At 39.1% G+C, this 126,499-nt stretch overlaps 2 protein-coding genes across 2 annotated transcripts; one reads left to right on the top strand and one right to left on the bottom strand.

The window, feature by feature from the left end:
- The first annotated feature begins 22,367 nt into the window (after nucleotides 1-22,367).
- On the top strand, nucleotides 22,368-103,736 carry JAM2 (junctional adhesion molecule 2). Its single transcript, XM_049785583.1, has 10 exons — nucleotides 22,368-22,534; nucleotides 76,008-76,070; nucleotides 87,584-87,691; nucleotides 89,797-89,949; nucleotides 91,573-91,775; nucleotides 94,680-94,779; nucleotides 99,147-99,254; nucleotides 99,373-99,399; nucleotides 101,188-101,203; nucleotides 103,673-103,736. The coding sequence occupies exons 1-10, from the start codon at nucleotides 22,468-22,470 to the stop codon at nucleotides 103,734-103,736; spliced, it is 909 nt and encodes a 302-aa protein (XP_049641540.1). The 5' UTR covers nucleotides 22,368-22,467.
- A 9,069-nt stretch (nucleotides 103,737-112,805) lies between these two features.
- ATP5PF (ATP synthase peripheral stalk subunit F6) lies at nucleotides 112,806-118,231 on the bottom strand. Its single transcript, XM_049785833.1, has 4 exons — nucleotides 118,122-118,231; nucleotides 114,271-114,437; nucleotides 113,325-113,449; nucleotides 112,806-112,983 (listed from the first exon to the last, which is right to left on the bottom strand). The coding sequence occupies exons 2-4, from the start codon at nucleotides 114,426-114,428 to the stop codon at nucleotides 112,946-112,948; spliced, it is 321 nt and encodes a 106-aa protein (XP_049641790.1). The 5' UTR covers nucleotides 114,429-114,437; nucleotides 118,122-118,231; the 3' UTR covers nucleotides 112,806-112,945.
- Between the last annotated feature and the right edge of the window lie 8,268 nt (nucleotides 118,232-126,499).

Genomic DNA, 126,499 nt, shown 5'->3' with positions numbered 1-126,499 from the left:
TGTTGAATATATTATGACTGCAACTCAGTCATAAACAACTTATAATTGTGTCTCTCACAGTGATCCAATTAAAATTATTTATTAAAAATAAATATTAAAATATATAGTAGGTTATCTCTCTTACTCATTCTCTCATTTGTTTGCTCTCACTCTCTTTTCCAAACTTGTATGTTTGTGTGTATGAACGCAAATGGACCAAAATGTAAAGAATATTTTTAGATCTCTGGTTTTTATTTTTTGATGTCATAATAGACTAAATATCTTGGAAAACAGGCAGGAAATTTAACCAGTATAAACTCAAGTCCAGGAGATAGAACAATGACTTGGAGTGTGCTCCTGGCGTGCATAAAACTCCAACATACAATATTGCCTCCTATATATTTCCAAGTATAGTCCTATGACCACCCCAATACCACTGGGGAGGCCCTCTTCAAAAAAAATTATTTATCATGCCAGTGAGCCATATAAAAAAAAAAAACCTACCTACTTTATTCACCAATCCTGAAGAAATAATCACATCAGATGACAAATGTAAAAGATGTGCTCACCTACTATGTTGACAAAAAATTAAAGTGACCTAAGAGTAAAGGAAATGGTTTTCCTGTCCCTATAGTAAATATAGTGATGCCAGTAAATATACTGATGCTGTTATTAATTGACCAGCTTGGAAACCAATTCTCAGAGTGAAGATAAGTAACCTGGCAGTGCTGCAGGGCAATGGCTAGAGACACACAGAAGCATGTCTGGTGCCATTGGTGAGTTGGGTGTCCTAGATAACTTGTCAACTTTAATCTTCAGTTGCTCTATTTAGAACAATAATGAAAATAAAGGATTTGTAAGGAGGGTTCTACACTGAGGTTGCAAAGAGCTGTTGACCTTTAACAGGTATTATAGAGAATGAGATGATAGAAGGATTAGGAAACATATGAACCCCACCCAGTTCAGTCCTTGGCACTTGCAGGGTCTTCAGGAATTGTAGAATATAGCCATATAAAGCCCTGGATACTGAATAAATGGAAACCTTATTTCAGTATGATGGGTACTAAATGCATGTTCTTCAAGATGTGATTTTATAGAAAAGGTAGAGCAGGGGTAAGAATCCTACAGTGGGTAGGATTCTTGTCTTGCATGTAGCCAACTCGAGATTGATCCCTGGTATCCCATATAGACCCTGAAGCCCAGCAGGAGTGATTCCTGAGTGCGGAGCTTGGAGTTATCTCTGAGCACCACCAAATATGGCCTCAAAACAAATGCAAAACTAAACAAATAAAAAAGAAGGGTAGAGCCCTGATGAATGTAATTACTGCCCTTATAATAATTGACCAGAGAGCAAGGTCTGATCCAGCATGTGGGGATGGAATGAAAATAATCCACTATCAGCCTGCAATCACAAATGGAAATTTTCTGGAATCCAATCATGCCTGCACCATGATCTTAATTTCCATCCTCCAGAATAGTGAGAAATAACTTCCTGTTGCTCATAAAAGATTCACCTCTAGTACTTGGTGACAGCATGTTGAACTAAGTTATCAGGTTAAAAATACAATCACACTCTTGTCAAAGATAGAAGGATCTCTATGTTCACTAGAATCCATCTGTAACACAAGTGCCCTAGCCACTGTACATCACTCCAGCCCCCTAAATCTTGTTTTAAAGTTATCAAATCTAGTCATTTTAGAGATAAAGTGTAAGTGAGCCATGTATAAGGCAACAATCTTGTACTATCTCTTGTACAAACACATTAAAGTTTTTAAGAAAGAATTTGCCATGGTCTCTAAATGGAGACTTGATCTGCCTTTGTGCTATAGCTTCACTAGTGCCTCTCATTTTCTTTTATGGTCACAGGTCTTTGCATATACAGGTTATTTCATAGCCTATCTTTCTTTTTTTTTTTTTTTTTTTTTTTTTTTTTTTTTTTTTTTTTTTTTTTTTTTTTGTTTTTTTCTTTTTTTTTTTTATTTTTTTTATTTTGAATATGAGAACAAAAGATGCAGACAAAGAAAAGAGGACAAGGTAAAGTTACAGTGGAGGGCCGGGCGGTGGCGCTGGAGGTAAGGTGCCTGCCTTGCCTGCGCTAGCCTAGGACGGACCGCGGTTCGATCCCCCGGCGTCCCATATGGTCCCCCAAGAAGCCAGGAGCAACTTCTGAGCGCATAGCCAGGAGTAACCCCTGAGCGTCACAGGGTGTGGCCCAAAAACCAAAAAAAAAAAAAAAAAAAAAAAAGTTACAGTGGAATGACAATCACCCATAACATAATTCTCAGAAGAAGTCCCCATGCTGATAACTTAATTTTGAACTTTCAGCCAAAGAAAGTTAAGATAAAATAAAACAGAATCCATGTGCGATTATTTTGTCCCTCGAGTCCCCAGATTGTAGCACATTATAATATTTCTTAACAGCACACAAGGCGATCTAAAGCCATCAAACTTACATAACTCCTTTAACATTAGAGGCATAGTATTTTTTACATTTCCATGTACATGAATATTAGCTTAAGTTAACCTCAAATTTTAAGTGGGTGTGTTTTAAGGATTAGCGTCAAAGGAGCACAGTAAAAACATTGTTAGTGGCAATTGTTGTTTGCATAGACCCACCAAAATATGAGAGGCATGGAAAGTAATAACCTTGGCCTAAATACAAAGAGATCCTACCCCTGAAGTTTCCTGGCATAAGACCAGCTCTAGGCCTCAGGCAAGTTATCGTCCGATCATAGTGCCAACACACTTTTCACAGTCTCTGTTGTTGGTATCATGTTTCTGTATTGAAGATTCTGGAATCTGCATGTCTTACATTGAAGTCATGATGTGGAGTGCCTTCTCGTTTCACCTCACCATGAAAGAGCAATGCAGGAGGGCCTTTCCTGTAAGCAGGTTGTTAAGTCTTCTAAGTGTTAAGGGAAGTCTCTTTTGAGCAGGACGATGTCTGAGCAGTGGTAGGGTCTACCGTGGTAGAGGATTACTTCCAGGTATGTTATAGACAAACCTCACAATTAAGGGGCAATATAGCAAGCCCTGTCCAGTAAGCAGGTCATTGTTCTTGTTGTCTTCTCAGTGTTAAGGTGTGTTTCTTTTGAGTAGATAGATGTCAGAGCAGCTGTAGGGTCTTCCCTGGTACAGGAATGCCACCAGGTAATGTTATATGCAACCTTGTATGTTTTGTAAATATCTTCTGTAGATCAAGGGGTGAATGGAGAATGCCCATTCTTCTGAGGCCTGTACCTGGTCTTTATGTCAATGTTCAGGGTGTAAGGTCTCATTGCACTACAAGATTTGTCTGTTCCCATCTCTATTAGATAAGAACCTATTGGTATGTATAGTATTTTCCCATTTTAGTGTGCCTAAGCAAACAAGAAATAAAGCCACGTGGTGCTTTAAGATATATGGAGGCATAAGAATATTTACAACAAGACCCATAGACCTGGTTCAAACATAAGTACTAAACTGAGGGATTCTTTCACACCAAATTCCATATTGAGCAGTTCATAAAGAGAAGATAAAAAACATGGGGGGGATCGTCACTGTATAAGAAAATATTCAGCAAAAGTTTATAGACATCAAAGAAAACACCCATACAATGTTGAAAACATATGTGTCTCTTTTATGCCTTTTAAAATAGTTGGGTGGGTTTTAACTAGAGGACATCACTTTGGTCTGTGTCTTAGGACTCTACAGTACTTAAGTTAGAAAGGGTAAATGGGGAGTAATGATGATAAAAGGTGATTAAAGAAGTTAAAGAGAAATATGAACTTATGAAGGGGCATGCAATAGAGCAGAGTACAAAATAGACATTCTGCATACGTAAAAATATAATTCAATGATAGTAAGTACTATTATTGTTTCTTGTATGAGTACTATTAATGTTTCAAGTGCGCGCGGGGGCGATAGCCCCCGCGCGATTCTGTAAATATAGACTGCAGAGAGATTACCAATGACTTCAAGAATATGGTAATGGGGGAAGGCCTAGGGTAGCTTCAAGCTCCACCAAGGGACCCAACTCACCGGCTTGCCCAGGCATGTGGCCCGGGAAAGCCCTGGAGATCTGGAGCAAGGCGCTAGAGTGGTGCTGGGGTTACCCAAGTCCCGCACCCCCACTAGGCCTGGTCAAGCAGGCCTCCGGCATGGCAGGGGCCTGCCAACCTCCTCCTGCTAGACTCCCGGCTCCAAGAAAGGAGAGATCCTTCAAGAAGCTGGGAGACCAGGAGTTCAGAGCCCCACCCAGACCCTCCCTAAGGAGCTGAATGGATAGTGGGGGAAGGCCTAGGGCAGCTTCAAGCTCCACCAAGGGACCCAACTCACCGGCTTGCCCAGGCATGTGGCCCGGGAAAGCCCTGGAGATCTGGAGCAAGGCGCTAGAGTGGTGCTGGGGTTACCCAAGTCCCGCACCCCCACTAGGCCTGGTCAAGCAGGCCTCCGGCATGGCAGGGGCCTGCCAACCTCCTCCTGCTAGACTCCCGGCTCCAAGAAAGGAGAGATCCTTCAAGAAGCTGGGAGACCAGGAGTTCAGAGCCCCACCCAGACCCTCCCTAAGGAGCTGAATGGATAGTGGGGGAAGGCCTAGGGCAGCTTCAAGCTCCACCAAGGGACCCAACTCACCGGCTTGCCCAGGCATGTGGCCCGGGAAAGCCCTGGAGATCTGGAGCAAGGCGCTAGAGTGGTGCTGGGGTTACCCAAGTCCCGCACCCCCACTAGGCCTGGTCAAGCAGGCCTCCGGCATGGCAGGGGCCTGCCAACCTCCTCCTGCTAGACTCCCGGCTCCAAGAAAGGAGAGATCCTTCAAGAAGCTGGGAGACCAGGAGTTCAGAGCCCCACCCAGACCCTCCCTAAGGAGCTGAATGGATAGTGGGGGAAGGCCTAGGGCAGCTTCAAGCTCCACCAAGGGACCCAACTCACCGGCTTGCCCAGGCATGTGGCCCGGGAAAGCCCTGGAGATCTGGAGCAAGGCGCTAGAGTGGTGCTGGGGTTACCCAAGTCCCGCACCCCCACTAGGCCTGGTCAAGCAGGCCTCCGGCATGGCAGGGGCCTGCCAACCTCCTCCTGCTAGACTCCCGGCTCCAAGAAAAAAAAAGCTTCATAGCCTATCTTTCAACCTATCTTCTACTTCCTTCAGATTGTAGTGCATGGCTCTCCCTCAGAGAATATTTCTCTGATCTTCCAACTAGTTGACCCCTAAGGGGTCAACTTACCTGATATAACTAATTGCTTTGCTCCTCACCTACATCTCTGGGAGATGAGATCTGTTGCTGAGCATAATTGAGTCATTTATATGGTAGTTAATCTGAGCAAGGGGCTTATTTCATATGGGGTGATAAAAGAAAGAAAAGAAGGGGTGGATGGAATGAGGTGTGGGGGAGAAGTGATGAGATCAGGTCCATTTTAGACTTGATTTTAAGTTTTAATACTTTGGCATCAATTTTATTTGATTTTGAGGGCACATCTATGTACAAATAGTCTAAGAACAGAGAAAATTGAAATTTCAAAAGATCAGTTCTAGAATTATGAACTGGGGAGACATCAAAAGATGGAGACTAACTAAAGCAAAGAAATAAAGAGCAGCAAGATCTTTGGAGACATATGGTTTGGGGGTCACTAACTATGTCAATGAGGGACACAGGTGTGTAAGTCCCTAAACTGTCTTCAAGAACCAGATGTAAAATTTGCTCTTCATTGGTTCCAGACAGATTCCCAATAACAAGTTTTTCTATTCCTCAAACCTTTTAAACCTTTCACTCAAGCTGTGCAATTGGAGTGCCCTGAAGAATGTTCAACAGAAATGAGACTATTGGATTCATTTGATATCTGAGGAACTCCCTAGTAGTCATCAGATGTAGACCCCAAAATGTGTCAAATCAGTTTTTTCAGCTCCTTCTTTGGATTGTTAAGGACATCCAAAGGGAAATATATAAGAAACTACTATCAAAATATCAAGTGTTGTATCAATAAGAAGACATTGTTGTTGGAGATGAATACATTTATGAAATAGCTATGCCTAGTAAAAATTATAATTTATATTGACTGAGGAAAAAAGTGCAGCAGTAGTTTATGGGACATGTACCACTCCAAGAACCCTCTTGGTGGGTGTCCTGTAACCACTTTTATCTCTGCTACCTTTCCCAGAGAAGATTCCTATAACATAAATACAGTTCAGAGAATTCTGCACTAGCTTTTCTAGCCCTCTTTGATATGATAGCCTAGATAGATTATGATAGTACAACCTCTGACCAACTAATGTTCTCCTGATGACTACTTGCTCTAAGGAATAAATACTAAACATGGAATAAATACTACACAGTCACAAGGCTGTGAGAACCTAACCCCATCCTTTTCTCTCTTATGTCTGTCTTGTTTTCTTAATCCTCATGGTACCTCTGTTTTATGCCCATTCATGTGGGCTAGTCCCTGGTACATTGTCATTACAGAAATCAAGAGACAACATTCAGAGGGCCTTTTTCTTCTGGAAAAAAGGGGATCATGCATGCCATTGGACTTTATTTTTTAGATACCTAATGACTAAGCAAAAATCTTAGAAATCATATAAACATTAAAGATAGTTCAATAATTCACTTGATCTAGGGTCAGTGACTGAAATTTTTATTGTTTTTTTGTTTGTTTGTTTTGGGGCCACATCTGCAGATGCTCATGATTATTTCTGGCTCTGCACTTTGGAATTACTCCTTCAGTGATTGGGGGAACCATATGGGATGCTGTGGCTAGAGCCAGAGCTAATCACAAACAAGGTAAGTGCCCTATTTCTGTACTATCACTTCCGCCCCGGGGAATGAACTTTTCTAAATTTTTGTTCCCATCTGTAAGATAATAACACCTACTCAAAATATTTATAACTTCCTTGTTCTGAGATGCCTAATATTTAATAAATGTTAGCAATTAATGTCCTTACCTTTACAAATATTCTGCAGAACAGCAACCAAATGGAAGCAGCGCTGAATCTAAGCCAAATTCTTTCAGCATTCTTCCAGTTGGATTATATCACCAGATCCAAGCAGTTGAAATAAGATTTACTGTTTCCTATCAATCCAGGGTTAATTTTATTTTTATTATTTTTATTTTTTATTGAGACGAATGTGAATGCAAAGTCTTTCACAGATATATTTCAGGCACATAGTGACAGTAAATTAGGGTCATTCTCACCATCCGTGTTGACCTCCCTCCACCATAGTTCCCAGCTGCATCCCATACCTACACCCTTAGCCCCCTGGACTGCTAGTGTAACTGATCCATTTTGTCTATAGTTTGTAATAGTTTGGGTCTCTTGATTCTATTGTTGTTGACTTTGGTTTGGGTATTTAGATCTGACCATTTTTTATTTCTACTCAATGTTCCTGTGACAGCCATGATGAATTTTTACCCTGCTAACTCACTTTTTTAAAATAAATGTATTTATCTGTATATGCTATTATGTTTTCAATAAAGAAACACACACAAAAAAAAAAGGTCAAGAGGAACAAGGGAAGCCTCTTCAACAAGTGGTGCTAAGAAACTTGGTCACTTATGTACAAGAAACTGAATTCAGACCTCTTCTGACACAATGCACAAAAGTCAAGCCAAAATAGATTAAAGATCATAGTATCAGGGGCCGGGCGGTGGCGCTGGAGGTAAGGTAAGCCTTACCTGCGCTAGCCTAGGAGACGGACCGCGGTTCGATCCCCCGGCGTCCCATATGGTCCCCCAAGCCAGGAGCGACTTCTGAGCGCATAGCCTGGAGTAACCCCTGAGCGTTACCGGGTGTGGCCCAAAAACCAAAAAAAAAAAAAAAAAAAAAAAAAGATCATAGTATCAGACCTGGAACCATAAGGTAAATAGAGTAAAACATCGGAAGAACTCTTCATAACACTGAAGCTAAAGATATCTTCAAAGATAAAACACCAATGACAAAACATGTAGAAGAGATAAACAAATGGGGCATTAAAATAAGAAGCTTCTGCACCTCAAAGAAAATGAGGATCAGGGAGGCTGGAGCAGTGTCATGAGCCATAGTGTGCCTGCCTTCCATGTGCTAGCCTCAGACGGACCGCAGTTTGATCGCCAGGAGCGATTTCTGATTTCTGAGTGCATAGCCAGGAGTAAACCCTGAGCACCACTGGGTGTGGTCCAAAAAACAAAAACAAAACAAAACAAAAAAAAAAAATGAGGATCAGGATACAAAGACTACCCTTAGAGTGGGAGTAACTATTCATCCAATACCCATCTGCTAAGGCATAAATTTCTAAGATATCTAAGACACTGGTAGATCTTAACAAGAAAAATACATTCAACAAGTGGGGGGAAGATAAGAGCAAAAATTTCCTCAAAGAAAAAATACAAATGGACAAAAGATACATGAAAAAAATGCTCCAGATCATTATCCATCAGGGAGACACAAATAAAAGCTGCAATAAAATATTATCTTACAGCACAAAGACTGGCACACATTAAGAACAAGAACAACCAGTGCTGGCATGGATTTGGGGATAAAGGGACTCTCATTGACTGCTGGTGAGAATGTAGACTCATCTAGCTGTTTTTAGAAAAACAATGTGGATATTCCTCAAAAGACTAGCAACTGAGTTTCCATATGACCCAGTAATACTGCTCTCATATAGCCTAGGGACCCAAAAACACAATGCAGGAAGGTCCTCTGTACTCCTCTGTTTGTTGCGGTACTCACAATAGCTAGAATCTGGAAATAATTCAATTGTCTAAGAACAGATGAGTGGATAAAAAACTGGTACATATAAACAATGGAATACTATGCAAACTGGCACATCTAAATTCTAAACAATGGAATACTATACAACTGTTAGGAAAAACAAAGTAATAAAATTCTCTTATACATTGATATATAAAGAGAGTATTAGGTGGAGCTAAATGAGTCAGTAAGAGGAATAGACATAGAATTATCACAATCATTTATTGGATAAATAAAAAAGATAATATGGTAATAATATTTAGAGACAATAGAACAAAGGCCAGTAGGACACTCCTAAAAACAGTAGAGAGTACAGTTAGGGCAGAGAAGAGACCACTATGACAATAATAGTAGAAAACGATCACTCTGGACAGGAAGTGGGTACTGAAGAAGAGATAAATGATATGCATGATACTCCTTCAGTAATGATATTTCAAACCACGGTGTTTAAAAGGGAAAAAAGAGTGAGTAGCAAGAGAGAAGAAAGAGAGAGAGAGAAGAAAAAATTTTGCCAGAAAGGCAGGCAGTGGGGAGGACAAAGAAAGGCAGGAGAAGAGAAGATGGGAACATTGGTGGCAGAAAATGTGCCCTGGTGAAGGGATGGGTGTTGGACATTGTATGACTGAAACTCAAACATGAACAACTTTATAACTGTATCTGACAGTAATTCAATAAAGAATTTATTAAATTAAATTTTAAGAAAAACATTGTATGTATCTAATTATTTTATGTACCCCTTCCCTCTAAATGCTATTTTGCTGAGAAGGAGTTACTGCACCACTGTGGGTGTCACCATCCTAACAAGGAAGGATTGGGTAGAATTAGAAATTATCTCTATGTTCTGCCCAAGCTTTGTTGATTCCATGCTTACAAACCCAGTGTTTGGCTCTCTGCCCTTTGACGTTAGCAGAAGTTTTTTAAATGCTAGCTCTTCAACAAGAAAAGTCCATTTTATTTCTTCTTTTTATTTCAGATTTTGAAGGATCTCACTTTGATGCTCAGGGACTATTCTGAAAATTGTGATATTCAGGGGACTGTATATGGTGCTAGGGGTCTTTTTGATTGGGGGGGGGCATACCCAGTTATTCTTAGGAATTATTTCTGGGAGTGCTCAAGGGGACATATATTGCTCTGGGAATTAGACTCTGTTGGCTGCACATGAGGCCAGTTACTTCTGTACTATCTCTCTGGCAAGGTAAACCTCTTAATCTTGTACAATTTCTTCAGCCCGAGTTAAATTCCATTTTAATCCTGTTCATATTACCTAATTCATTTTAAAATGGCTAATTATTGTCACTAAGGAAACCAATCATTGAGTTTATCATAAATATGCCTTTTATGAAAGCAAAAATAAGTCATTTCCTGACTGCTGGCAAAGCTCATTTAATTGGCAGATGCAACTATCTTACAGATGTTGAGTCATTCAGAATCAGAGACCATGGAAGAATGTTTTCACTTGTGATTAGAACCAGGTGTAGCAATTAAATTGCCTGTGTTTCAGCGGTAGGGCATTTGCCTTGCATGCGATCAACCTGGGACAGACCAGGGTACGATCCCCAGCATCCCATATGGTCCCCCAGAGCCTGCCAAGCGCAATTTCTGAGCGCAGAGCCAGAAGTAAACCCTGACCACCGCTGCATGTGGCCCCAAAACAAACCAACAGAAAAGAAATAAATTTTAAACACTGTGTTGTTGATTTGTACCAGGGAAAAGATGTCATTTGGGGACAGTAACACAGGTTACCAATGGGAAACATTACAGGCATCTCTGAATAGGTTATTTTGGTTACAAAAAGTCATAGTTTGGTGCAGGATGCTTGTGGGTCTGTCAAAAGGAAGCGCTACAATATGAATTATTCCAAAGACGATCTGAGAAGACATTGGTGAAAGTAAAGAGGAAAACATTCTTTAAAGACATTAATTTCTTTAGAAGTTATAAAGTTACATGAGAAGATATGGAGAAATAGTAAAGCGGGTAGGGCACTTGCCTTCTATGCAGCAGACCCAGTTACCATCTCTTGTACCTCAAATGGTCCCGTGAGCCTAGCAGAAGTGATCCCTGAGTTTAGAGCTAGAAGCAAGCCCTGTGCAGCACAGCATGGGAACCAAAACCCAAAAATAAATTTTAGAATAAAATTCTTATGAAAGGACTAGAGAGATAGCACAATGGTATGATGTTTGCCTTGCGTGCAGCAGACCTGGGCTGGACCTGTGTTCAACTCCTGGCATCCCATATGATTTCAGCCTGCCAGGAATAATTTCTGAGCACAGCACCAGGAGTAACCCCTGAGCACTGCTGGATGTGGCTCAAAAAACAAACAGCAAACAAAATCTTATGAGAGACACTTGAAAGTTATGTACTTCTTTTGGAAATGAAGAACGTTTCCCACCCAGCATACCCCACCTGCCTTTTCTCTAAATTGCAGAGTGTGGGCACACTTTCCAGCACCCTCTCCACACCCAGGAGGGAAAATAACCCATCCAACACAGAAATACCAAATCTGAGATGTTGTGAGAAGTCACTCAATTTAAACCCAGTCCTTCCCTTCATTTCTTGTTTTAGGAAATGTGCCCCAACACCTCCACAACATGACTCCAAATTCAGAATGAGAGTGGGTGGAGAGGATGACACAGGGAAAGACAACCGAAAACACCAAGTCCCCAATTATGCTCACCCCACAAAACTGCTGTAGCGCCAGAACGAATGTGATCATGACACATACAGAGCAAAAGAGACTCAGTTATGATTCTAGAGAACAGAACTGAATTTGGAAGGTTCTATGGTGTTTTCCTATAGGCTGCTCCATTCTCTTGGGGCTTGGGGGGTTACTATAGACAGTAATAATAAAACTAATTCCCAATCATTCATGAACTTTCTTTGGTTTGTTTTTGTTTTGTTTTGAGGGGGCCCATACTCACGGTGCTCAGGGGTTACTTCTGGCTCTGTTCTCGGGAATCACTGCTAGCAGGCTCTAAAAACCATATGGGATCCTGAGAATTGAACTCAGGTCAGCTGTGTGCAAGACAAAAACTCTACCCACTATGATATTGCTCCAGCTCTTCATGAAATATGATTAACTAAGTGGGATTCATTTCAGAATCCTGCTGTTTGTAATAACCTCATTATTCCTTTTTAGCTTATGTGTGAGTATACTGTGTGAAGCATATATATACACACACACACACACACACATATATATATATATATATATATATATATATATATATATATATATATATATATACATATATCTTTTTTTACAAGTTTTTAGAGGCTCATTTTCCCTACTGTTTAACTGGTCAGGCCCTCATACCATATTTCACCATATAATTGTTGATATTCTATGCCAATATTTTTTGTAAAAAGAAAAAAAGTGGGTGTGCCAATAACATTAATGTTTTTTAGTTTTGCCAGTTTTACTGAAAAAGCAGGGTGTGATAATTAAGTAGAGGTGGCAATTATGTGGTAAAATACAGGCTAACTACTAAATGTGGGAGGAGATTATTCTCAATATATTCTGCTTTTTCCCCCATTATCCCAAAACACTTAGAATATCTCCAGGTTTGTTTTTCTTTTATTTCTCCCAATTAAAAGACTGCTCTTTCTCATGCTCCTTCTTTAGCTATTTGTTTGTTTGTTTTCATTTTCTTATTATACTTTATTTTTCAGAGTCGTTTTCTATGACACAAAAATTAAGAAAAAGGTACAGAGGAGTCCAGAGTGAGATTATAGTGAGTAAGTCATCTGCTTTGCACTGGGTCAATCTGAATTCAACACCCAACATGATATGGCTCCCCCTGAGTCTACCAGGAGTGATCCCTGAGCAGAGTCAGGAGTAAGCCCTAGGCACAATCTGGGAATAATTCAAAAACAAACAAACAAAAAATACAGAGATTTTCCACATACCCTTTTTTTTTTTTTTTTTTTTTTTTTTGGTTTTTGGGCCACACCCAGTAACGCTCAGGGATTACTCCTGGCTATGTGCTCAGAAGTTGCTCCTGGCTTGGGGAACCATATGGGACACCGGGGGATCGAACCGCGGTCCGTCCAAGGCTAGCGCAGGCAAGGCAGGCACCTTACCTTTAGCGCCACCACCCGGCCCCTCCACATACCCTTTTAACACATACATTATTTATCCCAAAGAGTGGGAGATTTATTCCAGTCCATGAACTTACATGGATATGCATTAATCACCCAGAGTTCATAGTTTCGTTTAGAGTTTCTTTTGTGATTTACTCTAAGTACTTTGTGAGGACTTGAACAAAATTATAATGTCATGAACCCACCATCATAGTCTCAAACAGACTATATTTGTTGCCCTAAAAATCTGTGCTCTATTACTCACCCATCTTTTGACCTCAGTCCCTGACTAATACTAATATTCTTGCTGCCTTCATAGTTATGTGTCAAGGCATGCAGCATGCATGTCTCCATTATCAAGGAAACCATACTCCAGATTTGTCTTTTGGCTTTCCTGGTGAAATGCCTAATTTTCCCCAAGAAATAATTCAGCCAGAAGGCCTGACGGTGGAAGTCAATCATAATCCTGTGTGGATTACTGGTTATATTTCTGACTTGGCTGTGACATTATGTATCTCTTTACTTTTATTTATTTGGCTTTGCCTCCCTTGCTAAACTACAGATATTGGGCCTCAGTTATCCTGCAATCTTATAGAAATTTTCAGCACCAAGACTGCTAAATTCCCCGCTGGCTAAGTATATATTTGTAACTCAAAGTCCAAGCCAGCTACCTCTCTTTCTGTCAGCCTATTTGCTTCCTAAGGCCAAGTCAAAACATAGCATCTTCAAGACAATGGTCTTCTCTCCTTGCCTTTGAGCATCACAGCAGAATGACTGCCTCAGGGACTTTCCCTGTCATTTTGTATACCTACTAACAAACAGGCTTGGCCAGTGTAGAATTAGGCTATTTTGCTAAGTATTATTCTGTACCCCTTTCATAAGTTTTATCTCTTTCTATTACCAGATCATAGGAAGTGGGTATTAGCCCTTAACTAGAATACTATTCCCTCAGGTTAAGGATATTTGTTATTAGGAAGAAAACCAGGATTCCTGCTATCCCTTAATTTACATCAGTAATGACACCTAGGGCCAGGATCTACTTTGATATGTAAGAAATTATCCTTCCTCTTATCTTCTGACTCCTAAATGAAACCTATTCTAGTCTAAGGTTACAAACCACCTAAAGTTATGTGTATTTGTTCTAAAATCAAACAATGTACATTGATAGTTGCTGTACTTTGAAAGAAACAATGTACATTGCATTCCTTTCATGTTATGACTGCCTCTTTTTCCCTTTATATACTCCCTTGCCTGAAGATTAAATTTGTTGTACTCCTGCCAGAAATGTGTTGACCCCACATACTGCGTGTGGTATCATTATTTCATATTTCATATTCATCTGCTCGTGCACTGGTTTTCCTCTCAAGAAAGGACTATGACCCACAAGAATTGCTGAGACGCATTACGTCCACAGCAGTTATGTGCTTTTCTGAATGTTCTGTAGTAGGAAGTCAACACTATGTAGTAATCTTATCACAATGTAATGAAGCAGACAGGCAGGGAAATTCTTGGGATGTAGTAAAACTTCTTGGAATATAATAAAATTAACAGATGGACTTTGAAGATGTTGCCTTTTACTAGCCTTCAGCTACTGAAAATATTATTCCCAGGTCCCATCTTGTGGACATAGTATCTAAGGCTGAGTAAGACCTTTATTGGGTGCTACTTGAGGCCCAGAGAAGACTGAACTCCCTTCCAAGAGAAATTCCAGAAGGAACACAGGCCAAGGAAAGGAAGATCAAAGAAGACCATTAACTACTCCGAGCTCTCTCCCAGAAACCAACCTACCAATGGACTTTTATGTAGTTAGAAAGCTCCACGAGGGACAAGTTGGGAGAAAGCTGATATTAGCCAAGTTGGGACAAAGGAGATGCTCATGTGTGCATGTCACCTGCATTTTCCCTTTTGAGATGTGTGATTTCATGATTTTCATACTTTAATGCTGGGTGTACACTAGGACTCATAACCTTTGTAGAAACCCATGCTTTCTCTTGAGCATATTATTCTCTCTTTTTCTCTTCCACATCCTTCCATTCCTTAGAATTTTTTTTTGGGGGGGTGTTTGGGCCAAACCCGGCATTGCTCAGGGGTTACTCCTGGCTGTCTGCTCAGAAATAGCTCCTGGCAGGCACGGGGGACCATATGGGACACCGTAATTCGAACCAACGACCTTTGGTCCTGGACAGCTGCTTGCAAGGCAAACGCCGCTGTGCTATCTCTCCAGGCCCTCCTTAGAATTTCTAAATAAAACTTGTTTTTATTTCACTACTCATCTCCTCCTGAAATTCTTTCCTGAGAGAAAGATGCCACCAGACCTGGAAAGTTTGATCTGGTCCAATACTGACTTTCCTTTTTCCTGTAAAGAGCAAGTTCCACAATCTTAGATCTCTCCTGCTATTCCTGGGTGGCAGAAGTGGGTAGAGAGAATGTGGCAGCTTCCCTTCTCAAAGCTACAGCCTCTTTCCTTTGCCACTTAATATGTCACCTCAGACACCTACTAGTATTGGGAATATGCATTTAAGATTTCTTCGTGTCTTTTCATAGCCTAATAGTTCATTTTTCTGTTTTAAATATAATTCCACTGTTCAAATGTATCCATTACCCATTGTTCCATGCCAAAGTTCACCTTGGTAATTACAACATATTTTGGTAATTATAAACATGCATGTGTAATTTTTGTGTGGGTACAAATTTTTAACTTTTCCATAAATACTAAAGGTCATATAGTACATTATATATTTTGTATATATAGTATATATAGTACATTAACTTAAATAAGGAGAATATCAAAGAGAGGTGATGATAATACAAACAACCAGTAGGCTTCCTGTTATAGCCAAAGAAATTACTTGCTATCTTTGCTTCTTTTCCTTCGTTCTCATTCAAGTCTTCCCCTAGCTCCTGTCAGTGATGTGCTCACAACTACTTCAGGTTTACTACTACCTTATTCAAATAGTTGTTTGCTCACATAAACTCTCCAATTTTTTTATTTCTTTTTGTTTGGGGTCACACCCAGTGGTGCTCAGAGGTTACTGTTTGCTATATATTCAGGAATTACTACTGGCAGTATGAGGCATATGGGATTCTGGGGGTCCAATCCTGGTTGGCTACATGCAAAGCAAGTGCCCTAACCATTGTACTATTATTCCTTCAAATTTTAATATGTTTAAGTGTAATATATAGTAAACTCTTCCCAGAAGTGATGCAGTGAGACACTAAGAAATATGTATTTGGTTTTGGTTTTGACTCCTTCACAGGAGTGAAAATCCAGGTAGTTTTCTGAGTGATAGCAGCAGGATTTTGAGTCTCAGTCACTAAATTCTGATACTAAAAGTCTCTAAGAATCTTGAATCTCCAGCATGTGGAGTGACTTTTATATGTTAATGAGAGGACAGGCAGCTTGCAGCTCCTAATGGCTTCAGAATAGGGGCTGTCACCAGAAAGTTTTCTAGTGATTAGAGTGGACCTTTCAATAACACCCAACTCCCAACCTCTAGTAAGAGCAGAGGATGTGACAATTGAGTTAATCACCAAAGGGCAGTGATTTCCTCAATTATGCTCCATTAATGAAGACACTAGGGTAAAAAACCTCTAAACCACAGGGTTTGGAGACCTTTTGGAAGGGTGGTATCAGTCACATGCTAGAAGGATGACATACACCAACTTCACAAACACAAAATCTCCTTTGTTCATGTCTCTTCCAGCCTTATCACATATACCTCTTTATCTGGATGGTTATTTGTATCTTTTATAATAGTCTTTATTTTATTTATTATTTTGGCTCGGGGGCCACACTCAATGATATTCATGGGCTATTTCTGACTATGATCAGGGGACCATATATGGTTCCTGAGATTTGAACCAGAGTCACAACCACTGCAATAAGAATTTTTGAGGTGGGGCCAAAGAGGTAGCATGGAGGTAAGGCATTTGCCTTTCATGCAGAAGGTCATTGGTTCGAATTCTGGCATCCCATATGGTCCCCCGAGCCTGCCAGGAGCTATTTCTGAGCATAGAGCCAGGAGTAACCCCTGAGCACTGCCGGGTGTGATCCAAAAGGTGGGGCCCACACCTGGCAATGCTTAGAAGTTATTCCTGGCTATGTTCCTGGGATCATATCGGATGCTGGGATAAACATGGGTTGGCTGCTTGCAAAGGCAAATGCCTTTCCCACTGTACTATCTTTTCAGCTCTGCAGTCACTCATATAGAAACTTTTTACCTATTGTGCCATTTCTCTGGCCATATATTTTAATTTTACCTATTAATTTTGTAGTAGTAGGGATCCAGCGCTTATGCATGCAAGGCAGTATTCTAACTTTGAGCCATATATTGTGGTCTATAATATATTTATAATGAACTGATAATGATAAAGTAATTCTCTGTAGTCAATGAGCCATTCTAGACAACTACTGACATTCTTGAAGAAAAAACAGAAATAACTCAGTGGAAGAGAGAGGTTTAATTGGTCATGAAAACAATATAAACTGGAAAGGAATGCCCATAAACAAAGTGAACAGTTTCAAACAATATGAATGGTTTCAAAGAGGGAGGAGAGTCTGTTTTATTTTCCCCAGTAGAAACAGGGTTACATCATAGCTTATACATATATTCTAGTAGCTTTTCTATTTCATCATATATATTCACGAGAGAGAATGGTGAGCATATACAATGAAAATATGTTGTATGTATAGGTGTTTGTTTTTTTGGGGGGTGTTTGTTTTCTTTGGGGACTACACACAGTGGTACTGAGACTCAAACCTGAGTTAGTTACATGCAAGGCAAACACCGTAGCCTGAGGACTATCCCTTTGGCTTTAGGTTATGATGTGTGCATTATTTTTTTGATGTGTGAATTTTAATATTATAATGAAGAACAGTAAGAGTAAAGTTTCAGAAGGTCTTTACTAAAAGAAAGGTCTCCACTGACTAGCACTGTTGAGTCAGGGGCTCGGGTTCCTTGTTGGTACAAAATTGTGCTTCAGGTTCCATTCTCTGTGGCTTCTCTTATAAAGAAGTTGTCAGACCTTCCATACTACAAGACTTAGGACAATCTGTTGTAGCTTTTTTCTTTCTTTTTTTTTTTTTCTGGTCACACCCAGTGACGCTCAGGGGTTTGCACTCAGAAATCACTCCTGGCTTGAGGGACCATATGGGATGCCGTCCTAGGTTAACGAGCGCAAGGCAGAAGCCTTGCAGCTTGCGCCAGTGCTCTGGCTCCCAACCCCAAAGAGCCCTTCTAAATTTCTGGGGGTTGGGGCTAGGGGAAAAGAAGGGACAATATTTCAAAAAAGAAGTTGTGGAAACTACCTACTTTGTAGTCAAGTTGGTTAGAATTGCAGGCAACCAACATAGGGAACAGGGATTTGAAGTCAAGGACAGTCTGTTTTGTTTTGTTTTGGATTTTGGGTCACACCCGGCAGCACTCAGGGGCTATTCCTGACTCTATGATCAGAAATCGCTCCGGACAGGCTCGGGGGACCATATGGGATGCCGGGACTCGAACCACTTAGTTTCTTTTGTTGTTGTTGTTGGTTTTGTTTTTATGAAGGACAGTCTTAAGGTACTGAAACCTCATTAATTCCAAATAACTATTTTTAGATTTTGAATTGTAAGGCAGTCACTTGATATTTATAAGGTTAGAGAATCATTGCTATGTGTTGAAAAATCATATTTGATGCAAAAGTGAGAAAAGGTATATACATAAGTCTAGTTTTGGGGGAGTATTTTTTTTTTTTGCTTTGTAGGTTTGTGGGCCACAATTTTCACTTTAATGAAAATTGAATAATGAATTGAATAATGAATCGGTTATTACTGAGGATATGAAGAAGCATGGGACAGATAATCAAGACCTCCAGATAGTCATCCACAAAGCCTCATTTGCGTAGGAGACAATCACATAACAAACTTTTAAAGGTGGAAACAGGAAAGCTATATGAACGCCGATCACGTCATAAACACTTCTGCACAAGGGCAAGAGTTGAAAGAAAGGAAAACATACAAATGTTGACAATGATGAGATGTCCATACTGATGATGCAAACCAGAGGAAAAAGCAGGAAGGAGTAGCAATTGGGGATGTTATTGTGGACACAAGGATTTGTGTTACTGTGGCTACTGTGGTCAACAGAGATATAACTCATGATCTGTTAAAGAACTGTAACAATGAATTCATTTGATAGACTCATCTTGCAAGCCATCCACAAATGTCTAAGTTAACTAGCTCTGCTATAACAAGTCAATCCATTCTTTTGTATTACATCTTTATTAATGGATTGTATTTAGTATTGTATCTAGAAAGTTATTACCAAATCCAAAAGTCATCTGGCCTTCTAGTCTAATACCATAGAATGCCAACTTCAAAATTTATACCTGTGGTCTCTCCTAGGGAAAAAGAAGGGGGAGAATACCTGGAACCATTACTTTCTTGTTATCTTGGATGGATCTGTCTATTCTAGTTAGATATATGATACATCTTGAGTTAATTTTTTGTGAAGAGTATAAGGTTGATGCAAAATTTTAATAAGGCTTATTAATAAACATTTTATACATTTTTTATTTTAACTTAAACATTTTTGAAGAATTTTTAACCTGGTGAGTTTCTCGACCTCAGTGTCTTTATTTTTTCACTCTTTTTAGCTACAGCTGCCATTGCTTAAAGGTTACTCCTGGTTCTATGCTCAGACCTTGTTTTTGGCAGGCTTGGGAGACCATATGGTAAGCCGGAGAATGAACCCACGTTGGCCACATTATGGCAAATGCTCTAATCACTGTATTGTTGCAGTGCCCTAATCACTGCACCCCAACACGTTTTTAATTTAATAAAATTTCTAATTTAAGAGAAGATCCTGTCAAGAGTTTGAGGTCCTTATGAGTGTAAAAGTTCCTGTTTTTGTTTTTGTAGTTCACACCCAGCAGTGCTCAGGGGTTACTCTGTATTACTAACCACAGAGAGTCCTATATTTTCAGTGTGAGAAATGGTGGGTGGAGGAGGAGCAAAGTTGTAAAAAGCTTTCACACTACCAGATTGGACAACACTCATCTAAAATATAATACATTTTTCCCTTAGCCTGCCCTACTTCTTTCAAAGAGCCTTGACCTACAGAGGAAGTCTAGGGGTTATGGCATTGGAGAGCCCTCAGAATTCAACCCTTCCCCCAAGGTCCCACTTCCACATATGCCTAGCCCTACAGCTAATGTTTTATTTGTGCTTGCTGAGTGGAATTTGTGGAACTCTGTTTGAATCTTATGTTTTCTATATAAACTCTCTTAGTATAAACATGTGCTCAGGTCTACCTCTTTGCCCCTCCCTATTACCTGCCCCAGCTTATGCTAATTAATGCTTGTAAATGTAATTGGTGGAAAAACCCATAACACCCTCTGACGTATTTCAGCCCTTAAAAGCTGATCCCCCAACAATAAACTTCCCTTTTGAACAGCATGTGTTGTCTTGAGGGCCCTTCTTACTAACTTCTCAAGTTTTTCTTTACAGGTTGGTTCTGCTCGGGCAAACCCGCGAATAACTAGCAACCTTCATTTCCACACCCCCGAGGGTCGGGGGTCCCCCATGGGAGGTTGCAATTTTGGATGATTTTATTTGGCATACTTCTAGCTTTTGTCACTTCCTTTTGTTCTTCATGGGATTTTATTCCTTCATTTCTTTCCTTTACATAATTTACCTTTGAAAGCCCAATAAGGAAAGCCTTGTACTTACCTCCAAGACCTCTTAATTTTGATCTTGAATAAACTTAGTCTCTCCAAGTCTAGTTTTCTTCTCTGCAAAGTGGAAACAACACACACCCAAAGATGCTGAGAGACCAAATATTGGACTATTCTGACTCCACCAATTAAACAAAATTAAATTAATAGTTGTGATTATTTTCTGTCCTCGTATAACACTTGCTGCCAGCAATCTTTCCGGAAAGGGTTCTGTCTCCTGAAAACTGAGAGTCCATTAACAGCACTTCATTAACTAGCTCTTCTTCAGTGCTTGTTTGCTGAAAAGCTGTAACCATTTGACTAAGTCTGAATGGATGGCGACAAGTTGATGAGGGAATGTTTCACTTATTCACATAGGATGTCACAGAATAACACATTTTACATATATATATATATATATATATATATATATATATATATATATATATATATATATATATATATATATATGCCTGGTGTGTGCATCTTTAAGGAGGACAGACTGAGATGAAGCAAGAATAAGGAGAATAAATAACAATTTCCCCAAAACTGGAAATAATCTGTTGGCTCAAGACCCCTTCTTGCATGAATGGCACAGGATCTAACTGCACTTTTTCCTTTCTCGGGCTCCTCTCTGGGCCCCTCTAACCCTCTCTTGATCTTGGTAAGTATTAAGCTTCTATCTCGGTCACCAAGGAAACAGCAAGGATGTATCATTCCCCGCCCCTCTGCATATCTAAACTCTTAGTGCTTCTGTCCAGAGTTAGCTAGATTCTTCTGCATCACACAATTCAATCAGCTGTAGTCTACACAGAACTTCAGCCCTCAGTCTACTTAAAACACACACACACACACAATTTTTCCTGTGGAGCAAAGACCCCTTCCCAAAACTAGCTAAACTTTGGAATGCACCAGTTTCCGTTGCAAGAACCCAGGCGAAAAGCGCCTATGTGGCTGTTTGGACGTGGACCATATTTAATTGCCTGTCCAGTGTTAGAAGCACAACAGCAGCCCATTCATAATAGGTTTTGCTTTTTAAAAGCACGGCCGACCAAAAATAAACCTGACAAAGGGCAGCTGTAGAGTCTTAACATGTGGAAAACTCCACAGGCGGCAGTTATATAACTAACTGGAGAGGGACATGATAACTATTTCACCCCGTTAGATGACTCTTGGAAAAGCCAAGAACACGAAACATACCTTAACACTTCCCCAAAGAGCCATGCGCCTAAACTCCAGAAGGATCCAAGGTTTTGCAATAAGTAAATAATAAATAAATCAGAGACAAGCCTTGCAGCATAGAATCTGGATGACTTGCACACGCACACATAGACCCCCCACCACAACCCTCACCCCTACTCCCATCCCTCCTCCTCCTATCCAAGGCGGGGCCCAGCAAAACCCATTTCCCCAGAGCACCTCCCCCGCAGCTCCGTCCAGTAGGCGCGACAATTCTCAAAACTCTCCACCCCTGGCTGAAATGCTTGCAAGAAGTTTGGTGCTAGGCAAAGAAGAGAAGAGTCGGAGCAAGAAGTCAGAAGCCTCCTGGGTCCTTTCTCCTCCGATCGTCCTCGGGTCCTAGTCCCGGGGACAGCTGGCAGCTCCGGAGCGGGGAACCAGACAGACACAAAGCGGATCAATCCCCAGGGCGCAGAGGCGGGGGATAAGGCACCGGCTTCCCTTCCAACCATCGCCTCCTTCATCTGGGTCCAGCTGCCTCCTCGTCCGGCTTTCAGGACCCGCCCCCTGGCACCCCTCCTCTTTCCCCCACTCCCCCCTGCACCCCACCAAAAAAGAAAAATTAAGAAGAAAGGCACGCAAACCCTTCAGATCAACCCCCTGGCTCAGGCAAGACCAGCGTTAGCTGCTAGCTAGGCTGCGGGCTGAGCAAGCGCCCGACCGTGCAGCGGGTGACCTCGGCTCCCTGGCTCCGACCCCCGAAGTTCCAGGGCCGTGGCCCGGCCTCGCGCGCCCCTTGCAGCCGCGGGACCCTCGCGTGCTCAGGGAAGATGGCGAGAAGGAGCCGCCACCGCCTCCTCCTGTTGCTGCTGCGCTACCTGGTGGTCGCCTTGAGCTGTAAGTTGGCCCCACGGGGTCAAGTATGCCCCCCTCCTCTGCACATCTTCTTGATTTGGGGGGGGGCTGCTCCCGCAAACCCCAGGACTACGACTGGAGCGCTTGTCTCTCCTCCTCTGGGCTCCAGAGAGGGGTGGCAGGGAGGAAAGGGGTGGCAATGAAGGAAGGAGTTTTCTGACTTGGCACTCAGAAAAGTGTCGAGTCTTTTGAGGTACAGGCAAGACGTGGAGTTTGCTGGAAATGTTCAGCAGACTGACCTGATTCAGTCAGTTATGATGATGGAAAGGCACCCCCACCCCCCAAGTCACCCCACTCCACTCCACTCTACTCCAGTGCCAGCCAGGCTCTATCTCAGCTTCTTGAGAAGTTGGGTTAAGTTTGGAAAGATACAGAGACGTGCTTTGAAAGCAAAAAGTCAGTCCTTGGGAGATGCGGAGCCCCCAAGATGGCATCAAGGGGAGGTAGGAGGCGCCCCCTCACCAGCACTCCAACTACCCGGAGAAGAGAATGAGTTAGAGGCGGGGTTGTTGTTGTTGTTGAATTGTTTTTATTTTGGGGCATTGGCTGAGAGAGTATCCTTTGTATTGGTCTAATGCAGTGCACTTGTGCGAGGGTCGGGGAGCTGCTGTAACAAGTGGTGGATCTCTGAGCCTGAATTTCTATTATTCCCTCCACCTGCAAATCGGTTAGAAAAATGAATGAAGTTAGAGGAAAGGAGAGGTCTACGTTTAGAAAATTTTGGTCTACATGGACTAAAATCATAGCAGTATACTCCAGCAAAGTACACCAAAGTCCTCTGGAAAGGGGGCCCTAGAGGAATGTGAAAATAATTCGTCAATAGTCGTTTCTCTGACAGAGACAGGCTTGGCTAATTGAGAGACAACTGAAAATGAGAATTGAAACTAAAATGAGACAAGAAAGCTCTAATATAGAGCTCAAAGTACAGGAGCACCTGCCTAGTATAAATGCCTAGTATAAACAGAATCCGGTTTGATTTTTTTTTCTCTTTCTACCAGTTTATTAGATAATATGACTTTGTAGATTTGAAGTGTTGAGTAATCGTTCACCAACAAATACAAAAGTAATACTAACAAAAAGAAAAAGAACATTTTGGTCTGGTCTGCAGCCCACTGACCCCCTGTGTTCAAAGGATGCCTCCACGGGGTGGTTGTTAAAAGGATGCAGAGACCGGATGGCCATGTGAGACATTTTAATGGTTCTAAACAGGGCTTCCAGGGATTCTGGGCTCTGAGGTTTTAAACCCCGGGAAAGTTTCCTTAGGAGTTTATTTCCTTCACGTTAACTTTTTAGGAAAACAGAGGAAATGGCAAAAGTAAGCTACGAAGTCCTTTTTCTTTCGTTTTCCTTCCCTCCTCTTAATTTTTTCCTTAAAAAAGTAATAAAATGTGTTTTCGTGATTTAAATACTGGCAATATAATCCCTAAAATAACCTGCTGGATGGGTGTCTGATACCGTAATACAATGACTTTTTCTCACGCTCTCATGACCGAAGTGATTATTGCTCAGCTCAGTGTGATGTGAGTTTTGTCTCTCCGTGGGGGTGGAAGGTGCAAGTAGTCTCAGCGAAGGGCAGTGTTGACCTATATTATAGAAACTCAAACTGGGAAGGCAAGTTTTCACAATAAAACCATTATGCAATTTTGAAATATCAATTGGCTTCACGTTAAGCACCCAGCGCTACTGAAAGGCAACAAAAAAGCAGGTGCAAGGACCGGATAGCAGAAATGCTGGGCCAGTTATCAGAGTTCAAGGGAAGAGGACTCCAGGGTTGGATTGTTACTTTGTTTTACTATATTAAAAACAAAGAAAATAGTTTTACACTGATTTCCTAGGCTGGATACAAAATAGGAACAATAAGCCTAAGATTAACTTTATAGCCAAGAGACAGATAGATGCATATGCTGTAAAAAACCAAAAAATATATTTTTTTCTATATAATTCCTAGAATCCCCAAAAGTCTGACATGGCAAAGCATGTTTTGTAAGTGTGTTTGGTTTATTTGGTTTTGTAAAAGAAATTGATATTTCAGAACAATTCTGATTTGCAGGCCAGTTGCAAAAAGAACTGCAGAGTTCTCATGTATATTATAGACATGTGGTACAATTTATTTTATTTTATTTATTTATTTATTTATTTATTTATTTTGGTCTTTGGTTTTTGGTCACACCTGGCAACGCTCAGGGTTTGCTCCTGGCTCTACACTCAGAAATCTCTCCTGGCAGGCTCGGGGACCATATGGGATGCCAGGATTTGAACCACCGTCCTTCTGCATGTGAGGCAAACACCTTACCTCCATGCTATCTCTCCGGCCCTCACAACCAATTCTTAATGTTGCTTTAATATGATAATATTTGTCACAATTCATGAGCGAGTGTTGGTGCATTGTTATTATTCACTAAGGTCTCTATTTTATTCAGATTTCCTCCCTGATCCTTGCCTTCTGTTCTTTTCTTTTCCAACAGTCATGCCGGTTCTATTGAGTAGGCCCTGGCTCTTGCATCTTCAATTTCTTGGCTGTGACCATTTTTTCAATTTCCTTTGCTTTCCTATCACCTTAACAGTTTTGATAATTGGTGAATTATTTTGTAGCATGCCTCTCAATGAGCATCTGATATGTATTTCTCACAACTAGACTGAGTGTGCTTTATAGAGTTTTTCTTTTCTTTCTTAGTTTTCCTTTAGATCACATTTAGATCAGCACATTTTTATCCAGGGTTGCTATTATGAATTTATCTCTGCTGCTATTAACCTCCATTACCCGACAGAGGTCACATGAGTCAGACTTTTCCACAGGTTACCGCCTCCTCTTTCCATTCTGTAATTTTGAAAAGGAAGTCACTATGTGCACTGCATATTTGGCAAGGGGCACACCTGATGGTGCTCAGGAATTATTCCTGGCTCTGCACTCAAGAATTACTTCTGGCAGGCTCAGGGGAATATTATATAGAATGATGGAGATTAAAGTCAGGTTACCTATGTGCAAGGCAAACATCCTACCCACTTTACTATCTCTTTGGTCCCTGTGCACTTAATATTTTAATGAAGAAGATTGTTCCTCGATACATTATTAGAAATTATACCACTTTGGAAATTTGCCTTCCCCATACATTCATTTTACTTACGTGTGGGCACACAGATATTTATTTTGTACTTTGTTTACAGTTATTCTCTATTTTATTTAGGGCCACTCCTGGTAATGCTCAGGGGCTACTTCCTGACTGTTCGCTCAGGAAACACTCCTAGTAGGCTCAGGGACGCCAGGGGTCAAATCCAGGTTGGCCACATACAAGGCAAATGTCCTACCATGTTTTCGCTCCAGCCCCTCACTATTTTATTTTTTGTAGTACTCAGCTCATTCCAACTTTAGCACTGGAAATTCTTTCAAATGGGTTTCTGTGAACCTATCACACTTACCCCTCTCTGCATCACTATGTTGATATTTGCTTTTGCTTTTGTGAGTTTTAAGCACCTCTTTCATTGCTAGTGCTGCGAAATTTCCAGGCTGATCTTACATATTTCTTGCGATCCACGAAATGATTTTTCTCCTAAAGAATTGAAATCCACCTTCTGAGAATTGTTATTGGGGGTTGATGAGTCTAGAGATACAACATACATTTTGGTTTTTCTTAGGACTGAAAATCTACTATTCTGTTTAAGACTAACCTATTCTGGTTTTATATTCAGATCCAAACTGGTGCACTGAAGGCTCATGTATCTCTTAGATCAGGGGTCTCAAACTCACGGCCAGCGCCGTTTGCGGCCCTCCGTACATTTTGTGGCCCGCAGCTGGCCTTCAGATATCACAGTATTCGCGATTATTCGCTTACCGAATAATCGCAATAAAAATCACATTAGTAAAGAAAAAAATCGCATTAAACATTCGCATATCCCGAGCAATTCCGTTCAGGGTATGCAAATGTTTAATGCGAGTTTTTGCGATTATTTTTTACTAATGTGATTTTTTATTGCGAATATTTGGTAAGCGAAATCCCTTATGTGGCCCTGCCTCACCCCGACTTTGCCTCCTGCGATCCCCAGGTAAATTGAGTTTGAGACCCCTGTCTTAGACATTGTTTTTAGAAACTTTTACTCTCCCCTTTTTCTTAGTTCTCAAAACCAGTGAAAGATAATTACTCCAGCTTACAAATAAAGTTCCAAAATTACAAAATAAGTGAGGTTACTTGTCTAAAGCCAATTTCCTAGACTTGTAAAAATATGAAACTAGTATTTGAAAATATAAAAGTTTATTTTATCATTAACTGACTTTCTTTTTTTTTTTTTTTTTTTTTTTGGTTTTTCGGGCCACACCCGTTAGATGCTCAGGGGTTACTCCTGGCTACGCGCTCAGAAATTGCCCCTGGCTTGGGGGGACCATATGGGACACCGGGGGATCGAACCGTGGTCCTTTCCTTGGCTAGCGCTTGCAAGGCAGACACCTTACCTCTAGCGCCACCTCGCCGGCCCCAATTAACTGACTTTCTCTGACATGTTAAAGTTGATTTTTTTGCTTTAGTTTTGCTGTCTTCATTGTAGAGCTCTTAATCTTGTAGAGCTCTTGATCTTCAATCATTTACTTTTCTCATTCACGGCACTCTTCACCAGTTTAGCTGTATACCTACTTCATGATACAGTTCCAACTTGCTTATTTCATTCATTCCTTTATTTCTGCTGTCCACCAATATTTTTTCTCTCTTAGTAGTCTTTTTGCTACTGCTATTTAAATTATAGCCAGTATACATGTTGACATATGTACATGTACACTGTATTTGTATATTAACTTGAATTATGCTTTTCTTTTACACTAATTAGAAGCTCCATTGAGAAGGAATTTTTTGATATTTGCTCACCATTGATCATCCAGTGTCAAAGTGCCTTGTTAGCAGTCAGAGCAATAGCACAGCAGGTAGGGCTTTTGCCTCATACTGGTTAACCAGGGTTCAATCCCTGGCATCCCATATGGTTCCTTGAACCTGCTAAGAGTCATTTCTAAGCACAGAGCCAGTAGTAACCCATGCTGGGTATGGACAAAAAAAAAAACAAATGAAGTGCCCAGTTAGAGGTAGATCTATATTCTTCTTGGCTGCAAGAAAGAATATGAGGTGATATGGATAGTAGAAATATGTAGATGGAATAAGTATTTCAGTATAAATCATGAACTACTGACTTTATTCTATGTAGATAAAGTTATGATGCATCTGAAGTGATATTTAAGCCAAGGCATCATGCATTACTATGAGTTGTATCCTGTGCTCCATGGCTTTTGATAACTGAGCCTCAGATCTGCATGAGAACTCAAGCCATGATTACCTAATCTTTCATCAACTATCAGGAGCCATGAAGGGGGAGAGAAAGAGTCTTATTGACTCTTGCAAAATCACCAGGCTCTTCCTCTACCATGGATAAGACCCAAAGCAATATTTCATTACAAAGATTTTGCCAAAGAGCTCTGGTTCTCTCCTATCATGATCTAAATAACCTTAGACTGATCCTCCTGGTAACCCTGATAACCTTTTCAAGACTGCCAGGAGTCATTCATGAGTGCAGAGTCAGAAGTCACTCCGAAGCATTGCCAGGTGTGGTCCCAAAAGAAACAAAAACCATGGTCTGCCTCTATGAGATCAGGTCAATAAAACCTAGATGGCCATAACATCAAGTATTTCTCTCTTCCATCAAATTGCAGGAATTCCAGCTACCCCAAATCATCCCCTCCAAATAGATCTAGGATATAAGACTCACCTGCATCACTCTCCAGTGCCCATCATTGCCACTCTTCTCTCAGTCTTGGTGAATTTTCTCTATTTCTTTTCTTTTTTTGTTTTGTGTTTGGGCCACACCCGGCAGCACTCTGGGATTACTCCTGGCTCTGAAATCAGAAATCACTCCTGGCAGGTTTGGGGACCATATGGGATGCCAAAGATAGAATCCGGGTCTGTCCTGGCTCGGCTGCATGCAAGGCAAGTATCCTACACTTGTGCTATTGCTCTGACCCTTAAATTTCTCGATTTCTATGGAAGTTGAATCCCTGAGTTAATCTGTTTGTGCCTGTAAGATTCTTCTGTCACATGGAAGAAGAGACAGATAATTTTAAAAAATAAGATTTTGTGATTTATAACACTATAATGATGGTTTTCAATGCACATTATTCTAACACCACACTAATCACCTGTGTACCCTCTCCTCCACCAAGGATTCTAACACCCATCCCTTTGAATCCTCCCAATTGTTGATCATTTGCCCATTATGTTGGCTTCAGGCCTTTGTTGCTATCTTGCTGTGTTTCTTTAAGACCCACCTGAGAGATCATTCTGAATCTAGCCCTTTCCTTCTCACTGACTTCACTCAGTGTGATACCCTCTGATTCAAAACATGCTACTGAAGATTGCTTACTTTTGTTCTTTCTTAGGTTTGCAGAGTAAACAACTGTGTGTGTATGTGTGTATGCCACAGCTTCATATATTCATCTGTATTTGGGCATTTAGGTTGTTTCTGCAGAAGATACAAATCATTTACTCATGTGTAACTCCATGTACATGTGAGTTTTTTCAATGCTTTTGCATTCATTGGTTGTTTGTAGCTTTTTAAAGGATTAAATAGAGACTAAGGAGATAGTATAGTATAGTGGATAGGGTGCTTACCTTGCACACAACTGATCAGGATCAGTTGGAAATGATAAACCCAGGGCTAGGAGCCAACTCAGGACTAAAGCACTTGCCTTGCAAGTGTGAGGCATCTCATGGGTCTCTGAGCACCGCCAGAAGTGATTCCTAAATGCAGAGCCAGAAGTAACCCCTGAGCACTAATGGCTGTAGCCCAAAAACAAAACATACAATCTTGTTTCAGGGGCTGGAGTGATAGTAGATTGAGTAGGCTCTTATCTTGCACATGCCAATCTGGGTTCAATTTTCGGCATCCCTTATGGTCCCCCAAGTACCACCAGGAGTTAATTCCTGAGTGCAGTCAGGAGTAAGGTCTGAACACTGCTAGGTGTTGCCCACCAAAAAAATGTGTTGTGGCATACAAACACACACACAAAGCACACAGAGAGTACTCCCTAGGGGGTACATTCTCACTCTGCTTCAGAGCTCACCAGCAATCACTCGGCTTTGGCTTTTCTGCTGGCACAAGTATTCACCAGGGCTTGCATTATAGGCTGCACTAAGAGCACAAATTTTTAGTTGCAGTGCACTTCTTTCCTTACAGTGTTTGTATATATCAGGCTGCTGGGACAAGGGAGTCTCTGAGAAGATTTCTGCCAGGGTCAAACTTGGCACTAATGAAGACTCTGAATATTGAACTGGGGCCTCACACTTGCAAGGCAAGTGCTTTAGTCCTGAGTTGGCTCCTAGCCCTGGGTTTATCATTTCCAAGGCTGCATCCTTTTCTATAAATGTGCCATGTTCCAACTGAATTTCAAATGAATTTCAAAAGTAATTCATTTGGAACAATAAATACCCTAGAATAGCTAAAGCAATCATTGGGAAATAGAATATGGGAGGAATTACTTTCCCCAACTTTAAACTGTACTACAAAGCAAAAGTTATCAAAACAGCATGGTATTGGAATAAAGTCAGGCCCTCAGATCAGTGGAATAGGCTTGAATACTCAGAGAATGTTTCCCAGACATACAATCACCTAATTTTTGATAAAGGAACAAGAAATCCTAAATGGAGCAAAGAAAGCCTCTTCAACAAGTGGTGTTGACACAACTGGCTAGCCACTTGCAAAAAATTGAACTTAGACCCCCAGCTAACATCATGTACAAAGGTTAAATCCAAATGGATGAAAGACCTCGATATCAGATCCGAAACCATAAGATATATAGAACAGGGGCCGGGAAGGTGGCGCTAGAGGTAAGGTGTCTGCCTTACAAGCGCTAGCGTAGGATGGACCGCGGTTCGATCCCCCGGCGTCCCATATGGTCTCCCCAAGCCAGGGGGGATTTCTGAGCTCATAGCCAGGAGTAACCCCTGAGTGTCAAACGGGTGTGGCCCAAAAACCAAAAAAAAAAAAAAAAAGATATATAGAACAACACGTAGGTAAAACACTCCAGGACATTGAGACTACAGGCATAGTCAAGGAGGAAACTGCACTCTCCAAGCAAGTGTAAGCAGAAATTAACAGATGGGAATATATTAAACTGAGAAGCTTCTGCACCTCAAAAGAAATAGTGCCCAGGATACAAGAGCCCCCCACTGAGTGGGAGAAACTATTTGCCCAATACCCATCAGATAAGGGGCTAATCTTCAAAATATACAAGGCACTGACAGAACTTTACAAGAAAAAAACATCTAATCCCATCAAAAAATGGGGAGAAGAAATGGACAGACACTTTGACAAAGAAGAGATACCTATGGCCAAAAGACACATGAAAAAATGCTCTACATCACTAATCATCAGGGAGATGCAAATCAAAACAACTATGAGGTACCACCTCACACCCCAGAGATTGGCACACATCACAAAGAATGAGAACAAGCAGTGTTGGCGGGGATGTGGAGAGAAAGAAACTCTTATCCACTGCTGGTGGGAATGCCGTCTAGTTCAACCTTTATAGAAAGCAATATGGAGATTCCTCCAAAAACTGGAAATCGAGCTCCCATATGATCCAGCTATACCACTCCTAGGAATATACCCTAGGAACACAAAAATACAATACAAAAATCCCTTCTTTACACCTATATTCATTGCAGCACTATTTACCATAGCAAGACTCTGAAAACAACCAAGATACCCTTCAACAGATGAATGGCTAAAGAAACTGTGGTACATATACACAATGGAATATTATGCAGCTGTCAGGAGAGATGAAGTCATGAAATTTTCCTATACATGGATGTACATGAAATCTATTATGCTGAGTGAAATGAGTCAGAGAGTGAGAGAGAAAGATGCAGAATGGTCTCACTCATCTATGGGTTTTAAGAAAAATGAAAGACATTCTTGCAATAATAATTTTTAGGCACAAAAGAGAAAAGAGCTGGAAGTTCCAGCTCACCTCAGGAAGCTCACCAGAAACAGGGATGAGTTTAGTTAGAGAGAAATAACTACGTTTTGAACTATCCTAATAATGAGAATGTATGAGGGAAATAGAAAGCCTGTCTAGAGTACAGGCGGGGGTCGGGTGGGGAGGAGGGAGATTTGGGACATTGGTGATGGGAATGTTGCACTGGTGTTCTTTACATGACTGAAACCCAAGTACAATCATGTATGTAATAAAGTTGGTTAAATAGAAAAAAGTCAAAAAATGTACCATGTTTTATTTGCCTGCTTATTTATTAATGGACAAGGAGGTTGTTTCAAATAATGTTGCTGTTATCTTTCAGGTAAAGCATAAAATGGGTTTTCATCCCTTAGTGTTACAGTGTTAGCACTGCTACATCAATACTCCAATGTATTGCCAGATGAGACAGGGATGGGAAAATGGAGTAAGAATCTTCATCAAGAGCTTTCTTGATGAAAATAATGGGAAGGAAATTCTTCACTGGCCACTGTTTTCTTGTTGTATTTGGGAGGCCACAGTTGGTGGTTCTCAAGGCTTACTCCTGTATGTAAATTTAGGAATCACTGCTGGTGGTGCTTTGGGGACCATTTGTGATGTCAGGGATCAAACCCAGGTTGTCCACATGGAAAACAAGTGTCCTTCCTTCTATACTACCTTTCCATCCCTGGGTACTGTTCACTTGAATTGTGTTACTGTTAATAAGCTCAGAATTCAGAAAAAGCTACCAAATGTATTGATTTTCTATTACCATAGTAACACTTTGCACAAATTTATCTTACAGAGCTGAAAGTGAGAAGTTTGAAACTAGTCTCTCTGAACTAAAATCTAGGTATAGGAAGGATAGGCTATAGGAACCTTCTGGAGGTTCTCTAAGGAAAAATCTATTGTGGAGAAGAGGAGAAGGGTTGGACTTATGTTATGTTTAGGATAATACCTGGCAGTACCTGGGGGACCATGAGATGCCAGAGACTGAACAGGGATCAGCTACATACAAGGCAATGGACCTAACCCTTATATCACCTTTTAGCTCCTAGAAAAACACCTATTTCCATGCTTTTTTTCTACATCTTAGATGCCACCCACTCCTTACCACCGTTCAAACTGAGTAATATCAGGCTCTCTCATGTCAGGTCAATTTCCTGCTTCCCTCTTCCACTTACAAAGACTCTTATATTTGCAGTGAGCTACCTAGATAATCCAGGATAATCCTCTCCTTTCAAGGTTAGCTAGTTAGCAGCTTTAATTCTTCTGCAACCGTAGCCTTCATTTACCACACATGGTGCCATATTTATCGATTCTTGGGATTTGGATGTAGACAACTTTGGGAGACACATTAGTATGAATGCCACATATTCCGAAGCTAGGATGTATGCAGCAATGTTAAATGACTGCTGTGGCCAAGATTATTCTAGATCATCTGGATCAAAAGAATTTTTCTTTATGGTTTTTGGCCACACCCAGCAATACTCATGAGTTACTCCTAGCTCAGGTGACTATATTGAATGCTGGGGATCAAATCCAGGTTGGTCATGTGCAAAGCAAACAGCATATGTGCTATTGTATCACTCTAGCTTCAATGTTTTATTCATAATTCATAGTGATACAAAAGTTCTTTTTGCAAGTTGTGTTTAGGTTGCATACTATAGAGGCATTTTTACAAGAAAAAAACATCTAATCCCATCAAAAAATGGGGAGAAGAAATGGACAGACACTTTGACAAAGAAGAGATACCTATGGCCAAAAGACACATGAAAAAATGCTCTACATCACTAATCATCAGGGAGATGCAAATCAAAACAACTATGAGGTACCACCTCACACCCCAGAGATTGGCACACATCACAAAGAATGAGAACAAGCAGTGTTGGCGGGAATGTGGGGAGAAAGGAACTCTTATCCACTGCTGGTGGGAATGCTGTCTGGTGGGAATTTATTTTAATGGGTTCCATGGACCAATCTCACATGCCCCTCTTGGCATCATTGTGTGGCTATCTAGTTTTGATTTTTGTGGGGTTTTAGCACCTCCTTCATTGCTAATGCTGCAAAATTTCTAGCTGTATTTATATATATTTATATTTTTGTATATATATTTAATTCATAAATAATTTATTTTCAAAGAATTCAAATTCATCTTCTGGGATCTAAGATTGCTTATTATTGAATCTAGAGACAAAAAGGGAATTTGCATCTGTCTGAAAGGCCAAGAGAAAGCACTGAGAAATATTAAGCATGAACTGTTAGCCAAATGTTCTTTTCAAATGCATAATGAATAAAGGGCCAATGGGTGAAATGGGCGGGGGATGTGAAATTTTAGAGAGAAACCAGGTAGATGCTTTTGGACAGATCCAGACAATTCACAAGTATTTTATAAAGCTTTCTGAAATATACATGTACCTGCATGTAAGTAAACATATACATAAACCCACAATAGAGTGATCTGTACCTGAAATGTGGTTAACTATATTTAATCAGGGATTTGAGAAAAATGTACTCTTCAGTGGTGGGAAGGTTGCACTGGTGAAGGGGTGTGTTCTTTTTTATAACTGAAACCCAACTACAAACATGTTTGTAATCATGATGCTTAAATAAATATAAAATTAAAAATACACTCTTTATCTTTAGTTTGACCAAAGGGTTTGGGACTATACCTGGCAGTGCTTGGGCATTATTTATTCTTACTTTTGTGCTCAGAAATGATTCCTGGCAGTGCTCTGGAAACTATATGCAGTGCCAAGAAACAGATTAGGGTCTGCCACATTAAAGACAAGGGCCTTACACCTCTGACTCCCATACTTTCTCTCTGACCCATAAGGGCCTTACAGCCCTGACTCCCATACTTTTCTCTCTGACAACCAATGGTGATCAGGGGTTACTCCTGGCTCTGGGCTCAAAAATTACTCCTGGCAGGCTCAGGAGATCATAAGAGTGAACCCAGGACTCTAACATGCAGAGCATACTCTCCAGCCTGTTCAACTATTTCCTAAGCACTCACTTTTATGTAAGTCTGATACAGCTGATGCACTAGACACTCTGGACACTAAATATTAATGCTTGTGGAATATTAATGTCACAGTGGTGACAATTTCAACCAATTCTCAAGATCACAAAATTAATAAGGTAGAATATTTGAATTATAACTGTTGCAAGTCAGCCCCTGAAGAGGTTGACTGATGGAGGGATGGAGGATAAGGCCTTTCTCTTCCAGCTCGGAGCATGTGTCTGCCACCCTGTCTAGCCAACAGTTCTGCGGTGAAACGGCGGGTAAACAGTTCGCAGACAGTCAGGCTTGTGGAAATATTAGCTTTATTCGGTGGACAAGACTGAAGTCCAAAGACTCAGCCTCAGTTCCAGCAAAAAGCCTCTCGCCTTCCACAGACCCTTGTTTTTATCTCCCAGAATCAGGTACCACCCAATGGTGGGATCAGATACCAACCAATGGTGGAAGCAGAATCAGGTACTACCCTAGGGTGGGGGCAGAATGCCAGGTCACACCTAGGGTAGGATACAATCACTAATCAGGTTAGGGTCAGTAACATAATAATTCCCTAAAATATTTACATATACAACAATAACCATGCAGCCTCCATCAAAACGACCTAATAGAGCAGAGTTTCACAGGTCAGTTTTGGTTGTTATTACAATGTGTCACTAGTTACACAGAAAATATATCTATGTTTATGTTCTAGTTCTTAAAAATGAGGCATACAATGTTTAAATTTATTTAAAAAAAAAACATTTCCATGCTCTTAGATGAGCTGCTTAGAGAAAATGGACAATTAACTATAAAATATTAATTTCTTCAATGGATTGGGATGAACCTCATTTATGTCAAAGTATTGGTGAGGAGCCTTACATAAGAGGCCCACTCTTTATCTTTTAAAAAGTTCTCTTTCAGAGCCCAGAACAATAGCACAGCAACAAGGAGTTTGCCTTGCATGTGGCCAACAGCTGATGGATCATAATGCTGCCAGGTGTGGCACAAAAACAAAAACAAAAACAGTAGTGAGTGAGAGAAATAGAATACCTGTCTTGAATGTAGGCAAGGGGTAGGGGAAGAGGGAGATGGAGGGCATGGGTGGGGAATGCTGCACTGGTGAAGGGGTATGTGTGTGTGTGTGTGTGTGTGTGTGTGTGTTTTATTTATATAACTGAAACCCAACTACAAACTTGTTTGTAATCATGGTTCTTAAATAAAGATATGTATTAAAAATAATAAAACATGATTTCTTTAAATTGCTTATTCTGCAAGTAATTCTCTCTCTACAGCTAACAATAGATATACCTGAAAAAATAAAAGAGTTCTTTTGGTTGTGACTTCCTTACTTCCAATACTAATCTGTTTTCCCACCCCTGAGTTTGTCTTCTTTCAGGGATAAAATTTATGTGTTATGCTTGTAAGGCCTGAACTTTACCAGTGAGATTTTTCTCCAGCCCTCCATTTAGAGTATAGTTTTAAGATCATTCAACATTTCTCTTTGTTGCCAATTATTTGCTTTGATCAGATTCAGTTTGGCAGAAAGAAAAGTGACCTATTGTGTTACTAAGTGTGTGTTTGCTTGTGTGCTTCTGTGTTGTGTATGTGAGAGAGAGAGAAGAAAGAAAGAAGGAAGGAAAGAAAGAAAGAAAGAAAGAAAGAAAGAAAGAAAGAAAGAAAGAAAGAAAGAAAGAAAGAAAGAAAGAAAGAAAGAAAGAAAGAAAGAAAGAAAGAAAGAAAGAAAGAGAGAGAGAGAAAGAAAAAAGAGAAAAGAAAGAGAGAGAGAAAGAAAGAAAGAGAGAGAGAAAGAAAAAAGAGAGAAAAGAAAGAGAGAAAGAAAGAAAGAAAGAAAGAAAGAAAGAAAGAAAGAAAGAAAGAAAGAAAGAAAGAAAGAAAGAAAGAAAGAAAGAAAGAGAGAATAGTGCCCTCATCCTTCTCTCTGCCCAGTGAGTAAGTTGAATATTTTATAGTCTCAATTATTCTTATATGTATGAGTAGAAAAGGATAAAATGAAAGTACTGTACTGGACCTCATTCTGTGAATGACCTTGAGGAGCTACACTCAGACATCTTCTGTCTTGGCTCCAAAAGTCTAGAGCAATATTATTTTTTCTTGTTGTTTGTTTTTTAAGTAAATACATTTGTCATAATATTGTATACATTAAAAAGAGTTTAGCTTGCCACTTGATACATTGATAGTTTGTAGTTTAATTGTTGCAGCACTGCCTAGTGGTCTAATACTGCTGTCTATATTCATGTATTACTTAACACACTTATATTATGCTATGACATTGTAGTCTACACTTGTAAGTCTGTGTTTCATATTCCAAAGGTTTATTTACTGCCCATTGCAAATTTGTTTCCTTAAGTAATATTAATCATGTTTCTCCATCTCCCAGCCCACTTGCTCAGTAACTGCCATTTTACCTTTTTCCTTCTTTGATGCTCAGTTTATACTCATAAGTGATATCATACAGTCCTGATAATTTTTGTGGTGGGTGATGCGCAGGGATTATTCCTTCATCTTCTTGCATTTAGGAATTACTCCTGTGATGCTCTGAGGATCATCTGGGATACCAGGATCATATATGAGTTTGCTGCATGCAAGGTAAGTACCATATATACTGTACTATCTCTCTAGCCCCAACTCCCTTATCTTTTCTGTCTGCCTTACTTCACACAACTGGAATTTTCTTATTTCTTTTGTTTGTTTTTGTTTTTGTTTTGGGGCCACAGCTGATGATGCTCAGGGGTTACTCCTGGCATTGCACTCAGAAATCGCTTCTGACTCAGGAACCAATGGGATGCTGGGATCGAACCCAGGTCTGCACACCCAGGTTTGCAAGGCCAGCACTCTACCGCTGTGCTATTTCTCCAGCCTCAGTCTTTCTTATTTATTTTTTTAATCAATTGACAACAATTTTTTGTTTGTTTTCTTGATGATCTAGTTTGGTTTAGTTTTCCTCAGTTTTCAGGGGAACATTTAAGGACAGTACACCCTCTATATTTATGAAAAGGAGTAAAAATCTGGTACCTTCTCTTTATGCCAGACTTTTTTCAGTTGCCTGTTGTCACTCTGTCACTTTCTCCTTTTACTCTTAGCTTTACTCTCACTGTAAAACTTAATAATTTCTTTATTCTATATATAATCCAAGACCAACAGATATCTGTTCAGTGCTTTTACCTATTTGAGGATCTAAAACAACACATTTATGGTTGATGCAGGCAACACAGATGTTGATGAGCAGAGAAATTTCTATTCAAGCACTCTCTTTTCGACCTCCGCCCCATGCCTTCTATCCCACTTGCTGTATTCCACTCTGGTTTCTGGCTTATGGTTCCAGGAACACTCAAAGGAATATAGCTCTAACTTATATAAATACAAGTGTGTTGTTTCTTGAAAATTCATAATCAGAACTTACCATGTTTACTTGGAAGGGCTATATCTTGCAACAGTTAATTCATGTATTATATTCTGTGTCTTCCTACATGTTCTGTCTGTAATGAATAATGGAACCACAGCTTGGGTTTCATGAACAACATTCACTTTATCATCTCAAAAAGGCTTTTTTAAAATTATCTGAGAGCCATCATTTTGTGGAATCTACCTAAAGCACTTTGTCATTGGGTCAAAAAAAGTAGTAAACACAGGAAAATCTACTGGCCAGTGGTTAAGTCTCAAAAGAGAATAATTCTAACTCCAAAAAAAAAAAAAGTCCAAAGAAAAACCTCCAGTCAAAACCCAACTGGGACAGAGATGCCAGTACCAGCTAAGAGTCACAGACAAGTGCCAGCAACTGCTATTTTTAGAGACTGAGGAAGAAGTTATGGCCACAAATAAAAAGGAAACACATAGAAGGACTAGGAAAGTGCTAAATTTGAAAAGAGAAGTTAGGTTGTCACTAATGTTTTATAAACTGCTCTGACATTTAGAAATAGGGATGTTTTCTAGTCAGACACAGAGCAAATACTATGATATAAGCAATAGTGTTTGGTATAAGCAAGAGTGTTTGTGTTTTCTAACACTCAAAACTATAGACAGCCATATCATAAAAATTAGGATAAATGTTCTGCATAAGTTAATTGAACAGAGGAAAATACATCATTGTGTCCCTAATATCTCTCATAGTTCCTAGTACAGAGATTCTTTTTCTATTATTATTATTATTATTATATTTTGTTTTTGGGTCCCATCTAGTGATGCTTAGGGGTTACTTCTAGCTTTTCTCTCAGAAATCATTTCTGGCATTACTCAGGGGACCATATGAAATGCTGAGAATTGAACTTGAATCAGCCCCATGCAAAGCAAGAGCCCTTCTCACTGTGCTATTGTTCCAGCCCAGAGATTCTTAATGAAATAGAAGCAAATGAATTTGATGTGCATTTTTCTTACTTAGCTTCATAAAATTACATTACTTCCTAATATTAAAAATTTCTATGATCTTGTAGGTACCTGGACCTCCTTCAAGCTACTGTTCTAAAGGAGCTGAAGCATGGTGGTACTGAGTACCATCCATATACCCACCTCCTGGGAAGGAACATCAGACTTGTCTGCCATAGAAAGAGCAGTTTGCATGTTTCTACAGGGCATGTGCCTCATATCTGAGGCAAATCAGTGGCCCAGTTAAGTTCTGGCTGGTCTCAGTTTGCCCATGAAAAGGCTAAGTTGGAATACCCTCCCCTCCTTTACTATGACTACCACAACAAATTAAGCCTCTGCAGACTTGGATCAGTAGAGAGTCTGGGATGCTGAACTCAGATTCTAGCTTCTCTTTCCTCTTCATGAGGCTTATTGAGCTTCTTAGTCTTTTTTCCCAACTCTGAGCCTGCAGCTTCCATCAGCCTCAGTATGTCCTCAGCAGTTAAGTAGCAAACACAGAAGGTTTCAGACTATTTGGATGCCTAAGTACTCTGGGCAACTCATGACAGCCTACAGATTGATGCATGGTTACCCTGGGAGAATTGCCTGAAAGACACAATGCCAGTAGTATCACGTTTAAGGCAGGTCAGCCTTTGCTTGAAATTTAAAGATTTCAAAAGATTGTGTGGTGGCTGAAGCAATAGTACAGCAAGTAGGGCACTTGCATGTGACTGACTTGGGATTTGTCTCTTGCATCCGATCTATGGTCACCTGAGCACCTCCAGGAGTAATTCCTGAGTTTATAGCTAGAAGTAACACCTGAGCACCATGGAGTTTGGCTTCCAAATAAACAAACAAAAGATTATGTGGCCCAATAATAAACAGGCCACATTTGGTTTCTCTAACTCTGATACTTCTGTGTTACTTTAATTTCCCAGAAAATGACTTTACTTTCTCTACCTGAAATTCTTCTTTGCCAGTCTTGATAGAGTTTTTGTCTGAATTCACATCAGTCAAGTGCCTGCCTAAATAGAAATAGACTTTTACGATTGGAGGAGACCTTGGATATCAATTCATTTCCTTTTCTTATTTTGCATTTAGGGCTCTTAACCCCAAAGAGCAGGCAGAGGGAGATGGGTGGGAAAGAGAGGAAGCGGGGTGGGTGAGTTAAAGCTTGTGATCTGGAATAACAGTATGGGGCTGTAAATCTACACATTTCATCTCAATGTTTGACTTGTTTTTTTAAAGATGCTAACTTGATTTTTTTTCTAGCATTTTTGGTTAGTGATAAACTAGATTGCTTTTTTGCTGATCCTGACTTATAAAAATAAACAAAGTATAATAAAAACATGACACTGGTGGATTGGTGGGTCTTATTTCAATGTTAGGGGCTGTTTATTCCTGGTCTGTATTTAGGGGGCACTCAAGACAACACAATGTAACAATGTAGTACTAGAACATAAAAAAGTGTCAACCCTTTGTAAGACAAGTGCCTTAAGCTCTGTACTATCTCTTTTAACTCATTTCATTTTCTCCAAAGAAATTAGACATGAAAAATGGATCCTTTAAGAATAGTATAGGTTCTAAGTCTCAACCGTCCTCAAGATACTTAATCCTGTGTGTTTCATTCAGTCATAATTATTCATTTCTCAGAAAAGAGGTCTTATATTCCAAATCCAGTTGAGATACCCTGTGATTGGACTGTCAGAACCAAGCCGAAGGTAAAATCAGTTGATCATCAACCCACTTATTTGGCCTCTCACCTATGGCTCTTCACTAATACTTTGACATATAAGGCTCATCCTGTTCATTCAGAAAATTACTATGTTAATTGTCCATGTTCTCTAAAAAGATAATGGAAAGGTTTTAAATAAGTTTAAACATTTTGTGCCCAATTTTAAAAAATAAAGCAAGAACATAGATATCTTTTGTGTGACTAGCACCACATTGTAATAGTGACAGTGGGGCATCTCTTAGATATTAGAAATATATGTGTAGATGTATAACAACCCAAATTGACCTGTGAAACTCTGCTCTGTCTAGGCCCTTTTAATGGAGACTGTGTGGTTATAACTCAACATGCTACCTTATTAACTCTGTGATCTTGAGAATTGAATGAAATTGTCATCACTGTGACATTACATTATTCCACAAGCATTAATATTTAGTGTCTAGAGTGGACTGGTGAGTCAGTTGTATTAGACCTACAGAAAACCTAAGGTTGAGGAGATAGCTGAATAGACTGGCGCACGTGCTTTGCATGTTGGAGTCTTGGGTTCAATCTCATGGGCCTCATAGCATTGCTGGGTGTGATGTTACAGAACAAGAAGAGAAGGACAAAGGAGAATGAGCTTTGAGAGAGACAAAATTTTACAATTTAATAGATTTCAACTTTGTACCTTACAGTCTAATATCATCACTAACTAGCCCCTAAAAATCCTGGCCTAAATTTAATATTTTACCTTCAGCATTTTAGGCTATTTTTTGGGGGAAATAATCACCATAATGGTTGTTTTACAATGTCAAAGAAAAAGGAAATGGGTAGTTTTTATAAAGTTAGAGATAACCTATTATTCTCAGATACAGATAAGAATTCCGATCCTCAGCCTCCCTAAGTTTCCCATGGAAAGTACAGTGTACAGTACCATAGGGTATTTTTCTCTCTTAATTGAATTTTAATCCTCTTAACTCCTGGAGAAGGAGAATATATGTTTATATATATTCTATCTATATTCTATTTTGTATAAATAGTCTTTATATGTTCCATATATATGCATCAGTTTTCCATGTGCAAAAAATCATGCAAAGCACTTAAATAATTCCATAGTCATCTGCTTTTTGAGGCAAAGTGGGAAAAGGTTTAGACAACCATGATTTGAAGGAACTGTCATTTACTAGAAATCTGGAAAATCTAGTACAATGTATTTACTTACACTAGACTCTTTTCTCTCTCTCTTTCTCTTTCTCTCTCTGTTTTGGCTTTTGGGTAATTCCTGATAGTGTTTGAGGATACATCCAGCTCTCTGGTCAGTGTTCTCTTTGGGAACCATGTGATGTCAGGGATCAAACCTAAACCTCCCATATGCATAGTCAGACATTCAACCCTTGTAGCTACCTCTCTGGTCCTGCTTTTTTTGTTTTTGTTTGTTTGTTTGTTTTGTTTTTTTCTGTAAGATTAACTTATATCTACCTCACTTAGAATTATGTGAAATAGGAACTGGAGTGATAGCACAGAAAGTAGGACATTAGCCTTGCACATAGCCAACTCAGGACCAAACCAGGTTTGATTCCTGATATCCCATATGGTCCCCCAAGCCTGCCAGGAGTGATTTCTGAGCACAGAATTAGGAATAATCCCTGAGCATTGCCCCAAAACTAAAAACTAAAAAAAAAATTATGTGAATTAAAAGATATAATGAATGTGGAGTATTTTATGGATTTAAAAGGATATATTTATATTTATACAAACATACATATTCCTATCCATCACTGTTCCCATCTTTAGGAATTTAAAAACTTTTTAAAATTTAAATAGAAAGGGGCCAGAGTGATAGTGCAGCAGTAGGCCGTTTGCCTTGCACATGGCAAACCCAGGATGGAGCTGTGTTTGATCCCCGGTGTCCAATATGGTCCCCCAAGCAAGGAGCGATTTCTGAGCGTAGAACCAGGAGTAACCCCTGAGCATCACCAGTGTGGCCAAAAAACAAAACAAAACAAAATTAATAGAAGATATTGTGGTATCTTCATATTTTCCTTACAATAGCCTCTGTATATGTTTGTATACATATACATATACCTGTATATGTTTGTATGATACAGACTTCCCTTACCCCTCCAGACTTTTAAAAGCTCCAGAAGTCACAGCCACATTCTAGAGTAACCACAATGTCACCTCATTGTCCCAGCTCCACAGATTGTGGAAGTTCAGGAGCATGTGGCCACACATATGGCTATGTGACAAACTTCCTTTTTAGTTAAGACTTTTATATATGTAAATAACAGGAACCTAAATAAACTACTTGAAGTTTAAAAGAAAAGATTTTTTTCTTTTGTTGGTTTTTGGGCCACAAACAGCGGTGCTCAGGGGTTACTCCTGGCTGTCTGCTCAGAAATAGCTCCTGGCAGGCACGGGGGACCATATGGGACACCGGGATTCGAACCAGCCACCTTTGGTCCTGGATCGGCTGCTTGCAAGGCAAACACCGCTGTGCTATCTCTCCGGGCCCAAAACGGAAGATTTTTGAAGTACAAAATTGAATGGATACAGCTTGTAGTTTGAACTACATAAAATTGATGTTTTTTTAGATTGTAATGAAATAGACATTGGGTATTTCATAAATATAAAATATTGATAAAATATAATAATATGTATTTAATATCAAAGAGGGATTCCTTTTATGTCATGCTGATTTTCTAGTTTCTGCATCTCCTCTCTATGAGATGACTATTTTAAACTTTTCTCTGCCATCAGTGAATGCTGGAGCCAAATATTTTAATATCCTATTCACTGGGAAAGAGAGATTTTTTGTCCTATTTGTTCCCAGTGAAAGTTTCAGTTGCATTTCGGGGCTCTGCTTAGGTTATAAGTTCTTTGGGACACCAATAACTATATCCACTGTAGTCATGAGGTTACTCCCCAAGTCATGGACTAAGGACAGACCTCCCAAGGAAAATTTCCCCAATTTTACAGGAAAATAGCTATTTCTGGGCTACAAAAAAAAAAAAATCTAGAATACTATGTTATATAGAACCAACTGATATTAAATTTTTAATGTTATTACTTTATTTCAACACTATGTTTTACAAAGTTGTTCACAATACAACTATTTTCATGTGGTTATGCTGTAAAATCGTAGGTTTGAAAGGAGAGCAAGAGAAAGAACTTACAGAATACTTATTTATAACCAAAGCTTTTTGTTTGTTTGTTTTGGGGTCATACCCTTTAGTGCACAAGGGTTCATTCTGGTTCTGTGGTTGGAAACTACTCCTGGAAGGTTCTTGGGGACATCTGGAATGCGAGGCATTGAATCTGGATTGGCCCCATGCCAAGCAAACAACCTACCTGCTGTGCTATTGCTCTAGCCTCAGTATAGCCTAAACATTTTAATGTAGAATGAACTTTGTTCACAGTGAGAAAACTTCAGGAAAATGAGTATAGAAATATGAGAACAAGAAATCTTGAGTTGGGCCCGGAGAGATAGCACAGCGGCGTTTGCCTTGCAAGCAGCCGATCCAGGACCAAAGGTGGTTGGTTCGAGTCTTAGTGTCCCATATGGTCCCCCGTGCCTGCCAGGAGCTATTTCTGAGCAGACAGCCAGGAGTAACCCCTGAGCACTGCCGGGTGTGGCCCAAAAATCAAAAAAAAAAAAAAAAAAAAAAAAAGAAATCTTGAGTTCATTGTATTACTTCTTTCTTGTTTCCATTTTTGCTTGTGGGACACACCAACCATGCCCAGAAGCTACTCCCAGCTCTGTGCTCTAGAAGTTCCTCCCACTGCTGCTTGGGGAGACCATATGGTACTGAAATCAAACTAGGGTAACCTTGTATTATTTTTCTGGCCCTTGTCATTTCTTTTTGGATTTTTTTTTCGATTTTATTTTAGACATCATGGTTTACAAAACACAAATGGTAGGTTTTATGCATATAATGTTCCAATTCCACATCCTCCATCAGAGTGTCCACCTTCCTCTGCCACTATCCAAGTGTTCCCTTCCCCCCCCCAACACTTTTGTGACCAATTCTTATTTTTGTTGCCTTTGTATACTTTTTCTCCTATTGAGTTTCTTTATATCCTGCATGTAAAACATTTTTCTGTGTTGGTCTCTCCCTCTAGCTAACTTCACTCAACATACTACTTTTCAGATCCATTCACACAGCAGTAAATCTAGCTGAGTAGTATTCCATTGTGTACATGTACCAGAATTTCTTTATCCAGTCAACTGTCCTTGGACACTGGTCATTTCCAGATTTTGGTTATTATGAATAGTGTTGCAATAGCAGAGGGATGCAAATGTCTTTTGGGAACAGAGTTTATGGGACCTTGGGATAGAGGCCAAGAACTAGAATTACTGGGCAATATGAGAGTTTAATTCCTAGTTCTTTGGTAAGTGTCAATATTGTTTTGTTTTGTTTTTTTAAAGAAAATTCAAAAAAAACCATTCTACTCAACATTTTTACCAGCAATGAATGAGGATCACTTTTTGCCCATCTCCATGCCACCAACACTATTTTCTATGTGATGTGTACCAGCCTCACTGGTGTGAGATGATATTTCATTGTTATTTTGACTTGCATTCCCTGATGATTATTAATACCGAGCCTTTTAAATTTACCTTTTGGTTATCTGTTTGTCTTCTGTGAGGAAATTTATGTTAATTTCTGCTCTTCTATACACACATTTTATGGGGTTGGGCTGTTTATTTTCTTGTAAAGTTCTACCAGTTATTATATCTTTAATATTAACTCTATCAAATAAATGTTTGGTAAATATTCTCTCCCAGTTTGTCAGGTATTCTATTATTCTATTATTATTTCCCCAGTGGTGCAGAGCTTCTTGGTTTATTATAGTCTCATTTGTTTATCTTTGTTTCCAGTTTTTTGGTCAGGGACAATGAGTCATTGAATATACCTCCAAATTCAGTGTCATGAAAGGTTTTTACCTATGTTTTCTTTAATATAACCCATGAATTCAGATCTTTAATATAACCCTTTTTTATTTTATTTGAGGTAGTTCATCTATTTTGATTTTACTTTTGTGCATGGTGTTAGGGATATGAAATTTTTTTTGCATGTGATCAATCAGTTATCTTATTATCTACACAGAGATGATTTAACTTTTAGAGGAAGGTCACATTGAAGATGTTCTGAGTTTATTCCTCCTGCTCTCTGCTCAGGAATCACTCCTGGTGGTGCTCACGTGCAGTACCAGAGATTGAGCCAGTGTCAGCCATGTGTAATGCAAGTGCCTACAGTGTCTCTCCAGTTCAATAGTGTAACCTCTTTTCTAGTCTGCATTCTTTTAATTTCCATTTATTGACTAATTTCTGTGGCTTAAACTGCCAGTAATTTAGTGAATAACAGTCTTTTTTTTTTTTTTTGGTTTTTGGGCCACATCCGGTGACGCTCAGGGGTTACTCCTGGCTATGCGCTCAGAAATCGCTCCTGGCTTGGGGGACCATATGGGATTACGGGGAATTGAACCGTGGTCCGTCCAAGGCGAGTGCAGGCAAGGCAGGCACCTTACTTCTAGTGCCACCGCCCGGCCCCTGAATAACAGTTTTGAGTCTGATCTCAGAAAGGGTTCTCAAACTCAATTTACCTGGGGGCCGCAGGAGGCAAAGTAGGAGTAATCCTTGAGTGCAAAGTCAGTAGTAAGCCTTGAACATTGGGGGGTGTGACCCAAACAACTAAAACAAAACAAAACAAAAAAAGATTCCTCTAGGGCAAGGCCACAAAATGTTATATGGAGGTCCGTTTGCGGCCCACGAGTTTGAGACCCCTAGAACCTTAGCACTTTGAATATGATAAATGTTAGCTATGGGTTTTTGATAAATAGCCTTACTATGCTGAATTAAGTCCCTTTTATCCTCCTTATGTTGATTTTTTAAAATCATAAATGGATATCGAAACTTGTGAAATTCTTTCTCTGTATTAATTGACATAATCATACAATGTGTATCTTTCTTTAATGTGATTAATTTGCATTTCTAAAATAGATTTCATTCAGTTATGATACATAATCCCTTTAATATATTGATAAATTCAGTTTGCTAAGAATTTATGGAGGATATTTGTGTCTTTGTCGAATAATTGATTTGAAATGTTCTTTGTGAATTTTTTTATTAATTTTCGTATGAAGCTAATTTTATTTCATAAAACCTTTTCAAAAGAATTTTTGTTTCTTTCACTTTGTAGAAGTTCTTGAAGAAAATATACAATGGGTCCTTTTTGAACATTTAAAAGTACTCACTAACAAATCCTTCTGGGCTCAGGATTTTATTTTGGAGGATATATATTTTTGAATTACTGTCATGATTTTCATTCCAGTCGTTGGTTCTGTTTTGGGTTTTCTGCTTTCTCCTCGTTCAGTCTTGGGAGGTTGTAAGAATTTAAAAATTAACTGCTGCATTTTTCTTTATTATCTAGCTTAGATATTTCTTTTGAAATGGACTTTAATATTTTATCTTTTTCAAACATAAAGGACTCGTAGGCAAGCGCCTGCCACATTCATAGACTTATTACAAGAAACATTCAATGTGAATATAAGTTGGTTACATTTCAAAGAATTTAAAATTGTTGAGCTCCCATATGATTCAGCTATACCACTACTAGGAATATACCCCAGGGACACAAAAATACAATACAAAAATCCCTTCCTTACACCTATATTCATTGCAGCACTATTTACAATAGTCAGACTCTGGAAACAACCAAGATGCCCTTCAACAGATGAATGGCTAAAGAAACTGTGGTACATATACACAAAGGAATATTATGCAGTTGTCAGGAAAGATGAAATCATGAAATTTTCCTATATATAAATATACATGGAATCTATTATGCTGAGTGAAATAAGTCAGAGGGAGAGAGATAGACACATAATAGTCTCACTCATCTATGGGTTTTAAGAAAAATAAAAGATATTCTTGCAATAATTTTCTTTCTTTTTTTTTTTTTTTGGTTTTTGGGTCACACCCGGCAGTGCTCAGGGGTTATTCCTGGCTCCAGGCTCAGAAATTGCTCCTGGCAGGCACGGGGGGAACCATATGGGGCGCCGGGATTCGAACCGATGACCTCCTGCATGAAAGGCAAACGCCTTACCTCCATGCTATCTCTCCGGCCCCAGCAATAATTTTCAGAGACAAAAGAGAGGAGGGCTGGAAGTTCTAGTTCATTACATGAAGCTCACCACAAAGAGTGATGAGTGCAGTTAGAGAAATAACTACATTGAGAACTATCATTACAATGTGAATGCATGAGGGAAGAAGAAAGCCTGTTTAGAGTACAGGTGGGGGTGGGGTGGGATGGAGGGAGATTTGGGACATTGGTGATGGAAATGTTGCACTGGTAAAGGGGGTGAAAGGGGGTTTCTTTACATGACTGAAACCCAACCATCATGTTTGTAATCAAGATGTTTAAATAAAGATATTAATAAAATAAAATAAAATTGTTCACTTGTGCTTATTTGCTAGATATTGGTTCAGTCAGACCTTTCTTGTCAGTCCTCTGGTTCCTTACATAAAAATAATACTTGGAGCTTTCTTTTAGGGTGATGCATGTCTAGCATTTTCTATACCTAGTGACATACATTTCAAAATTACTCATGCTTTCTAAAATATTTATTTAGTGTCTAATTCATTGTCATTAATAATTTTACACTAAGTCCCAGATGAATTTCTTATCTAATTTAAATTCCTTTAGTTCCTTTAACTCTGGAGACTTCAAAACTCAGGATTCTACCAAAAAAATACTTGTAAGGCTTGTAACAGTCAGGTAAGCTTCCTTTAGAAGTAGCCTAGAGCCTGTGTCAACATCAAATGCACAAATATTTTAGTCAAATAAATAATCAATCATTATTTTCATGTCAGGTAACAATTGTTCCACTATAAATTTATGAGAAAAAGAATATAGATATTATTAGATAAAATACTGTAACATCACTTTCCATTACCTTTTAGCTTTAGGGTGGCAGCAAGATTGTACCACAACCCTTAGTAACATTTATATTGAGAGTCTTAATTATTTGAATAAACTAGTTGCATCTCGCTTTTGTACTGTTTTTTAAATTCAGCTACTTACCTTTATTTGTGAGGTACAAAAAGTTGTTGAGGAAGATGAAGCCATTGAAGACCAGACTTTTTATAATTTGAGCTAAAGTATCTGAAGATATTTTAGAAAACGAAAGGACAAGAAAATTGAGAAGTAGGATACTGGAATCCTTTACACAATTATCCCATTTATAATTGTGTTGGACATGAGCAGTATTTTTTAATGGTATCTTATCTTCGTTTCAATGAATATCAACTTCCTGACTGATACAGAAACCTGCTGATTCAGACACCTTCAGAATAACTGAGATGATGAGCAGATTCACTATAACTTCTTGTAAAAATGCCCCATATACCATATTTCCAGCCTTGCATATAAGATAATCTCTGTTTTGGGGTAAAACCAATTTGTAAACAAACAGATACAAAGGAACCAAGGATGATCTTTGTTTTGGGTGAAACCAAATTGTTATCTAACAACTTATTAAATTGATTAATGAATTATGTTTCTGATGTACATTTTTAGCAGAAATCTTTTTGGAGGGGAAGCACAACCTGGTAGCATTTAGTGGTTACTTCTGGCTCTGCACTTAGAAATCACTCCTGGTAGGTTCGGGGGAGCATATGGGATGCTGGGGACTCAACCCAGGGTGGGCCACATGCAAAGCAAGTGCTCTACACTTTGAGCTATTGCTCTGACCCAGCAATCTATTTTTAATTCATATGTTAAACTTCCAGGAAAAATAAACATCAAAGGGCCAATTTATACTTTAAATCATAAAGGTATATTTGCATAAAAACACTGAAAATATGATATAAAGTGGATCTCAGAATTCTACTCATACTTTGCTTGTTTTGGGGCCACACCCTGCGATGCTTGGGTTACTCCTAGCTCTGTGCTCAGAAATCATTCCTGGCAGGCACAGCGGGGGGTGGGGGAGGTGGACCATATGGGATGCCAGGATTTCAATCACTGTCCATCCTGGGTCAACCACATGAAAGGCAAAAGCCCTACCGCTGTGCTATTGCTCCGCCCCTTATTCTGTCAATTCTTCTCTGTAACTTCTCTATAAAAAATTGTTCCAGATTCTGTTTCTAAGAGGAGGGCATGGGATCCTATGATTGTTAGTGTCCCTACTTAATTCAAGATTTTGTTTCCAAATGTGGAAAGTACCATACATAGTTTGTGATGATAATATTATTTTATATAGAGTTGCGCATGCTCTAATTCTAAACTGCATCCTTTGTTGTTTTTATTGGTTAGAACATGGAGTTTGTTTTTAAAGGAAATCAAGAAATGGGATCCAAAAATGGCTTAGTATTCAAAGAGTTGATTGCATAGTCTGTAAAAATGTTCTGTTAAAAAAAATGTTTCTGTTTACTGTAGTAGGCAATAAAAAGTTGTTATAATTTTTGAAGAATGAATAAAAATGCCCTCAAAATATTTATAATATAGGCAATTATACTCCATTTAATAGATGATATACTTAAGAAAATAGAGATAATTGTAGCCCAGTTATTAGGTTATAGGGTCCAGAATTAAGGGGACAACTGACAAATTGTTTAAGAAGAGTTAAATCCAGAAGTTATTGAAAATCTAAATTGGTACAATTTAGTGATTGATTTAATATTAGGGACATCAAGGAAATAAAAAATGATAATTCCAAGTTTATAAAGTTAAAAATCATCTTTTTTTTTTTTTTTTGGTTTTTGGGCCACACCCACAGTGCTCAGGGGTTACTCCTGGCTGTCTGCTCAGACATAGCTCCTGGCAGGCACGGGGGACCCTATGGGACACTGGGATTCGAACCAACCACCTTTGGTCCTGGATCGGCTGCTTGCAAGGCAAACGCCGCTGTGCTATCTCTCTGGGCCCTGAAAAATCATCATATTTAAATTGAGAACATTTAAATGTAAATATTTGAATCATATTTAAATTGATAATGAATATTTTCTTTATATCAAGAGGTGAAAGAAATATCCAACTAAAATGTTCTCTGTAGAACATTCTAAAGTGAATAAGAAGCCTAAAGCCTTCATGCTTATCCCCTGCACTTAAGTAGTAAATTAAATAGGTAGATTCACTCTAGGAAAAAACATTCTCGTTTAAGAAAACACATATTTATAGACTTAAGAGGGTCAAAGGTGAGAGTGTTCCAACAAAAGATATTAAAGAACAGAGATGATGAAGAAAACATGCCCAAGGAAACTACAGACAATCCACAGAGCCAGTGTCATGGAAGCAGGAAGGAATTTTGCCAATAGTTTTTATCTGAGGTCTGGAAGGATGGAGGGAAACGATCACAGTGAAATTATGGGCCACCTGATGGGTTAGAAATTAAAAATAATTAAATTAGCATTTCAGTGGAAATTTCTTATTGACAAAATGCTTTCATGGGTGTTATATTACTTAATTCTCATTTTAATGTTCCTTTGAGGTACTTTATCTGCTTTTATATTAATCATAAATGAGAGATACAGACTATGTTTAAGTCTATACAAACTTTGAGCTTAAAAACATGAGAACTGTATAAACTACAAATCCTATTCTTTCACTTTTTTTTTGTTTGTTTTTGTTTTGGGGCACACTTGTCTATGCTCAATGATCATTCCCTGGAAGTGCTCATGGTACCATATGGTGTGCTGGGGATTTAACCCTGGTCAGCCATGTGCAAGACAAATGCTCTGCCCACTCAACTATCACTCTGGCCCCAAACTCCATTAATTCTTATATGGGAGTTCAGACTATTGGAAAGCTTAATGTTTTGAACTCTTCAGGTTGAGGGGGAGTGAGAAAGTGAAGAGGCCCCATTGTTGTTCTTCTAGAACCTGAAGACCTGGGAAATAAAGGAGAGAGTCTCTTGACTTATGACTTATGTGTTTCAAATCTGGGTAGGGACCCTGCCAGGATGACTAATTTTTATGTCATTACAAAAAAGTATTTGAATGTTCTACTTAGAACGTGGTTAATGATTCAAATATCATTCGAATATGTATAGTTTGAAATATCATTCGAATATGTGTAATTCGAAAATGTTTTGTCATTCAGTGTATTCATAATGTGGTTGTCTCAGACAAATAAATGTGCCTCATTCCCAGATCCAATGAAATTGAGAGCATTGTTAGTCTGAAGGTTAAGCCATAAATCTGCAAGAAACTCTGCCCAATCTGAAAATGTGGATTCACAAAATGGGGAAAATGTCCAAATATAAGCACATCTAATATTATGAGGGATTGGTGATCAAATGTGATTTCTAACAGCAGCACAGATCTTTTGAAATGAATCTAGAGAAAGTTTCCATAATCTTCTGACTTTTTCCCAGCAGTTAATATTAAAATATCAGTAGTGTTAGGACCCGGAAATGTGGTTCAGAAATGGAACAACCCAGGGCCGGAGAAATAACACAGTAGTAGGGCATTTGCCTTGCACGCATCTGATCCAGGACAGGCAGTGGTTTGAATGCCGGCATTCCATATGGTCCTCTGAGCCTGCCACGAGCGATTTCTGAGTGCAGAGCCAGTAGTCCCTGAGCGCCACCAGATATGACCCAAACACCAAAAAAAAAGAAAAAAGAAAAGAAAAGAAAAGAAATGGAACAATTTGCCTTGAATGCAATGAAGCTGTTACTTTTATTTGGCACTAACATGAGTTAACAGGAGTAGAACCTCTACCAGTATCAAAACCAAGAGTGTGAGTCCCAGGTATCTCAACAGCAGCAAAAACAAAGGGGCGAGGGAAAGAACACAAATTAAAAATAGAGACCAAAGAGCTAGTTTACAGATGGAGTACATGCTTCATATGTGTGAGGTCTGGGCTTTTTCTCTGGCACCATATATGGTCTTCCAAGCACTACCAGGTGTGGTCCTCAAATCCAAAATAAAAATAAAAAATTTGAAGTACTATTTCTTAGATACTAATTCATATTTACATACTATATGTTTTAAGTGGTATGCTTGTTTGAGAAGAGGTTAATTATTGTATACTGGCTACTAGTAAGTAGGACCCAGAGATGCTTTTTATTTTGAAAATAATTCTATTAGTAATTTCTTTGGCACAGTTCTGTCATTTCTTTTTTTGCTTTTTACTACTTCCCAACTTTGGTTTCCCTGGGAACAGAATCAGGCAGAAAATATTTGTGACTTCTTCAAAATGTTAGACCCACAGTTTCTAATTAAATTTCAGGCACTTACAACTTCACTAAGGTGAATCTCTGTCTTGTGTATTTAAAGGTGGGGAAAACTGGGTTATGATTTCTTAATATATTTGTGTGTTCATAGACTTTTATTTACTGAAGATGTGTATCATAGCACTTAAAGATCACTTGTGTGGTAGTGCATGACTGAACAAAAGAAAAGAAAAAGAAAGAAATCCCAGCATGCTATTTCTGACAGATGAGAATTCAGAGACACATATCATCCCAGTAAAACTCATTCCAGTTACTTAGATTTTTCTTAGTTGAGAGTATTATTCTTTAAAATGAAACATATTGTGAGTAGGAAGAATTATATTCACCTATATAGCATGGAGTTATAAAAAGTTAAAAAGGAAAGATGGAAAGCAACAGAATGGATAAAGTTCTCCATATTTTAAAGGTCTTAAATAGAGGCCAGAGAGAATCAGAGAACAGCAAGTAAGGCACTTGCAACACAGCTGACCTAGGTTTGATTCCATGTAGTCCCACAAGCACTACCAGAAGTATTTTCCTGAGGAGTAACCCCTAAGCACTGCTAGGTGTGGCCCCAAAACTAAAAGAAAAATAAATAAAAGACCTTGACTATTCCCTAGGTCCTGCTCAATGCTTCCAAAGGGTTCTTCTAACAATAAGTACCTCCTGTGGCTTATAATACATATTTTTAAAAAATTAACTTTATGGTCATGTAAAAACAGCTACATAAGTGGGAAACTATCAAGCAAAGCTTTTGTGTCTGCCAGCTGAGAGGATGTTCAAAGAATTAAATTAGAAGCTATGAACAGTAGGCTGTGACTGCTCACAGGTGTTGTAGCATTCTAGGTTTGATTTGGTTTGATTGCCACAGTGATGAAAGAACAATTACACTTTTGCTGGACTGGCCCCAGAACTGAGATGTGTATTTGTACTAGGCAGTGTGTTGTGCAGACTGAAGAATGTCCCCAAGACTCTCTTTATTCTTCAATTTTCTCATATATGTATGCAATATGCCACTGCTTATTGACATAATTTCAAAGCTTTATATCTGAGCCTGTAGTTACTGCTATTGACCTATTGACATGATTCTTAGGCATTTTCATATAGTTAAATAAATAATTTTTAATTTTTTTCTTTTGTTTTTACAAATTTGGCCTACACCCAGCTGTGCTTAGCTCCTGGATCAGCACTCAGAAATTACTCCTGGCAGACTCAAGGGACCTTTTGGGATGCAGGGGATCGAACCTACATCTGACACCTGAAAGGCAAATGTCCTACTTGCTGTGCTATTGGTTTAGTCCCAAATTTTAAATTTTTTTTAATTTTTTTTAGTATCCATTATAGTCCTATTCTTACTTTGTTGTCCTTTTTGGAATGACTTTTGATCATTTTATTTCTCTTAGATCCAGATTAACATTATAAGTATAGAATGACTCTTAATTGTGTTTTTTAGGATACATGTATATGCACTTTTATAAATTGAAGTGTTGTTTTCCTACAAGCTGTTCTCATTTTATTTGACCTTATTATTAGAAGAACATTGTACCTTCCAAATTTTGTATAAATATGTATATAATTTTACTAAAAGAATTTTACTTAAACAACTAGTATAATATGACATTGTTTATTTTAGAAGCACATGTAAATGTGTTATATTTGAATGTGTTATGTTTAAAGTTTATACAGAGTGTCTGTATGTAAATTTAAACACCAACATATTAAAATGATTGAGTGAAACAACATGATTTCATCAGTGCATTAAATCCTTCAGTTTATAACAACTGAAGTCAGGAAATGTGTTCAGGGTAGTTTTTAATAATATTTTATTTAAACACTGTGATTTCAAACATGATTGTGGTTGGGTTTCAGTCATGTATCACCATTGCAACATTCCTATCACCAATGTCCCAAATCTCCCTCCTCCCCACCCCACCCCCACCTGTACTCTAAACAGGCTTTCTATTTCCCTCATACACTCTCATTGTTAGGACAGTTAGCAATGTAGTTATTTCTCTAACTAAACTCATCACTCTTTGTGGTGAGGTTCATGAAGTGAGCTGTAACTCCCAGCCCTCCTCTCTTTTGTCTCTGAAAATTATTGCAAGAATGTCTTTCATTTTTCTTAAAACCCATAGATGAGTGAGAACATTCTGCATCTTTCTTTCTCTCTGACTTATTGCACTCAGCATAATAGATTCCATGTACATCCATGTATAGGAAATTTTCATGACTTCATCTATTCTAGTGGCTGCATAATACTCCATTGTGTATATGTACCACAGTTTCTTTAGCCATGCATCTGTTAAATGGAATCTTGGTTGTTTCCAGAGTCTTACTATGGTAAAAAGTGCTGCAATGAATATGGGTGTAAGAAAGGGATTTTTGTGTTGTATTTTTGTGTTCCTAGGGTATATTTCTAGTAGTAATATAGCTGGATCATATGGGAGCTCGATTTCCAGTTTTTGGAGGAATCTCCATATCGCTTTCCATAAAGGTTGAACTAGATGGCATTCCCACCAGCAGTAGATAAGAGTTCATTTCTTTCCACATCCCTGCCACCACTGCTTGTTCTCATTCTTTGTGATGTGTGCCAATCTCTGTGGTGTCAGGTGGTACCTCATAGTTGTTTTGATTTGCATCTCCTTAATGATTAGTGATGTGGAGCATTTTTTCATGTGTCATTTGGTCATTTGTATTTCTTCTTTGTCAAAGTGTCTGTCCATTTCTTCTCCCCATTTTTTTGATGGGATTAGATGTTTTTTTTTTCTTTCTTGTAAAGTTCTGTCAGTGCCTTGTATATTTTGGAGATTAGCCCCTTATCTGATGGGTGTTGGGTGAATAGTTTCTCCCACTCAGTGGGTGGCTCTTGTATCCTGGGCACTCAGGATATTTTTTTAGGGAATTAGTTTTTGCTTTTCCAAGGTTTTCTTTTAGATGTAGAGGGAAACATAATGGGAAAAATAGTAAAAAATAATACATATAGGATGCACTGAAATAATGGAGTATGCTTTCATTTCACTAAAATAATTCTTGTTCTGGATCCTACCTGGTGGTACTCAAGGTTTACCCCCGTTTCTATGCTCAGGGATCATTTATTCTTGGTGGTACCAGGGATTAAATAAGATCACAGAAAGCAATTCCCTATCACTGTTATATCACTCTGGCCACTTCATTAAAATAGTTCATAAGTAAATTATTCCTTTTTTATGTACTTAAGATGAGGATGATTTAATGCACACAGTTTCCAAATTAGTTTTATATTTTTTTAATCAGAGGCTATAGGCCCTAAATTTATCTAAGAAATTAGAAATATAACTAAATTATATTACTGTATTTTATTTTTTATTATTGTTTAGCATTTTTTTTTTTGGTTTTTGGGCCACACCCGGTGACGCTCAGGGGTTATTCCTGGCTATGCGCTCAGAAGTCGCTCCTGGCTTGGGGGACCATATGGGAAACCGGGGGATCGAACCACTGTCCATCCAAGGCTAGCGCAGGCAAGGCAGGCACCTTACCTCTAGCGCCACTGCCCGGCCCCATTGTTTAGCATTTTATATATAAAAAACCTTCACCAGTGCAACATTCCCATTACCAATGTCACAAGTATTCCTATTCTCCACCCCCCAAAATTTTTAATTTTAATTTAACCAGTGTTATTTGTGGATCTGGCATGTCAGCTTATTGTGTTAGAGGGGCAGGTTAGAATAGAAGGCTAATATAGAGTCACTACTTAAAAACGTATTCTGTGGGGCTGGAGTAATAGCACAGTGGTAGGGCATTTGTTTGTTTGTTTGTTTGTTTGTTTGTTTGTTTGCCTTGCATGCGGCTGACCCAGGAAGAACTTGGGTTCAATCTCCGGTATCCCAAATGGTCCCCAAGCCAGGAGCAATTTCTGAGCCTATAGCCAAGAGTAACCCCTGAGCATTACCAGGTATGTCCCCAAAACAAAAAAAAAATGTTGTCTGTATTACATATAATAAAGTTTATATAAACATAGCAAAAGCAATTTTTGCTTCTCTTTGAAATCAAATTATGTCCAGGTTTTTTAATAGGCCTATCATTATTGCATGTTAGCTTAATATAACTTCAAATATATGAGAAAGAATTACTAAATCACCATGTTCATAATATTATCCAGTGGAACAGACTGATTTGTGAGGGGATTATTTATCATAAGAAAATAATAGACCTGAAGGGATCGTACAGGAGTGAAGGCACTTCCATAAAGCTGACCAAGTTTGATTCTTAGGATGAAAAGAAGGGATTGAAGGAGGGAGGGAGGGAAGGAAAGAGAGAGGGAAGGGGGGGAGGAAGGAAGGAAGGAAGGAAGGAAGGAAGGAAGGAAGGAAGGAAGGAAGGAAGGAAGGAAGGAAGGAAGGAAGGAAGGAAGGAAGGAAGGGAAAGACAAAAAAGATAAAGATAGGGCCGGGAAGGTGGTGCTATAGGTAAGGTGTCTGCCTTGCAAGCGCTAGCGTAGGACGGACCGCAGTTCGATCCCCCAGTGTCCCATATGGTCCCCCCAAGCCAGGGGCGCATAGCCAGGAGTAACCCCTGAGCGTCAAACGGGTGTGGCCCAAAAACAAAAAAAAGATAAAGATAAAGATAAAGAAAGAGAAAGGAAGGAAGGAAGGAAGGAAGGGAGGGAGGGAGGGAGGGAGGGAGGGAGGGAGGGAGGGAAGGAAGGAAGGAAGGAAGGAAGGAAGGAAGGAAGGAAGGAAGGAAGGAAGGAAGGAAGGAAGGAAGGAAGGAAGGAAGGAGAGGGAAGAAGAGAGGGAAGAAGAGGGGGGGAAAGACGGAAGGAAGAGAAAGAAAGAAAAAGAAAGAAAGAAGAAAGAAAAAGAAAGAAAGAAGAAAGGAAGAGGGCCCGGAGAGATAGCACAATGGCGTTTGCTTTGCAAGCAGCCGATCCAGGACCAAAGGTGGTTGGTTTGAATCCTGGTGTCCCATATGGTCCCTCGTGCCTGCCAGGAGCTATTTCTGAGCAGACAGCCAGGAGTAACCCCTAAGCAGCGCTGGGCGTGACAAGAAAGAAAGAAAGAAAGAAAGAAAGAAAGAAAGAAAGAAAGAAAGAAGGAAGGAAGGAAGGAAGGAAGGAAGGAAGGAAGGAAGGAAGGAAGGAAGGAAGGAAGGAAGGAAGGAAGGAAGGAAGGAAGGAAGGAAGGAAGGAAGGAAGGAAGGAAGGAAGGAAGGAAGGAAGGAAGGAAGGAAGGAAGAAGGAAGGAAGGAAAAGAGACAGGCTTATAAAGCATTAATATCACCCCCCCTCTCCCTTTCTGCTTTACCTTTCCAGTGTTAGGGATAGTGAATTCTTCATAGTATTTCCCCACTTGTCAGGAAGCCTGGGAGGAAGGGATTTTTTTTCCAGATTCCAGAGGGAAAGGAAAATGGGTGTGTGGAGAGTAAAAATATGTCACTATGAGTTGAAACTCCATGATAGGAAACTTGAACACAGGAATTGTCCAGAAGGAAGGAGCAGTAGTGTATCTTTACCAGAGAAGGTGGAAAGACACAAAAAGTTCTGAAAGATCATTTGAAAGAATTGGAAATTTATCTTGAAGGCACAGGAAGTATCTGAAGAAGTTGAAATAAGAGAAGATTTCAAGAAAGGAAGTCATTAAAGAATGGGATGGATGAATTATAAACGTGTTCCCATCCCACTTCCTCCTAATATAATTCCCTTCTGAATGAAAGGAAGAGAAATGTAGCCAATTGAAAGCCAATTTCTTCCTTCCAGTCATGCTTCTTCCTATCTCTCCAGTATGTTCCTAGTTATTCATTCCGTTTTTCCTATATCTTAAGTTCATCACTAATACTCTTACCAGAAGTTCTGGAAATGCTCAAGTCTCCACAATTTTCACTGGGAGAGATCACCATGATCTTCTTTTTTTTTTTTTAATTATCTTTATTTAAACACCGTGATTACAAATATAATTGTAGTTGTATGATTACAGTCATGTAAAGAACACCCCCCTTCACCAGTGCAGGATTCCCACCACCAATTTCCCAGATCTCCCTCCTCCCCACCCCACCCACACCTGTACTGGAGACAGGCTTTCTTTTTCCCTCATTCATTCACATTGTTATGATAGTTTTCAGTGTAGTTATTTCTCTAACTGCACTTATCATTCTATGTGGTGAGCTTCATGTCATTAGCTGCACCTACATGGGAGGATGGGGGGAAGTAAGGAGTGGGACTGAGGCAGTAAAATATTAGAAATGAGCTTTGTAGGGCAGTATCAAGGTCCCAATACAAGATGGATATTATATGCACACAATACTATCAATATGAAAACAAAGAGAAAAAATTTCCACTGACTGTCCCAACATAAACCAGTGCTAGAACAGCCTACCCTCCTCCCAGAGCGCATTCCCATTAGTGTAGGGAGAGATAGGGGAAAGCCTGTTGACCCCTATAGAGTCCACCTAGACCGGTGGCCCAGGGAAAGACTGAAGTCCAGGGGAGAAAAACCCTATACCTGGCACTAGCTGGTCTCCAGAATCAAGAAGGAAATCGGAAGCCAAATGTCTGTCCGCCCTCCTCCCCATGCACCTCCCCCCTGGAGTACGGAGGGAGGGGGGAACCTGAGGACCACTAAGAGTCCACCTGAACCCACTTCTGGCCATCTGAGCTGGCACCCAGGGAAGGCCTGGAGTTAGGGGAAAAAGACAAGGACGGCTGAGGGCCTGCCAAGCCTCCCAGCACTCCTCAGGCTAGGAATAAGGGCCCCGGTAAGCTCAGTTTTTCTGATCTGTTAGTTCAGTGTGAAAATTTCTAATTTCAGTTGAGAAATCTTCTTGATGCTTAATTTTGCTACAGTCAAGTTTATCGATGCATTTTTTTTGAGCTCCCTGAAAATTTTCCATAATTCTACTCTAAACTTCTTATTTGAGAGGATACCTATTTGTTTCCTACTTTTTAGATTATTAGAGGAGCCATCTTGATTTCTGTAAATATGGGGTGTACTGCAAAATTACTCCATTGGCAAGACTATAGATTGCTTCTTAAAATGTGCAGAAATGGAATTCAGGGGTTACAAGATAAGTGCGGCCTCGAAGCGAATTGGAGTGGCTGTGTTTCGGGTGTGGGTCCTGAAGAGATTATAGTCCTTGGAGTGTAGGCAGGCTCAGCAGAGAAAAGGCCCACCAGGCCCACCATAATCTTCTTATTAAGTATCTGAACTGTCCATCTCTATATCTTATATTATCTCCATTTTTCCCCTTGGACCTTATGACAAAAGGTTACACCTTCTATTGCCATTGAAATCACTATCAGTTTATCACCAATAATTTTCTAGTCTCCAAATGCATGATTTATTTTGACTCAAAATCTCTCTGAGTGCTCTGGACCATGAAGCATTGTGGAATACTTAACCATCATGGAAGCCTGCCTATCCTCTCCTTCCATGACACCTTCTGCTCATTGCTCTAATTTCTCTCTTCTCAGTCTTATACTTGGACTTTCTTTTTCTTCACTGCAGTGTTCCAGTTACTAAATTATATTTTCCTCCTGGAGTTCTTTGTTAGTATGTTAACGTGTACAGAATTCCTAACACGGAGAACTTTGCTTGACTCTTGTGTTTGTTTTTGTTTGGGGGCCACATCCGGTGATACTTAGGGGCTACTCCTTAGTAGCTTTCCACTCAGGAATTCCTCCTGTCTGTGATCTGGGGACCATTTAGAATCCTGAGGATTGAACCCATGTTGGCTGCATGGAAGGCAAGAGCCCAGCCACTGCACTCTCTCTCCAGCCCCCTTGCTTAACTTGTTTTTAGTGAGAATTTCTCAACCTTTATGACCATGGAAAATTTATTCTTCTATAAAATACCAAATGAATAGCTAGTTTAAGGGAGAGGAGATAGGAATATCAAGAGAGGAAACTGGAGAAAACAGTGACACAAAAGCTACCAAGTGTGATGAATCATTGACTATCATTTTATTTTTTTTATTAAAGTGGATTGGAATGATATGTCCCATGAATGGTTCAGGATGTTACTTAAGCTCCAGAACTGTCCTGAGGTGATGAGGCTTACAGAGTACTTGGAGATTGGAGTGGATTTTAATGGAGATGCGGTCAAGCTACCACTCTCACACTACTGTTCTCCTCCAGGTGAAGATTTATAGTAAAAGGATAAAGGTTAAACTAATTTATTCCTGTGTCTTTTAAGATATAAATATGACCCTAAAATATGTGTGTTATGGTTTAAAGAGGTGAGATTAAGTACATAAAAGTATTTTAGATTATCGTTTTTTTGTAACATAAATGACTATGGAACGTTTATTTAAATAACCTTTAATTCTATTGCAGGAGGTGCCTTGGTGCTAGAGCTATTGTCTTGCATTTGTGAGGTCCTGAATTCTAGTCTTGTGACTTCAGAGAGAGAAACAGACAGAGTGACATAATTTTCAAGCTATATAGATAGCTCAGTGAACTGAGTACATGCTTTTCATGCAGGGATTCCAGATTCCACCTCCAGTGTATGGTCTTTCAAGCATTATCAGAAGGAATTGCAAAGCACAAAGCTAGAAGTAAGTCACTCCTGGAACACTGATGGCTGGATGTGGCCCTCAAACCAAAATTAATAAATTATTAAAAGAAGTAACAGCGTATTGCTAGAACTTTGAATCTAACTACAAAGCACACTTGAATTAGACACTCCCAAAGTAATTTATTACTTTTTTGTTGCTTGTGTTTAAATTTTCCAGAGAAAGATAACCAACAGTTTATGTATATATACATATTATATATAAAAATGAATATAACCTTTTAAAATATTCTCTGACTATTTGTATGTATGTGTGTTTGTGTGCAAGTCAAGTGCTTTACCCACTGAACTATATTTGATATACAGTATATATATTTTTTTTCAAAAGATTTGCTTAATAATTTGGCTTTTAGTAAAAGCATCTGGGGCCAGAGAAATAGCATGGAGATAAGGCGTTTGCCTTTCATGCAGAAGGACGGTGGTTCAAATCCCGGCATCCCATATGGTCCCCTGTGCCTGCCAGGAGCAATTTCTGAGCATAGAGCCAGGAGTAGTCCCTGAGCACTGCCAGGTATGACCCAAAAACCAAAAAGAAAAAAAAAAGAAAGTAAAAGCATCTGACAAGTCTAAGATCTGCAAAATGGGACAAATTGTACACCAGGAAGGCCAGTGGTACCATCCAAATACAAGTCCATCTGCTGACACAGTTTCTTCTCACTTGGAAAAGATCAATATATTGTTCAATGTAGGTTTTCTCTTGATTGGGTAAAGCCCATCCATGTTATAGAGAACAGTCTGCTTTTCTCAGAGTCTACCAATTGAACTGCTAATCTCATCCAAAAACATTTCTCCTTATAGGTACAAAATATAAATAATATTCAACCATTTATCTTGGCAGAGTGGTCCAAAGATAACAAAACTAACCACCACAAGACTAACTTATATTATTTTTATTTAGGAGGTTTAGACCATACTTAGTGCTCAGGTACTGCTCCTAGTTCTGTATTCTCAGTGTCACACTTAGAGTGCTTGAGGGGGACTATAAGATACTGTGGATCAAACCTGAACCTTCTATTTGAAAAGTACAAGTTTGGCCCTTTGAGCTGTCTGAGCAGCCCTATATAGCAAGCCTTTAAAAAGCAGACCTGTTTATTTTAAAACAAAAATGTCAATTGCCTTACTAAATATAATTTTAGTTAAACATATGCCTATTTGTAAAAGACAAAGATCTATTTCAAAACAGTGGTTTTTGTCATTTTAGTCATCCTTTTAGTACATAATTATATATTTAGAAATAAACTCTCATCATTTTAGTATCAGGTTTATTCACATTTGCTTGTCACAGCATAATAGGAGCATTGATCTTGCATAGTAATATTATGATTAACTGAAAAATTTTACTTTTAACTTTTACTGCTTCAGAATATTTTATTGATTTCATTGGCAGCTCCTACAAAACTGTCTTTAACAAAAGAAAAGGAGGAAAGTCATATTACCTACTGGTAGAGTACCTGGTAACCAGAGTAATTTATTCCAAGCCATCTTGACTAACAGTTGTTAAATATATCAGCTAAACAATGCCCAGTCATTGTTTTCATCTTGCGCACTTTGGAGTCAATGGCTCTTGTTCCTTAGACTTCCGGAAGACTAATCAACGGAAACATGAAGCAACAATAAGCTAGGAGAGTTTCCTTTAGATCTTTTTTAATTATAGTTTAGATAACATAGTAACAATGATGTCAACATTTTAAGTTGTGATGTGCAAAATTGTTGTGTCAACACCAAATAACTATTACTCTTCTAGCTTTGCTTGTTTCATAATTTAATAGTTGAAACCACATGTTTTTAGTAGTGTTATCATTAACAGTTCTAGTATATACAGTTACCTTGCCTCACCCCCACCAAAGTGCTAAAGATTCTTCTCTCTTAGGTCATTTCCAGACCACCTCATCATTTCTCCTTCCCACAACATGAGATTTCAGATATAAAATACAGGGCCAAGAATTTGTTATCATTTGACATCATCTAGTTATTTATTTTGTTATCCTATAGACCACAAATGAGTGAGATTATCAGTATTTGACCTTCTCTCTCTGACTTACATCACTCAGTACCCTACTGTTATATTCAACTTGTAACAACCGACATGATCATTTTTCCTTAGAGTTGCATTGTATTCTATTGGGTATATATAACACAACGTTTTATCCAGTCATCTATGATTGGACACTTGGATGTATCTATATCCTAATTATTGCTGCAATCAACATAGGTGTGCATACATCTTTTTGAATTAATGTTCTTGAATTTTAGGACTAGATTAATGGGGAGTGACATTACTGGGTCATAGAAGATCTTTTTTTTTTTTTTTTTTAGAAATCTTCATTTATATACCACAGTAGCGGATACAGATGACATTCCCACTAACAGTAAATGACAGTTCCTTTTTTACCATATTCCTGCCAATACTCATTAGTCTTTTTGATATATTCTATCCTCATTTATGTGAGATGATACCTTATTGTCATCTTGACTTGAATTCTCCTAGTAAACAGTAGCAGTGAACACTTTTACATATACTATGACCACCTCTCACTCTGCATCTCCTCTCCCCATTTTTAATGGGATTATTAGTTTCTTTGTTGCTATACTTTATGAGTGCTTGACATATTTTGGATACTAATTCTTTATCTGGTATATAAAAATATACTCCCCCAATAAGATGTCTTTTAATTTTAGCCTGAGTTTTTTTTTTTATTTTTGTTTGGTTTTAGAGCCATACCTGGCAGTGCTAAAGGCTTATTCCTGGTTGTTTAGGGATTAGGGAGCATCCTTCATGATGCTCACAGGATCAGTTTGGGGAACTGAGGTTGGCTGCATGTAAGGCAAAACCTTTACACTCTATAATATCATTATCCACAAGTCCAAGTTTCTTTGGCTGCATAAACTTTTTCATCTGATGTAATATTGTGTTTGATATCTTTTCCAATATGATCAAATCATTAAAAACACTTTTCGGATCCAGATCCTAGATAATTCTGCCAATATTTTCTTCAGTCCATTTTATGGATTCTGGTCCAAGCTTAACATTTTTAATCTACTTCAACTTAACTGTTTTGTTTAGTATGAGATACAAATTCAATTTCTTTTTTTCACATGATTATCCAGTTCTCCAGCATCATTAGTTGAAGAAACTTTCTTTGCTCCACTTCATGCATCCACTTAGCCTTGGATTAACTGTCATTAACTTGCAAAACATTAACTGTCCTGACACATAAGGGTTTGTCACTGGGCTTTCCATTCTATATTTTTGTTTTTAGTGTTCTTCTGGAATACTTTATGGTAACATAATTTAATTAATAACAGTTAGAAAATATAAAGGCTAAAGTTTTTATAAGTAGGAGAGATAGTACAGTGGTTAAGGCATGTCTCTTATATCCCACCAACCCTGTTTCAAATTCTTGGTACCACCTATGGTCTCCTGAGCATCACAAAGGGTCACTCCTAAGCATAGAGCCAGGAATAGTACCACCAAGTATGGTCAAAAACAAAAAAAAAAAAAACAAAGGAAAAATTGTTAAAAGAAAGAATAACAGAGGAAAAATATTGAACACTACAAGGAGTGGTTCCTGAGGACAAGTGCCAAGTGTAGTTCCTGACCAACTCTGAGTATGGCTCAATAACAAACCCCAAAAAATGACTTTATGAATCATCATACAGCAGGAAAATTTGAAATGAAATTTACACAACTCCTATTTTGAGAATGGATGTTTGAGTAGGATGGTGTGTGTTAAGTTGTTGGTTATAAATGTCATAAATTTATAAATTGGGGCCGGGCGGTGGCGCTAAAGGTAAGGTGCCTGCCTTACCTGCGCTAGCCTCGGATGGACCGCGGTTCGATCCCTCGGCGTCCCATATGGTCCCCCAAGCCAGGAGCAACTTCTGAGCGCATAGCCAGGAGTAACCCCTGAGCATTACCGGGTGTGGCCCAAAAACCAAAAAAATAAAATAAAATAAATAAATAAATAAATAAATTTATAAATTATAAATGTTTTTATATTTTACATGTTAATAAATTCTATAAAATCTAGAGGGGCCAGAGACATAACATGGAATTAGGGCTTTTTTCTTGAATGCAGAAGGACAGTGGTTCAATTTCCGGCATCCTATATGGCAGGGGTCTCAAACTCGCAGCCCGCGGGCCGTTTGCGGCCCTCTGTACAACATTTTGTGGCCCACGGCCGGCCTTCAAATATTGTATTATTCCGAATAATCGAAATAAAAATTGCATTTGTAAGAAAAAATCGCATTAAACATTCGCATACCCCGAGCAGTTCCATTCTGGGTATGCAAATGTTTAATGCGATTTTTTTTCTTACTAATGCGATTTTTTATTACGAATATTTGGTAAGCGGATAATCTTGAATACTCTGTGCCTAGCGCAGAGGCCATTTCCACTGTTCTTGCCCGCTGTCCCCCCCCCCTTTTTTGTGTGTGAAATCCCTTATGCGCCCTGCCTCACCCCAACTTTGCCTCCTGCGGCTCCCAGGTAAATTGAGTTTGACACCCCTGCTATATGGTCTCCCGAGCCTGCCAGGAGGGATTTCTGAGCGTAGAGCTAGAAGTAACCCCTGCGTGCTGCCAGGTGTGACCCCAAAACCAAAAAATAAATAAAATAAAATCTAGAGACTATTTTCTTTGCTGTCTATGGACAAATCTAAAAATATGAATAAACTAATAATGATAAATACATAACTGAGTTCACAGATTGAGTATCAAAGTTCTCAAAGAAAATCACACACACACCCAAAATTTTTGTGAACACTTGACAAAATATATGTATGTCTTACTAGCTGTATCCAATTTATTCTTAGGGCCTTAGCAGGTAACCATATTAATAAGCACCCCAAAGCTTAATCTTCATTAAACACATGGCCAGCTCTCTTTTTAAATGTGCATTCATTTTATAAATCTTTTAATTCAGAAAAATATCAAAAACATTAATGGGGCTTTATATCTACTTAAAAAATACAATGATAACTTTATTTGCTCATTATGTGCTACTTAACATATTGGTAATGTTAAAGGATCTTTTTGATACTTTATAATTCCTATAAAACAATTTGTGTTCTTAATTGAATATTGGGCTTTCAAAAAGAAAAAAAACATTGGATGCACCAAATTTCTGCAGTTCTCAACATATTTTTAGTCAGAAAATAAAACTCAAGGGGCTGAAGAGATAGTACACAGGTAAGTACACAGGTAGGGCGCTTGCCTTGCACTCTGCTGACCCGGGTTTGATCCTCCCCCTCTACCTTGGGCATCACATGAGTTCACCTGAGCACAAACAGAAGTAATTCTGAGTGTGGAGCCAAGAGAAACTCCTGAGCACTGCCAGGTATCACCCCAAACAAGTAAAAGTAACTTTTCAAAGGTATGAAATTTAAAGCAAACATCCCTCTAAAGTGAGGGATGAAGAAATCTTAGTGGTCTCTTTTGACATATATTGCTTAAGTTGATTTATAAATACCAAATAAAAGCAGACTATATCAGCCACTGAGGAATGTGTGTACCAGTTGTTAGGACATTTTGTGCAGGAGTTCCTAGATTTGCATATCTTGATAATGGGAACCAGAATTCTGACCCAGGTTTAAAAACTCAATTTTAGTTATTTTCCTAGAGCAATGATTAAAAGTACCTGGTTTCAAAACTTATTTCCTCAACAATTACATTCATTTCTACTGAAAAATACAGCCAATACTCAGAGTTGCTCTGGACTTTTTTTTTTTTTTTTTTTTGGTTTTTGGCCCACACCCAGTGACGCTCAGGGGTTACTCCTGGCTATGCGCTCAGAAGTCGCTCCTGGCTTGGGGGACCGTATGGGACGCCGGGGGATCGAACCGCGGTCTGTCCTAGGCTAGCGCAGGCAAGGCAGGCACCTTACCTCTAGCGCAGGGGTCTCAAACTCGGGGCCCGCGGGCCGTTTGCGGCCGGCCGTCAAATATCGCAGTATTTGCGATTATTCGCTTACCGAATAATCGCAATAAAAATCGCATTAGTAAGAAAAAAAATCGCATTAAACATTCGCATACCCCAAGCAGTTCCGTTCGGGGTATGCAAATGTTTAATGCAATTTTTTTGCGATTTTCTTTCTTACTAATGCGATTTTTTATTGCGAATATTCGGTAAGCGAAATCCCATATGCGGCCCTGCCTCACCCCGACTTTGCCTCCTGCGGCTCCCAGGTAAATTGAGTTTGAGACCCCTGCTCTAGCGCCACCGCGCTGGCCCCTTGTTCTGGACTTTTAACCTTGAAAAGCTATAATGAGGTTTAGGACCTAGTAACTATGATTTCAGATAATGAGCAACTTTAAATAGTAAATGAACTAAATCTAAAATATTATCACCAGGTGCACTATATCTACTATTAGATAAAAATTTATATTACAAATCAATAACAATAAACACTCAGGTTTGCCATACTTTATCTAATTTTAGTTTTTTTTTTACCAGTATACTATGTGTGTTTTTTATATTTGATTTTTTAGCAATGGTTTCTTACTTTATTTTATTTTTGGTTTTGGGGCCACACCTGGTGGCACTTAGAGATTACTCCTGACTCTGCTCAGAAACAGCTCTGGCAGGCTCAGGGGCCCATCTAGGATGCTGGGGATTGAACCTGGGTCAGTCCTGGGTCAGCTGCATGCAAAGCACATGCCCTACCGTTGTGTTATTGCTTGATTTCTTATTTTAACTTTTTTTGGGGGGCCGTTATTTTCTGACATCTTAAGAAGAAACAAAATATTGAATGATGATCCTTCAACTGAATATTTAATGCTTCAGCATCAATTTGGAAGGTATATTTTACTCTTGTGAGAGATTATTCGCATTGACTTGGCTTGTTAACAACTTAAAACCTATATATTTGCCACTGGCAAATAGTATTTAGCTAAAATTGTATTTGAGTAAAGAAGAAATTTAGAATTTTAAAATGAATATGTGTGAGTTGGGAGTTCTTGGTAAGAATTTCTGCCATTGGTTATTTCCAGTGTCATCAGCCATTAATTAAATAGCTAAAGATAAGCTAAAGGACGTTTCTTTGAAAAATATGAAAATTATTATTATTTGGGGGGGGACTTTGGAGTGGCACACTCAACGTGCTTAGGGAATCATTCCAGTTATTTCTGGAATGCTGGGGATGGAACCCAATGTCAACCACGTTCAAAGCAAACACCCTATCCACTGTATTATATCTCTGGCCCTGAGAATTAGTATTATTGTAAGAAGTTAAGTTATTTAATTCATCTCTTTCTACTATCACTTGGAAATTTAATCATCCAATTATTTGAGTAACAAAAGTCCCAGGAATTTTCCCTGTTTACATATAACATGTAAAATGGCTTTCAGTATAACTAAGTATAGACAGAGTTATGAAGTTATTGTATTAAAAAACTAGAAAAGGGGGCCGGGTAGGTGGCGCTGGAGGTAAGGTGTCTGCCTTGCAAGCGCTAGCCAAGGAAGGACCGCGGTTCGATCCCCCGGCGTCCCATATGGTCCCCCCAAGCCAGGGGCGATTTCTGAGCACATAGCCAGGAGTAACCCCTGAGCGTCAAATGGGTGTGGCCCAAAAAAAAAAAAAAACTAGAAAAGGACGAAGGCATATAACTTTTATGCAGTACATAAAATATATATGGTTTGTTCATACTAGTTCATTTACTGTAAGCACTTGCCCATCAAAACTTACATTAAAATGGTAATCTGTGCAAAAAAGTAAATGTTAATTATTTACTCTCTGAATATTATTTTTACAACCCTAAAGATTAAAAATGTATATAAAACCATCTGCTGAGTGTCAGTCAGTCTTATGTTTGGTATTACTTAGAATGCTTTACACTGATTTGAGTAGAGGAGGTGAGAGAGGGGAGTTGGGAGGTAGTAGATATATGGGGTTAGACTAACTGAATAGTGATAACCAGACACCCTTCTTGACTTTCTTGCCTACTTAACAAAGTCGTGACCTTTACCAAGCTGTAACTTTTCTCAATTTCACTATATCTAAGACCTATAATAACACAGTGGAATAACATCTTACTTAGATACAATGGGAAAAAATTATTTGTAATTATAATTACCTTAAATTCTTAAGCCATATTTGGGGCCTGAAAGATAGTACACGAGTGCTATCTTATCTTGCCTTGCATGTTGATGGCTTAGGTTTGTTCCTCAGCAGAGCTAGAAATAACTTTACCTCTGAGCACCTCTGGGAGTGGCCTCAAAATTAAACAAAGCAAAAGTTTTTAGTTTATATTTAACTCAGCAAACATCAACCTCTATAGTATAGTAGCTCTATAGTTAGGCTCATTTTTTCTTACATTTTGGTGTGCCTTTCCTCTCTGAAAATAGGACTTAAGTGTTCAACTAAAAGCAAGGGCCAGAAGGCCCTATTTGAGAGACTTGAAGAATATCTGATTCTCTTTCTCTCCTGTTCTCTTTTTCTTTCTGTTCCTCAACTCACTCCTCTCAACTTCATCTGACTCTCCTTTACTCAGTTGGCTCTCCTTACTCTTCTCTTGCTGTTTTCTAGAACTACTACAATGAATGATAGAAAGACCAATGAATTAATTATCTAACTCCTAAGTCTTTGTTGAGTAACTTCTATTCTTAGTAAATACTAGATGGTCTTATTTTTTATTATAACTCCTGTGAATTTGGAATGTTTCTGTTAGTATAGTTGTATACCAGTAATTATTGAAACTACATGGTTATTCTATTGTTTTGGGGTCACACCCAGCATCGATCAGGGGTTACTCCTGGATCTACACTCAGAAATCGCTCCCAGCAGGCTCAGGGGACCATATGGGATGCTGGGATTCAAACCACCGTCCTTCTTCATGCAAGGCAAATGACCAACCTCCATGCTATCTCTCTGGCCCCTACACATGGTTATTTTTATATTTAATGCATGAAATAATTTATATTAATATTTTTATAATTAGCTTTTCTTTTTCATGCTACTCTAAAACAAGAAAGAGTTCATGAATCTTTCTTACTCATGTTTTCAATGAGAAGTGTTCATTTAAGCAACACTATGAGAGTAAACTTTAATCATTGTGGTAGAATAAATATTTTTAGTCCATAGATCATTTTAGATGAGTGATCAAAAATACAAGATTATTTTTGTAAAGGAGAAACAGAAGAAAATTAATGTAATTTTCTATTTTACTGGAAATTATTTCAAGTTTTGGCAGTTATGGAAATAACCATCTCTTAAATTTATTTGATAGTTTCTGCCAGCAATGTTGGAACACAACCATAACTGTTGAAAAAGCTTTGTAGCTAGCTTTGAAACAATTGTTGATCTCAACTGGAGACCTGCATGACCATTTTTGTTATTTTGCTATTTAACTGACGCTGAAAAAGTTAAGACATGATCAAATAGGCGTAAGAAAGCAGTCAACAAAGTCTATTTTTAACATCTGCTAGTGAAATGTTGCTGCAAAAGCCAACGCTTTGTTTTCATTAAAAGAGTTATTGTGTTCAATTAAAAAATACTTAAAAACTGAGGGGCAAAGTGGGGCAAAGTGGGACTCTTGCCTTGCAGGCAGCTGACCTGTGCTCAATTCCTGGCATCCCATATAGTCAGTCCCCTGAGCCTTCCAGAAATGATCTCTGAGTCAGAGCCAAGAAACAACTCTGAGTACTGCCTGTCTGTGGCCCAAAAAGCAAACAAACAAACAAACAAGCAACTGAATTTAGGACTAGAAAACTAAAATAGGTAGAAGCTATATAATAATAATTGTAAAGTCTAGTAAAGTTCTAAATAAGTTTAAAGTTCTAAATTGAGTTCAGTATAAGGTGCTCTACACATTTTAAGTGTTTTCCCCTTATTTAAAACAATTTGAAGTAAACAGAATTAGAGAAAGCAAGGTAGTTGGTAAAAGGCAAATAAAGTTCTATTAATTATTTTGTTTTCTTTGAGGCACTGTGATTTATGATCCTGTTTATAACAGGGTTGCATGCGCACAATATACCAACACTATACCATCCATGAGAGTGGTAGGTTTCCTCCATCATTGTTAGAGCATCCAATATTCCTATTGGTGTTTGAAAGCTCTCAGTTCTCTACACCAGTCCTCAGGTTCTGATGAATTGCATTATTTGTTATTCCCATTCTCTCATATGGGAGAGAATATTCTGTGTCTCTCTCCTTTAGACTGAAAATTAGAAAACACCCAAGTGTCCAAGAACAGAGGAATGGATAAAAAAAACTGTGGTGTATAATTCATTAACGTTTTAGGTATTTTTGTCATTCATTAACTTTTAAAAGATTTAAATCTCCATTTTCATGATTGACCTACATGGTTTTTTATTTTAAAAAAATTTCTTCATTTGTAGTATCTGAGACATGTTTTTAAAATAGTAACCTTTTAGAATAGATTTGCATATTTTATGGTACAGTTTAAGCATTTTTGATATACCTAACAGTTTATCTATCTATATGTATATATACATGTATAACTATGTACCCAAATGACATATAAATAAATATATGTATATGTAATTAAATGGCTATAATACACATGTATGCATATACTACATGTTATATTTTATATTATGTTATATGTATATACTATTTACATGTGTATATAAATTTATTTTGGTGAGGCCAGAGTAATAGTACAGTGAAATGTCATTTGTCTTGCATGCTGCTGACCCAGGAAGGACCCAGGTTTGATTTCCAGGATCCTATATGATACCCCAAGCCTGCTAGGTGAAACTTCTGAATGCAGAACCAGTAGTAAGCCCTGAGCACGGCTGGGATTTTAGGACCACGCACAGTAGTCCTCAGGGCTAACATCTGTCATGTTCATAGGACTGTGTAATACGCTGAGAATCAAATTGGGGTTGGCCACATGCAAAACATGAACCTAAACTGCTGTACTATTTCTCAGGCCTCAGGTTTTGTTTTTAATATTTCTAAGCTCCAGAGTTTGTCTGTTGAGTGTTTCTAAATTGTTACAGATCTTCATATTTTTTTCCAATACATTTCTCAGGAATAAAAACCTTCCTTTAAGTGGATCTTCACAGCGCATACCTATGTAGTTTATGGATCCTGCTATTTTTTTAATTTTCTTTTTTAAAGCCTTAATCCTTACACTAAGCCACATGCTTCTCTACATAGACAGACTGTTGTCCAATAAAAATTAGCTGTTTGACCCATATTCTTCACATGGATATCAGGCTTGCTTCATCTTTTCACTAAGACAAAAGGCACTTGGCTATAGGCTGTGTAGAGGAGGAAAACAAGATGAAAACATTATTCTTGATGACACACAATTTTCAGTCTAAAGATGGAAACACATTAGTAGGTGCTGAGAGGATGGAATCTTCTCAGGCAGTGTCCATTTTTCTGGCATGAGTGGCCATGTGAATTGTTATTACTTTCACTCTGATGAAAATTGTAGAAAGAAAACAATGATGATTCATTTTACAAAGTTCTCTTTTAGTTTTTGGCTATACCTTTTAGCAGATACTACCAAAATAAGAAATATAGAGTAGGTTTTCTATATCAGATACTTAATTCTACTCAGTCAGTTAGATCCTAAATAGAATAAGTTTTTGTTTTTATTTTTATTTTTGTCTTTATCTCAGGAGAGATCAGAGCTATGGATATGGATTTAGGAACTTCCAATAAATAAATAAACAGCTGAGTCACTAAAATATAAACATCTAGATAGAATGAAGTTGGCTGCTTTAGAAAATGTCAGTGGACAGATGGTGGAATGGATAAAGGGATGGGCAGAACAACAAGGAAGAATTTAAAGAAAAGCAAAATAAAGATAGGAGAAAGTTGCATCATGAAAATCAAATGACATGGATTGAAGTCAGATAAAGCTCAAAAGTGTGCACTGGATAGGACAACAGGTAGGATAGTTTTGCTTTAGGGAAACAGGCATGCAGACCATATGAAGACATAAGAAAGCATCAAATAGGGGCCCGGAGAGATAGCACAGCGGCGTTTGCCTTGCAAGCAGTTGATCCAGGACCAAAGGTGGTTGGTTCGAATCCTGGTGTCCCATATGGTCCCCCGAGCCTGCCAGGAGCTATTTCTGAGCAGACAGCCAGGAGTGACCCCTGAGCACCGCCGGGTGTGACCCAAAAACCAAAAAAAAAAAAAAAAGCATCAAATAGAAAAAGAATTTCTGGTAAATTGTAGAAATGATCTTCAAGAAATTCAATTTTTTATTTTATTTTATTTGAAGGAGATGCCCAGGTAGCAATACTCAGGGCTTCTCCTGGCTCTGTGCTCAGGAAGCATTCATGGCAGGCTTGGGGAGAAGATGACAGGGATCAAACCTGGTCATTCTGAGTGAACAACAGGAAAACTTCTCAAATGTTATCTGTTGCTCATCCTCCCAAAAACAACAACAACAAAAAAAATTCAAAACAGGATATTGTTTTTGGGTCACACCAGGGCGCTCTCTACACTCAGAAATCACTCCTGGCAGGCTTGGGGGACCATGTGGGATGCTGGGGTTGAACCACCGTCCTTCTCCATGCGAGGCAATTGCCCTACCTCCATGCTATCTCTTTGGCCCTGATTTAACTTTCTTTCTTTCTTTATTTTTTTTTGGGGGGGGGTTTTGGGCCACACCCGGCAGTGCTCAGGGGTTACTCCTGGCTGTCTGCTCAGAAATAGCTCCTGGCAGGCACGGGGGACCACATGGGACACCGGGATTCAAACCAACCACTTTAGGTTCTGGATCGGCTTCTTGCAAGGCAAACACCGCTGTGCTATCTCTCCAGGCCCTGATTTAACTTTCTTTTTTTTTTTTTTTTTTTTGGTTTTTGGGCCACACCCTGTGACGCTCAGGGGTTACTCCTGGCTATGCGCTCAGAAGTTGCTCCTGGCTTCTTGGGGGACCATATGGGACGCCGGGGGATCGAACCGCGGTCCGTCCTAGTCTAGCGCAGGCAAGGCAGGCACCTTACCTCCAGCGCCACCGCCCGGCCCCTGATTTAACTTTCTTAATTTTACTTTTGGATGTAGAAAGTGAGGCATGAAAGAAATAATTTAATCTTTTTAACATGAAATGAGTTAATAGTTGGATATGACCTATGTTCACAAATAACATTAGAAGTGGCAGCACAGTGGTAGGGCATTTGCCTTGTATACGACTGACCCACCTCTGACCTAGGTTTGATCCCTGACATCTTATATGGTCTCCTTAGCTAGGAGCGATTTCTGAAAGCAGAGCCAAGAGTAATCCCTGAACACTTCCAGATGTGGCCTAACCCCCTCAAAACAAAAGAACCAAAAATGACATTAGTGAAGTGTGCTGTTTTGAAATGTATAATAATTTTTTCTGTATAAAATAAATAACAAGATTCTTTAAGATGTGTTGTGAGAACAAACGAGTATAAACAAAAGACACAGAAATTCATGTCATGGTTAGAAGAAATATACTTTAATATAAATGAACTGTAAAATAATAAAGCTTGCTCTATCTTTCTGCATGTGAGTTAGTGGTCACTAATCAAAACTTTATGATTCCATCAATAAAATCTACTGAATACCTAAAAAAAAAAAAAAAAAGCAAAATAAAAAAAAAACCAGGATATTTACATGAAACCAATTGAATTATCTCTACAGCCCTAATTTAAGCACTTTTTTCCCATGGAAATTTCTATATAATTTTGTGGAAGTGATAAGTATATCATTAGATAACTATTAAGTTACATTGACCTCCACAACCAGCCTATAAACATTTTTATCCTGTAAGCTCACTCTGTAAAAATAACGTAACTGGGGCCAGTGGCGCTAGGAATGGACTGCAGTTCGATTCCCCGGTGTCCCATATGGTCCCTCAAGTCAGGAGCGACTTCTGAGCGCATAACCAGGAGTAACCCCGGAGCGTTACCGGGTGTGGCCCAAAAACCAAATAATAATAATAATAATAATAATAATAGCCTAACTTTTTTTTTCAGGGGGAACTAAAGATGCTTATTATATTTCCATCATTATGTTAGGTACAAAATTTATGTATATAAACGCTATTCACATATTTTATACTCAAAAAGTATGTAAACAAACACATTTCTTTTGGGAGACCATACCTGGTGGTGCTCAGAGGTAACATCTGGCTCTTCACTCAGAAATCATTCCTGGCAGACTTGGGGGACCATACAAGATGCTGGGAATGTAACCCGGATCTGTCCTGGGTCAGCCCTGTGCAAGACAAACGACCTACTGCTGTGCTATTGTTCTGACTCCACGAACACATTTCTATGTGAGATTGATATAGTCAGGTATTTGTACAGCGGTATATACTCGAGTAAGATTTAAAAGTAATTACTGTTGAGTGAGAGAAGAGATAGCCTGTGTCATAAAATTGTACAATAAATTGAATTAAAGCTATCAGCTCTGTTTTAACCTTTGTGGGTTTTTGTGATGGGGTCTCTATCAGGCTCACAGGCGCTGCTTTGGGAAATGTTTAAAAGCTAAACCACATGACAGAAGGTGAAAGAAAAACACCTGCTTGGCCCTGGCTTTTTTCTTCTTTATTTACCCATTATGTGTTGTGAATCATGTGAAGTTGTCAACAAACTTTAGGACTATTTCCTTTGATATTGCTTCCTGTTCAAGCGTTTTCAAATGGTCTTTTGTACAATTTTAATTATCCTTATGTTTCATCTTTCAGGTTACAAGGCTGATGGACTTTCTTCCAAGAAAGAACAAGTAATTACAACACAAGAGTATCATGGTAGAGTCCTTTACTGATTCTCATGGCCGAATTGCTTGAATGCCTATTAACACATGTGATGTTATGGTTGCTGCTGGCAATCTCTGTCTTACCTCACACTCTCCCTCTACCTGAAGTGCTGCTGCTTCTTTCTATCTTGAGATATTCTCCATACCACAGTGGAAATAGTAGACATTTAATGAAAGATTACTATACCAAACAATATCTCTTTTATATAAATCATCTGCAAACAAAGTAAAACTAATTTGTGAAACTGGAAGAGTTTGGAAATCTTGGAAACTCTTGGAAAGTTTCAGTTAGGCATCTGAAATTGGAGAAAGAAAGAAGAGGCAAATTAAAAAGGGTGGGGAGAGGAATAAATTAATTTGACCAGAGTTTACAATAGTGCCTGGTAGTTAGCCAGTGTGGTGAGTGTGGTAATAAAAGTGTCTGCCTAGGGACAGACTGGAGATGGAAATGGAGGAGGGGTGAAGTAGGGACAGAACAACTAAAGGGTATCTGGAGCAATTGGTAGTGATAAGTGAACTCTGATGAAGGGTTAAGTGTAGCCAGGAGTAACCCATGAGCATCACCATGTGTGATCTGATTAGAAAAAAAATTTTAAAGACAGTTCAGTTACTAACAAAGCATTTAAATAATGATTTAGGTTAACCAGTTTATTTTGAGCTCTTGTGTTTTTATGTGATTAAATGACTAAGAACTTCATTATTTTTTATTTGCTTAAAATGGGAAGAGGTAAGAAGAAAGTAATTGGAAGTAGTATGGGACTCTGGGGCACTGAAAGGGAGGATTACTAGAAATAGAACTGGTAAGATGCCAGAAAAGGAGAATTGGGCAAGACAGAAAAGGGGCCATAGAGGGAGAGAAAAAGTGGGTCAGCCAGGTCATCCAAAGGACAAAGGAAGGAAGTTTAATTTCCCTTAACTCTTACTTTTTAGAGGTCCTTTCTATTGAGTTCAGCTGAATCCTTGGATATACCCTACCACTTAAATCAGAACTGGTTTAGTATCAAAATGATATTAGTCATATTACTTTTTGAAATTTTTTGAGGTGAAATTCACATTAACATATAATTTATTACTTAAAAATAAATAATGTAGTGGCATTTAGTATATTAAGTGTGCCTTGTATATACTGCATCTGACTAGTTCCAAATATTTTCATCACTATAAAATAAAACCCTTTAAAATAAAGCCCTGTATAATTTATACTACCTGATTTATTATGTGTTGGTGTAGATAAAACCCTGGGCCTTATACATAGGAGATACTCAAATTTCCACTTATCTACATCCCTGCACGACATTTAAATTAATTTTATTTTTAATGTAGAAAATCCTTCTATAATTTATTACATTCAAATTATTCACAAATAAGTATCTTCTATTTTTTTACCTTCGTGCTTTTAAATTAAAAATTAAACTTAAAAAATTAAATTTTAACTGTTTTATATTTGTTATTACTCCATTCCTGGATCTTCATAAAGCAAAAAATAATTTTATCTTCTTCACTTTAGACTTAGGAAATTTGATGTAAATAGATAGTTTGACTAAAAGTTTAATATTTTATGAGGACTAGAGCAATCATAGCAAGTAGGGTTGACTTTGCACACACTCGACCCAGGTTTGATCGCTGGCATCTCATATGGTCCCTTTAGCTTGCCAGGAGTGATTTTTAAGTATAGAGCCAGGAGTAACCCATGAGTGCCACCAGGTGTGGCCCAGAAATCAAAAATAAAATAAAAAAATGTTATGGTATGTGTATAAGTAGGTATATGTTTTGCCCACTCTGTTCAGTTTTTCTCTTTCCTTTTTTTTTTTTTTTTTGCTTTTTGGGTCACACCCGGTGACATTCAGGGGTTACCCCTGGCTCTGTGCTCAGAAATTGCTCCTGGCTTGGGGGACCATATGGGATGCAGGGGGATCGAACCAAGGTCCGTCCTAGGTCAGCTGCGTACAAGTCTACCCCTGCACCACCGCTCCAGCCCCTCTGTCAGTTTTTATTTTAATTTTTTTTTAATACCAGGGATTAAAGCCAGGACTTTATACTTACAAAGACTGATCTACCACTGAGTTATAGCCCAAATCCTTTGAATTTTATTTATTTATTTATTGAGGATACTCCAAAGCAGTGCTTTGAGGCCCCAAAGCCCCACTTCTAGAGATTCTAAGCTAGGCCTTCATTTCAATATAGGAAACTGATGTTGGGTTCCTGTGATGCTGAGGCTACTTAGACCACAGTAATAGTTATGAAGACTGGGTCAAACCTGGATTGGCCACATTCAAGGCAAGATACTTAACCCCTGTGCTACCTATCACTCGGGCCCATCTGCCTTCACTTCCACAGCTAAGGAGCATCTCCTGAGAATTCGGCCATTGTCCCCTCCCTCTACTAGCTGATTCATTGGTTGTCAGGCCCCTTTGTTAGATCACAGAACAGACCCCAGAGTCTGTGCAGTCCCTGTGGTCTGTTTTCCTCTAGAGGTCAGAGGTGGGTTCTCTGCTTAGCCATGGAGGCTCTGCGGTGCTTTCTCCTACCCATTTAGAGGGGCTTTTCATTTAGTCCTACCGCCTGCCTTTGGTTAGCTGTGGTGGGATTCATCGCCTGGCTAATTTACAGAGGCAAAGGACCACCAGAGTCTTGGATTTTCTTGGATCAGAGAATAAATACTTTTCACATGCTCAATAACTAATGTGTCACTTTTCCGTTTTTCCTCCACTAATGCTATAGGATAAGATGTCCACAAAATTTCAATTACATAAAACAATACACTTTTTTTTTTTGCACATTTCTGATTAAAGCTTAGAACAGTGAAACTTTCTTTAATGTCTGCAGTCAGCTTCAATCAGCCAGGCAGTGGTGAGATAGCTTCCCAGATCTTACCCAGGCTGTCCCAGATCTGAGATTTCCCTGGGCACCATCTGTTGCTCAGGTTCAATTCTATGTGGCTTGTCCTCTAACAGTTCACTGCAACAAGTCCAATACCCCATATGGTCCTCCAAGCTTGCAGGAATAATCCCTAAGCACAGAATCAGGAGTAAGCCCTAAGTACCACCAGATACTATCATAAAACCAACCAACGAACCAACCAAACAAACAAAAACAACTCACAATAGCTATTTTTTTTTAATATCATCTCATCCCTTTCAAAGAACAAAAACTTACTGCCCAGGCAGTCAGGGCAGGAAATAGAGACTTTGAGAAAGGAAAACTAGAAATGTGTTTTCCGCATCCTTCCCAGATGCTTTGTCATGGAGAACCTCATCATCTCCCCCTGCACACACACATGAAAGATTTTGTTTATGTTTTTGCACAACTGATGCAACAGGTTGCTTTCTGAATCTTTGAACTCTTTTCCTTTTGGCTCTTTTTTCCCAAGACTTCAGAGTTTCAGAGTGTAAAACTGAGCATAGCCTTCCCCAATACTCAGTCCACCAGTGATTCATAAATCAAAGTCGAAACTCATTATTCATGACCTTTATGATCTAGTTCCTAACTACCTTTCCTTTGCTATGTACAGGTACTCTGTGAATCCTACTTTCTAACTTAATGGACTTCCTATTTCCTTTGTCTTAAGATGAAATCTTAGATCAAACGTCATTCTCTCTGGTCAGCTACATCAGCTAAATGCTATATCAGCATTTGTATGATCTCTGCACAGTGAACCTTTTCCCCCAAAGTAATATACATGTTACTGATGCAGGGTTTTTGTTTTTTTTTTTAATATTCTTTCTTTCCTATAATCCTGCCCTTGATCTTCACTTTTGTGTTTAAATCTTTAATTACTTATCTGTAAATTTTGCATAAAAATAAATCTGGCTTCCCAAGACTATTAAAAGAGATGCATGTTTGTAATACATTAATATCATGTGTAGTACATAGTAAGGCTGTATTAATAGGTGCAGGCCATTACTATTAATTTATTTATTTTTTTTGGTTTTTGGGCCACACCCGGCATTGCTCAGGGGTTACTCCTGGCTGTCTGCTCAGAAATAGCTCCTGGCAGTCTGCTCAGAAATAGCTCCTGGCAGACACGGGGGGGGGGGGGGGGGGACCATATGGGACACTGGGATTCGAACCAACCACCTTTGGTCCTGGATCGGCTGCTTGCAAGGCAAACGCCACTGTGCTATCTCTCTGGGCCCTACTATTAATCTTGATGCCAGAGATTGTCTCACTTACTTCTTGTTCATCTTAATTAGAGCCTTCTATAAAGTTTTGCCTCTTTGGTAGCTTCCTTGAAAGCCCTGCAGGATATAAGCCCAAGGCTCCAAGGACTGGAACACATGTTTAGCTTTAAGAGAGAAATTTCAGAATTGAATATATGAGGATGAAGCTGTAGACTGTTAGTTTATTTTAAGTTTCAGTGATTAAAAGCAGTAGACTGTTAGTTTATTTTAAGTTTCAGTGATTAAAAGATATTTGTTGACAAAGTAGACTTACTTGAGATGCTTGTATGTGAGTAAGAGTTGATCAAAGAACCAAATTGGATAATGAGCATTTGATTTGAAAATGTAACTTTTGATTTAGTCTTGTTGCTGTGTGGAAAACTATTTTTCCCCTAGTTTAGCAGCTCAAAACTCATGTTTGCAGAGAGTCTAATTTACAAAGTTGGTAGTTGTGATAAATAAATATTTGTGTCAGATACAAATGGTAGTGTGGCTGTAGTCAATAGTTAAAGCCATCACACTTCTTTTATGTGATAAACTAAAAGTTAGGACTAAGTCTATATGGGGACTTTGCTTTTAGGTACTGATTGTCTTCTCTCTCTTAGCCACTGTAGCTGGACCAAAAAAGATAGACATCTAGGAGCTGGAGGGAAAGTACAATGGGTAAAACACTTGTCTTGCCCACAGATGACTGAGTTTGATCCCTGATAGCCCATATGGTACTCTGAGTCTGCCAGGAGCAAATCTTCTTGGGTGCAGAGCAAAGAGTAAGCCCTTGAACATTGCCAAGTGTGGCCCGAAAACAAAACAGAAGAATCGACATTTAAACCCTGAAGCTGTTTCATCTAGTTTCCAAAATAAGTTGTGTAATCCTATAGAACATCCGTTTATTTAGGACTCTCCTATTTAGATGAGGAAAGAGTATTAGATGTCAGAGCAGTGGAAAGAGCATCATAGAAGTTGCCAGGCTGCGGCAGGAGATGGATAGTACAGGAAGTAAGGAACTCGCCGTGTGTACAATAGGCCCCAGTTCAAATCCTTGATACCACATATGGTCTCCTGAGTACTGCCAAGATTACTCACTCCTGAGCAGAGCCAGGAATAACTCCTGAGAACCACCAGAATTAGCCCAAATATCTTCCCAACTCCCCCCTTTCTCCCACACACAAAGGTCACCAAGCTCAGTGTTAACTATTTAGGATTCTAAATAGTATTTTCTGAGATGTTAGAAGATTTTTTAATCATAAGAAAGGTTTTATGGACCTAATCGGTATATGAAACTCCATGTTAGAGGCAAGTGTGGTAGGCTTCTTTATGCAGAAGTTTTTACAGCTATAAATGTGCTGTTATTTTTTGTTCTTGTTTTGTTCTGTTTTTATAAAGGGATACATTAAGATAGTGAGACAGGCAGTGAACTAGATTCCCTTCTTACACAGAATAAAACCCAAGATCCTTAGAGTGGCTTGCAAGACATACCACAATTCATTGCTTAGTATTTCTCTCCTCTCTCTCTCTCTCTCTCTCTCTCTCTCTCGTTCTCTCTCTCGTTCTCTCTCTCTTTCTCTCTCTCTCTCTCTCCTACTCTCTCTCTCACTCTCACTCTCATCCACGTTTCCTGTACTTCAGGCCTGCCTTCTCAGTGAGACCCTTGGCCAGCATGCCTATTCCCCTGACCCGCTCTCATTTTCTCCAAAGCAAGTGATGTCTTCTATGATATCAATTCCATTATTACCTTATTTAATTTTTGCTCTTTTTCCCCTATTGCATTTTTATTCCATAATCACATATTATGTAAATTATTCTCTATTGCACCCCCAGCCTCTATAATGCTGGATAAATAAGTTGAGCTACTTGTTGAATGAGCTACCTTTCTTTATGAGAAATCAAGAGTCCAATCTGGGTGACTTTCCAGACTCTCTCCAGTGATCCTCAAACTATGACCCCAGGCCACATGTTGTATTTGTTCCCGTTTTGTTTCTTTACTTCAAAATAAGGTAGATGCAGTGTGCATAGGAATTTGTTCATAAATTTTGTTTTTACTATAGTCCAGCCCTCCAACAGTCTGAGGGACAATGAACTGGCCCCCTGTTTAAAAAGTTTGAGGACTCCTGCACAGACAGATACTGAGCTTTGCTTCCTGGATTCAGAGAGGACCACAGGGGGTTCACAGAGGTGCATGCAGACTAGGAGGAGTCTCTGAGAAGAGGAATCTGTCTGAGGGCAGTGATACCTCCTCAAGGGCCAAGAAGGAAAAGGGAAGCAGAAGGCAAGTAGAGCAGAGGCTTATAAACCAGAACATCTTATGATGCAGCCTTCTCCTGAACTTTATAGCCAGGTCACGGGAAAGGACCAGAGGACCTTGTTGACAGTGAACCTGCAGTTGAACTGGTCCGGAGTCCTGGAAATACTAGCCTGTCATTCTCTATAGGAAGCCTAATGCTGGCAGTTATAAAAGGAACATGTTCATGTGGGGAAGCTTTCTTGTTTGTTTGGATTTGGTTTGGGGGCCATACCTGGCAGTGCTCAGAGCTTACTCCTGGTGCTGTATTCAGGGATCACTCCTCGCAGGGCTCAATGGACCTTTGTGCCAAGGATTGAACCCAGGTCATCTGCATGCAAAGCAAATCCCCTATTGATTGTATTATCTCTCCAGTCTCTAGGAAGTTGTTTTTGTGGTAACATGTTTTGATCAAGTTTGGTTGTTTGATCGGTTGGTTTTTCTTTTCATTTTGTTTGATGTTGTTGTTGTTGTTGAAAAGGCAGAATCAGATTGATTTTTCCACTTTTCTTTTGCCTAGAACCCACACATGGAGTGGACTTTCTTTTTATCTTTTTTTTTGGGGGGGGTCACACCTGGTGATGCTCAGGGGTTACTCCTGGTTATGCTCTCAGAAAACACTCCTGGCTTGGGGGACTATATGGGACAACTGGTGATCGAACTGAGGTCCATTCTAGGTTAGCATGTGTAAGGCCAATGCCTTACCACTTGCACCACAACTCCGGCCCTTCTCTTGTTCTTATGCCAAGAAATCTTGGGTTAATTTCTTCTTTTCAGTCTTGTTACTCTGAATCACTTTCCATGGAGATCTACAAGCAGAATATGAGTGAAATAAGAGTAGCTGTACCAGGCATTTACACAAAACAAGCTGCCCTCTGAAGAGGGGCCAGCCATGAGGCCTAAAAATCAGAGCTTAGTAGCTGTTTTTTCCTGAAAAAGTAATTCTTGATCATTCTTTAGTTCTTGGTAGTATCAGGTCTAATCTGCCATGTACGATTTTGATAATTTATAAATTGAACACAGGGAGAACAATCCTAAGGTCACAATACTGAATTCAAGAGAAAAAAAATGAAAATTCACATGAGTCGAAAGAATTTAAGAAACCTTGTTTATATCATCACAAATTTACCTAAAGATCACTCAAACTTGAACATAGGGTGTCTCCATATGGCCCCAATGTATAGCAAAGAGAAGGAAAGAAACTGAGTAAAAGAGGAGAAACACAAATATGAAAGGATGGGGATGCTGGACAAAGTAGTCTCAGGTAGATTGGTGATATTAAAAAAGGACAGAACTAAATATCCAAGCCAAAGGCAACAACAATGGAATCAAGAGGCCCAAACATCAACAATGTAAACTTTAATGGACCTGTTATGTTATACTGGCAGGCTAGTGAGTTGGGGAGTCGATATGGAATGCACTAGAAGAACATTGGTGGAGGAAGGTGGACACCTGTTGGGATTGGCCCTGATTCACTGTATGTCTGAAACCCAACTATGAAGGACTTCATAAATCACAATGGTTTCAATAAAATATTTTTAATATTTTTAGACAGCAAAAGTAATAAAAATGTTAGTCATATTTTCTCAAACATGTTAAAACATGCATCAAATTTTTCTGTTAGATTATGACATTCCCTAAAATATGTTTCATTTTAATTGAGAAAAGAGAATTCTTTGTTCAGAAAAAGCATCAGCAATGACACTAGCAAATAATCACTTTTACAAATTTGTGACCCCCTGATTCTGAAACCTTCCCAGTTTTTCACAGTTCTTGAGGCAAAAAAGGTGTCAACACCTATGATTTAGGTACTTGCTGTTCCTATATGTGAACTGAGAAATCTATCATGACTCTGGTTTTTTTTTTTGTTTGTTTGTTTTTTTTTTGGGCCACACCCAGTAACGCTCAGGGGTTACTCCTGGCTATGCGCTCAGAAGTTGCTCCTGGCTTGGGGGACCATATGGGTTGCCGGGGAATCGAACCGCAGTCCGTCCAAGGCTAGCGCAGGCAAGGCAGGCACCTTACCTCTAGCGCCACTGCCCGGCCCCATGACTCTGGTTTTATATACAAATTTGGGCATATAAAATAAGTAAATAAATAATTTATTGATACTAAACAATAAAGAAACTTCTTTCAAAACATTAGAGTTACATCATCTATAATACATCCTGACCCAGAGTTTAAGAAGTTAGGATGTGGGGCATTTGTCTTGCACATGACTGATCTGTGTTTGATCCCTAACACATAGTATGGTACCCTGAGTCTGCCAGATGTGGTTCCTGAATGCAGAGTTATTCCCCTCTGTGATTTTGTTTTTGCTACTTTCTCTTTTCCTTAAATAAACACTCATTACATCTTCCATATGCTAAAGAAATCCCAAAGGGCAAGGTCTTTGAGTGATTGAGGGATCCACCTTACAAAAAGTGTCTGCTATGTCTATAGCTCTCATTTTTGAACCATGTTTAGATCAGTGCTTTGTGAGATTTTCTCGGTTTTTGTTTTGTAGCCATACCCAGTAGTACTAAAAGATTACTCCTGGCTCTGCACTCAAGAATAAATCAAGCTTCCTTGTGGGCTCTGGGAACCATCCAGATGAGATGCATGAGATTAGACTGAAGTAGCCATGTGCAAGACAAATGTACTGCCCACTGTATTATATCACTCAAGTCTCACAACCTATTTTTGACTTTGGTCTTTTTCCATGCTTATTTCCTTTTTGTGCCACCCCTTGTTTGACTACTAATATATTCCCTTGCACCCCATTTATATAATTTTCACTGTGACCCTTTAGAATATCTTGGGGATCAACATGTAGCCATATGCCCTCCACTGACAGTAGATGGGATAGACCATGTCTACTCATTTTGTATGATTGGTATTTGTGAACCTAGAGTCAGTGCACTTAGAAAATTATTTATCTTTTTAAAATTTATTTATCTTTTAAAAAGACTTTCTGCAGAAGTTTTCTTAATAGAATAATAGGGTTAGAAATTAGGACAAAATGGCCAAAAGAATATGTGTGTGCAATCTAGTTAAGTATATGGAACAATGTCATTTTTTAAAAAAAGATTATTCCTAGGATGGAGTAGTATGAACTGAAAATGAGTGTGGGTGTGTGTATTGGAAACTCAACAAAATACGGGAAGGAAACCTATCTAAAACTTAAGACTCAGGAAGGTCACCACCCATTCTCCTTAATCAACACACGAGAACCCAGTTTCCTCAGACAAATCCCTCAGCACACATTCGTCTTTGTAGCCTAATTGTAAATACATCTGGAAAATGATAGCTCTTTGTAATGCTAGCCTAGCTTTAAAATTTATACATTCTACAACTTTGGGATTTTTTTTAAGTTTGCCTTTCTTTTTTCCATTACCTTTTATGCTATTTCTAGCAATACATGAACTAAAAAATAATTTAAAACAATATACAATAAAAGGAAAAATCATTTTATCACAGAGAAAGTATGGCTAGGTAAATGGTTTTATACACACTCATGCAATTTTTTTTGCCATAGCTATGTATCTATTTTTAATAAAATATGAGATAGCATGACAAATATGGCTAGTTAGTCCATTACCATATACTATCTTTTATTATTTTTTAACTTATTAAGTCTGTTTCATATAGAAATCAAATGTATAGCAAGAAGTTTATCTTCTCAAAGATGTTATACTTTTTAGATAAATTGCATCATAAATTAAAACCAATTCTTAGATGCTTGAATTTGACAATCTAGAAAACCTGAGTGAAATATACTTTTAAAATATTTACACCTGGAGGTTGCCATTTGGCAACTTAGTGGTTGGCTAACAGAGACTAGGGTTTCCTCATTCAGTCATTTTGTTTAGGCAGTCAGGATATTGCTTTCAAGTTCCAGGAATTCTTTGATGACTTAACTGCAGCAAATTTCCTGTAATTACGAGACCCTAGTGAGCTACGTTGAAGCAGTTGAACATGATGCCAAGATGAAATATTTTGATAATTTGGGAATTGTGGCAAGAGATAAGAATCAGGAATTTATTTTTTACAACTGTATCAGTTAGTAAGAATGTATTTAAGGAGAGGGAATCAGAAGAACTCTGAGTTAGAATGTGATGATCAGAGAAGGGATTGGGGTGAGAATGTAGCTTTGATGGGAAAATTGTATGACTTAGACTGGGCTACATGCCTTTTTTGATATTATCAGTAAAGCATCCTTAGCTTACTCCTATTCTAGTGCTGACCATGTTGAGGGTCTTAATTCTACTACAAGACTAAACTTTTACTTCTAAACTCCTTGAAGGTGATGACTGAAGAGTATGATAATCATAGCTGCTATTTTTAAAGTACCTATTAGAGTCAAAAGACAATATAGAGGTTAAGGCATTTCCCTTGCATGAACTGACCCCAGGCAATCCCAATCAATCCCCAGCACCACATATTCTTCTCCCCAAGTACTACCAGGAGTGATCTTTGAGCACAAATCCAGAAGTAAGGTCTGAGCACCATCAAGTGAAGTGCCAAAACAAACAAACAGAAAATAAAACTTACTATGTCTAGGCCTGTGTGTGCTTTGCTTATTATTTGGTTTGAATATGTAGAAAACTCCTTTGAGACATGGTCTTCTATTACATGCAGTAACTGATTCTCATGAAGTAGAGAAAGCATCACAGTGTCACACATGAGGAGCTATAAGTTGTCAATCCATCTTGAAGATAAATCAACATGGTGCTTGTTAAGATACCACTGATGAATGACTAAACAAATGAATTATTTGAAACATAAAGGATAGTTTATAAGGATGCATAAAAAGTAGATTAGAAAAGTAAGATATCTGGCCGGGCGGTGGCGCTGGAGGTAAGGTGCCTGCCTTGCCTGCGCTAGCCTAGGACGGACCGCGGTTCTATCCCCCGGCGTCCCATATGGTCCCCCAAGAAGCCAGGAGCAACTTCTGAGCGCATAGCCAGGAGTAACCCCTGAGCGTCACAGGGTGTGGCCCAAAAACCAAAAAAAAAAAAAAAAAAAAAGAAAAGTAAGATATCACAAAGCAATTCAAAAATAAGATTTCTTTTTTGTTGTTCCTAGAGGCTATTTTATCCTGCAGACACCAGAAGAAGACTTCTTCCACCAGATTAGAATGGAAGAAACTGGGGCGAAGTGTCTCCTTTGTCTACTTTGAACAGGCACTTCAAGGTAAGATGCTGTAGACCAGATGAGGTGAGTGCAAGAGAATTTTAAGTATAATCCAGATATTTTTATTAACACACGAGAACAGGACTGGCTGATAACTGAAAATGTGTTTTTGTATGTGTCAGATAAAGTATATAATGACCGAGGCCGGATTGATAGCATAGTAAGTAGGGTGTATGCCTTGCATGTGGTTGAGCTGGATTCAGTCCCTGGCATCCCATATGGTTCCCGAGCCTGCCAGGAGTAACTTCTAATTGCAGTGCCTGAGCACTGTTGAGTGTGGTCCCAAAACAATCAAACAAATAAAGGTGAAAAGATATAATGACCATGACTTGGAATAAGATAAGCTAAAGAGAATAGAAGCATCTTAATTCATTCAGGACTTTAGGTCCTTCATTCCTTAGCTCAGTCAAATGTAGCCATTCTTGGTGATCAAATAGAGTTAATTCAAGAGAGAAAAAAAAAAATAGTGCAGGGTTGGGATGTAGTGTTCCTATCATGCCATGTCCCTATCTCCATCTGGAAATCTGGCCTCACTGTAATGTTTAAGGAAGTTTATGACTCATGGGAAAGTAAATACTCCAAACTTGACCCACGTAAGAGTATTTTATTTAAACTTTTTCTTTAAATTTTTGTTGTTCTTGGGATAGATGGAGATATAGCACATCAGGTAGGGTGCTTCCATTGCATGTAGCCAACCACGGTTGGATCCCTGACATTTTATGTGGTCCCTGCGTACTGCCAGGAATCTCTGGGTGAGGCCAACCAAGAAAAAAAAAAAAGAAAGAAAGAAAGGGATTTTGTTATTGTTATTTTTTTGTTAAACATTTCTTTTTATCCTATTCTTCCTGTGAAATATGTGATGTTTTAACTTAAAATATTTAATAATGATGGGGGCCAGTGCAATAGCACAGTGGTAAGACATTTGCCTTGTACACAGCTGACCTAGAATGGACCTGTGTTTGATCCCTGGCATCCCATATGGTCCCCAAAGCTAGGAGTTATTTCTGAGTGAATAGCCAGGAGTAACACCTGAATGTCACCGGGTGTGGCCCACAAAAACCAAACCAAACAAAAACATTTAATAATGATGAATTGAATACTATGACTTCTGTGATTTGCTTTAAAATAATCTACAGTTAGAGATAAAGCTTCAATAAAGTAGTCCAGGAATTGATTACTGGGTGATGACATGCTAAGGCTCATTTTAATATTTATGTATGTGTAAAATTTTCCATTATGAGTATTTTGTAAGTCATTAATGTATCAAGTACAGTACTTTCATTATTTTTAAATTCTTTGTATTACTTTAATGTTTTAAAGAATTCTGTGAGTGAACCAATGTTTCAAGTTTCTAGAAAATTTATAAAACTGCTGTGTCAAGATGATAATTTATACTATAGTGTTAATAATAAAACTGTATTTGAATTTTCCAAATTACAAATTCTTACAAGTACACCTTATACAAAGTACTACTTTAATTCCATGTTCAATACTCTTAAAGATGGTCCAAAGGAAGGTTTTAAAGATTCCTTCAGCTATTTGTGTTGTGTGCATGTGGCAGTATCCTCTGGGCCATTGTACCTAAAATTGATGCTGTGGCTAATTTTACTAGATTATTCCTTCCATATATTTGAAAATGGGAATATTCTTACAAGGGTCCTAGAAATAGGATGAAGCAGACATGCAAGTTGCATTCTCTCAAGTGAAATAGATTTGACACTGATTATTTATTGTGAATTAATTGTCATTCTAAAGCATGTTACTGAAATAGTATTCACATGCATTATTTTATTTCTAAAATTAAGTTTATGAATATCAGGTACTTTGGTTACTGAATGAAATGACTTAAGGAACATAATAAAAAAAATAAGGTTACTGTTACTGTGATAGAGGCCAGACCCTGAGAGGTGCTGGACTGATCTAAGATGAAGCTAGTAGCCCTGCTGCAATTGTGGGGTGCTTTCTGTTTGCTTATAAAAGTAGACATCCAGGGGTCTCTGAGTAATTTTTCGATTGGAGTATCATAGTTTGAAATGGTAATAAAGTCATTAGAAAGCTTTTATTTGTGTGTTATCATGAACCTCACTTTCGTCTTTTCCTAAAAGGTGATTTTGAAAAAAGAGCTGAGATGATAGATTTCAGTATACGGATCAAAAATGTTACAAGGAAAGATGCTGGGAAATACCGCTGTGAAGTGAGTACCCCAACTGAACATGGCCAGGATCTGGAGGAGGACACAATCATACTGGAAGTACTAGGTGAGGTACTCGTACTGAGTTACTGCTGCTCCCACCTCTGTCACCTAGCACTGGGGGCAGTGAAGCAACTTGGGTTCCCAATTAGGGAAGTGACAGATATCATCATTACAACAACCTCCCTAAAAAATAGTTCTTAGCCATTGCTCCTCTTCACCTCACCAGCTGCTAAGAGTTTGCTGCTGTTATTGATTCATGATCAACAATTCATTAAAGAGGAAAGTTAAGCTTCTACAGCAAACATCAGTGCATTCCTATTGAACATGAATTTTTCATATAGATATTCCTCAAAAATGTTAGAAATTGAGCTTCCATATGATCCAGTCATAACACTCCTAAGGTAGTACAAAAACAATGCAGACAAGCCCTCTGCACTCATATGTTTATTGCAGCACTATTTACAATAACTAGCCAGAATCTGGAAGCAACCCAAGTACTCGAAAACAGATGAGTGGCTAAAGAAACTGGTACATCTATACAATGGAATACTATGCAGCTCTTCAGAAGAAATGAGTCATGAAATTTGCCTATACATGGATGGATATGGAGATTATTATGCTAAGTGAAATGAGTCAGAAAGAGAGGGATAGATGTTGAATAATCTCACTCATTTGTGGAATATTAGAAAAATAAAAGATTGGGCCCAGAGAGATAGCACAGCAGCGTTTGCCTTGCAAGCAGCTGATCCAGGACCAAAGGTGGTTGGTTCGAATCCCGGTATCCCATATGGTCCCCCGTGCCTGCCAGGAGCTATTTCTGAGCAGACAGCAAGGAGTAACCCCTGGGTACCGCCGGGTGTGGACCAAAAACCAAAAAAAAAAAAAAAAATGGTAATAATACCCAGAGACACTAGAGACGAGGATCAAGAGGACCAATCTGTAGTAACTTGCCACAAAGACTGATGAGTGCAATTATGGTAGTGAACAGTCCACTGTGACAATGATAGTTGGAACTGATCACTCTAGACAAGAACTGGGTACTAAAAGGGGAATAAAGTGATATGCATAGTATCCCTTCATCATGGTGTCTAGTAAAATAATTAAAAAATAGTTGGCAATAAAACACTAAAACATTGATGAAGACATAGTAGAGATAGTATATCCCCCCAAAAGACAACTGTGTTATTAGCTAATGTAATGCTTTTAGTAAAGAGGAGTCTTGGCATAATATTCTTCTCTGTGTAAATAAAGTCTAAAGAGTTAACCCGAACCACAGTGCTCAAATAAGAAATTAAAAAACATTAAAATAGTTGACTCAGGGCTTCCTAGGAGAATCAGGTGCTGATGGAATAATAGAGCTGTATTATTCCACTTACTGAAGTCAAGTAGAAACCCAATCTTAATTTGAACATCAGTCCATGTCATCAAGACATAATTTTCTAAGGTCACCATGGATATTGACAGCTTGGGTGTAAAGAGATTGGGGCAGGTGTCTGGAGCTGTGTGGGAGCAGGAATAAGTGACTAGAGGTGCGTTTAGAAAGCCAGAATTCATGACAAACGTCCTATCTGACAGCAAGAATGGTGACGAATCTGATGGAGCCATGTGCCCCAAAGGGAAAGGAATCCATAAGTTCCTGTGCAGTTCAGAACTAATCAGCATCCTTTCTTGGACTTTGATTTGTTAGTGCCTCCAGCAGTTCCTGTGTGCCAAATACCGAACTCTGCTTTGAGTGGGACTGTGGTCGAGCTACAGTGTACTGAAAAAGAAGGGTATCCAGCTCCTGAATATACTTGGTTTAAGGACGGCGTCCGTTTGCTGGAGAAACCAAAGTCTGGCTCCCCCAGATCCAATAGCTCCTACTCGGTGAATGTAAAATCGGGAACTCTGGTAAGCTGATTTCAAGCCATCAGCCCAATCATAATTTTGTGCTTAGGTTAAAAAAATAGATTAGAAGTCAAACAGTGGAGAGTGGAGGACTGAGCCCCTTGCTTGCTGCATAGATCAGAGGAGAGGCCAGCTGGATACAGTGAGACACACACAGAGCTGTATCAGAAGGAGCTGAGACAGGAACTAGGAAGATGAGAGTCAGGTCACTACAAAGGTCTGATCAAAGGCTTAAAGAAGTCTGAGTGGAGCTCAAGTTGCTCAATAGGACTGTCTGGAAGGCTTGGCAAGGGTTCTAGGTACAGTCTCCTGTTATCAGAGTTATGGAAGTTGTGTTGGGAAAGCCCCTTGTAAGGATGATGATAATCACCAACCTTTAATGAGAGAGCTGGGACATCTCAAATCTGCTAGGGTCACATCTCCGAAGTGTACCCAAGAAACTCAAAATATCTTTATTTTACATTCAATCCTGATTTTATGATAGTCTTCCCCAACTAAAACATCTGGATTTGGACTGGAGCGAAAACTCAACAGGCTGAGTTCATGAAAAACATCCTCCGCATGTGATTAGCCCTGGCTCAGTCCCTGGCATTTACATGGTCTCTTGAGCACTGACAAAAGTAAACCAACCCCCAACTTAGATTAAGGCATAATCCCTGAGCACTGCCAGTTTGGTTCCAAACCAAAACAAAATATCATGATTAAAAAGTCCTTTTGAATACTGATGGGAACCTATGGAAAAGCTCTTTAGAATTAATGACATTTAGAAATAGAAGGCATTGTGATTTTCGGCCTGTAATTTTTTTTTTCAGAGTAGACATGGGAATAAAAAATAGGACATTTACATATATATAAAATTAAACTTAAAGTGTTTTTCCTTCAAGGTGACATAAAATTGAATCAATGTTGAAAAAGGGCTGATTCTTCAGAATACAGAATCACTGTCCTCACCATTATTCAGAATTCTTCAGGTCATGATCACAATAACTTGAATGAATTTTAAAAGGCAGCTTCAGGGGTCAAATGATCAGACAGTGGAAAGGCATTTGCCTTGCAAGCAGCCTACCCAGGCTTGATCCCCAGCGTCTCATACGATCCCCTGAACCTGCCAGGAGTAATTTCTGAGTGCAAAGCCAGGAGTCCTGTGTACTGCTGAGTGGGACCCAAAAAACCTAAAAATGGGAGTCTTCTATGTCTTCATTTAACTCTTCCACCTTAAAGTACACAATAACATCTAAGAGCCAGACACTCTGATAATGAACGAACTCAAGAGATGGAGTGGTTAAATAATAAAGCATATTGGAGGAGGTGGATCTTTTTAAATGAGTGAAGCAAAATAGTTTTCATTGAAAAGAAATTTCCTTACTCAAGTCTGAGAGGAGAGAAATAGAGATATCCATGTGCAGGAGAGAATGGGCTGGCAAAATCTAAAGCACCTATTCTATGAGGAAGGCCAATTTTTGGCCTTTGCAGTTTCAGCAGCTCAGTCAGCAGGTCCGAGTGTTCTGACACCAAGAAACTGGGCAAAAAGTTGCCGTCACACTGTGCTATATTTACTTTTCAAATTTATTTTCTTCTCAGAGCAGGTGATAAAAGCCTCAAGGCCAGTCTGCAATGATATAGATTCACTTTCCTCGGTTAACCTCAACCCTCAAAATAGCTTATGATGGCAAGGGAATATGCCAGACTGGACCAAGGACTGGTTATTTTCTAGAAAAAGGGGCAACAGAGGCTCCAGGAGGCTGACCAAGCTCCCTGGAGTTACAACTGGTTACAATGTGATGGTTTTCTTCTCAAATACTGTATATAACATTGGCTTTGAGTTCTTAGGTGAATATTTTGAAAGTATTCTGGCTCTTTGGAAGAATGAGACATAATTACATAGCAAAATTATAGGGAAAAATGCATCCCACATGTTATCATACACAGAAAGAACAGTGAGGAACAGGGGCCAGAGAGATACTAGATTGGGTAGTACATTTGACTTGCATATAGCCAACCTAGGTTTGATCTCTAACACTTCATATCATCCTCTGCACCCTACTGGGAATGACGCATGAGTACAAAATAAGAGGAAGTCTTGAGTGCCACTGGTTGTGCCCCCCTCAAAAAAAAAAAAAAAGGGAATAATAGGTTAGAAGTAATGTTTGTTTGTAAGAATATATTTTGCATGAGGACTCTGAGTATTAAAGGGGCACTCTTTTTTTTTTTAAATATAATTGTTTAGGGGCAGACCTTATTTAATTTTTATTTGGGGAGCTGTTTTTTTGATCACTACCAGTGGTGCTCAAGAGTCATTCCCATGGTGTGCCAGGAAAGAAAGCACCTTAGCTCCTACATTGCTCTCCAGCCCAATGAAGGAGTGTTCTTCCTAGACCCTACTGCCTTGCCCTTGGCTGCGTTTAGCAATGGTCACTACAATATTGAAAATGCGGCCAGAAAACCCTGGGAAAAATGATTCTGAGCATCCCTCTCAACCCTTGTGTTGGTCTTGGCAGGATCCTTTAAGGTGTCTTATACCTATTATCTTTCTTCATTGCTGTTCTTGCAATCTTTCTCTTTTCTTCCCAACCTTTCTTCTTCCCACCACTTTTCCTTTCCTCTTTCCAACTCCTTCTGCCCATCCTTCCTTTCTTTTCACCCTCTCATTCTTCCCTCCTCCATTCCTTCCTTCTCATGCCTTCTTCCTTATTTCCTCCCTTCCCCTTTTCCTTTCCTCCTTTCTTTCCCTTCCATTCTGGAATTCTGCAAGGAGATTTTTAAATTCATAATACAGATATAAATGCCAATGTCATAGAAAGGAAGAGAATAACTTCATGCTAAAATTCAGGTGGCATGGTTATTTTAGGAGTCAAATTTAAGAATTTACTGCTTAAGAACCACATGTATTTCTCCTTTGCAATACAGCAATTCAACACTATTTCAAAACTGGACACTGGCAAATATTATTGTGAAGCCCGTAATTCTGTTGGACATAGCAGCTGTCCTGGGAAACAAATGCAAGTTGGTAAGTGTGTATTAATGGGAGGAGCAAATGGTTTTTATTTAGAGTGAGCAAGAATTTGAGAGTGGGAGAAACAAGGGGTAGAACTTGGCTAAGTTTGAAGAGGAGAAGAAATGTTTACAATTAGCTTGATGTTTTTCACAAGTAGCGAAGATGTTGTTCATCTATCCCTCAAATAGGCCAAGAATAGTTAGCATTTCAGTTTCACAAACATTTGGATTTTCCAAATAATGGTATTTAGAACTGTGTTTTTAGGTGTTGGAGGCCAAGACTTACACAGGCCAACCACATGCTCAGCTACTGAGTCTCAGAGCCCAAATAATGTTTTTTTAAAAACAAATTTATATGGGCTAAATATATATTTTTAATGGTTAGTGGTCTTGTAAATATTTTTAAATTGTTAGTGGTCTTGTAAATTGCTCAAGGTTAAGAATTTGTATCCAGGGCCCAGAGGCTGGAGAGAAAGTACAATGGGTAGGCCACTTGCCTTGTACACGTGAACTTGAGTTTGATTCTCGGCATTTCATATGGTCCTCTGAGCACAATCAAGAGTAATTCCTGAGTGCAGAGACAGAGTAAACCCTGACCACCAGGTATGACCCCAAAATGGAAACAACAAAATTTTGACTTTTTTAATGCACTTAGAGGTACACAGATAATATGTGGTAATATTTATTATTTATATACAGTTAAAGTCTTAGCATTGTTTTTTAGTGTTTTTAGTTTTGTATGTTTCTTTTTTGTTGCTTTTGTTGTTGTTTTTGCTTTTTGGGCCACACCTGATGGCACTCAGGGGTTTCTCCTGGCTCTGCACTCAGCCTGGTAGGCTTGGAGGACCATATAAGATGCCGGGAATTAAACCCAGCTCCGACCTGGTTCGGCACGTGCAAGGCAAACAGCCTACTGCTGTCCTATCACTCTAGTCCCAGCATTGCTTTATAAATAAAACATTAATTGTGTTAGACTTAAGATATCTGATCATTATATTTGACAAAATATTTTATGTTATAAAATAAAATATACAATAATCATTTCTTAAATTTGACTTCAGCACTTTAACAAGATCTATTTATTATTATAAGAATGCATTTTATATTACAAAATAAAAAATAATATATTATAATTTCCTAAATTTATTCAATTTAACTTCAGCTCCTTTAAAAAGATCTATTTAATATTTTAAAACTATATTTGATATTATAAAATAAAACAAAATAATAGGGATAGGAACAATAGTACAGCAGTTAAGGCACTTGCATTGCATGTAGCCAACCCACGTTTGATCTTCAGCATCCCAAATTGTCCCTAGAGCCCACTATGAGTAATTCCTAAGTGCAGAACTAATAGTAACCTGTGAGGACTTTTGGGTGTGACTCCAAAACAACAAACAAGCAAACACACACACAAATATATAATATATAATAGTGGATTCTGATTTCTTAAATTTTCTTTCAGGACTTTATCAAAATTAGGGCTAGAGCTAATTTTTTGTATGCTTGGACTGAATTTCTGGCACCACAAAATAACAATAATAATTAGATTAAGATAAGAATCTTAGTTATAGTAAGAGCGATCAGCAGATGTGTTATAAGTGGCCACTCCTGGTTCAATCTTCAGTACCACATGGCTTCCCAGACATTGATGAGTGTAGCCCTGGAGTGAGTGCCAGTGGGGTAATTTGGGTACAACCCAATATGTCTGGAGCCACACAGCACCACATTCTTGGTTAGAGCATTGATTTATTGGCCTAGTTGGCTGTAAAACACCAAGACACATGGGCCCCAAAACTCTACCCTTGCAATGCCTTAGGAGGATGTAAAATTCAGCTACCTCAGTGGTCTCCTAACAGCCAATAAAAAGTCAATAAAAACCCTTTCAAGACCAGGAGACCAAAGGCAACTGCCATCATTCTAAATCTCGAGCACATCCACAGAAGTCTGAAAAGCATCCACTAAATAAACTCAACCCCTTCCATTCTAAATTTGATTGCAGATAAAAGAACAAATATTTAGAGTAATAATGGGTTTACAGAGACCAAAAAGAGCAAAATCAGACCTTCCATTGTCTGCTAACCTGTTTTTCTGCCCTGGTTTAAACTATTGAGTACTTGAATGGAGCCCAGACTTTGGCTGGGGGGATATAACTCATTTAGTAGAGCCCTATCTGTAAGGGGCCCTGGGTTGGATCCTCAGCATAAAGAATGAAAAGAGGGGCTGAAATTCAGCTCAGCATTACATTGTATGTATAGGATGTGGGTCCAATTTCAGGTGTTGCCAAAGGAAAAAGAAATGTAGAGTCAAAGTTCAGGAAACATCCACGTCATTTTGAGCCTGGTAATATACTTCAATTGTCAGGTACCAGCAAATGTAAAATTCCTAATAGACATCAGATCTGTTTGGTGTTACAAATACTTTGGATACCCCTTTACCAAATTGCACCACCATTTGCTGTTTGAGCCTGCTGAATTATAGAGATCAACACCACAATCAGGTTGAAGCACTGCAGACTTTGGAACACCGCTCTCCTTCAGCAGGCCTTAGAGATAGAGCAGACACAGTGAGCTTGTTATTACACTTTCCCAGCAGTGATCCAGGTGGCACAAGCTCAGAGACACAGTCTCTAGGGGAAATAAGTAGCAGGAAACCCAAATTGCAGCATATGGCTGCACAAAGCAACAATTCCAACCCTAACCCTCAGATCACACCAGGCACAATAAAAAAAAAAAAAAAAAAAGAGCAGAGGACGTTCATACCTGCCTAAGTGGAGCAAAACAAAAGCCTAGGTAGGTCCTCAATCGCATGCACACACACACACACACACACACACACACACACACACACACACACACACACACACACCTCTCTCTCTCAATTCCCTAGTGAAGTCTTAGATGCAACAGTGGTAAGGTGGTAAGGTGGTAAGGTGGTTATATATATATATATATATATATATATATATATATATATATGTATATAAAGACATATGTATATAAAGACATATATGTGTATGTATGTGCACACATACAAAACCATGGAGGAAGTTTTGGGAGTTTTTGTCATTATTGTTTAGTTTTGGAAACACACCCTGCAGTATGCAGGGGTTACTCCTAGCTCTACCCTCAAAAATCACTCCTTGATGGTGCTTGATGGCAGGGACTGAACCCGGGTCAGCCACATGCAAGGCAAGAGCCCTCTACCCACTGTCCTATCTCTCTTAAACCTGGATATTAGATAAAACAAAAACTATTATGTTATGGGTGATTGTCCTTCCACTGTAACTTTACCTTGTCCTCTTTCTTTGCATCCTTGTTCTCATAGTTAAAAATAAAAATTAAAAAAACAAACAAGCAAAACAAAACAAAACAAAACAAAAAAACAAACTAGTGCTTCATTTGGGTCTGATTTTCCATGATTTATGACATTGACAAAGATGATAGTATAGAAGGATTACAAGTGAAATATGGAGTTGCACAGTATTAAAATAGTTGAACTCACTAGACTTAGAGACCAAGGAGATAACACAAGCATTAAGGTGCTTTCTTGGCATATGGCTCTTTCTAGTTCAATCTCATATGTGATTTCCTGAGAGCCACCCCAGAGATCAACCCCAGAGCACAGAGCCAGGAGTAGCCCCTGAGCATTCATATGCTCCCAAAGCCCAACCCAAAATAATAACTTTCAAATGATTATTAAATATTATTAATTATAATCACTAAATAAATAAAAGATAAATTATATACACATAAGTTTGGTTTGGAGGCCACACTCAGATGTGCTTATTGCTTACCTCTTGCTCCTTGTTCAGGAATCACTCCTGGAAGACTCAGGGTACCATATGGGGTGCCTTGGGTTGAAGCTGGGTCAGCCATATGAAAAATCAAGTGTCCAACCCTCTGCACTATCTCTCTGGCCCCAAGAATTCCATATATTTTATTTCTAAATAATATAACTTCTTTAAAATGTAGAATTCTTTAAAAACATAATTCAGTCATTATTTTCCATTTTCTTCCACATCTGGCAGTACTCAGGGCTTAGGGGACCATACGGGGTTCCAGAGATCAAGCCCAGGTCAGCCACTTGCCATGCAAGCACCCTACTTACTCTCCTATCTCTGGCCCCCTTAATCAATTTTTGCTTGCTTGTTTGTTTGTTTTGTTTTGGGGACATACTCAGTGATATTCAGGGCCTACTCCTGGCCATGCGCTCAAAAATTGCTCCTTAATCAATTTTAAACCACATATTGTGAGTTAGGACAGACTTCAAAAGCATGAAACTTCATGTTCATGGTACAACTAAGTGAACTATTGGGACTTTCTTCAGAAGGCTGCCTGCACTGACATAAGTTCATGTGAGGTTTATTTCACATTCCAGATGATCTCAACCTAAGTGGCATCATAGCAGCTGTCGTAGTTGTGGTCTTGATGATTTCTGTATGTGGCATGGGTGTGTGCTACGGTCAGAGGAAAGGATATTTCTCAAGTAAGTAAATCCCACCTTTCTTGGCTAGACAACTTCCTATGCTGATAGTTTGCTCTTGAAACACTCTGAATAATGTCTAACAAATTCTGGAGAATATCTTTCATTACTTTTTCTGCAGTAGAAAGTGACAACGAAGATTATGCAGGTGAGTCTTGAAGAACCTTGGCATCCTTAGGAAAGGCACAGCTGCCTCATCGAAACCTTCCAGAAAACGTCACAAAATCTAAGAAGAGTCCAAGAGTGGCCTAGGGCAGCCTTCTTCAGCGTTACCATTGAGGATGGATATTTATAGCATATTTACATGTATTAAACCTCCTTTTACATAGAAATTGAATTGTGTATTTCCAGATATAAGTTGGTTTCTGCCTTTATATTAAGTTCTCACTAAAAAATTCTGTGACTTGTTCAGATGCATTGGGCAGTCAAATATTGAATGTCAAATGTAGTAATAATTTATGATAATCTAACTACAAAGTAATTGAATTTATGCAAGAATTACTTCATTGAAAACCAGAAAAAAAGAAAGAAAAAGAAAACAGAGCTGCTTCTAAACAAGGATTTTAGTTCCTTGAATTGAGACCTCTTATAATTTCAAATCCCATTCCAAACCATTCATAGGTTTCATGAAAATGGATGACATTTTTAATTAGGTTTTATTGTTTTAATGCACTTTTTACTTTAATTTTAAAAATTATCTGATAGATCAAAACTACAGTCCACTGAGAATGTAGTTTATAGAGTAGAATTTTAATGCTATAAATAGTAAATGCATTTTAAAATGAACACATTTTAAAGATACCGTTTTATAGTGAGTTTAATTTTAAAATTTGGGTTTGAACATTCCATGCTCAAATGTAAAAGGAGGTTATTTAGCTTCCATAAGCATGCTTTTATAAAGTGTTTCCATAATAATACTTTTGTTTTGTTTTGTTTTGTTTTTGGGCCACACCTGGCAATGCTCAGGGGTTACTCCTGGCTGTCTGCTCAGAAATAGCTCCTGGCAGGCACGGGGGACCATATGGGACACCGGGATTCGAACCAACCACCTTTGGTCCTGGATCGGCTGCTTGCAAGGCAAACGCCGCTGTGCTATCTCTCCGGGCCCCATAATAATACTTTTAAAGAGTTTCACAATTACTTAAAAGTAACTGTCTTTTGAATTAAGAGTACTAGTTTTTCTGTAGTATGATACTAAAATCTATTTTACACAAGTATAAAGTGATTTTATAAATAGAATCTGACTGAGGCCCTCTGCTGGTTATCAGTGAAAATACAGACATAAAATTACTAATTCAAAATGCTTGTTATCTGTGTACATACTCACAAAAAAGTTTTGAGAGTTTAAGTGGAAACTTGATAGATTTTATTTATAATAGTAAGTTAAAATTTGAGTTATATACTGGTTGTTAACCAGATAATAATTTTACTTCTGTTTCCATATAGTAGAAAACGTATCTAAGAGAACTTTATTTTTGACTTGTATGTGGTACAAGAGTCGGCAAACTAGAAATTGAGGACCTGTTCTGGCCAAACACATGCTTTTACATAAGATCAAAATATTCTGCTGACAAACATTTGCAATCTAGTTGATAATAAACTTGATCCTTTAAAAGTGAATCCATTTGAGTTGTAGACTTTCATTACAAGACTTTGGTTATCATAACAATACATTTTACCTATTATTATATTTTAATTCTATTAATAAAACTTCAGTAAAAAGTATGTTTCCCTTCCTAAGTTCATGTATTATATAGCCTTGATGTTTACCTCTTGGTCCACAATGATCAAAATATTTGTTACCTGGACAGAAAGTTTGCCAACTCTTGATTTAGTATCAAAACTGAAAGAACTACGCTAAAAATATTACTTTTTATGAGCCTGTACTATACATTATTAACTCTTGCATTAATGATGTATACTTATTCTTTTATAGAAGAAACCTCCTATCAGTAAGTATATAATTTTTTTTCCAATGCATGCTTTCCCCCAATATCAGTTCTCTCTCACTTTATCATCTATTTTCAGTCACTGGTGAAAAGTTGCATCCTATGGGGAGTGTCACAGGTTTATTACAAATGCATGCCATCTCATGCCTTATATCACTCCATCAGTGATGTTTAATTACCTAGAGAAGTAATAGTCTCTGATTCAGCTTTTTAAGTATTTCCAGAGTACTGCCTTTTTGAGGGGTGGGCCACATCTGGTAGTGCTCAGGAGTTACTTCTGGCTCATAAATTGCTCCTGGCAGGCTCAGGGACCATATGGGATGCTGGGAATCGAACTTGGGTCCATCCCAGTTGGCTGCATGCAAGGCAAACACCCTACAGCTGCACTATTGCTCTGGCCCAGTGCGCTCTCTCTCTCTCTCTCTCTCTCTCTCTCTCTCTCTCTCTCTCTCTCTCTCTCTAATTATATGTGCTGTATTTTTTTACACTGAACATTTCCTAATAATACTCAGCTTGGCCATCACCTTTTAATGTTAATTCTGTGCTCAACCAGGTTCTAGAGACTGATAATCCATTGAACAAAACAAGCCCCCAATCCTTCAGTTCAGTGAAGCTTACATTAGCAAATACGTAGAAAGTAAACTAGTAGTATGCCAAGTATGGTATTTACCTAGAACAATAAAACAGTAAGTGAATTAGGAATACATCAGGAAGATTGCTTGATATAGAGTGGCTAGAGGGCTTTGATGATATATGACATTTGAGAATGTCCTGATGGATAGAAGAAGGAAATCGTGAATATTTTTATAGGAAATGTTCAAGATGAGAGAGAAAACACAAATGGAAAAAAACAAATGAAGCCAGGCATGTCTGAGGTATGTGAAGAAAAATCAAAAGGCTCAGTGTTGAGTGAGGAGAGTAAGGAAACTGGAGATAGGGATAAGAACAGAGAAGTGTGAGTCTAGATGAAACAAATCTACTTCTAGGCAATTTGAAGGGTTTGTCTTTGATTAAGATGGGATCATTGGAAGACTTTGAGATGAGTAATAGCACACTGTCGGTTTTTCTTAAATTACCTAAAATCTTGCCTTCTGATTTTTAAAAAATATTTTCCCTTTTTTTTTAATGATAACAGTATCATTTACAAAGCTGTTTATAAAACTGTCATTTCAGGCATTAAATGCTCAAATATCAATTCCACCACCAGTGTGACCATCCCTTCCCCAGTGTCTCCAATCTCCCACTCATCCCCATAGTCTGCCCCCTTGCAGGCACAAATCAACTGACTTCATTTTGTTTGGTACAACACAAAGACAAATGCAATTATCAAAACTTCGATCAAAAAGGAACAATTTGAAATAATTGTTCTATCTCTCCATGGTGTTACTAAAGTCAGTGCTTAAGGATTTTCTGGGCTATGGTTGGTGTTAGGTAAGCCCTCTGTTACTGTTGAGGCTCACCAAATGTAGATTTCTGTATAACTTTCCCATCAGATTTCCTGTGATAGAAATTGACTGACACTACTATAAAATATTACGGTGTCATGTGGCCACAGATTTATATATCTTTATATATCTTCATATATATATTTATATATCTGAGACAAATTGGTGGCTTGGAAGTTTGATACAATTAAGTCAAGGAGCTGGGCCATTTCTGATTTTAGGGTATGTCATTGGGTTAGTTCATGCAGAATTGGGTCGCACACCAGCTGAATCTCTCACTGTAAATTCTATTGAGAAGAAACTATAAGATGACAAAAGGTGAGGAGACAGAAAATAGGGAAAAGTATAGGAGACATGAAAACAGTACTCATGGAAATGGGCAGAAATGACAGAAGGGCCAGATTGCCCAGTGAGCTACAGAACATCTTTTGCATGTTGAGGAACAGGGTCACTTCCTAGTACCACATAATCCCTTGAGCACTGCTGGAAAAGATCTTAAGCACTGAGCCAGGAGTAGCCTCTGAGCACCACCAGGTGTAGGCCAAAATCAAAGCAAAAAAATAATAATATAGGGGCAAAACAAGTGATAGGGTTTGGGATAATATATGTAACAGTTTTGCTGTTTTGTTGAATGTAGGAATGTAGAGAAAAAGAAGAGAGAGAGAGAAATGCAAATTGGGTCTAAGGCTTTGAGAATACCAGAGTTAAATTGACTAAAAGTGTGGAAGATTTTCATTAGAGTAAGTTTTGGTAGGTATATGATTTTGAAAGTCTGATATTTGAATTCCAAGAAGAGACCATCAGTAGGTTGCTGCATCTATCTTAGAGTCCAGTGGACTGTCTTAAAGAGAAATAAACATTTAGGAATTTGCTGCAGAATAACTGGATAAGATCACAATACAGTATCAAGCATCATCGTTGTGGAATTCTCCTCTTTATGGAAATACTAGTCTCAACATTGGCATCTCTCTCCTCTCAACTGTGTGGCTTCATATACTTTGTTATCTCCTGTGTCTTCTGATGACAGATTCATCGATGGTCTCTTCCCAGACTTGCTCATCTTTGAGCCTCATGCCTCAGTACAAGTCTAAGATAAACTTCCAGTTATTCAGATTATCCTAGCAGTAAAAAGAAGTTCAGAGAATCAGGGTAGGACAGCATGGTGAACCCTCATCTGTCCCCAAATGATAGTAAAGTTTCTGACTTATGTTTAGTGATATGAGAAGTAATTGAAGGGTCTAAGCAGAGGAGAGGCATCATCTTCTATATGAGGAAAGACTGGCATTGTGGCGAGGGAAGTAATATTGAATGATGAACCAGATGTTGTAGTAGTTATCTAGGGCTACTTTGACAGTGTCACAGGTAATTAAATTCAAATTAACTAAGCTGTAGAGATAGCTCAAAGGACAAGACTTTGATGCTGAAGTCCAGGTTTGAATCCCAGCACCTCATAGTACTCTAAGCACTACTGAGTTGGTTCTAAGATACACATACATAAAACAAACTGGAAAAAAAAAAGCCAGAAATGCGTTTTCTCAGTTTCAAGGGATGCAAGCCCAAGGTAATATGAGAGAAGTTCTGGTTCCTTCTAAGGGTTGTGAGAGAGGGTGTTCCAGATGGCTCTCCCATCTCCATATCCCCAACTCCTCCCTCTCCCATCCCTGCCTGTATTTGAGATAGGCTTTCTATATCCCTCACTCACTGACATTGTTAAGATAGTTCTTAGCGTAGTTATTTCTCTAACTGCACTCACCCCTCTTTGTGGTGAGCTTCATAACTTGAGCTGGTCTTTCGGCCCTCATCTCTGGGAATTATTTCAATGTCTTTTATTTTTCTTAAAACCTATAGATGAATTAGACTATTCTGTGTGTGTGTCTCTCTCTCCCTCAGACTTATTTTACTCAGCATAGTAGATTCCTTGTACATCCATGTATAGGAAAATTTCATGACTTCATCTCTCCTGACGGCTGCATAATATTCCATTGTGTATATATACCACATTTTCGTTAGCCATTCATCTGTTGAAGGGCATGTTGGTTGTTTCCAGAGTCTGGCTACCTTGAATAACACTACCTTCAAATCCAGTCATATTTTGAGAGCCAGGTGATTGGGTCTTTCATACTGATTTTGTGGATAGTGAGGATGACAGAACTTAGCACATCACAGATGATCAAAATCATAATCACCTGGTAAAATTTCCTTTCCAAGGAAAAATATAAAAGTTAAGATTATAATGATTGAGCTTTCTAAATGTTTAATTATTTAAAAGGTTTATTAATTCAAGTGATTGATAAGTTCAAGACTATCAAGTTGATGAATTAAAAATGATTAGATCTTGAAAAATGTTTTTGTGTCAAATGCCACAAAAGCCTTCAGTAAGTTTTTCTTTAGGTTAGTTACCAGATATACAGGGCTTCACCCACACCATTATCTTATTTCATGGCCTTTTCTCTAAATATTGTCTATATATATATATATATAAGAAATTCCACTAGGATTTCAGGCATTTTTCTACCTTGCTAAGATAACTGTTCATCTTTCTGCTGAGAAAACTAAAAACATGGATAAAATAGCATTAATGAAAAGGATATGTACTTTATAATGGGCATTTAAAATGTAGTAAATATTGTCTTTTATATTCCATAAACAGGAAGAGTTCTCAAACAGAAGCTACACCAGTGACTGAAATTGTGAGTATTCTGACTTACCTATAGAATGGACCTATTTAGGAAATAGGGCAGAAAATGAATTGACATTGTAGATGTGATAGTTTTTCCATATACTTTGGGTAATGTCTGAACTGACCTGATTTTAATTTCAGTGCTTTATCTGGGGTGGCATGGTAGAGTGGTCTGGCCTTTGCAAAGTAATGGGGCATTCCCATGCCAGGAGATTCTCATTAATCAACCTCCTTAGTGTCCTTGGGTCTGTCTTACCAGCTTCACTTTATTGAACAGGAAATGAAAGCATCATTCCATAGAATTACATCAGGGACCCCACATATCCTGATTCTTGGCAGCTAATTGAACAGCTCACTTCCGGTTTGGTAATCTGGGATCTCCTCCAAATTCAGGGAAATGAAATACCCTTTCATCCTTGAAGGGGGCATTTCAGAAATCTTTGAAAACATGTTTTAAAAAATCATCTCAGATGGTTTAGATTTACTTTTTAAACATTTTGCATTATTTTGCAGATCTAAGTATTCAGGCAAAGCTTAGGGTTTGTAGTTCTTCAGAAAGATATTAAAGATTTTTTTTTCTTTTTACACATATGTGGTGGGATAATGAAGAGGAAGGCTTCTTCTTTTTTTTTCTATTTTTTTTATTTTTTATTTATTTTTTTAATATGCCAATTTATATCTGTCTTTTTTTTTATTTAAACACCTTGATTACATACATGATTGTGTTTGGGTTTCAGTCATGTAAAGAACCCTTTGGTCCTGGATCGGCTGCTTGCAAAGCAAACGCCGCTGTGCTATCTCCCCGGCCTGTTGTAGTACCCATTTTTAATGGGAAACACCACTTTAACAAATGTATTATTAGAGTTAAGGTAACATGTAAAGAGATCAACTCTTTTGGTCTTTATATATAGTTACCAAATCACAACCTCACCACCACCAGAGTGTCCAGGCCCTCTACAAGTTACACTTGGATTTACTGCCAGCCAGCTTTGTAAATACCCCTATTATAATTCAGGAGCGAGGAGTTGTTAACATTTGATACTGTCTATTTCCTCTTCCCTTGCCCTTCTATTCCACAAATGAGTAGAATTATCTTGTATTTGTTCTTTTCCCTCTGGCTGATTTTGCTCAACCTAATATCTCCAGTTGCATCCATGTTGCAGCAAAGTGCATGATTTCATTTTTTTCTCTCTGGCTGTGTACTATCCCATTGATATATATGCATACATATCACACAATTATAATATTGGGTTATTGACTACATTTCATTGTTTATATGGTGGGAAAGGAGTTCTCAGTGAGAATTGATCAAATGAGGTTAATATATAATTTTGAACTAAGAAAGGAAGAATAATGGGTCATCAAAAGGCATTAACTCAGGGCAGCAGTGATAGCACAGCTGGTAGGGCATTTGCCTTGCATGCAGCCAACCCACATTTGAGCCCAAATGATCCTCTGAGCCTGCCAGGAGTGATTTCTGAGCACTGCTGGATATGGCCACCCCCAAATAACCAACACACAAACCAAAAGAATTAACTCAAGGACCAAAATGATAGTACAGGGTACTGTGTTTGACAGAAACAGACAGCCCAGGTTTGAACTCTAACACCACATATGTCAGACTTGACCTTTAGTATTTAAGTTATTTAATTCCTTAAAGTATGCTATTTCCCTACAATAAAAATAAACCTATTCTAGTTTATGTCGTTAAGATTATCAGTGGATGATATTGATATTTATGTGACTATATTATCTTTAACATGTTGACACGAGTTCTGTAATTTGGAGGAAGGGGCAGACTGGTGGCACTCGAGTTACTCCTGGCTCATCACTCAGAAATCACTCCTGGCGGGCTCAGGGAACCATGGGATGTCAGGAATCGAACCCAGGTCTATCCTGGGTTGGTCACATGCAAGGCAAACTCCCTACCACTGTGCTATCACTCCAGCTCCAGGCTCTATAATTGATACCAGTTAAACCACATCCAAAGATGAGCTACTCATGGTGCATGCTGGTATCAATATAAAAAATATAAATTAGTAATACAATACATTTTAATGTTGTTTTTCTTTTCTTTCCTAGGATTTCAAGCACACAAAGTCCTTTGTAATTTAAAAGAATTCTACCTTTGATATACCAAAACCACAGTTGTTACATGAGTTATTAAAAAAATCTAAAATTCTGTTTTGTCTTACATCTGTAAAGAGATACTCGAGGAAGAGAAATTGGTATTTTATTATCACTTTAATGACTGCTACATCCCTTGACATGGTTATTACAAATCTGCCAAAATCTAAAATAGTATTATATCTGTGTTTGGACTCAGTTTGAAGAAATTAAAATACTTCATAATATTCTAAAATCAGTGAAATATTAGATTTTTCTAACTTCTAGAGACAGTTACTAAACATATAGATGATTGATTGTAAAAGTAGTTCATAGAACAGGAAAATGTCAACTGCATATACCTCTGTACAGGAGACTGAGAAGGTTCAGGAAAAACTGGCCAATGCAAAAGGAATTTCTGGTCTCAATTCTGCCAAATTCCTCCTTTCCCCACCCCTGGCAAATAATCATTATTCTGCTGCTCACTTAACTCTGAAGGAAATCATAGGAGTCTTTTACCCAATAATTTGAACTTGGAGTTGACCTTTATTCCTGACAACGCAAAACAAGATGAAGAAAAATACCGAATAACCTGATGTTGATGATTTCATTAAATATAACTTTGAGAGTCAAACACAAACCCAGGTTTCTTATTTCACATCAAACTACTGTGGGTTTTTTCTGAGATCAGTGATTTGACACCAAAATGTGTCACAGATGCCTATCTATGTACATGACACTCCAGATAGGCCTTTCCCTTAATGATCATTTGCCATATCTTTAAAAATGATGCTGGAAAATTCTGAGCTGATCTGAGTCTTCTACTTTATAACCAGTTGTTTGTCCAGCCTGTATTTTGTAGAGCCTGGAGATGTAGAGGGAAGAAAGGTTTTCTATCAAGTGAAACAAGAAGTTTACTGCAGCTTCCTACACTTAAAGTCCTGTTGACCAATAGAGGCCGCAGGAGAAACCATGATTAATGGGACCTGAGCATAGCACAGCGGTAGGGCATTTGCCTTACATGCAGATGACCCGGGATGGACCTGAGTTCCATCCCTGGCATCCCATATGGTTTCCTGAGGGTGCAGGGAGCGATTTCTGAGCGCAGAGCCAGGATTAACCCTGAGCACCGTCACTGCCAGGTGTGGTCCTCAAACAAACAAACAAACAAGCAAAAATAAAACCATGATTAACGTGAAAAATGAACTGAATCATCTGGTTTCTCCGTGATTAAATATCACAAGGGCCTCCAGCTAGTACCAGAGTGATAATTATCACGATCTAATTCTGGCCTATTCCAATGATTCTGAATACAATGAAGCTGCTGTTTTTATTTGGGGGCCTTTGGGGGATGCACCTGTCTCTGCATTCAAGAATTACTCCTGGGGGTATTCAGGGGACCAAATGGGATGGAAATTGAACCCAGGTTGGCAGGGTGCAAGGCAAGATCCCTACCTGCTGTGCTACTGCTCCAGCCCCAACTAAGCTTATGTCCAATATACATAGAAAATTCCCAAGAGACACGGAACAGAACTCAGCACTCACTAAGTTACTGGGGAGATACCCGGTGTCAGTCTGCCACCACCCCTAGGTTGCACTTGTTTACAGCATTTGCTACTTCTCACCAGATGGTTCTAAGAACTGCAATAAAGGGCCAGATGGAGAAATATTTATCTTTATTTAAAACAGATGGATAATTTTATGTCAGTAAACTCTATGGTACCTAGTCTAACTACTGAATTCTATCATTGTAGCACAAAAGCAGACAACATGTGAATAGACCACAAATGAATGTGTTTGTGTTCCAATAAAACTGTATTTACAAAAACACTGCACAGTGTATTTTGTGCCATAGCAATGGTTTCCCAACTTTTGGTGATGAAGCATGAAAAAGTTTTTGTTAGAAGTCAGGCTAGATACTGTTCAGGCTTTGAATGATTTGCCATAATTTGAGGAATGCTACATCCGGCTGCCGAGGGCATCTGTGCATCTGGGAGATGGGACATATCCACATATCCATATCAATCACAAAATCTACTTCAGTTTAAGTGACCTGATTCCATCTAATAAGGGGAAATATATAGTGCCTTACTTAATCACTATTAATAGATTTAAAAAAAAGTGTCTTATCAACAGGCTAGGATTCATTTTTTTGTAGTGTTCAAACTTGACTGTGCCAAAAAGATATTCTCTGAAAATACTGTATATAAAAAATAAAATCATGTGAAGAATGATTGCTTCCACATGAAGGATTGAACTTTTATTTAATAAAATTTATTTAATAAAAGACTACCTGTCTAGAATTGTTTCTGCTTTTATTTGAAGAAATTGAACACTAAAAATTGGTAACACAATCATGGTTCTTAGAGCATTCTTATTGTTTCCCTGCAGTGAAATTGTATTTGCATAAAAAAATGAGGCTCTGGAATAGATCTTAATAGCAAGTTTTTTATATTTTGTTGCTATTATCACTAGATTAATCTTTTAGTTTGGGGGCCACCATCAGCATGTGTGCTACCACTGAGCCACATCCCTAGACCTTGGACTTAATATTAAGATAAATTGACAGCTAGCTACCCTAGTAAGAATGGGTGGGACAGGGCACACCCAACTGTTTTGGGAGTTCCCACCAATGTGCTCCAGGGACAATGTGGTGCTGAGATTGAACCCATAGCTCCCAACTGCAAAGCATGCACTTGATCCCTTTGAGCTATCTCCAGGGGTCATTTAACTAAATTTATTTCTCTTTGGGGGTTTGGCTTAAACTAAATGTGGAACAATTGTTTTTTCAGTGCAGCTTTGCAAAGAACTTCCTTTATTTCACAGGTGGTTTTATTTGATTAAATCTACAATAATAAAAATAGCCAAATCTGTTCGGCTATTTTAGCTTCATTTAACAGTGCATAAGTCATCCCCCTTTGAGAAAACCCAGGAAACTACACCCATCAGAAGCAAAGCTAGGGCCCGGAGAGATAGCACAGCGGCGTTTGCCTTGCAAGCAGCCGATCCAGGACCAATGGTCCCCCGTACCTGCCAGGTGCTATTTCTGAGCAGACAGCCAGGAGTAGCCCCTGAGCACCGCCGGGTGTGGCCCAAAAACAAAAACAAACAAAAAAAAAAAAAAAAAAAAAGAAGCAAAGCTAGCTCTGTAGCTAGTTACATTTAGCACCTCATTATCTCAGTTTGAATTCTTGCCAACCTCTCAAACACTGAATAAAATTGTTGGGCCCGGAGAGATAGCACAGCGGTGTTTGCCTTGCAAGCAGCCCATCCAGGACCAAAGGTAGTTGGTTCGAATCCCGGTGTCCCATATGGTCCCCCGTGCCTGCCAGGAGCTATTTCTGAGCAGACAGCCAGGAGTAACTCCTGAGCACAGCCGGGTGTGACCTAAAAACCAAAAAAAAAAAAAAATTGTTTTGTTTTATAAAATAAAATATATATAAAATTTCTTTTATATTTTATTTGGGGGCCAGAGAGATGGCATGGAGGTAGGGTATTTGCCTCGCAAGCAGAAGGACAGTGATTCGAATCCTGGCATCCCATATGGTCCCCCGAGCCTGCCAGAGCGATTTCTGAGCGCAGAGCCAGGAGTAACCCGAGTGCTGCCAGGTGTGACCCAAACAAAACAAAACAAAATAAAATAAAATTGGGGGGGGGGGGGAATAGAACGGGGGTAGGGTGTTTGCCTTGCATGCAGAAGGGCGATGTTTTGAATCCTGGCATCCCATATGATCCCCGAGTCTGCCGGAAGTGAATTCTGAGCGTAGAGCCAGGAGTAACCCTTGAGCGCTGCCCTGTGTGATCCAACCCACCCCCAAAAGGATAAAACTGGGGCCGGAGTGATAGTACTGTAGCATAGTGTTTGCTCTGCATGTGGACAACCCGGAACCAACCAGCATCCTTTGAGCCTGGGAGGAGAAACACCTGAACACAGAGCCAGGAGTAACCCAAGCACCACTGTGTGGCTCAAAAACAAAAGTTAAAACTGTATTGAACACTAAATTTTTCAGATGTGGGGTGGTAGATGTGTCAATTAAGGCATACCAATATGCCTTCCATGCACATCTCTGGGTGAAAGGAAATTGTGATTCCCCAGTGGAGATAGTCCAAGTAGTAAACATGTACACTTCTTGGGGCCAGAGAGATAGCATGGAGGTAAGGCATTTACCTTTCATGCAGAAGGATAGTGGTTCGAATCCCGCATCCCATATGGTCCCCTGTGCCTGCCAGGGCCGATTTCTGAGCATAGAGCCAGGAGTAACCCCTGAGCGCTGCCGGGTGTGACCAAAAAAACAAAAACAAAAAATATGTACACTTCAGGGGGGGTGGTGAAAAAAAAAAACATGTACGCTTCAATGTGCAGAGCCCAGAGCTCACCATGTTCTGCACGTGCTTGCACAAGTTCACACACATGTCTAAGCATAGAACTGCTTGGGGGCTGAAGTGATAGTACAGCAGGTAGGACACTTGCCTTGTGTCCAGCCGATCTGGGATTCCAGCCCCAGCATCCCCTATATAGTCTGCCAAGCACCTCTAGGATTGATTCATGAGTGCAGAACAGGAAGTAACCCTGAGCATCGCCAAGTATGGTCCAAAATAAAATTAAAAAAGTTATGAGTTCCAGGGGCCAGAGAAATATTGTAGTAAGTAATTTGCCTTGCATGCTGTCAGCTTGGGTTTGATCCCTGACATCCCATGCAGTCCTCTGAGCACCACTAGGAATAATTCTACGTGCAGAGCCAGAATATGACCAGGTATGCCCCAAAATTACAAAACAGAACATTTTTTTTTCCAGTTGTCTTCCAATAACTACTGAGCCATTCATCATTACTGAAATATATGTAAGGGTCAGATGTGGCACATGACTGCTAGATTTTCCACTATTTGGGTAAAACATAACCACGGGGACCAGAGCAATAGCACAGGGTTAGGGCGTTTGCCTTGCATGCAGCTGATCTGGGTTAAATTCCAGGCATCTCTTATGGTCCCCCAAGCCTGCCAGGAGCGATTTCTGAGTCCAGAGCCAGGAGTAATCCCTGAGTGCCACTGGGTGTGGCCTAAAAGCCAAAAAACCACAACAGAAAAAAAACATGACTCTGAAAGGAGCTTCCTTTTCAGAGCAATCTTCCTTCTCTGTCCGGAACAAACTAATGATTAACTGCAAGGGAAGAGGATATACTCGAATATTCGATATGAAGTCAATTGAGAGTGGCTCCCCTCAAGCAATCGGCTTCACAACCCAAGGACATCCCTGCACAATAAATTCCGGCAGATCATAAACAAGTTGTACTCAGAATGATACATGGCTTCTATCTGCTGTGATACCTGCAAATCGCAGGGCTAAAACAAAAATGAAGAATTCAATACACTCAAGTAAACGCCCAAATCATTTATTTGGAATCAGAATTGAAAGAACATTTGACAGTGGTGAGATGTGTTTACTCTGCTGCTGCTGATATTACCAGTTGTAAAACTCATCTAGGACAAAAGACCAGGTTACTTTACATCATTTCTTCAGGACTGGGGTTTATCGATGACTTCAAATTTGGGTTCTAGAAGCAAAAGAGATTCAAACTTAGCAGTACTGCAAGAAAATGCATTATCTAAAATGCTCCAATACTTTAAAAGAGGCTAGATCCCCAATACCAAAGGAGAAAATATCCAAGACATTTGACATCAGATTTCAAGTATTAAATCTATGCTGTATAATCAATCACTATACCAACATCAAGTATTTATTCCAGAGTTTGGTATGCATAGGCAGGTCATTGTCCTTATATAAAATATCCACATGCAATTGCAATCTAATTCCTAAACATATTCTATATATAAAGGTATAGACATCTTTAGAATGACTCTTATCACTTTGATCAATGAGTCTAATCAGACTCACCTTCAAATGTGAAGTTAGGGAACGTATTCATGTCTGCTTTGCCATACATCTGCTTAAGCTTGAAGAGCTCCCTATCCAGCTCTTGCTGATATTCTGGGCCAGTATCAACAGGTCCTCCAGATGACCTGTTGTATAATGAGCAAATGAAAACTCAATTTTAGGCATCAGTTTACTGCCGTAAATAAAGTGACTTTTCTCCCATAGAAGCTTTCAAGTTTTGCCAGTCAGGTGTATGCAAATTAAGTACCTTACCCATTATACTATCTCTGTAGTCCCCAAGGGGAAAAAAAATCAATGTGCTTTCAAATTTTGGGGGATTTTGGGGGGCCACACCCAGAGGTACTCAGGAATTACTCCTGGCCCTACACTCAGGGGATCATATGGGATGCTGGAAACCAAACCTGAATTGGCCAGGTACTAAGACAAACACACTACTAACTTTACTCACTATCATCACTCTGGCAGCTAAAATCAAGATGCTTCTAATTATCTTTAGTTGGGTTTATTTGGGGGTTGGGAAGTAATTTGGGAGATACTCCCAAAGGCTCGAAAGCCACTACTGGTGGTGCTTGGGTAAATCCATGATGCCAGGGACCAAACTGAGAAATGCTGCAGACAATGTTTTAGCTCTTTTAGTTACCTCCAGGTCCAAGATCATTGTTGCCTTCTTTTTAGAGTACCTAAACAAACCTCCATGTGAAGTCTTGGTTCAGCAAAAGTCTTAGGACATTTGCAAACACTAACAAGTTTTCTATTACAATCTCTAAACATTTATCTTCAGGTTTTTGTTTTGTTTTGTTTTGGTTTGGTTTTTGGGTCATACTCAGCAGTGCTCAGGGGTTAGTCCTGGCAGGCTTGAGAACCATATGGGATCCCGGGATTTGAACCACCATCCTTCTGCATGCAAGGCAAATGCCCTTCCTCTGTTGATCATGCACCCACTTACTGTCGCTTTGTTTTGTATTCTCTAATCTTGTCTACAAAGATTTTTTGGACAGGATCCAGTTCTTTAAAGGCCACCGCAGTCGCACCAATATTCCTCCTCAAATGGACAGAGACAGCAGAACGGATGAGGGAGAAGCTGAAGAGCCGCTGGAGGATCATGATGACTAGGTCTTACTGAAAGCACAAGAAAGTTATGAAACCTACAGTTAGAAAATATCAATGCATCATACAGGGAGAATAGAATTCCAATCGGTACACAACTAAATCATATCAGATGTCAATAAATGCAAGAACCAAATGTCCTAAAGTCCTAGGTGCTAGTTAGACTTGTCCAGAAATGCTGCTATATAGTTAATATTTGGGAGTAGTATTTTTAGGCCTGGGATTCCACTAAGGTAAGATGTAGAAAGAAAACACAAAATACAAGAAAGTAACTTTCTTTCCCAGGAATTTTGTCTTAACACAATCAACTCAAATTAGAATGTCTGAAAACCTTCCATGGGAAAAAGAATAAACACTGGACTCTCTCCATGGGCCAGATTTTTAAAACACCCTCAATAGTGAACACTTCCTACCCCTACCCTTTCTGCCTCTATGCCATGAGCCTGATTTTTTAGTTTAGTTTAGGTCTGCTGTTTCTCAAGGCCTATTTCCTACTAGATTGCTCAAGGGTCCCCTCCAAGTCATATAGTGTTCAGAATTCTAAGCAGAACCTCCTGCATCCAATGCCCATTTTTGAGTCCTCTCTCTGGAATATGCTAGGTTTTCCCTGATGCCCTCAAAAAGTAGAAAGAGTGCTAGGGCTAGTCGGCTGAAATAGTTAAAATTTCTAAATCCCAGTGTGAGGAACTAATTTGTAATACCAGAGGCAGCAGGTTTCCAGGCATTCAAAACTATTATTGCAATCAAACTCAACCCAAAAGAACAAGAGTTGTTCGACAATCCTAGGAGAACATCAAGAGGGACAAACACATGATACAACTTGATCAGTGAGATCAATTTATGGAGGAGCCACAAGTCTGCATTTTTAAAATAAGAACTTTAAACCAAATCAAAAAAAAAAAAAAAAACCACTTCCAAATCCCTTTAAAGCTAAAAACACAACATTTTACAAGTAAAAGCTTAATAGATGAATTATAGAATGGAAGAGGAAATATAAAACTAATTTCAAGGAAAGAATGAAAGCTAAGCTTAGAAATGTTCTTTAGCTGGAAAAGATTGGCAGGGCCTTACCAAACACTTTTGGAACCATGAGCAAAGACTCACCTTCTAGAACCAGGCAAAATTTCTGAATCTTAAAGGTTGAGAGAAAACCAAACATGCTGACACAATTCCCTTGTTTCCTCTCTCCACAAGAACCAACAGTCAAACCATCACAGTGCAGTGTGGTCCATGGAGCAGAGATAATAGACAAATTGATCGGTCACGGATCAATGCACTAATAGATTGGGAACAAGCACTTAGAACTACCACTAATCCAACAGTCACTTCTATCTACTTAATAAAAACGATTTTGTACTTTGTATTTCCATTGCTTTAATTTTATCTACTATCTCAGTTAATTTGCAGTAACCAGGGATTAGGAGAAAATGACCCTTTACCCGAATTGAGAAGCACCATGCTAGGAGACATCAGTGGCACTGTGGCTCTTATACAGGGGTGGTGTGTCCCCCAGAAGAGAGCAGGTATCTTGGCAGATTGGAATGACCAGCCACTAGTGGGTACAGGCCAGAGACGCTGCCTATCAGCCTGCAATACCCATAGTAACAGCCTTCCCTGCCCAAAAAAACCATCCTGTCCAACAGTGCCCAAGAACAGGGCCAAGGGCAAGGAGCCCAGAAATACACATACAACCACTGCAATGAACTATGGAGTCCAAACAGAATGACCTGCTGGGATCAAAGGACACTTGATTAAGGAAATTAATCAACTGCCATTTTTTTTTTTTTTTTAGTTTTTGGGTCACACCCGGCAGTGCTCAGGGGTTACTCCTAACTGTCTGCTCAGAAATAGCTCCTGGCAGGCACGGGGGACCATATGGGACACCGGGGATTCATACCAACCACCTTTAGTCCTGGATCGGCTGCTTGCAAGGCAAAGGCCACTGTGCTATCTCTCCGGGCCCTCAGCTGCCATTTTTCTACCCCATCAGAGAAAAAATACTTGAGATGTCTTAAAGCAACTATAGCCTTAAGAGTGCTGATTCCTCTGGCTCCCACCTTAACCTATATATGATGAACCTAGAAATGCCAAGCATACAGTCAAATTTGACTGGAAGCCTATTTTAAATTATGCAATTTGTGTCTATTTTCCCTTCTAGCATTGCAAAATATTTTCGACACTCAGCAATCAGGCCGTCTAGCACCTGTTCAACCTTGGGTATTCTGCAGAATACATCCCTCTTGTACCTTAAACAGAAGCTTTAAGAATACTGCAAGTGTGGATCAGAACAACAGCGGGCAGGGCGGGCATTTGTCTTGCTCACAGTTGTCCTGGGTTTGATCCCCAGCATCCTGTAAGGTCCCCAGAGCCTGCCAGGAGTGATTCCTGTGCGATTAGCCAAGAATAACCCCTGAGCGCTGCCAGGTTGTGGCCCCAAACCAAAAATTACTGGAAGTAGGGCCAGAGTAATAGCACAGCAGAGAGGGTATTTATCTTGCATAAGGCCAACACAGGCTCACCTCCATTATCGCATATGGTCCCCGAGTCTGCCAGGAGTAATTTCTGGGCGCAGAGTCAGGAGTAACCCCCTAAGCATTGACAGATGTGCCCCCCCCAAAAAAAACAAAAATTAAAAAATACTGGCAGTCATCTTCTCTCACCTTAACCAAAATAATTCGCCTAAGAAAGGTTACTTAAATGCCCATACCCCCAACTGATTTCCTAACTTGACCACTAAAACCCTATTATTACTAATACAACGTGAATAAACATATTCTAAGTAGGAATACTTCTCAGATCATTCTAACATTGGTCTATTTCTGCAACAGTTGTCATGTCTTCATAAGTCTTACAGGGCCCACCCCAGACAGTGCTAGTTTCTGCAGTCACACAGAAGACACAGCATTAAACAGATGTAAGATATCACCTCAGATAATCTATATATTGGGGGGGGGGTGTGCCACATATACCAAGGAGGGGGAACTTAGATGGTCGATGGGGATGGTACCAACAGAAAAAAAAAAATGGAGCAAGGTTTGAGATCCTGGATTGGAAACGAGGCTGATCTTCCACAGTATAAACAACCAGGATTCAGTGCAAGTGCTCCCCTTACAGCACACCAAGAGATTTGGCCTCGCCCCTAATTTCAGGCCCCTCCCCACTGCACCCAGGTGAAAAGCACCTGAGAAGAACGATGCCTCGCGGTGTATTACCAGCATGTTTGGTGGGCTTTAAGCTTTTAGGGAATTGCTATCACCCTTGTTCGTCCTTTGGGTAAGAACTTAAGCGCCTTCTTTGGGCCAGGCAGGCCTGCTCGCCAAGTCCCGCGTGCCATGCATGACCTTGAGCGGCTTGGACTGGACTACGAGGCCGAGTCCTGCACAGCCTCCCAGGTCCCGAGCTCCACAAATCGCACCCAATGGAGCTCTGAAAGCAATATAGACTCAGTCTATAGCAAACACCATTGCCTACACAAGCCGGGTCCCAGGACCCGGTGCAGAGGGTGCCGTTGTCCGGGCCTAAGGCTGCATGCAGCACTTGGCGCTAGGGCAGAGGTCGCGAGTACCAATCCAGAATCCAAGTCCCGTGAGGCCCAGTCGGCCCAATTTCCCTTCCAAGTCACCTTGAACCCGACTCAGGCGCCAGAAATGAAATCCCAAGAGGCCACAGACAATCCAGCTCCCCAGCCAGTCACCTTGCACTCAGTCCCGGGTTGCAAAAGCCACCGCCGCCACCAGCGCTCGACTTCCGGTCTTAGCTCCGCCCCCTAACAGCGGACCCACACCCGCAAAGCATCCTGGGCCGCCGCCCTTACCGGACCGGAAGCTTATGGGACGACAGTCCGCCACCGGACGTCTCTGAGACCGAACTCAAAAAGAAAGTAAAGTGCTTCCGAGTCACCTAGTGTAGCTTCCGCCACCTTTCCCTCCTTTAAGCTTCACGCGTACATGAGCGCTTTCACTCTCCAACCCCTACTCTGAGTCAACGCCCTATGGGTCAATATGATTGGGAGTGGATTGCGCAGGAAAAGGAGATGTCAAAAAAAAAAAAGGCTCACAGGGGGCTGTCATGCGTCTCTGAAGCCAATATGGCGTAGCGCACAGCCTGCCGGGAGTTGTAGTTCCGGCAGCCCAGGAAGTTCCTGGGAGGTGGGAGGGGGCTGGAGTTGGTGGGCTCTGGGTCTTACTGGCGAGGACACTGCTTGCCCTTCCACGCTCTTGGAAGTGAGCCTTATCGGGCCCTATGGCTTTTGGTTTATCGTGTTTAAAATAAGTCAGGGTTTTACATCTTGGAATAGTTCACTCTGGTGTTTCTGCTTTTGAAACATTCTCCAGTGTGCATCCTTGGCATAGTTGGACAAGTACCACAATCTTCCCTTGTTTGTCATCTCCGCCCTGTCTTTTAGAATATTCAATAGGATCCATCTTCGCTCTCTGAAGCTTTCCATTTAGTCTTGTTAAAGAGGAGAGACTTTATTCTTTCTATATGAAAATGTCCTTATTAGTTGTCCATCAAGAGTTTTCTATACTTTCAGCTGTTGACAATGGACTCCCATTTCTTTTAATCTTTATAGTTCTTTAGAAACTATAATTATTACAGACTTACATCTAAGCTGTCTTGTCAGTGTTGAGATTTTTTTCTTAAAATGTGCATCAAAAATCATATAAATTAAATATAAGGAAAGAAAAATTAAAAAGTAAAAATTAAGGCAAATGAAGGGAGAAATAGGTGCTTCTGTAATTTTATGGTTGATTTTTTTTTTATCAATAGAAACATGGAGGAAGAAGACTCGTTATGAGAACTTAACCACCTGCACGAAAATTTTTGAAGACTTGATTTTGAAGAATAAAAAGAAAACGGGAAGTATTTTCATGTAAAGACATTGTAAGTAATTTTGATTCTGATATGTCTATTAGTTTCAGTTAAATTATAGAATGAAAGAAATAATTGGAGTTACTGAAAGTAAAAATGAAAACTTGTCATAAGACATAGATGAATGACATGATAATACAAAAAGTTTAGATTCCAGAAAATAGTGTATGGCCGAAAGTCATTTGACCACAAGTTTTGACCTTTTAAGTTTTGGATCAACACTCCAGATCGATCCACTTAACAACAAATTGCAAGGCTTCATCTTTTCTTAATGTCGCATAGGGGTTTGTTGTGTATCATGATTATTTTTGTTTTGTTTTGTTTTGTTTGGGGGGGGCAACACCCGGCGGTGCTCAGGGGTTACTCCTGGCTGTCTGCTCAGAAATAGCTCCTGGCAGGCACGGGGGACCATATGAGACACCGGGATTCGAACCAACCACCTTTGGTCCTGGATCGGCTGCTTGCAAGGCAAACACCGCTGTGCTATCTCTCCGGGCTCTTATCATGATTATTAATCCAGTCACCTGTTCTTAGACACCAGATTTGGGCTATTGTGAATAGTGCTGCTGCAATGAACATAGGTGTGCAAATGTCTTTTCTACAAAAAAAAATTTTTTTTTGGCTCTTGGGTAGCAGCCATGGTGCCATTGCTGGGTGGGTCATGTGGAAACTTTATTTCTAGTTCTTTTCGAGGCTGTCCATATTCATTTCCTCTATGCTAGTCCACATTTCCATCAGCAATGAATGAGGGTCTCTTTTTTTCCCATGCCCCCCATCAGCAGTCTCACTGATAAGAGGATATCTCATTGTTTAATTTGTATTTCCCTGATGAGTGATATTTGTTTTAAAAAATGCTGAATATTTTTCCTCAGCCTAGATTATCAAAGATATGTAATAGAAAATAAAATGTAAGAGCTTTTTTTCCTGCATTGAGAGGAAATAAATGCAGAAGGTTTCATTTGACTGGGAATTGCATGACTTGAAGTTTTAGCACTTATGGAAACAATCATTTCTTAAAATGAATTTCATAACTTCTGCTAGGGACCTTGGAACACATCCTTAACTATTAAAGATATTTTGTAACTAACTTCAAAACAATTGTTGACCTCAGCTAAAGGAGCTTCATGATATTTTATTTTCCTATTTAACTTTCTGGAAAAGTGAAAAATAAAATCAGTTTATAAAAGCAGACACCAATGTCTGTTCCTAACATCTGTTAGCATAATGCTGATATAAAAGCTAACATTTTGTTTCCATTAAAAGAGCTGGTGGTGAATTGGGAGTGGGGTAGCTGGATATTGATAGTGGAAAATGAACAATTAAGGGGATGGGTGTTGGAACATCATTTGACTGAAACTCAACCATCAACAACATTTAACAATCAATGATTTTGTTTAAAAAAAATTTTTAGGGGCCGGAGAGATAGCATGGAGGTAAGGCTTTTGCCTTTCATGCAGAAGGTCATTGGTTCAAATTCCGGTGTCCCATATGGTCCTTCGTGCCTGCCAGGAGCTATTTCTGAGCAGATAGCCAGGAGTAAACCCTGAGCACCAACAGGTGTGGCCCGAAAACCAAAAAGAAAAAAAAAAGAAAAAAGTCTTTGAAAACTTGTAATAAAGAGCTATTGTATATAAGTTAAAATACAAAATAGTTCCAAGATTAGAAAGGCTGAAGAAGCAAACTAGAACATTTTTATTTTTTTAACTTTAGAAAGTGTTCTTGTGGCCCGGAGAGATAGCACAACGGCGTTTGCCTTGCAAGCAGCCGATCCAGGACCAAAGGTGGTTGGTTCGAATTCCGGTGTCCCATATGGTCCCCCATGCCTGCCAGGAGTAACCCCTGAGCACTGCTGGGTATGACCCAAAAACCAACCAAACAAACAAGCAAACAAAACAAAAAAAGAAAGAGTTCTCGTTAGGTTTAACCACTCATTGTTAGGGGCCACTTAGATGTCTTTATTTAACCTAAAGCTAAACTTGCCTCGAATTAGGAAGCTGAAAGAAATTTCTTGGTGATACCACTAAGAAATTCTAATTGTTTATTAATTTAAAAGTGCTATGCTTACTGTAATTTTTCCCATTTAAATTATCCTTTTTCAGTATCTTAAACACATTTTTATTACGTATATGATATAAAAATTAAAATTTCTGGAGCCAGAGAGATAGCATGGAGGTAAGTTTACCTTTCATGCAGAAAGTTGGTGGTTCAAATCCTGGCGTCCCATATGGTTCCCCATGCTGGCCAGGGATGATTTCTGAGCGCAGAGCTAGGAGTAACCCCTGAGTGCTGCCGGGTGTGACCCAAAAACAAATAAATAAAATAAAATAAAATAAAATGTCTTAAGTTCCATGAAATTTTGAAAGTGCTTTTTGAGAATTTAAGCAGTCTCTCTCAAAAACAGTGTTAGCAAGTACAAAACTGGAATTGAGAAACCGGGGAAGTAAATGTTGTAAATGTTCATGTCTGAGATTGGCCTAATCTTTACCTCAAATGAATAAAGCCTGTGCGTACTAAAAAAAATAGACATTCTGGGCCAGGGGTCCTCAAACTTTTTAAACAGGGGCCCAGTTCACTGTCCCTCAGACCACTGGAGGGCCTAACTATAGTAAAAACAAAACTTATGAACGAATTCTTATGCACACTGCATATCTCTTATTTTGCAAAGAAGAAACAAAACAGATATAAATACAATATGTGGCCCGCGGGCCATAGTTTGAGGACCACAGTCTGGGCCGAAGTGATAGCACAGTGGGGAGGGTGTTTGCCTTGCACGTGGCCAACCTGGGTTCAGTCCCCAGTATTCCATATGATGCCCCAAGCTAGCCAGGAGTAATTTTTGAGCAGAGCCAGGAGTAACCCCCAAGTGTCACCGGGTGTGCCCCCCCCCAAAAAAAGAATAAATAAAGACATTCTCTGCAAGCATTGAGGTGTTCACAAATATAACATGAAGGGAACAAAGATGATTCTGTTGAAGTTTTCCCCTCAACTGGTATGTAGAGAGCACAAGGCCTCAGTGTTCCATCCAAGAGTATGGATGGTGCCAAAGTGCTAATTCCGAAGACAGAGCAATTGCCTTGCAAGCAGCTGTCCCATATTCAAATCACAGTACAACACACCATATGGCCTCTGTGAGCCATGTCAAGAGTGACCCTTGAGCACAGTCAGGAGAAGTCCTGACCAAGGCTGGGTGTGACCCAAAAATAACTATGAAAATAATTCAAAATCACAAGAAATGAAGTCTTTCATATTGAAAAGTTTCCTAAGGGTAGGAATTTCTAAAGGGTTGGAATGTTTCAGGGAATAATAGTTCAGAATCAGAAAAACGAAAATGAAAATGTCTGCCACTGGAGGGAAGTGTGTCAAGAGGGAAACAGGAAATTGGTGCTGGAAATGAACACTGATGAAGGAATTTTATGACAAGCTCAACTAGCAACAACTTTTTAGTTATATCTCCTGGTAAATTTGGGGGGAGGATGGGTCACAACCGGCTCAGGGGTTAATCCTGGGTCTGCACTTAGAAATCGCCCCTGGCAGGCTTGGGGGACCCATATGGGATACTGGGATTGGAACCACCGTCCGTCCTGAATTGGCTTTGGCTGCATGCAAGGCAAATGCCCTACTACTGTGCTATCTCTCAGGCCCCTCTTGTAATATAATAAAGTTTTCTAATATTTGCAGAATCATTCAGCAGTCATTTAAATAAGGTACTGGTCTGATATTTGGTGGTGCACAAGTATCACATTCATAAAACCACGTTACCTCAATAGTATTTGTTAAGACAATAAAAGCATACTTTTACAATAGTGTTATTTTGATTTTTGTAACAAATCATCTAGCAATAGGTTTTATAAAAAATAATAAATGTAGATTTAATGCAGCAAGAACATGGGAAATTCTCTACTCCTAGTTCCCTTAATGAGGCTTGTAACTTGTAGTTTATTTCCTTCTGTGCTTGGAATATCTGGGCCTTTGGAGTCTCTGGAAAACAACTAGTAGGGTGAGGTGGCAGAAGAAGCTGAAGAAAGACATGAGGGTCTGGGAATGGGTTTGGAAGAAGATGGGACATAAGTGGCTGACAAAGGGTATGGAAGAAAGAAAACTAGATGGTTTTAAAATAAGTTCCTTGAACCCTTCTTATATTTACACAATTTAAAAATGGAGCTAATTCTAACAACAGATTGGGGTGTAGCTCCCCTATGCAGTAAAATACTCAAATGTAATTCTAACTTCCACACAATTTAACTACTAATAGCCTACTGTTGTCCAGAGCGTAACAATAATTGTTTATATTTCTCTCAACTGCACATGGCACCATGCACTGTCCATAGGGACTCTTAAGTGCTTCTGTAAGTAGGCTTTAGTAAATGTCAACCTTTTGTAATAGAGTGGTGTTTCTATGGCATAGTTTGTGTGTTCATGACATACTTTTTCTTTTAAAAATAAATTTCCAAGCTACATATTTCATCTGTGAGCAGGTAGGGTTCTAGTCTTGCATGTGCCAACCTGAGTTTGATCCCTGGCATCCCATATAGTTCCTGAATCTACTAGGAGCCATCCCAGATGTAGAGCCAAGAGTAAGCCCTGAGCACTGCTAGGCCCAGAACCCAACAAGGAAAACACAAAATCATTAAATCTATCACATCAAAATCAAATGACCAAGAATTTATTATAGGTTATCTTCTGGTCAAAGTTTACTCTTTTTTTTTCTTTTTTGGTTTTTCGGGCCACACCCGTTTGATGCTCAGGAGTTACTCCAGACTAAGCACTCAGAAATTGCCCCTGGCTTGGGCGGACCATATGGGACTGGGGGGGGGGGAGATCAAACCGCGGTTGAGACCTTGCCTTGGCTAGCGCTTGCAAGGCAAACACCTTACCTCTAGCGCCACCTCACCGGCCCCCAAAGTTTACTCTTGACTCTACTTGAATTGCTCATATTGGATTCAGGAACCATATAGGGAGGGTGCTGGGCATCAAATCCAGGTTGATGCTACCTACTTTATTATATCTTCAGACCTTCCATTTAAAAAAAATTCAGGTTAGATGAGCAAGCTATGATTATATTATTGCAGATTTTATTACAAATATACACATAAAGTTTATAAGACCAAAATGTGGCGAATTGTGTATACCACCAAAAGTATGTATGAAAATACTAAACTAGCCATAATTTTTCAATAAGATTCCATGACTTAATTTTGTTATGGATAGTTTCTAATTTTCAGTTTCTCCATATATTGCTAGGAATGTAGCGAAAGATATGGAAATATGCTAAAAGATAGTGGAAAAGGGAAAGTAGGAAAGAAAAGAAAGGCAAATTAAGAAAGTCCCAACATTATTTCTTAACATAACTACATTTTCAAGGAAGGTAGCATTAGAAAGAGACAGCATTTTCCTGATATGTTTACAATTATGCTGCAAAAACAATGTATAAAGAAACTTGTCTGAGGAAATTCGGTTCTGTTGTGTTAAGGAGAATGGGTGGTGACCTTCCGGAGTTTTCAGTTTTAGATGTTTCCTTCCTGTAATTTGTTGGGTTTTCAACAGAAACACAGCAATGCTCATTTTCCATTCATATTCTTCGGTCCTAGAAATAATCTTTAGTCAAAAAGTCTTTAGTCAAAAGTCTTTATAGTCATAAAATAAAAACATATTACTCCATATATTTAACAAGATTTCACAGACACAACAGTGATTTCCTAGTTACTCTTCCTTCTGTTCTATGGGAAACTTCTACAGAAATCCTGTTAGAAATGATTTTCCTGGGGCCTGAGCAATAGCACAGCGGTAGGGCATTTCCCTTGCATGCAGCTGACCCAGGACGGACTTGTGTTTGATCCCAGGCATCCCAAATGGTTTCCCGAGCCAGAAACGATTTCTGAGTACATAGCCAGGAAAAACTCCTGAGTATCACCGGGTGTGGTTCAAAAAACCAAAAAAAAAAAAAAAAAAAAAAAAAAGGTTTTCCTAAGTGCTCTGACTCTCCAAGCTCACTGACATCAGCCACATAAAATGGGTAGAAATGATCTGTTCAATATATCCTACATGTAGCCCGAGCATGGTTCTTCAGGTGGATCAGTGATTGCACAAAGATCCTAGCCTTTTTTGTGACTACGGGGGATGTCACATAAACCCAAATATTAAAAAGATAGAATTCTACAGTACATCAGAACTGATGATAATAAAGAAGAGCAGCGGATGGTCTCTTGGGAATGCTGGGCTCCAGGGATGCTAATTTTAAAGTAGAATTGTTCAAGTTCACTTCTTTGGTGACCTTTACTTAAGAAAATTGGAAGCATAAGGAATTTTGAACCCCCTGATATTTGACTGTGCAATGGGTAAGATGCTTCCCATGCACACAGCCAATCTGGGTTCAATCCTCTGAGCTGAGCACTACATATGATACTCAGAACACCGGCTGGCATCCATATGGTCCCCCAAGCCTGACAGGAGCCACTTCTGAGCACAGAGCCAGGAGTAACCCCTGAGCACCACTGGGTGTGCCCCCCCCCAAAATAATATTCTTGGAGCCAGAGAAATCGTACAGTGGATTGCCAGGCATGTCGCCAACCCAGGTTTGATCCCCAGCATCCCATATCATCCCCCACTCCACCAAGTGTAATTTCTAAGTGTAAAGCCAGTATGACCTGAGCACTGCTGGTTGTGGTTCAAGCTCTCTACCCCCACATTTGTTTGGTTTTCCAACCTAGTCAAGTATAATGTGATATGTAATCACTGCTTATAAATCAGGACACTTATTTACAATACTTTTTTTTTTGGGGGGGGGCACACCTGGCAGTACTTAGGTGTTACTTCTGGCTCTGTGCTCAGAAATCGCTCCTGGCAGGCTTGGGGGACCATATGGGATGCTAGGAATCGAACCCAGGCCTGTCTTGGATTGTCCGCGTAGAAGGCAAACAACCTACTACTGTACTATCACTCCACCCCTTATAATACTCTTAAATAGCAGTTTCATGTATACATCATTACAACACATCTACCACCTAAGTGTCCTATTCCCCCCACCAATGTCCCATAAGATAATGAAATACTATTATTTCATTATTCTCATCTACTCGCATCCACCCACTTGAAGTAATCAGTTCTGTGAACTTAACTCCAGGCAAACTCAGTTTTGTAGTTCTGTTGCCTTTGGTCATTTATTACTTCCTTATGTTTCTTTACAGCCCACAGATAAA

The sequence above is a fragment of the Suncus etruscus genome, chromosome 13 (genome assembly GCF_024139225.1).
Source record: "Suncus etruscus isolate mSunEtr1 chromosome 13, mSunEtr1.pri.cur, whole genome shotgun sequence".
NCBI classification, from domain to species: domain Eukaryota; kingdom Metazoa; phylum Chordata; class Mammalia; order Eulipotyphla; family Soricidae; genus Suncus; species Suncus etruscus.
Note: the sequence above shows the minus strand (reverse complement) of the source record. Positions and strands in the feature narration are given on the sequence as shown.

Excerpts from the sequence above, each read along its gene's own strand:
- JAM2 (XM_049785583.1), top strand. The coding sequence starts at position 22,468 with ATGGCGAGAAGGAGCCGCCACCGCCTCCTCCTGTTGCTGCTGCGCTAC. Across the intron at positions 89,950-91,572 it reads AATCATACTGGAAGTACTAG|TGCCTCCAGCAGTTCCTGTG; the intron begins GTGAGGTACTCG and ends TTGATTTGTTAG. Across the intron at positions 99,255-99,372 it reads GAGGAAAGGATATTTCTCAA|TAGAAAGTGACAACGAAGAT; the intron begins GTAAGTAAATCC and ends CTTTTTCTGCAG.
- ATP5PF (XM_049785833.1), bottom strand. The coding sequence starts at position 114,428 with ATGATCCTCCAGCGGCTCTTCAGCTTCTCCCTCATCCGTTCTGCTGTC. Across the intron at positions 113,450-114,270 it reads GAATACAAAACAAAGCGACA|GTCATCTGGAGGACCTGTTG; the intron begins GTAAGTGGGTGC and ends ATTATACAACAG. Across the intron at positions 112,984-113,324 it reads CCCTAACTTCACATTTGAAG|AACCCAAATTTGAAGTCATC; the intron begins GTGAGTCTGATT and ends TTTTGCTTCTAG.